This window comes from Calonectris borealis, chromosome Z (assembly GCF_964195595.1).
Source record: "Calonectris borealis chromosome Z, bCalBor7.hap1.2, whole genome shotgun sequence".
NCBI lineage: Eukaryota > Metazoa > Chordata > Aves > Procellariiformes > Procellariidae > Calonectris > Calonectris borealis.
Genome location: NC_134352.1, coordinates 80,232,079 through 80,376,257, shown reverse-complemented (window position 1 = coordinate 80,376,257; position 144,179 = coordinate 80,232,079). Strand labels below are relative to the sequence as shown.

Below are 144,179 nucleotides of genomic sequence, written 5' to 3'. Positions count from 1 at the left end.
TGCAGTTGACCTTTCTTCATTTAAATGCTAATAGAGATCTTAGGAAAGGTGTTGCCATGCAAAAGGCCAACTAATTGTAATAGACTTACGACCTTTTGTTTGTTGAGCTGGTCAAACAAAGAAAGGGTTAATTAAAACTTATACAAAATGTTTACAGCCCAGGAGAAAAGATCTGTGTGCTACATGTTAGGCTACCAGCAAAAGTCCTATTCCAGAGGTAACTACCCACTCTGTACATCCAACCATAAAACAGTTATCTTCTCTACCTGAATTCATTTTTAATGAAAAGATTTAAGGATCAGTTACAAGAACAACTCATTCAGGACACTCATTTAGCTTTGCTGGTTGTCTGTGGGCCCATAGGGACCAGAAAGCACTTGATCCAGTAAAGTTTCAGCTGATAAAGGGTAGAGATGGAAAAGATTTGCACTAATTTAAGCATCAAACAGCATCTGATGTTTTCACTGCATAAATTTCCTTTTGTATTGGGTATATGTGCCAAGGTTTTGGTAGCAAAGGGGCTGCAGGGGTGCCCTCTGTGAGAAGAGGTCAAGGGCTGCCCTGCGCCAGGTACAGCCTTTTCCAGCCACCTTAATTGTGGACCCACTGCAGGCCACAGCTGAGCCCATCAGCCAAGTTTGTGGTGCCTCTGTGGCAGTGTATTTGAGAAAGGGCATAAAATGCAACACAGACAGAGGAGGAATGGGGAGAGTGAGGAACAGAAGAGGGAACTGCAAGATCGGAGGAGGAGGAGGAGGAGGAGGAGGAGGAGGAGGAGGAGGAGGAGGAGGAGAAGGAGGTGCTCCATGGTAGAGCAGATATGTTCTGCAGCTCATGGAGGACCCAACCTGGAGCAGAAGAAAATCATAAGAAGGAAGGACCGATAGAGAAAAACTGCTACGTACTGACCAACCATCCTCCCGCACCACTTGTGTCCTCTCTGAAGGGACTGAATGTAACCTGCTGTGATGTTAAGGGGGGAGGAGAGGAGTCTGGTGGGAAAGAGCGAAGTTGAGTCTGGGAAAGGGGGCAGAAAAATGTTTTCCCTAAATGTTTTAATGTTTCTTTCTTTTTTGTTGTTGTTTTTGTTTCCCAATACCCAAATCAGTAATTAAATATTTATATTAATTGACAACAAATTATGTTAATTCCCTCAAGTCGAGTCTGTTTTGCCCGTGACAGTAATTTGTAAGTGATCTCCCTGTCTTTATCTCGACCCATGGGTTTTCTCACTCTCTTTCTCCCTATTTTTTCTGCTGTGGGGATTGAGGGAGCAGTTGCGTGGGTACTTGGCTGCCAGCCTGGGCCAACCCACAACACCTTTATAAATTATAGAGAGAAATAGGCATCTCCAGAGTGCAAGAAAACTGATCCTAAGAAAAGCTTTTTAGATCAGATGAATCAGCCTCTTCAAGAAGTTTAGGGTTTGAGGGGGTTTCTAGGCAAGGCTGGTCAACCTATCCCCAGGTTTCACCAGCCCTTCTGTGTCAGTCCATAGTTTTGTGGGTAAGCGCAGCAGGGCAAGTAATCAAAAAGTGCACTGTGTCCAATTTTTTCTGTTTTCTGTGGTCTGTCATCTATTTTAGTTAAGCAATCCAACAGTTTTTTATGCAAAAAATCCGTGTCTCACTGTGCTGTTGTATAGATTATTTACAACTTTCTTCGAGCTTCAAAACCTTTTATCGCATTGTGATGAAAACATCTTCTGCATTAAGGAAGAGGAAGATGAGGAGAGTTGGGATCACAAAATGAATTTTGTCAGGGTTATGGTCGACCTCTGTCAAAGTTTGCATATTTCTGTTGATATGTTTAAGGATATATGTATATGTAAATGTAACTGGATAAGCTATCTAGTCTTCTGATAAGAAAAGACTGATGAATCTCAGGCTCATTAGTTTAATCCTCATGAATAATTACTCTTTCTGCAGAATACAGACTTCCACTGGCATTGTCTGATATGTCTAGCCTGAATCTCAGCAAAGGAATTCTTGAAAATCATTGCCCCGTAGTCACAAATGATAATACGATACTTTGGAGTGATCTAGGAGAGAAGAACAGCAGCAATTATGTTCAAGGCAGGGTATTGTGGTGCACAGGAAACCCTACCCAGTGCTTGAAGAGAAGTCTTTAGTCTGTGGGGCACTGTGGATCTCTGATAACAGGTCTTTCTCAGGCTACAAATTCTCTTTTAAAAATATGTCTAAAAAGAACGTGTGGAGAACCATAACACTGACTTGGTATTTCAGGGACTTGAGTTGTGAACACAGAAAATTTCATGACCTGATTTTCTGGAAGCAGATGAGTCACATACACTATGAGGCTTAAACAGTTCAGGTCATTTGCAATTCACAGTGCCTGTAGTTTAAAATTAACGTGGGTTTAGGAAAGCCTTTAATATTCATAATCTGACCCAATATTGAAATGTTCTTTGGAAAGATAGAGATTTAAGGGGAAATAATGTGAAGTGATATCAGGAGAATTTGCAAAGTAGCTTTAATAGACTAATTCCAAGTGCATTAGCTGCATTTCTGATCAGAAAATATTGAAATGTATCTAGCTTACCTTGAGATTCTAGACTAGTTATTCTATTTCTATAATTACCAACAGTGATTCAGCACATATTTCAAATACCTGAGGTCTTGGACAGATTTACTCTACTATGCTTTCAAAATCATAAAGACAAAAGGAGAAAAACATCATCAGGGAGAAAAGTGAGTTGGGTTTTTTTTCAGTGTCAGTGTCAGATTGGTGTTTAAAGAAAGAGGGATACTTTTTAACCAGGTAGGATAAAATATTAAAGTTTTAATCAATGAGCATACTAAATTCTTATACCAAGCTGTGTTTCCAAATCCTTTGTCTAGAAGGTGGGACTTCCAAAAAGGGGGAACACTGTGAGTGAGCCAGCTGTGGGTAGCGACACATGCTCCTGACTCCTGAAGAGTGGACTAAGATCATCAAATTAACTTTCACCTAGATTCTGTTAAATTGATAACAACCATAATACACTTGTTTAGTTTGGAATCCAGACTTTTTTTCAACAGGACAGAACAGGAAATCTCTCTGCATATGAAAAGTCTTCTCCATCAAAAGTTCCTTGTGCTACCCAGGCATCTGCAAACATGCTCTTATATTGAAAATGGGCAGAGAATTTGGGCAAAAGATGTCACTCAAATGCCTGCTTATTACAGATATTTCCACAGAGCAAATGTTCAGGATTTAAAAGCAATAGGAAGCTAAATGGCCTTTATGATTGTTTGGTCAAGCAAAGATTACAGGTATTGAGTTATCAGACACAAATGGTGGAACGACTTCATGATTCACTGAAGCTTTCCACTTTCTTAGGGAGCTTTATTCTTGATTAGGTAATCTGTTGGTTTATGCTTTCACTTGAATGGAAACAGGCTTATGATATGAGTTTACAAGTCAGAATAAATCTTCTTTGGACTGCTATAGAAGCAGAAGATTCATTAGGAAACTAGCAGCTTCCTAATATGATGTGTTTGACTCTCACACCTTAGCATTCATTTAGCTGGTACTTGAAGTGCCTTTGTGGGCAGTTAGGGTCAGAAAAAACACTCAACAAACTTTACCTATTCCTGTCTTATATTAATTTTTCTTCATAAATACATGATCTGTGCTTCTCCACAGCAACTTTCATCTGAAGATCTCACAGTTCTTTACTTTCTGCAATTGAGAGCAACTTCTTGGGAAACAAATGTTCACTTGTTCAGTAAATAAAATGTAGTCAGCGTGATCAGATACTTGCCTTTCAAGGAAAACTGTGTCATAGAAGGTCAAACTAAATGATCATAGCAGTCTTGAACACGTACACTATGCTTCTTGCAGCCCAGTTTTTATTGTGAGAGATAAGAAGGCTTTGAGAGATACAAATATAAATAAATCGCTGTGCATTTTAAACCAATAACTGTGCTAACTTCAGTGAAGTTGTGCTGAAATATTATCTCTTCAGGAGTTAGACCAGCAGAAATACACCTTCTTAACTTGCAGTCGTGCTTAAGGGATGAGAAGCTTCTGTTAGCTGGTTTTAGTTGTATTTGTTTCTTTTTCTTTGTGTCAATTTTTAATTTGGAAATGTAAGGCTGTTCTATTTATCAGTCCTGTGAAATCAAATAAAACATATGATTCCTTCACTTGGAATGAATCCTTATGCCTTTATCTGAGAAGACAGATTTTATTCGACTGACATGAAAAACAAAGCCAGGTTTCAGAATGTCACTGGGTTACCTTTGATGCTCCATTCTCCAAAATGTCAGGCACTTCTTGTGCTTCTTTAGGGTCACAAGAGAACTTTTGAGGCAATTTAGAGACATTCAGGGCACACATTTGTGTGCTGTAGGAAAAGTCAGTAGCAGTTAGTTACCCACCAGGAACTTCCTTGACTGTGGTTCAGGAGTCATCTTCTTTATGATATTTGACCACACAGAGATTAAAGCATCCAATGACCTGATGGTCTGTAACAAGTACTTTTATAATGGCTTGCTCCTCAGGCTTTTTTTTTCTGGAAGAACCATGAGTAAATCAGGATATTTTAACTGACCAACAATTTCCTGATAATTATGTTGTCCATTCTATACACATTTTACACAGAAATAGCTTTTCTTCTGATGATAAACATCAATCATTGCTGCAAGAAAATGCATTTGAAAGAAAGTGAAAGCTACCTATGTAAAGTTTAGAAAGGCACTGACTCATACCAGCTGCCTAATAATTCCCATTATGAACCTGTGACTATGTCCATTTACACCAGATGAGTACCTGATCCATCAGTTTTGCTTGCTGAGGATTTTATTTCATAATTTTCTTCCTTGAGGTCCCAAGGATATTAATACATATGGATATTTAATAGCAATCAAATTGTTTGCACTAGCTACAGAGATTTGGTATCACTGTCCTTTTTTGCTTGTAGACTGTTATTTTGACCGCGCAAACAACCAGAGCTCAGAGAAAGTACAACAAAGATATCAGAAATGATGGTGAGGTTTTCATTTTAATTGAAAGCAAACCAGAAGGACTCCAAAGGGTGGCAGCAGACTCTGAATGAATAAAAGAGTAAAAGAACAAAAAAAGATGACAAAATATTCCCTTTTTGACAGAGAAAATTATTTTTTCCAGGGCTGATGCTTTTAATTTTGGAGACAGAGAATAAGTCAGTGGTGGGCAACCTCTCTGACGTACGAGAGCATGTGTTTGAGCTGGTTTTAGATGCTTCAGAATATGGATGAATTGTTCAGGAACACAGAATTGTCACATGTAAGGGAAGTCGAACTCTATGGCTGGAGTTCCAAGTAAATTTTATGCGATATACAACAGGACTGTAAAATAACATTCTGAAACCTAATCAGTAAAGATGGATCTCGGTAACATTAAGAAACATTCTACTTCTTTGTTGGTATCAATGATACAAGCTGGTCACCCATATATCACTTGTAAAAAGCTTACTTTTCTCACAAGTTGTGAGAAATAGCCAATATATTCCCAATGAAAGGAGAACAGTCCGTTCCTTGAGGACTTTATCCCACAGCTGAAGGAGGCTGTGGTACTTCAATAATTCTCCCCCTTTCTCTATTTTTGGCTTTGGGATCACTTACTGCTATGGTTTCCTCCCTGGATGCCTGTCTACAGTGGCAAATTTAACAGTCTCAAGAAGCATTCTTGAGCACTAGTCGTACTGTGAAATTGTTACAGCAGTCTATACTAAGATTTTGGAGCAAACCTAATAGCACTCTACCAAAGAATTTTTGACCATGGCTTAACACTTGGCACCAGCCAAGGACCACTTGCAAAAGGCAATTCAGAAGCAGACACCCCTTTTTGAAGCATAAGAGGATTTAATAGCTTGGATATGGTACTCTGTGACAGTTAGTCTTACTGTCAGATAAATTTCCAGGCATGTATGGCTTTCATGCACAGAGAAAAAATGCAAGACAATTAGATATAAGGTAAAAAGCTCTTTACAGTAACAATGATGCAGGACCAATGTGATCTAACTTTTAATGTGAGAAGGAATTTAGAATTGGAGCTTTCTTCAAATCTAAATTACGCTATGTTTAATTTACTAGATGTATGGGGGGCGTGCAGAAGACAACTGTGGCCAGACAGGTGTTTTTTATAAGAAATTAATTTTGCTAAAGCCATTTATTACAGATATACCTAAAAGAAATTTAGGAATCTTGGTACTTTGCGTTTGTATTTTGACCAGGTTACAGCACACCTAGCATTTGCAGAGGGTTGCTATCAGTTCCTTTCTGCAATTATCTTTCTCATCTGTTTCCTTAGTGACCTGCTTTGTTTGAAGAAACTTAGCAAAACTCCTAGCTGTTGGAAATGAAGAAAGCAAAAAATATCTGTGTGCTTCTGTGGTGGTTGGTAAGGGAAGAAGAAAGTCTCTCACTCCAGTCTGTCTTATCACAATGAATCCCAAGAGCTAGGGAACAGAATGGGAAACAGTGCTCATGTTTGATTTTTCCATTAGCAGTCTCCAAATACGCACTCGAGACTGTAGGCCTAGAACTGCAATTGTGTATGTAAAAATACTCAAAGAATTAGTAGCATTGATCGTAGATGGCAATAAAGCTTTCAGTTCAGTATATCAATGGGTTTTTAGCTCACAGACCAGCAATTTTCTTTAAATCATGGCAATTAATTTATAACCTACTTAAAGAAATGGCAGGATCTGCATATCAACACGTTGTTTTGGAATACACTTTACTCTTTTAAGGAAAATAATCCCTTTGTGTGCTTTGTATTGCAGTTAAGTGAAATTCCTGCATCTTTTTATAGAACCTTCCAACTGTAGATGTCAAAGTACACTACAAAAATAGCAATGTTTTTTCATCAATATATCCACAACTATGACCATAAGCAAAACTATTTAAAGCTTAACATGGAGATATTTTCATTCATGGAATCATAGAATAATTAAGGTTAGATGAGACTTCTGGAGGTCATCTTATCCAAACTCCAACTCAAAGCGGGACCACCTTCAAAGTTTGATTAGGTTGTTCAGCGTTTGGTTTTGTTTTCTTCTTTTGATTTCCTTATTTCTTCATTTCACTCTTCTATCCCATTCTTCAAATACTTTTCTTTCTTTTCTCCCAGCTTTAGTTTATATTTTACATTTTTTTCTCATCTTTTCCTCTTTATTGTTTTTTCTACTTCTTTTTCTCTTTCCTCATTTTTCAAATGGTCCTTTATCTCCTCCCTTCTTTCACCAATATTTCCTTTCTCCTGTCTTCCTTGATTTCCTCTCTAATCCTTCTGCCTCTTTTTCTTTCCTTGGAGTCCTTTTTTCTTATTTTTTGCTGCTTTTCACTCCTTTATTCTACACTACTTCTCTGACAGTCTTGACCCCTAATTGTCTCCTCTTCAAATAGTTTAAAGGATTTGTAAGGCAACAAGTATTTTTAATGACTGTGGCTCTCATAGAAGTTGGTAAAAGACAAATATTTTACCCTAAATCTGGATGTCCATTTCATAGTCCTTCTCCTTTTGTAATTGCTATCAACACATTCACCATATTCCCTTGACACTTCCACAAAAGATATGAGGGAAGTTCAGCATTGATTAGATTATATAGCTACAATCCTTATAGGACAAGAGCCATTTGAATTGTGCCTCCAAACTATCCAGTAGTAGATTTATAAAATGCCTGTATATACACAAGGAATGTGTATAATGGGACATATTTCATCTCCCTGAATAACCTCCCATCTTCCGATAATGACTGGTCCTCCAGAGCTGAAAATTATTTAAATCAACAACAATTAATAGTCATGGTTACGCGCAACCATTACGTCAACAAGTTTTTGAATCTGTTGGTACTTCCAATTTCCACATATAGCAGCAACGACTTCCTCAATGTCTTGCTTGAAAAACTAGTTTTTTTGCTTTTAACCTTTGCCTGATAATTTCTCTTGTTCTTGTATTCTGAGAGATAATATATGACCACTCTCTATTCAGTTTTTCTGCATGAATTAAGTCATGGAACTCCATGCCACAGGATCTCGTCAAATCTGAACGTCTGTATGGTTTCAAGGGGAGACTGGACAAGGTCATTGAGGATAATTACATCTGTAGAACCCATCTCCAGCTCAAAAAACCCTGAGCTGCAATTATTGCAGGCTTGGGAAGCAGTGAGAAAAATATACATACACTAACCCTAATCTTATACTCATTACTGGACATCTATTTTTGGCCAATTTCAAAGACAGGATATTGTTTTAGATGAGCCTTTGGTATGACACACTGTAGTTGATCTTATGTTCTTATCCATGATTACATCTCTCCCTTATCACTCTTTAAACATACTACTCAAATTTATAGCTAAGTTTTTGACGGGGCATTATTTTGACATCCCCTTCCGTATCAGAGAAGGCATCTTCATTAAAAGAGCCTTGTATAAGCTTGAGGGAAGGGGAGAGCGTGTTAATTATTGAATGGCAATCTATGGGATCACCTGGCCTAATTGAGATATACAGTCCTTTGTTAAGTGGGTCGGCCACGGGTCAAGAGAACAGGTGGTTGAGCACAATTTCATAACTGCCTGTTTAATATTTGGCTCTGAAATTTCCCTGAAGTTGTCGGGGAGGAGGGGCGGGATCATTATCAAAGATTGTTTGGAGAGGCACAATCTATACTGGTGGGGAAACTGCTAATTACCATCTAATCTTTCCAATTTGGGCAGCAATAAAATTTAAATAAGATTGGCAAGTAGCAGGATGGTTTTCAGAGGCCGCCCCCACCACTGTTCCTGTCCCCATAGCCTGACGTCAGATGCAAATCTTCAGCCTGGATGTTCTTCTACTGCTTCATAAATTATGACTGTTTAGTTGAGCATAATCACAAGGCACTGGATTGAATAGGATTAAGACTGAAATTGTCAGTTTTCTAAACACATTAGCAAATCTTGGAATTTCGATTAAAATGTGTAGCTATTTTTTTAATTCGCAAACAGTTCTGTCCATTCCCAAAATATTTGCGTTATCATATTATGCTTTATAAATGATGTAAAATCTATGAAAAGCCCCTAAGTTGGCCACTGAAAACTCTTGGCAGCATGAATTAAAAATAGCAGCATGTAATATGGGCAGCATAAATTTTATAATTAGCCACTCCTTCAGCATGCAGCCATTTCAAATGTATGCAATGCTTTGTTCCACACCATTCAAGCCCAACTAAGGTGTTAGGTGCTATACATGTGCAAATGAATGCAGCTAAAAGTCTGTGTAAGATTTGCTAAACATGTTATGACCCATGTCGACATGATCCTTAATAAATTTTGTTTTTAAAGACAATAAAAACAGCTCTCACCAACATGACAATGTCATGTTAGTTTGTGCAATGTGGTAAGAACAGAATACGCTATAGGATTGGCAGAAGAGTAATGTAACCATATGTATCCAAACCATGTTCAAAATCAAAACAGTAGAAAATATGCTTTTTCTTCCTAACAATAGTGGAAATCTAACCACAAATTTATTTTCATATTTCTTTGAATTAGAAATCAGTAAGGGTTTTTTTCTAATTTAATTTAGAGAAAGGTATTGAAAGACTTGACACAATGGTGACTCATGGTTCCATATTTCATTCCAATACAGTTCATGACTTCATCTTTGGCTAAGAAGTCTACACTTCTCTGTCTTCACAAAGACTGCCACTTAGGTGGTAGTAGGTATGTAATTAACTATGATAATTCAAACAGGAGACAAAAAAGCTTGCTTCCTTCCTTCCTTCTGCCCTCTTGCCCTTCCTCCCTCCTTCCTTCCCTCATTTTGTGTTTTGTGGGTTTTTTTCATGTTGAGTTTGGAAGCAGACATAGGAAGGTAACAAGCCTTGCCCAAACTCTTAAACCAACCTTATATTTTTCATTTTGGTACCTTACTTTGAATATAATTTTTCTACATTAATCTTGCACCAGTAATTTACAGTCATCTATTTATTCAAGTTTCGTTTCTGTGATTGTAGTGAGTTTTCATAGGATATCTGTATCAACAATCTTATTTTTATAGTCTTTTTATGTTTTCTTGCAAGGATCCCAAAATATCCAAGTCCTTAAATAAATGTTCCTGATGAGTGACTCCATTTTTGTTTCCACCAAGAAGCTTCTGTGTTGTTCCTAATCTGGTTTCACGGAATGATTTTGTAGAAAATTCCTCTTTCAATGGTAACAGCAGAAAAAAAGCTGATGCAGTTGGTATTCCATTAGAGAGGCGTCCCGCTATGAGTCAGCAAGTGAAAGAGCCAGGGCATTCATTAATGGAGTTGTCACATTAAAGGATGATTATCTGCCAAATTTCTGGCAAGGCCAAGGAGGTCTTTTAAAAGAAAGTCACAGGACATGTAGCCATTCATTTTCTCTGTGGTTTTAGTGTACTACGTGGCTGGGTTCATCATTTTCAGTTTTATCTTTTAAAAAATTAAATACAATTGCTGCTCTCCTGCATTGTAAGATGGGGGGGGAAAGAAAAAAAAAAGGAAAAGAATGCTAATATGTAGGGGGAAAAAAAAACCCTACAGTATCATGGAGAATAACATGAATTCCACTACTTCTGTCTTGAGTTTAACATCTGATGGAGATTAAGCCTTCATGGGAAATAATGAAGGCAAAATCAGTGGTGTGCTATAAAAGATTCCACCTTTTTTATGGAAATTATTTTACAAATCTATGAAAAGGATTTTAAAACACGATCATTTTTTTTTTCAGTTACCTTTATTTCTCAAGTTCAAAAGCAGCTTTCTTAAAATATTCTAAAAGATGATATCCAAAATCTGAACTGCTAGATGGATTGAGTGTGATTACTCAAACTTTCAAAAATGTTGGACATACGATCATGCCATTTCTGTTATGACAGTATAATGCCAACAGACTTACATACCATGGCTTTGTTTTCTAAAAATAATTTTTTATTATTATTATTATTATTATTATTATTATTATTATTATTACATTAACATTTGCTGGTCTTTACATCTATAGATATATAAAAAATAACAAAAGGCCAAGAGGAAGAAAAAAGCTGAACTAACATGGAATTGTCTTAAACATCTCTTACTAAACATAATATAATGAAAACAAATGGACATTTTGATTAAATAGATATCATTAATGCAACATGTTATGATCTAAACTCAGAGTTTAATTACCTAATTAAGAGCAAAGGAAAATCATTTAGGTCTGTAGAATCAAATAATTCATTTTAGGGGAGAAACAGAGTAAAAAAGCCGTCCCCTTAATTGCAAAATGTCATCGTCATGTAGCACCTAGGAGTAAATCTTGCTGCAAGATGTCATGCCTAGCTACATTGTACAGCAGGTGGTGAATGAATCATACCAGCCTTGTGAAGAATTGCTGAGGAAAGGAGTATCATTAATGGGTAGAGCTCCAGACTGGGAGTAAGGTCTCCTGAGTCCTATAAACAGTTCTCCGTCTGACATTTGGCAAATCACTCAGCATCAGTTTGCTTAACTGTAGAAGAATCATATGCCATTCCAGCCCTTGAAGACCTTAAGTAGGCTTGCTGGTCTGCTGCAGAAAGAAGTTGCCAGATGAGGGCAAGGAACTTCCCTAAAGTCATCTCAGACTGGATGAAATTAAAGAACACGACCCATGCATTGTCACTTGCCCAGGTACCAGCATAATGCAGTCTGGGATTACATTATATGGATGTATAACATGCCAAGGAGTCGCAGTTTGCATTCAGTTCAGGCATATTTTTGTATAAGGAGTACTCACTCTTTAAAATCTTTCTTTCAAACATGCCTAGATAGTACATCATATGAATGCAGTTCCCTTATTAACTATGGAGCCTTACACACTCTTTTTCTTTCTGTGGAAATAGATGTACTGGAGGAAGGTGAAATGACCGTACGTTAATATATGATTGGATTAATTTATCCCCTGAGAATGGCTGCTGGGTTTTTTTTGATGATGTTTGCAAGAGGCAGGCAGATAATGATGTCACTGCAGATTTCCCCCCATAAGTTCATTGATTAGGAAAGGTGCCCAAACCTTTATGGTGGTCCTAATGAGAAGGGTTGGGACATTAAATCAATGTGATTCTTTTTGCTTTTAAGGGTCCTGAAAACCAAAAATATTTATTTTATTAATTGTTTATTTGTGGGTGTAACTAAAAAGAAGCCAATTGTAAAGTTCAGTAATGCAGAGAGAACGTTACTGTTCCTAATGCCTCTGCAGCACAAGATTTCAAATTGTCCAGATTTCAAACTGTGAGAGATTTAGTTTCCAGTTGTGGATGTGACCTACTTTTCGGAATCCTGAGATGTATGTATCCCCTACCATCTCCCATTATTCTGCACACAGAGTTGGAATTCTGACGATGAACTGCAAGACATAACGAGGAAACCTGCAGTACAGGGAAATCTAACCACATCTACAAAATGTAGAGCCAAAAAAGGGGTTTTGTGGTCATTCTCTGTTTTCTAGTTGCTTCTCAGTCTATAGTTTAGATATAACTAGTAAATATATCATGTCAACAGCTATGAAGGAATTCAGACTAAACACAACACATTATGCAGAGCTGTCAAATAATAGGTAAGAGGAAAGAAAAATTTAAAACTTGATTCAGAAGATGACAGGTCTAATGAATGAAGATAAGAGACTGGAGAATAACTTTTTTTAAATAATGGCTCAACAGGAGACCACTGAAGTGAAAACAGCTGCTGGGACTATTACATAGGAAACAGCTTGAAACAGCTACAGCTGCATATATTTGTTACTAGGAAAGGATTTCAAAAGTATGGAAAAGTCCATCCAGAGAACAGTTGAGGACAGATGTAGCCAAGGCAAAGCTGGATCTGCAGAGGGAATTGGAGAGTCTGGTTGGTTTCAGAAACTGAGATTTAAATAGCAGAAGTTTGTATGAATGGTCCATTATCTGGACTGAATAATGAGCCATGGCTTTGGGGGCAGGGAATTTGCTGCCTGAGTATCTGAAACCAGGTGTTGCTGTTTTTTTCTGTGGCTAGTACCATCTGTTCTGTGCCCAACAGAACACTTCAGCCCAAATCATTTATTTTACAGCTGAGGATGCAAAGGTGAGTGATGCCCTATGGAAAGCAATTGTAACATGGCGTGGGGGGAGTACAGAGCATGACTGTGGATGAATATTCAGACAGATCTGGAGTGGGGGGACATATTATAAAAGCATCAGACTATATGGCCCACTTTTTCTCTATACGAAACCTCTGCAGGTGACTGGACCCTGCACTCCCAACCTGCTACTAAGTTCTGTTTGTTGACTAGTGAGCTGGCAAATACAAACTGGGAAAGCTTGTGCCAGGTCTTTGCAGATGTTTGTGAGCTGCTGCTGATTCATCTTCAGGATGCACCACCTGCCCCTGACAGTGGTTTGGAGCATGGCTTCACGAGGAAAGGAGAATGTACAGCACAGGAAGATTATTTTATTTTTCATCCACTCCTTAGCATTCTTATTCCCATCATTCTCTATCATATTTACTGGAAATATGGAAGAAGAGAGGTATTTTCTATGCAATGAGTGCCTTTGCTTATATCCCGTTCATATCCATCAACAATTTCCCTGAATTTCTTGCGAGTTTCTCTGTTTTTTTCATTAGGCCACAGAAGCACTCATTGCAGTTTTATGCACTGCAGTTTACAGCTGTACCCAGCAGGAATTTTGTACAGCTGGTCCAGCATATAACTTCCTAACTTCCCACTGCTGACAACCTCATTTCCTCATCCTCAATCAGTTTAGCTCCTCCAGTTTCTCTTCAAGCAATACTAGCTAAAACATTAGAACAAAGGGAGTTGTTATAAGTAAGTAACTAACCAAAATTATACCCAAACTTTGCCATTTTTGACATTTTAAAATTTTCCCAAGGCAAGAAATCCTTCATTAAAACAAACAGACAAGCAAGCCTTCTCATATCAGGTACCCTTACAAATGGGTATTCTGAAATTAAATATGTTCTTAAGATTTTTACAGCTGCCAGAATGGATATTAGAGGCAAATTTATTACATTTATTTTATGGATGGTGTGGAAGTGTCTAGCCAGATGAGGAACCAGGAGACTCTGAAGACATGAAGATAGAAGTACTGAGTTTCCAAGTTGTTTTTTTACTAGACATGGAGTTATCACGTTTTCAGGCTCCCAGATTTACAACAGGAACCTTGAAGGTGTAGGTTTTCAGGCATCCAAGCAGCAGAAATTTAAATGGACATAGATAAGACCATAGCTCTCACTGCTTCTAGCAACTCTGTTTTTCAGCGAGTCTCCAAGTCTGGAAAACCTTCCAAGATCCCAGACTTCTTCATGCATACCTGGAAGTTTAGGCTGAAAATTTTGTTGGACTATTGTCTTGTAGGGCTTGAGAACTTTCAGGGTCCTGATTCCATAGCAAGGACATAAGGAATTTCAAGAACCAAATTCTTGAGACTTTCTTACTACTGATCACATAATATAGCTAGGAATAAGCTTTTGTGGCTTCAAGACTGTCTCTAAGCCACAGAAGTTGGAAGCATCAAGCACTCAGAGTTTCAGACACACCTAGGTTAAAAATCTAGAAAAACGTGAACATATTGCCTCCAGGGAAGAAGTCATTGACCTTGAGGCTTCTGGTTCTTCAGTAGCCACCCACGTATCATGAATTGTCTAGCGTCCACAGTATCTAGCTGCTCTCTACCATTAACTCTAACTGTAATTCTTCATTTCCCAGAAGATTTAGCCCTGAAGTCATATTTAATAATATTAGTACTTTCCAATCTGGACCACTGTTGGATTCAAAGCAAATAAATACCATTTCTCTTTTAAATGAAGAAACAGAAATCCTGTAATAGTGCAGTGTATTTAAGTTTAAAAGTCTGTCTGAAGAGTCTCAGTTGTAATCTGTAGATATAGATTTTTCCTATTCCAGGCAAGTCTTAGAAATTTTTAAAGGAATGTTTTAGTAATCAGAATGAAACAGAGCATACTTAAGTGCAATTTATTTCTTTCCTTTACACACTTCTCCACACACACGTAAACAATCATTAGTTACGCTCTAATTCCTATATCTTGAATTCTGTTAAAGTAAGTATTTCCATCTCTTGTTTCATTTTCTTGTTGAGGTATTTACATCATTGTTGTTGTTGTTGTTGTTGACATTATTCTGCTTAATGTCTGCCTAAAATTTATAGAAACTTACCTCTCACTAGATTTTAAATTTGGATCACGAAAACTCTCAATGCTAAGATATTGGGTCTTGAAATAACTTACAAGTCTGCTGTGGAGCCAAAAAGTGGAGACCATTTTCAGGTGAAGAAAGATAATTAAATATTACAATAACTGATTATTTTCCATGTTCTTGGAAGGAGAGTGAGAAACAGTCAGCTGATTCTGCAACCAGAGAAATGGTATATTAGAGATGGCAATGGGAGTCTGTTGGAAGTGTTTTTCTTTTTGTAAGGATAAAAAAGAAAGAAACTGGTGACTTATGGAGGTTGTGGAACCCCCATCCTTGAAGATTTTTAAAAACAGGTTTGATAAACATCCCTTAGGATTTGTCTGGCCATATGATTTGACCTTAGACCCAAAAGAGCAACTAGGTAAGATCTGGAGGTCATTTCCAATGCTGAATTTCTATGGTTCTACGTAAAGAAGACAAGAAGAGGACACCCTGACTGTTCTGAATTTACCTTGGCTATCTATGGTCCTGTCAACTGCCAGCTTACTGAAGCCCTTGTACCAATACAACATTATGCTCTGGGATCTATCGCATTTTGAAAATTGTGTTTATTCTGTTAAGCTGTACAGAGTGAAAGAAAAGAAACAAATAAACTCAACAAACTTTCAACAGATCCTGCTTACATGCAAAGCCAAAATGATTGTGCAGTTATTAAGAAATATAGAAAACACATCATCTCCTTCTGGAAAACACTATGCCTTGAATTGTTGAATCACTCTACATTTTAATGTGCAAATTTGTTCCTTGGCTTTTTGTTGAAAGGATCAAACCATTTGGCATTTTGTCTGAGACATAAATGCATTAGGAAGATGCAGTATAATTTATTAAAATGTATAAAGGGAACAAAGAATAGGATTAATTTTATTCTTCTTTTTTAATTCCAGGGGCACCACTAGGGCATTTAATATGGGTTAAACCAGATTCAAAGAGCTTTTCATTAGACATTTAACATAAATGACTAAGAGCTTAATCAGCACATACCATTTAAATGCATTGAATGGAGGAACTGAACTGTACATTGCATTATAATTTATAGAGTTTTGTTTTTGATTACATAAGGGAAATACATTTTTTATGCCTTAAAAGCATTCTTTTGTGATGTCAAAAAAAATGTATAGTATTATTGTTCAGAAAATGGTGTTTCAATTTGGTAGCGAAACCTAAAGTCACCCAAGTGGAAAAGATAACTAACAAATTCCTCAAAGTCCTGTAGTTTGTGGGTTTTCTCTCCAAAACGTCCTTTTCTTCTGGGCCTGATAATGAACATTGCCTCTGCTTTCCACCCTATGTCGCTTGTACATTCTTTTTAACGGCTTTAAAAAAATTAACTTGTGAATACTTCTGGAATGCAGTTTAAAGAGAAATAGAGACAGCACCACTATGCTGGGCTTGCAGCATGCAAGCAGAGCAATGCTGAAAACGTGTTTTGCTTCCTTTTTTCAATCATTTAGTGATAGTATAAAAGTAATTCAGTCCCCACTTAAACAATACCTGGGGTAACTCTGTGTGTATCATCTGTTCCATCAGAGATGATTATAGGAAATTAAAGTGCTGCAGAGGCAAAAGTGGCTCCCATTTTAAGGAACTTTATCAAAATGTTAAGGAAGGATAATATTCTAAAGAGCTTACTTTTTAGTTTCTGTTTGCCTTCAGCAATACTGTCTATTACAATCGCTCCTCAAATTGCAGTTAGTTTCCTTTCTAACAAAAGGCATTGTTTTTCCCCTCTCTTCTCTTATATCTTTGCAGGAGACAATAAAGTATCTCTTCTTATCCAGAAACACTGAGAGCTCTTATCAGCAGAAAGGTAAGAAAAAGGAAATATCTCGGCAATGGAGATTTTTTTTGTAGTGTGTTTTATTTTTTTTTAGTAGGTCAGCAAAAGAAAAAAGAAGTCCCATTTTCTGAGATGCTCTCCCTTATTGTTAGAAGGAGAGCTTGAAATCAAGATAAAGCTCTTATTCTCTGAGAATGCAGTCACCCTAAAATGCATACCTCCATCTCACACTTGCTCTTTCTTTTTTCTTTCCCTCTTTTTTTTTCTTTCTTTCTCTTCTTGTTTCTTCTTCTTGATGTTCTTTTCTTGCCTAATGAAATAATTTTAATGCAAATTTTATTATTGTTGATTTTTTTCTCTCCTGACAGATCCTATCTACAGTATCAGAAAAAGAGGAGCAAAACCAAACTTTGAGAAATTAAAGATGTATTTATGCATATACATACACACACAAATATATATATAACTTTACATCTGCATATTTATATATTTAAATATATACACATAAATATATGTGTAAGTATATATATGTAGGTATATACATTTGTACACGGTTCTTTATATGTATGTATATAAGGATATAAAGGAGCTCTTAGAAGCTGGAATTCAGCTCTCATTATGGAGGCTAGTTGCGTAATGCTCTCAGTGTCATCCATTTACTTATATTTAAGACAGTAATGTATTAAATAACATGATTGACATCTGCCTCGTGTGGCTCCTTCTTTCTCTCATCTTCTCTCCAGTCAGAGCTGTACATGCCCAGAATATTACTTTATTTTACTAGTCTTTTATTTTCATCTTATGAAATATTTACCCAAACTGAGGTATACATGAGAGATGGTGAGTCAGGTCAGTTCTCATCAGTTGCTGAACTGATGGAAAATTTCTGCCTTGTTCGCCTCCCTAGCCCCCAAGTAATAACTGTGTATCAGACCAAAACTATGCTCACCTACTAACTGATGTCTAAAAATTAGTTATCAATGTCTGAACCAATTATGATAAGGACCCTGTTTAATCAGTGGAAAGAAACACTTCTAGATGAAGTTTCTTTGCACCTATTTCAGACACTCATCTTGGAGTGAGAGTAATTGCTCTTTGGAGGTACCCATTTTCCGCCGTTGTTTCTAAGGGATGACTCCCTCAGCTAGAGGTTTACAAGCCAGATGTCTAAGCTAGGGCAGACGAATCCCACCTGTTGTCTTTCTTTATAGCTAGTACTCAGCAACTGAATCATCCTCACTGAAATTATCAGGATAATGTTTAAATCTCTCCACAGAATCCCAGCTATCACTTTGCTAAGGAACAACTAAGAAGGGGGAAAATGTGAAAAAAAGCATATAGCTTTAAATATCAAAATAGAAATGCCCTCTGCTAGAACATCCTAAAAAGCCTGGAATCAAATTAAACCCCTAACACTTTCTTTCTAGAATTCAGGTTAGGTTGGGACTAAACAAAAGCTACTGCACATGTTAAGATACTAAGAGTGACCTGGAGAAATGGGTAGGAGCCAGCCAGCAGCTAATGTCTGCTGAGAGTGAAGAGCAGGAAATGCCTAAACTCTCTTTGAGGAAGGCCTGATGTATTCATCTGTCTACACCTACTTCTCTTAGCTTCATTGATGGATTCACTGATGTAGTAGAAGGAAGATAACAGAAGCAAAGTCCCCTGGTGAGACACCTCAAATAAGATATAATTATAACCCTTTGCTGGCTGCTCTGGTTCCCTTTCAGCATACAAATACTCACGTCTTCACCCTACATGCAGTCAGTAGGCAGAAGCTGACTCCAAAAATCAGGTCCTGAAAATCTGGTGGCCTTCAAAAGTGTCCAGTTTCTCCACTGACAATAACTGAGAGCTTTAGCAAGTTACCTGGGTTATCTAAATCACATCTAAACCAAAGGCGTTTTGTTTAAAAACGACATCAAATGTAATCCGATTACCTAATTTTGGTTGTATCAATACTTACATAAGCATATAAAAAAGGGCTAATTATGGAAGTAAATGTTTGTGTAATCAGGTGAGTAGTTAGAAAAGAAAAAAAAATAAAGACAAAGTATGGGCAAATCTGATTATATTGGTTTACCAGTTGGAAGGTGTTTGCTGGAGAGATTCGGTCCAGAGTTCTTTGAAGTTGTCAGGAGTAGTGCCAGTGAATACTGACAATCAGACCTCACGATGAACGTGAACATCATTTGCATCCACCAGCCAGTCCTAGAGAGCCTCACCTACCAGCCCTGATCAGGTCTTTACCATGACACCACCGCTCTGATCAAGGGCAATGTTGCCGTGGACTTCATCGGAAGAAAGACGAACCTCCTTCTCTGCTGTGTGGTTTCCATATGGCTTTTGTGATCCTTTCCCATCACGTGAAATCGTAGTCTGTCTCCACAGGATGCTACCTATACAATCACTCGTGCATGTATACACACACACCAGCATATACACACACAAACATATGTACAGATATACACACAGAGGCTGCAGGGGTGGTCTTTGTGAGGAGATCTTGGGGTTGCCTTGTGCCAGACACAGCCAGTTCCAGCTGGTTCCAGCCAGTTCCAGCTGGTTCCACAACAGCCCCACTGCAGGGCGCAGCTGAGCCTGTCAGCGCGGCTGATGGCACCTCTGGGAAAAAATATTAAAGAAAGGGCAAAAATGCCAGATGGGCAGGGGAGTGAGGGGAGAAAAAAGTGAACAAAACCCCTTACGAACACCAAGAACAGAGCAGGAGGAGGGGAAGGAGATGCACCAGGCCCTGGGGCAGAGATTCTCCTGCAGCCCATGGGACAGGACCATGGTGGAGCAGATATCTACACTGCAGCCTGTGGAGGACTCCACGCTGGAGCAGATGGATATTCCTGAAGGAGACTGTAATCCGTGGGAAGGATCCACTCTGGAGCAGGGAACAAGTGTGAGAAGGAAGGAGCAGCAGTGAGAAACTGCTCTGTACGGACCGTAACCATCCCCACCCCTCTGCACCGCTCAAGGGCGGCAGGTAGAGAGGTTTGGAGTGAAGGAGTGGAGCTGAGCCTGGAAAAAGGACTGGTGGGAAAGGAAGCATTGTTTTAATTTTTTGCCTTAGTTTCTCACTACCTAAGTCTATTTTAATTGGCAATAGATTATTTTTGCCAAGCAGAGTCTGTTTTGCCTGTGATGGTAATTGGTAAGTGATCTCCCTGCCTTTATCTTGACCCACAAGCTTTTTCATCCCATTTCCCCCCTGGTCCCACTGAGGAGGGGAGTTAGAAAGCAGCTGGGTGGGCGTTTAGCAGCTGGCCAAGGTCAGCTCACTACAAAGACATACATACTTTTGTCTATCACCTATTGAAATATATCAGACTGCTTAAGATTAGATGACCAGCTACATGTACTTAAGCATTTAGTGCCTCTTGTGTACTTACACAAATTTACCTAAGGATTCTGAGCACCCAGAGCTGGTATTCACTTCAGGGACATTTGAAGTTGTGAGATACTTCTGAAAATAATACCATTTCCACTAAATTACTTGAGAGTTTGAACGGAAATTTAATTCCAAGCAAATGTATTACAAATACCAAAATACTTCTGGTACTAAAGGCTGTTCTGCTAGTGAAACACAACAACAGATTTTTAAAGAATAAAAATAATTAGAAAAAAATGTTGTTGTTGTGTGACTAAGCCTGAGAACATTTGTTTTCAACTCATCAATAAACAAAAATTGTCAAAACCATTCAGCTTTTAGCTGATTATGATGTTACTCATCATTGATTGTTATAATTTATGGGTTTTTTTTTCCTTTTTTTTTTTTTTTTTAATAGGCACATATCAAGTGTGCATGTGTGTGCATGCATTTTTGTCTTCGCTTGGTTCATAGTTCTTTTTTACACTTGTCTTGATAAATTGTCATGGGATCTCTTTATAAATATCCTCTTTGTTTCTCCTAAGCACAACATTAGTAAGGTTTTTTTTCATTAAGTTCATTTTTATGCATTAAAAGGGGGAGGGGGAACTCACCACATTTTGTGATTTCAAAATTCTTTTTCCCTTTTCTGCATATTTTTTTCTTGCTCATCACTTAGATTTTTTTTCACTCCCATGTTGCTATTTTGTCAGTGATGACAATATGGAAATCCATACATATTGGTATTCCAATAGAGATTTACCTAGCCAAACAGAAGCAAAAAATTATGTGAATACAAATGTATTAACTGCAAAGATAAATCACAACCTGCAGGCAACTTGAATAAGCTGAGGAAAGCGAGGAAGAAATGTGGGGTGGGGAGTGCAGCTTGAAACCAGCTGGAGTCGGAAGATGGAACATCACACACAGAAATCAAGAAACATTTATAAGCATAACTTTTTAGTATCACACAAGCAGAAAATGCAGAGTGATTGAAAAGCAAGCAGGCCCACAACCGCACTGCAATGGAGAAGTTTTATCATCTTTGGAAATCATCTGTGCTCATTGTCAAGCTTTTTACAATTCTACCTTGGTTTGGGGGTCTTTTTCTTTCTTCTTCTCCTTCTTCTTCTTCTTCTTCTTATAAAAAAGTTTAAAAAATATGAACTTAGGAAAAGCCAATTTCATGTGCTGTTAATTTAATTCCCAACATAAAACCTTACTTCTTCTGATGGAAAATGAAATTACCCTTTCTACATCCGTTTTATCTGTCAATTAAATTCTTTTTTTTCCCTTTTCCTCCCCTCAAAGAAAAAAGAACATGCACATTATTGGTTATATTTTCTGTGCTTGCAACAAAATGAAAATGGGAAGAGGTGGCATTAACTACAGTAAGTACACAAAACCTGCTTGATTATCATGTAAAGATGCTGGAATGACAACCCCGGAGACTTTGAATCTCCTTTGTGAGGTTGTAGATGTCTAGGCTAATTTTCATTTTCCATTTGTCCTGGTATTGCATGGCAAAGCAGTTTTAATAATGGGACTCTTAGCAGCGTTAACTATTAACCTTTCTATTTTGTGGTATCTTAAAGAAATGGCTTTTGGAGGCAGCTTTCTCTGCCTGAATCTGTATGTGAATAAAGATAGGAGAATGAAATGCATCTTTTGGGCAGAAAGAGAGGACATTCGTTGTGATCCATTCTGTATGATTAATTTCAGGATGATATTTGTCCCTGCTTCATGTTGTCATTATTTGACAGTTATGAAAAAAATCACCGTCTTCGGTCTCGCTTGGTTATTATTTGTATTATCTTAGAGCTGATTGGAAAATAGTATTAAAAAAAAAATCAGCTTTTCAAAACTGAAAAGAAAAAAAAAATGGAGGCAGTTTTGTTTGTTTGTTCACTTTTTGAATGAAGACAAAAACACCTTTCAGGACCAAAACAAAACTGATCTTTTTAATTTTTCAACAACAGCGCTGGAAAGAGAAACAAGCAGATACCGTTTGTTGACTAATAGAAAACCCTGTAGCTCAGCCACAACAGTTTGTCTTGCATACGATGATCTGACGTGTTCTAATCCTTATTTGGGGCAAAGATACCATAGGCAAACTAACTATAAGGCACTTTTGCCTTGCACATATTTTGCAGCTATGATGGAGACTAGCAAAATACCAGTGTCTGGGTGCTGGGAGGCATCTCCTGGTAAACCTTTTCATTGCAGCTTAACATGTTACCACAATCCAACCCACCCACCATCCCCCTTTGCTTACCCCTACAGAGAGGGTGGCAGAAGCACCCACTTTTCAGCTGTGTCAGTTGGAAGTTAAGTTGCACTAAATTACATGAGTGGGTTTAACTGTGAGCTGAAGTGATGAGGTGCAGCTAGATTTTTCTTTTCTGTTATGTTTTTAGAGGAGAATAGCTTAGAGGCTGTGAGCCAGAGGGCTGAGCAAATGTAAGTCTTAAAGCCTCTACAAGATTTGCCAGAGGACATCTGCTATCTTTTCTCTTAGAGCAATTTTCAAGAAGGATATGCTGCTCCACTGCCCTTTGTCTTCACTGACCTTGAGAAGAAGGACAAGTGACAGTTAAATACTTTCTGCTTACACCTGTAAGAGATTGGGGAAGCTTAATGCTAGGTTCTGTACGTTGCTCAGGGATGCAGTGAGGGGCATCTGCTTCCTCCTACTTGCAGAGTCTTTGCATTGCTGAATGTATCTGAGGGTCTAAATAAATAATACTGAATTTTATGTCCAACGGTATAAACGTATCCAAAGAGAACTGGTTCAGTTCTGCCACAGCAGAGGCATCTGAGGCATGATTCTCCTCTCACTTACATCTGTAAAAATCAAGTACAATTCTGTTAAAGTCAAAACTAGAATTATACCAGAGGAAAGACGGAGTGATTGAGAGAAAAATCAGGCCTACAGCCTATAAAGTGCAAGTATAAACAGCATCACTTTTTTTTGAACTTGACTACATACACCTGGAAGGCATTCAAAGCATGCACTTGCAGTTATTTGTTACTCCTGGAATGATTAAAGTAAATCACATTGTTTGATATGAAAAATATGTTGTACACACACTTCTATTTTTCTCACTGCTCTGCCCTCCACGCTGCATTTTGTAGCGTAATCAAAATGCAAAATACATTTTGAAAAATTAAATGAGAGACACATGTGTGAATCATGAGGTTTATTTGCATGTTTGGCCCTTCAATTCATTAGGGATTTTAGTTTTTCCAGGAGGGAAACTGTCACATTTACATATTCTTAGACAGGCATGCAAATATTAGTCAGAAACTATAGTTTATTCAATGCATTACAAGCTCCTGGGCTGCCAAACAGTAATTTCAGTCCTTGAGTAATATACGTTTTTGGAAACCTGGCATAATAACACTGTATTATAGTATTGCCCACTAGGACCACTTATGATTTTGTCAGGTTTTCCATTATCAAGCCTTACATTCTGGGCCACGTACATTGTATGCCAGCCGTATAAATTTGTTATCTGACACGCACGGTCTCAGTCCCAGAGCAAATTTCTTTTGCAAATTTCAGAAAGCAAAATCACAGAAGCTTATTCAGAAGTTCCAGCTGGACCAAAGGACACACAGCACCAAAAGAAAGAAAACCAGCTAGTATAAGTCCTTTATGTCCATTTTTGTGTTTCTGTGATCTAACGCGTTGCAGGGTTTTGCTGCAGGTTTGCTACTGCAGGTGCAAATATGCACCTCAAAGAATTTACACAATCAAAATACACTGTCAGTAATGCTTGTCAATTGGAAAGGAAGTGTCTGTAATCTATCTGGGAAGTGGGCTGTAGTGTTTTATGTACCCTTGTTTGACATAAATTCATGAATTGGTGTAACTGAACTGAGGTTACTCCAGGGTGTACTGAAGGAAACAGTTTACATCAGCTGAGTTCCCTTTTCCCTTTCCCCCATCTCAAGTGGAGGCTATTATAACTGTTAAAAATTCCCATGGGTAAATTCAGGCCTGGTTAGAGACAAGGTCATTGCTAAGGTCAAGAATCCACTGGAGCAAAAATAGCTTACGAGGTTGATATCAGTCCCAAAGGTTTCTGTAGTCAATGTCAAAGGAACAGTGTGATTCGTATCACATGAGGCTACCTTTGGCTTTTAGCGTGGATGCCCCAGGAGATATCTACATTTACTTAGATTGGCCTTAAGTCTGGGTGAGGCTTAAACTCATGCTTCTGGCTTTTTCAGCAAGCAAAGAAAGTTAAAACCTTTACAATGAACAACTGAACTCACAGCTGATGAAGATAGATATCCTTATAGAAATTCATTAGCGGACCATATCGATTGAACCATAGGGACTCAATTAACCAATAAAATCTTCCAATTAATACTAAAGGGTAGGAAAAGTTGACCTACGTGTAAATTGTTCTTGATCTTTGGACTATGTCCTGGTTTCTGCTGGGATAGAGTTAAATTTCTTCCTAGTGCTGTGTTTTGGATTTAGTATGAGAAGAATGCTGATAACACACTGATGTTTTCAGTTGTTGCTAAGTAGTCTACTGGTCAAGGACTTTTCAGCTTCCCATGCTCTGCCAGGTGCACAAGAAGCTGGGAGGAACACAGTCAGGACAGCTAACCCAACTGGCCAATGGGGTATTCCATACCATATGATGTCATGCTCAGTATATAAATAGGAGGTGTGGTCCAGGAAGCAGCGATCGCTGCTTGGGTATCGGTTGGCAGGAGGTGAGAACTTGAATTGTGCAACACTCATTTTGTATATTCTACCATTATTATTATTATTATTTTTATTATTATTACTATTACTACTACTACTATTATTATTATTTTCCCTTCCTTTTCTGTTCTATTAAACTGTCTTTTTCTCAATCCACGAATTTAACTTTTTTTTTACAATTCTCTACCCCATTCCTCTGTGGGCGGGGGGAGTAACCGAGCAGCTGTGTGGTGTTTGGCTGCCTGCCAGGTTAAACCACAACAGACTAAAATGCTAAGGACCACAATATTTGGGCAAATAATCACAGGAGCTTTGCGCTCCATGCAAATATTCTAATTCCATTTTCACTACACCATTCAGGGAACCGAGACCAGATGATTGCTCCCGTTCACAAAATTTATGTAATACTTTGACATAAAAGCAACTCTCTAGATTTTGAGCTCCAGTTACACTATCAGGAAGGCTGCACGGAACCTCTTGGCATGGCTAAAGGGGACAAAATTGAGAGCTCGTGGACATCTGATACATGTTTGAAAAAAAAGGTGTTTTTTTCAAAGCAGGAGAATTATAAAATGTTCCTGCTTTTCATACACCATAACTTCTGTCCATTAAGACTGCATAAGGTTTCTTAGTATGCAGAGGGGCTATGCACGTGGAAATCTGCTGTTTTCTAAATCCACATTGATAGGATAGATTGTAAACTCTTTGAAGGGACTGTTTCAGTCTATCATGTTCATGATCCACGGATTTAGGACTTCTGAATGCACAGTGGCAGAGTACTTTAATGATCCATTATACTGTATCAATGATATGTAGATTATGGGTTGATTGTAGGTATTTGAACTGTGCCTTACAATCCATAGTGTGGTTCTTTGAGGATTTGTTAAAGGCACTGAGGATCAGTGCACTTTGACACGACTCTGAAGAGGAACTAAGAATTAGAGCTTGCCAAAATTTCACTATATTAAGGGCATGATCATGGTGTCATGATTCCGGCATAGTCCAAACATTGCTTACCTTAAATAAGGTCACTTGAGAAATGATCTTATCTTAGGCACAGCACAACAGATCTCAGCATAAAGTAATGGCTCAAGAATTTTCCTGGAGTCTTGGGAGGGTCTTACAGCTCACACTGATTTCTGTGCTGCAATGGCTAGACAGATATTGAAGCCTCATTTAGCTAGTGTATGTCAGTGATACACAGATTATGTACTTTTTATCAGGGATCAAGAAAGATATCTAAAAGAAAGAGTCTGGATCTAAAGATTTCTTTTCTCCTTTATTTTATATAATCAGTGTAGTAATACCGCATAATACAGTTCTCTGAAATTCATTGATTGGCTGAATTTACATAAATTACAATAACAAATTTTAGAGAGGCAGTATGATCCATTGAATATTACTGCATCGTTGCATTTTGGTTGCAGCCCCGATTCTGCTCTTCACCTGCAGGATGACTGCAGGCTACTCATCGTTTCCCCTTCCATTCCTGTCTTGTCTTCTTATATTTTTATATTATTTGTGAAGAACTCGTCACAGCTTGGTTTATCACTAACTACAGTGTCTTCCAGAAAAGCATTCCTGGATGAGACATTTAAACCCTGTTGTAATAGAAATAAAAGTAAGACAGGATATTTTATACACTTACAAGAAGATAATTGTCTATTCGGACAAGCAGAAAATATTACCCATGATCCCAAATACCATCTTTTCTCAAGGTAACTTACTAGCAGAATGTTGCCGTCAAATATATTCTCCCTCCCTTGCTCTTCTGTGGTGCATTTATTCTGATCACATGTGCGACTTGAGAAATATACAAAAAACGGCCCTTTCATTAAGATTAGAAAGCTGCAGCCCTTAAATCATGCATTTATGCAATTTTTAACTGTTTTTAACTAGCACAAAATGGCTCGTTGGAATTATGCAAGTATAGATCATTTTAATTTGAATCATTGTGGAATCATAAAGGACTCTGTTCTTTAATTTTGTGCCTTCAAGTCAGCCACTTTGATTAAAAAATAATAAAGCATGAGAGCTGGAGGGTCCTTGCAGGTTCTTCCAGCTATCATGGATCCCTGATCTTTGGTACTAATTCTTCTCATTAATATTAATAAAGGGCTGATAGGCCATCTCAAAGCATAGTACAAAAACCATGCAATTAATTGCTTGTAGTGTTTTTTATGCTTATTTTGCACAATGAGAAGTGATGCCTCAGGAGTCTAAATATCAGTTAATCAATAATATCAAATCCACTGAAAATGAGCCCTTCAAGTCCTTTTTTCGTAAATTTTCCCCAATTTTCAGCAGGATTAAAACCAATTACATGTTGTTTGTTTTTAAATTAAAAAAAAAAAAAAAAGAAAGAAAGAAAAAAGAAAAAGAGAGAGAAAGAAGGCAATACAGACAGATTTCTATATGCCCCCCGCTTCTCCTCATAGAATCATAGAATCATTTATGTTCGAAAAGACCTTTAAGATCATCAGATCCAACTGTTAACCTAGCACTGCCAAGTCCACCACTAAACAGTGTCCTTAAGTGCCACATTTACACTTTTAAATGCCTCCAGGGATGGTGACTCAACCACTTCCCTGGGCAGCCTGTTCCAGGGCTTGATAACCCTTTCAGTGAAGACATTTTTCCTAATATCCAATTTAAACCTCCCCTGGAGCAACTTGAGGTCATTTCCTCTCGTCCTATCACTTATTACTTGGGAGAAGAGACCAACACCCACCTCACTACAACCTCCTTTCAGGTAGTTGTAGAGCGCGATGAGGTCTCCCCTCAGCCTCCTCTTATCCAGACTAAACAACCCCAGTTCCCTCAGCCACTCCTCATAAGACTTGTGCTCCAGACCCTTCACCAGCTTCCTTGGCCTTCTCTGGACACGCTCCAGCACCTCAATGTCCTTCTTGTAGTGAGGGGCCCAGAACTGAACACAGGATTTGAGGTGCGGCCTCACCAGTGCCGAGTACAGGGGCACGATCACTTCCCTAGTCTTGTTGGCCATGACAAAACTGCTTCTTCATGGAAGCAGTTTTGATGCAGGGTGCAGGCTGACTTAACCTCGGCGACACCTCCAAGCTGAATAAACCATTGTCCTCGTTATTGTTTGGTTGCACTTGCAGAGCCTTGTACCTGTTATGCAAGGGCACCTGGGGAGGTGGGGTGGTCACAGAGGAGACGCGCCTTCTGCGCCGGGCCGGAATTTGTCGCCATTGCCCCCTCTCCCTTAAGTCTCTGTGTTCAGCCAGATGGAGAGAGGATAGGGAATCCTCCGTGTCACGCGTCCTGCCTGCCTGTTGGGCATGTCTCAGGGAAGGCAGGGTGCTATTCCAGTAGTCTCTCTCTCTCTCCCTCCCTCTCCCTGATACTCCTCAACCTACTCACCTCCTCCTGGAGCTCTGTCACTAAGCGGAGGAGCTCCTCTACCTGGGCCACCTCCCTCAGGTGTGCTCACTGCTGCCGGCCGGTCCTGGCGTAAGAGCAGGGCACAGCCCGCAGCCTGGCACCTGGGCAGCAGCGCATTCCCGACGGAGCTCTGCCTGGGAAGCTGCAGCAGTCGTGGTGGGTGCAGAGCTTAGAGAGGCCATGGCTTTCTGCCAGGTGGATACCATTGCTCCCTGGTTGACCCGGCAGAGCTTCAGCGCCCTTCCTGCACACACTTCCGCATGAACTGCAGCGCAAACTACTGCGCCACGCCCTTGCTGACACGCCACGCCCTTGCTAACATGCCACGCCCTTGCTAACGTGCCACACCTTATTTGCCTGCCCTGTTGGCGGCACTCTTGGTTTCTAGCACTCCCCAAGGGCTTCTTTTCTGCCTAGGGAGGCTTGGCCGCCATTGCTTCTGGTCCAGCCCAGGTCTTGTCAGCCACTGTCGCGCGAGCTGGGGGCTTCCTGGCTCCCCTGAGGTTCCCCCGTTTGGGAAACCCTGCTGTGCATCGCGCTAGAGCGCTCCGCTGCCAGTCATGCTGGCACCGGCACTGCTCGCCTTGGCAATTTTTAATAGGTAAAATGCTGGGGTTTAGATTCCTTTTGTTTTCCGCTTCTAGATAACAGCCAAGGTCCTCGCAGGAGATTAGACTTGCACACTATCAATAAAGTCTTCTCAAGAGGTTCCTGCAAATTTGGAGACATTAGCTATGTTGAGCTGGATGACATCCCTTAACTGCACAACATTACACATGGTATTTTGGCCAGCAAAACCTTCCAGAAAATTGAGAACTCCTTTCCCACCCTGAACTGACCTACACAGGTGTTTGATATGTAGAGAGTCAAGATTATGTACTCTCTTTCACTGTCCTCAGACCAGATGTGCAGCAGGGCCAAAGACTGAGTCCCTTTCACCTGACCATGTCTCAGTCCTGCTGTTACACACAAAGGCAAATTGCTGATGCTGCAGAACAAAAAGTGAAATTGTTAGGGCTTGCTTTGTTTGTTTTTAAATAAAGGTATAATATTGTATTAAGGTTTTGTAATAGGGATAGCCTAGATCATTAAAGTAACAAAATGTGGCCTTGTAAGGCTGAATGACCAAGAAGATCCCTCTCTTTCTTGTCAGTTGTATTCAAGTAGGCATTTATGAGCCAATATGCCTACTGGTATAGATGGTGTTTAAAATATAATTTTCTGGGACAAAGACTGAACCCCTAAAGGAAATTTGTTGTTGCTGTTTTGTGGTTGATTTGTTATTGCATGATGGTATAGAAAATGGATTTGGAAGTAGACAGGGCTGTGGCTATTTCAGATTGCAACATTGGGCCTACAACAAAGGGTTGTTCTGCTTCATATGGTTCACAATAATTGGTAAAATCCTGCAGCTATTCCTCTGGGCTTTTTACAGCTGGGTGAAATATTTTTAGCAAGAGAAAAAGTACATTTTTATGCACACCTCTACCTGTATTGTTCTATCAACAAGCATGAATTTATAAGGTCAAGTCTCATCCTTCAAGTAGTCCTCATATACACACGCACACATGAAAGAAAATGGTTTTAGGAAATGTCAGAATGCTTTATATCAACATTTTCAGAATGAACTAGAATGTTTCATTTCAAAATGTCATTTTCATTTTGAAATTGATCTTTTTAAAGGGTAAGAAAAGAAAAAAAGAAAAAAAAAAGACTTAAATAACTTGAAAATGAAACACAACATTTTCCAATTTGAATGAAACTTCCTGGTGTACAAACCCAAAGCCATTGATTTATTTCTTTTCTCTTTGCTATTGAACTTCAAAGTCTAATGTTCTCACAGGTCGAGTTTTTTACTCAGATTCCAAACCAGTGGTCAACTAATAGTATACTTTCCATTTTCTCTGTGCTTGCACACCAGAGGTATTGTCAGGTGTAGCTTGCATATATGAATGATGCAGACATGGCTACATGTCTGTGTACTTCCTGCCCCTGCTCTGTTTAGAGGCATGGTAGGTACCATAAATTAATATAAAATGAAATTTTGTCCAAAGAAGATCTATATCAGTGGAAAGAATGTAATTTTTCCCTTGGTAAGGAGAATCCACAGCAAGGCAGAAAACTCCAGGCATTTCAACATGTGCCATATGGAGTTTCTTCTGATTTTTTTTTTTTCTTGGGATCTAGAATGTTTGGATTCCACCTGATTCGTGAGGGGATCAGACAGCTCCATCCCAGGCATCCCTTCTAATCTGCAGGTTGACAACAGCCAAGAGTTAACTACACATTACTACCTCCTTCCGATTCACTGTATATTCTGATGAGGTCATGAATATAAAATTCTTCTTTTTGCAATTGTTAATATGTAAAGATTTTTTTTACAAGACTGACATAGATTCTAATATTACAAAGAATATAAGAGGAGATGGTATAGGGAATAAAATGTGGATCAGTCTGACATCGATTCTAATTAAAAATAAAGAAAACGTTAGCTTAAAAATTAACTGTAAGATTTTCACCTTGTGAATCTACTTACCCTTTAAAAATCCTGGGCTGAAGTGTAACATCTGAGACAAGTTCTGATTCAGACCATTGTCATTTGATGCAGCTGATTTTAAAAACCTGAGCAAGCCAGGCAAACAACTACCTCTCTCTCTCACACTCGCTCTTTTCTCCAATGTCATTAACCTATCCGGTTATTATAAAGGACTTGTCACTGCTCTAAACTCTGACTTAGATGTGCCATTCATCATATTCTAAGAATGTATCAACAAAGCATTAGAAGCTAAAAGTATTACTAATAGCAACTAGTCCAGTTTTATGCAAAGTGGATCTTGAAACCCATTTCCTATTTTTGGCAAAAGTCTAGTTTTTCAAGTCTGGGAAGGGTGTTTCAGCACACACAGTTTTAGTATCCCATGATATTTTCGTGAAAAAAAAAAGAAAACTAAATAAGCAAATAAAATAGATCAGTTCAAACTACCTGGATATACTTGTGTTACAGAGAATTTTTCTCCTTAAATGCCTTTGTAGTCTCTCTTTTTCATACGCTTAGATTAAAAATAAGGAAGGCAAGGAGAACTGGTGTGGTATGATTCATCATGCCCATGGATGACAAAGCCAATCTAAACAGTTTGTTTTCACTGAAGAGCAACTCCTGGTCCCTTGTCTCTTTTACCTTGCTCATTACAGTTGGACTCAATGATCTTAAATGTCTTTTCCAACCTAAATGATTCTATGATTCTGTTATTCTATGACTTTATTTTTGGTCCAAGCTCCTCCTTCCCCTGGCTCCCTCATTTGTTGTGTATGCCTTGCACAGATTCAAGCATTCATCTGATCCCTCTCTGGACTGATTCAGTTCATTTACGTTGTAACAAAAATATTCAGTTTATTGTCAAATGTTTCAAATGAGTGTGAGTGATAGACAAAGAAAAGGGGAGGGAGGAAATCATGTCCCTTTCAGCAGTAGTGAGTCATTTAATTAGGTTTATGTCATAACACAGAACTTCAACCTCATATTTTTTTCCCCTTGTTTAAATTCAATAGGATAATCTGGCCTTCAAGATAGTGAAATTATTTACTTTAGTTAAAATCAATGGCTGTAATACAATATACCTTAATAAAAAAAAGTTTTTTAAGGTACAGGAAGTCATACTGTACGAGCAAATAACTCATCAAACTGGATCCCTGTGAAACTCTGAAGTCAATCCCCAAGGAGCCTCCAGAGGCAGTTCGTTGCTGAATAGGGGTATATCCAGCTGATTTCCAAATAGGGAGAAGGTGCATAAGATAATGGAAAGAAACTATAATTAAAAATATTCACAGAAAAGGGTCTGATGAATCCCCCCAAGATAACATCTCCAAGGCTTTCACCAAATCATTGGACAAAAAATAATTTATTTAATCTTCCATGTTTCACAAAAATCTCATTTTACAACAAAAAAATATCATAGAAGGAGACTTCAGAAAGCTCAGATGTATTTTATCCTCTCATGAGATTAACTAAGGTCGGAACTTTCAGAACCTCATTGTGCTAATTTTTGTATAAAGAAGTCCTTTCCTCAAATGACTTGCAATTTAAACAGGTAGGGACACAGGAAAAGGGATAAGGAAAAATTTTAGAGGAATTCTTGAAACAAAGAATGATTACACAGTTCACCTGCTGTGACACAAGTGCTCAGACTTGGTAGATATTTACCTGAGATATATGAAGAGATTACACTATAAAATTGCCTACCTCACATCAGTTGAAGAACTTTCCCCACCTTTAGCAATAATGGCAGAGAGGGTGGTGTAGCCATCGTTCCCAGTCCAATGTATTAACAGAAAGTGTAGTTGTTCGTGGTTTTACCTAGTGTTCAGTGTTGTGATTTGCAACAGCAGATGTTTGAAAACACCACACATTGTTCCACCTCCAGCACAAAGATGGGACAGACCCCTATGGCTAGGCAGATCTCTTCAGATCCTGCAATGAAATCCCCAGATGCCCTTAAGGTGAAGTCCACAGAAATTGTAGTGCAGTGATGAATGAAGAAAAATCTCCCAAGTCCCAAGGCAGAGCTTTAACAGAGAAAAAGACCTTCTTTGCCATTGGCAGGTTTGCCCAACCTTATTTTGGAGATTTTCCCATCATTAATTTAAAGGTATTAAATGAACAAAGATCAGCAGAATTAGCAATAAAATGCACTGGCAGTTGCTGAAGCTGTAATTCGCAGTCTGGCACACTGGTTGAACAATTGGGATAGTATTTTGAGCAAGGAATCGCAACCTATCTGTGATTTAAACCATGCTTCTCCCTTTTTTAAATACTTATTTAAATACAAATTAATGATTAAACTCGTATTTCTTGAGGATTAAAAGCATCTCTATCTATGCATATTTGTCAGCATTAGCATAAAAACAGTTGGAAATTGTGAACAAAGTGCTGTTAAGTGACTGTATGCAACTGTACTCTAGAGTTCCACTTGCAGCTAACATCACTCACGCTATTTCTGTTGGGTATCCCATCTGTTTTACACCTATAAGTTGATAGGAAAGAACATGAAGTCTCTCGGTGGTCAGTGCTGATGGTCATACATATCTTGTATGTTCAGCTATCGAAATACCACGGGGTAGGGAGAAGGTGTAAATTACTTAGAAGCTGTCTGATTGGTGGTGCATGCTTGAAACAGCTGTAAGGGGTCCTGAACAAAGCACAGCAGTTGTAGTGAGAAAACTATTAGCATATGCATGAATAAGTGGGTGTGAAAATGCTGGCTATCAACATGCAGTATATACTGTATTCCAGCTGAGTAGGTGTAAAAAACATCCTCTTGACGCAGAAGTGTGAATTTCAGGGAGACAAGCCTGATGAAAGCCAAAGATTTGTATTTGTTTCATTTGTTTAGATAAAGGGCCGTGTACTTTTCTGGTGTTATTCTGTTATCATTAGATTAATTTTGTCCCAGTTTAAGGCAAACAAAGCAAGCTGGTGAAGAGCACAGCTTAATAGGATGACAACTAGGTAGGACTGAGAATCACAACAGGTTTTGAATCAGTTCTCTGAGGTCGCAGATGCAACTTTCTCACTGGTAACACTCAGCAGAACTTCAGCGCCTGCACCGGGCTACACAGAGGTCATGGCCCAGACTTCTGTGTGGCTTTTATTGTATGTGCCTGTTAAGACTACCACTAAAAATCAAAAGAGAAACTGAGCCATTCCTTTGCTGGAGAGCATAAAACCTGTCCACTGAAAAAGGACACTTGAAAATCCTGCTCCTGGGCACTTGAGGGCATTTCACATTTCAGCCATTCACAATTTATATTTATTTGAAAAATTGTGTTGCTCGGCAGTCTTTTCTAATAGCAATATAATGGTATTGCAGCAGGAATTTAATGGTACACTATTACACTTCAGGGCAACCACAGCACAAGTGTATCAATTCTGGGATGAGTCAATGGTGAAGGAGCAATATTGAGGTCATATTTTTCCTCTTTCTGTACATCAGTGGGACAGAGGTATAGAACTTTTGGCAGAGACGTAAAAGATTATTTTTCAGTGATCTAGTTTTATTCCAGACAAATTTCTGTATCTCTTACTTGAAGCTTTGCAGTACTACTTTGTTCTATTCTCTGACAGGATCTGCCACAGTGATATCAGAAGAGTTACCAACAAACCAATAAATGGCATGATCATCTACCTCATTTGCCTTTCTTTTTAATATAACTTTTCAACATTCCTTGAAACTTATTTTCTGTCTTAGATATAGTGAACATATTTGTGACACAACACGTTGTGGAAAGCAGTAAGACTTTTGCTGGTTCAAAAGCATACTTTTAGTCCATAATTTGAGAAAATGTCATCTCTTTTGCTATTAAACCTTGGTTTTGCAGCTGATAGACATGTCAGTTTTAAAATGAGATCAAACCAGACATATTCCATGTTTTGTTGTAGAGGTTCTTGCTTCACTAACTCATTTAGGGACAAAAGGCATCAGACTATAAGACTGGTCGTGCTGGGCCAGACCAGAGATTCACCTAGGCCAATTTCCTCTTTCCATTACTTGTTAGCCATTGATAACTAAAGCAAACCAGAATAACGGGCAGATCTGCAACACATTTTCCTAATGTACTCTTAGAGCCTTCAGTGGTCTGTGTCTTGGAAACTTCTTGACCTAGAGGCTGCATGTTTGTGTTTAGTACCTTAGGTGGATTTTCCTTTCAATTCTTTATCTAATAATTTCTTGAACCCAGGTGAGCTATTAACTAAAGAAACAGCAAATGTACTTTTCCTCCATTTTGCATCCATCTGCCAGTCTATATATAAAAACATTTTGTATATATAACTATAGATATAAATATGTATAGATGTATATTAAAGAGAACAGCGTTATATGTTATTGCCATTGCTGCGTTAAGCACTTTCCCAGAGAAATTAAAAGGGATGGCAAAATCTCAAGTCAACTTCATGCCCAAGAGGATCACAAATCCCTACAGGGTTGATGATAAATTAAATTACCTTGCACTGATCTGCATGTAGTTGTTTAACTTGGGAAAGCAGTCATCACGGATTCAGAGATACATGGAGAGGACGTTCTTTTGCAGTCTAGAGATAAAAATCCTTATCTAAGTGGCTGAAGATCCTGGGCTACTGTCAAGTAGATTTATAATTAATTATATTTTTAAAACCTATCACTGGATAACATAAATAAACAAATTTACGAACAGATAAGACAGTTTAAACCTTTTCTTTTACAGCAGAATACTAAAGTGAAAGTCTTTTTTCTTTTCTTTTCACCCTGCAGAATTTGCTGTCTAATGGCTGAGTATTAAAGATGGGTACATGTATAGATAGATATTATGAAACATAGATATATAGATAATTATGGCATTCCCCTGATTTATCCCAGTAAATAGGGGATTTTTCCTGGTACAGTCCCACAGCCTTTGTATTGACCTGGCAGTACAGAGTCTCTGAACTGAATGCATAAGTCACATCTGTGTAATGAACAATAGCTTTTTATGCTATTTGGGACTGGTGGAGGCTATAGTGCACTTTCAGACTTCAGCTGGGAACCCATAAAGAGGGAGCAGATCATGCAAAGAAAATGTGGGGAGAAAAAAAAGACCTAAGTAGACTGAAAACTGAGGAGAAGGAATCACCCACCATGAACATCATACAGTTCTCTGCGACAGGACACTGTTGACTTGTAACTCCATCTCATGCATTCCTGTTTGGGAGGACTGAAGCTTTCAACATTGTGACCCAGAGGCACATTGGAAGGGTAAGCGTAAAAGCAAAGAGAACTAGTAAGTTTTCTGAATAACAATTTTAACTGTAAAGGGCTTTTCTGTGTTAATTTTCACTATGTGTATTTGTACTGAAACTAATAAGAAAAAAAGATTAGGTTTTTATTAGACTGTTAAACATTAATTAAACTAACAAGAAAATCTTAGCTTCCAATACTAGAGATAGTGTTCCCTTTTGCACCAACATTTTGAGTGTAATACCATTAAGATATAAGAGTTCAGATCTACTGAGAGGTAGGACAGAAATTATAATCAGTTTTCTTCACTTTATATGTGAGTGACAGTATTGAAAGACATACACAGACTCACTTCTTTTGGTCGTATTTATGTGTAAAACTGCCCATAACTACTATACTTTGTTCTGTATCCAACTCCATGGATAGATAGGAGGTGAGCTGTGGGCATTTCTAACAATTGAGCCACCTCTCTGTAGTGGGCATGAGAATCCCTATTTATCATAAAAGAAGGAGCCAGAACCAGGGCCAGATTAGATCAGGTTGCTCAAATCTCCACTTGAGATTTGAAGAATTGTATATGAGTGTAGGTAGGCCAAGTTGGCTGCCACAGTAATCAAGTGAAAAAACAGAACTTTTTAGGTCTTTTTAAGTTTATACTAGAAAATATAGGTTTCTATGTCTTTACAGAAGCTGAAGTTGTTAAGAAGTGTTGGTTGAGGATCACTGTCTCGGACAGTGCATAAATTTTGCACAAAGCTCAGTTTAAGTACATAATTTCCTTTTGGGATTTGGTTTCTTGTATATTATGCACTAATAAGTTTAAATGACTAGTGTATGTATTAATTAGAAGAATAAATTAATAATGATAAAAACCAACTATAGTAACTTTAACAACAAAGCAGATCTGGATGTGAAAAAAATGTAAGATCCCTATGGGTAGGATATAAATGTCATGTTCTGCATTAGCCAGGGTTTGTGAAGGATAGTTGGGAGAGGAAGAGGAATGCAACAGTGAAGTAGAACCTTTAAAGCTTACAGCAAAACCTGCTAATGAGAAGACAATCCAGGGGATACCACATGGCCTTTGAAAAGAGTATGTCACCAATGACTAACTCTTTGATTTGCCACAAATCTCAGTTCTTAGTCCTGGAGAAATCTGTTGAGCATAAAATAAAACAAAGCAAAGCAAAGCAAAATTAAATTATATTAAATTATATTAAATCACGTTAAATTAACAGAAAAATAAAATGCACATATAAACAGTGAAATGTCTGGGAATTTCTAATTTTTGCTGTAATGATCCCCCTCTTCCTTTTTTCAAATGTCATCCCTAATTCTGTAGTGTATCATGCCATCAGAAAGACATCCATTTAATGAAATGCCTTCTGCACCTGGGACACTGCTAGTCGATATGTAGTAAACAACCAATGTGTTCCAATCTAAAGTGGGGACACTATGTTTCAGAGGGATCCATTGATCTCAAATGGCAGAGTTAGTCTTCTTTTGTGAAAAGAATCTTTCAAATAAATCTACTTGAGTGTTTGAAGGTGTGAGTACTTTGATGTTTCAAAGCCTCAATTATTTAGGTACCACAGAGCTGAGCATTGTGTATCTGCCAAAGTCTCGTTTAAAAAGCTCAGATGGCTAAGATGTCATGTTCTGTTCAAAGTCTTCTGGTGACTGAAATTAAGAGAAAAGCCCTTTCATTTTAGTGACTCCTAAGAATCTCTCAGCATCCACTCTGTTGTGCTTCAGCATGACACCATTAAATGCTTGCTTGCAATTTGAGTACATTGTCAACAGAGCAGATGGATTCTAACTAAGGAAGTGGTATTTATGCTGATAGGCTGTGGTAAAAGCAAAACAAACAAACAACACCTCCTCCACCCACCCCCCACCCCCCGCCCAGCTTCTGGTACCTCTTATTAAAGGGATAAGATTCAAGTGCCTGGCTGAAAAGTAGTTGTACTGATACCATCGTCTTTAATAATTAATTCAGTCTTTGTCTCCAGGATTGTGTAAAGGCAAGTGTTCACCTACCGTCAATCTACTACGGTTGAGGAGAGAGTAATTTCGTCAATGATGTATCATGCTGTTTTCTCTTATTACTAACCTATTATTGATTATTTCTACGTAGACTCCTGAGCTAAGTTGCATTACGATAGTTCAGCAAGTCAGCAAGATCTGGCCCACAGAGGAAAACGTGGTATCCAGACAGCAATGAAATCACACTCTAAACAAAACGGTTGAATAGAAATAGGTGGTTGAGAGAGGCAAGGAAAGACTTACAGGTGGTATTGTGGGTGTGAAAACACAGGCTGAACCCAGCTTTAGCCTCATAACTGAGGTATTTAGGCTAGAATCCTTTAGGTAAATTACTCTCCGCTCCCTCTTTAGCTGCTGGAAAGCTACAGGAACCTCCAGGGTGATTCAGATCTAAGTAGAGTAAATTACCACTTCAGGAAGTATATTTTTCTCTTTTGATTATATAAATAGACTAAGCTACTAAGTAAATGGTCTTAGCTAAGAGCCTAAAATTCAATGGAATTAATCTTTGCCTTTCTTGCTGTTCGTGAAATAAGATGTGTTCCCTGATTGAAAAGGGGAAATAATATCAAGAAAGAAGTAAAAGACAGGTTAAGAGTTAAAGGTGTAACAGGCAAAGAGATAATAGACACAAGTCCTTTATATATATCAGTATAATTTGCCATTCTTTAGGGTTGAGTCCAACTCCGAGTCTTGGACAAAAGACGAAAGCAGCTTTGAAAAGACAGATTATTCAGTCTCTGTCTGTTATAGGATTTTTGGTATCTTTCTTTGAGGTATCTTGTGAACAGCCACTAGATGGACCACCAGCTTGAGACAACACAGCACTGCCTGCAGTGCAGTGAAGTGCTGTAGGCCAGCAAGTTGTCCTCTCCTGCTGTCACATCACCACTCCATTTTCACACACAGGGCCTTTCACTTTCACTCTCAGTGAGTGTGGACATGTGGGTGGAGAACTGAGGTTTAAGGCATGAACAGGTAGAGTATTGCACCCTGGCAGCTGCATCCAAACGTATCAAAAGACAACTGGTGTTAAAGATAGCAGCTGAGAGTCTTCTACAAGTCAATTTGCCACGAGTGGTGCTAAGATGAATCTCTTTAAGGAGTCTTTTGTTCAGGCTACTCAGATGTTGGTATTCATTGCGACAAAACCACTACCTGCTGGCATTTTGTAAAGTACTTATCCCCTGTTCTACCATGTAAATACAAACTGAGAGAATAGTAACGTCTACAGATACAGAATTTAGCCCCCAAAACTGTCATTGTGCTGTTATTACATCGCATTTCCTTGCAATAAAGAAGATCTTTCAGCTTCAGACATGTTAGGGCATAGGTACACAAGAACTGGATGTGGAGGTTGTTAATGGAAGTGACTTAAGTCAATTGGGAGTTGCAAGATTCACTATGGGCACCTTAGGAGTTAGAAGCCTGACATTAGGGAATGTGAACTTCCCTGCAACTCTAAAATGAACTATTTTTATTTCATCATTTCACCACCATCTTCATCTCCCATGAAAAATGCAAACTTTTATCCATGCCTGACTACTATGTGGTTAGGTTTGTTTTGGGTAGGGGAAAAATCTTCTGCAGTTTTTGTTTGACTTTTTCTTATTTTAATGAAAATATATATACCTTGCAATATGTAATCACATTTTCTACCATTTGTCACTTGCAGGCACCCAGGCAAACTGGTTTGATTCACTTTCTTTTGTCATACTCAAAAGCTAAAAGATTAAGGAACTCGCCCAGGAAATGACAATTTTCTCTCCTTTATTTTAAGGCCAAGACCTGTTAAATTTTCTTTTCAAGCAACCCCATAATAGTATTTAATCACATGACTTTGAGAGAATTTAACACTTTGATCACTCTTCTGTCCTTATGAAAAAATTTCTCAGTTACCTGGAAAGAAGAATGTAACATAGTCATTCAGACAATTAGTTTAATTTGTTTGAGTTTCTCAGTTCAACTAGCTATAAAGGATTCACTTCTACTTTAAAACAAAAGCTGGGGAATTTAATTAGCTTGACTTCTTCCTGATGTGGAAGGAAGGGAGAGGTATCAACATGATTTTGACTTCCTTGAAATCTCAGCTAGCATACAGTGGATGCCAATTAGAAAGATAGATGGACACTGCAAGTTCCTCTAAGCCCTTATGCTGAGCAAACTTATTAATTATCACTGTTTTGTAGAGCACAGACAGGTAGGTAGTCACACCATTACGAAGGAAGTTAGATGCCCTGTCTAACTGGGTGCATCAAATGCCTCATTTCAGTGTACCTCCCTATGACAATATCAAGTTGAGAATGGTGATATATCTGTTGTCTCTAAGCAGAAAAGAAAAACCCATATATTTTTTAATGAGATAAAGCTGCAGGTCAATATAGTTTTTAATTAATTTTTAGCTGCAGTTTTAAAATATTAGGGGGGGGAGAGAGAGAGACAACTGAGCAGGAAGATAAAAGAAAGGGGAAAAATATAGGAAATAATAATAATAATAAAAATCTAAAGCCAGCTAGTAAGCTAAAGTGACTTTAATTTTTCTGGTTTATTAAAACATATTCAAGTCTTTGATGGTCTATGAAATCTGGTATCCCATCAATTACGATCTCAAAAGATTTCTGAAACATTTTTTAAGCGAGAAGTAAGTAAATTATGGGTTTGTCTTTTAAAGTGTGTTTTATTATGTCATTACTTCAAATAATGTCAGTAACTCGGTACCAGTTTGAATGGTTATGGAACATTTGTAATTCAAGGGGGTGTGATTATCAGTGTATATTCTGGTATAAAAAAGACTTTAGCCAGATTACTTTTTATCGGCTCATGAATTTAGATGCAGTTCCTTTAGCTCCATAATGCAGCTGTCTGGGGGTAGATATATGCAGTCCTCCAGATTGGCTGCCATTGAAAACTTGTAGTGTGAAACTTGATAGTTTGTGTTGGGAGGAACTCTACTGGTTCATGGGTAAAGACACATTGAAGTAAAAGAAAAAAAAAAAAAAAAACAGGAAAAAAAATAATACTGAAAGTCAGCCAGCCATTTCACAGCTGAGATCTGTGTCTGCAACTCATCCTGTGGACAAAATGTGCTGGTCAATCACCTGAAGCCATTCGGTAGATTTAATGCATGTTTTAGCTTCTTCCCTCAACAAACAAAACCTGTACTGTCTCTGACATGAAACCATTAATTTATATGCCAAATTCATTCTTTATACTTAATGTGTTTGCATTTAGATTCTAAAACCATTTGCAAAGTGGGGAGGGGGGACAGAAGCAAGGGTTGGCAAAATTCATAGTGCCAGCAATTTTCCATCCATTAAAGATTAAATGCAGCACATTCTGTATACACCTACGTGACTACCACACACAGCAAATAATTCAGCAACTTCAAATGATTTCATTGGCAAGCTGCATGCCTCTGAAAAAAGCCAGTGGAATAATGCAAAAGTTACTCATTTGAACTTGGTCAAATGGTTTTTAAAAGATGACAAAAAAGCCTTCTTATGAAGAAAGACACAAGTTACACTTCTGGTTAATGCAGATTAGCCTGTGGCTAATATAATGTGTACATTTCTTTCAGGACATAGCTGAATATAGGCACAGCGTACTGACTGATCTGTTGGAATTGGACTTTGTCAGCTGAACCCTGTGAGTAAAAGCCTCCTTTAGTAGACACAGATGAAGATTAGGAAGTAAAGAGCATAGTTTAGGAAAAAAAAATACTAGGATTTATTTCAGCAAAGTAAAAAAGTTTAGGAAATATGAGAGCACTATGAGGGGAGAGAAAGGAAAGTTTAAATGGTTGCTTGCAGCTCTTGAGCAGACCCTGCTGCTGTGGGATATTGAGAGTATTGGCTGTATTCACAGGAGATTTTGGGAATTGAGATCCTCAGTACTCTGGGACCTAGCTTGGATACAACTTCATGTCAGTGAGGACTGCAAAGCTTTGAGTTTTTTAAATGAAACGAAAGAAAGAACTAGAAAGGGAAGTTATTCCTTTCTCTACCAACATGGGTGGAAGAAGTTGTAAAAGAACTCATTAGTTCAGTTCCCACAGAAAGGCAGAACGGGTTTAATATGTTGTAGTGCAGAAATACAGAGGGGGGCGGAAATCTGTAGTTAATGCTGAGTGTAAACTGTTTAACAGGATTAGTATGGTCACCAGTTTTTGATAAGTGGAGTAATACATATTGAGAAGAGCTGACTCTTTGAGGTTAGACTTGTGAACCGACATCTTGGTTTCTGTTGGGAGGTCTCAATGTGCATCACAGAAAACCTTATAATTCATCCCCCTGCTGTTAAATGTTGTTAAACTTGCTTAAAAAACAAATTGTGTGTCATTTATTTTGTCTCAGGTGAGTATAAAATAGTGCTGATGCTAAGTGTTTAGAATATTTTAACTACAACTTGCAAGGATCTACAGAACTCATTGATGTCCAGTCCAAACACTGCAGTGATGCTGCTTAAGATAACTATAATATGAATCAAGAGAAGGAGGTTTGTTTTTTTCATGTTTTGTTTTGTTTTCTTTTGTTTTGTTTTTAAATTAGTGTGGAAAAGGTACAAAAGTTTTAAGCAAGAAGAACCTGACTTAGCAGGAACCAAAGGGGTTCCACTGGTTTGGATGAAGCCCTTAGTGCAGTAACTGCAGGGGAGCTTTGTCCCTATTCCTTGTCCTCTAAAACCCATTCAGTAACAGCAGTAAAAGAAATAATACAAACCAGGGTGTAGTTTATGTGTTGTTGGTACAGCACTTTGTGAACGTAAAGTGCTATGCAAGTGCCATTGTTAGCGTTATCAGGTGAGTTTCTCCTTGCATAAAAGAGAAAAATTGCATCAATATAATTGCTGTGTCCTGAGTCTCTGGGAGTTTTTAATTAATACACTAAGACTGAAGCTTAAGATAAAGTACTGGCATCTTTATTGACTATACCTACCTTTGCTGGTGGCCTACCCACATTTCCTGGCACGTTTATAATCCCTTAGCATATGCATCTCAGGTCTGAGGTGCCTCAACTTTTCCTTTTTTTTTTTTTTTTTTTTTTTGAGTAGTTTTCCTGTTCAGAAAGTATTTGAGTACAGGTTTAAATGTAAGCATACACTGATATCTCATTGCTACCAGTGAGATTTAGACATTTTCTTAAAATTTAGTAGTTCGCTGGAGAGGAGTGATCTACAAAAACATAGCATTCCACTTTTATAGAAATTAAGCAAAAAGTCTCAAAATAGAAGTCCTTATCCATTAATTATATTCACTTGCAAGTGACAAAAAATGTAAAATAACATAACATAAAATCAAACAATCTTTTTTTTTTTTTTTTTTGCAAAGATATCTTGATGCCATCTGTGGAGTAATGTACAACCACTGAAGCTGAGAGCTACTTTGATGAGAGAGTAGAACATGGGCAATGCACGTATGATTTTCCTAGTAAGTACTAGCTCAAATGCTGATTGTTTTTCAGGTGAGCTTGGGTTTTGGTGGTTTTTTTTTGTGTATGTGTATGGGTTTGTTTGTTTGTTTGTTTGTTTGTTTTATTGTGATGGATTGTGATGGATTGACTGAAACACAACTCAAGTGATTTGCCCAGGCTTGCCTCCCGGTGAACAAAGGTGTGTCCCTATTAAATGAGCAACTGTAGGTAGCCTTATTTATTAAACATCAAATGTGCCCCTTCATTTTGTTAAATGCTCTGTGTAGCCATAGTTAAATGACAACAAGAAGCAACTGAGTCTCAGCACTGATTGGCAGCGGGCATCAATCATTATTCTGGCAAGGATCTTCAGGAACATATCACTTTGTAGCAAATCTGGCAGGTTTGAATGGGATTATTTCGGATTGGCTTACCAATAACTGTCATGCCTAAAATCTCGACACAATAAGAATTCTTCACTGGTGCCAATCACACACTTTGTGCCAACCTCAATTCACATCCTCCCCTGGATAGTCTTGATCCACACTAATACTCCAAACAGAATGACAAGGCTTCAGGGCTGAGAAGAAACAAATAGTGCAAAATATCGAGAACAAGATTGGAGTCTGCCCTGTCATTTAGGTAAAGGACAAAGTGTTTTGTACTAGAGATCCACCATTTCACTGGGTCATGCACCCCACAGTACTGAAAATAGCTGAATACAGCAAGCAAAAGCAATCATTTCAAATGACAATTAGTGCAAAGATTCCTGCTGATTGAGAGGACAAGTACTTATACACATCAATCTATGGTAATAACAGGGTTCAGGGTCCTGTTATCATCATATTTGAGCTCTAGTGGGAGGTAGGAAAATATAAGAGATTTAGTCACAGAGGGAATAAATGTAACTTCTGAGGTCATATAGAAGGTTTCTGTTAAAACAGAATTTGAAATGTCTTTGCTGCTGCCATGCTAGAGAAGCAGTAACCAGTAGATACATTCCAGAAAAGGGCAGACCTTAAATTCAGACATTCAGTGCAACTTTCAGGGACAAGATGGATAGCCACTGAAAATGGAGGAATAGAGTTTATTCGTCATGGAAGTAGCTGGTGTATACAAGCTAAGAGAGCTGGCTTTAGGTCAGCCCTACATACCATAATAAATATAGAAAATGAGAATTGGACCTATAGAAAAAAGAAAGGGAACATGGGAAACAAATCTTATAGATATTGGGGAGACACTATTTCCAAGACACACTGCCTGAATCAAGAAACTATCAGGATCCTGGGATAATAAAGGATTCATGCTACCTGGTGTCCTGGTTTTGGCTGGGATAGAGTTAATTTTCTTCCTAGGAGCTGGTGTAGTGCTGTGTTTTGGATTTAGTATGAGAATGATGTTGATAACACACTGACATTTTAGTTGTTGCTAAGAAGTGCCCATAGTCAAGGACTTTTCGGCTTCCCATGCTCTGCCAGGTGCACAAGAAGCTGGGATGGAGCATAGCCAGGCAACTGGCCAATGGGGTATTCCATACCATATGATGCTCAGTATATAAACTAGGCGGAGTTGTCCGGGGAGGGGAGATAGCTTCTCGGGGACTGGCTAGGCATTGGTCGGCGGGTGGTGAGCAAGTGCATTGTGCATCACTCATTTTGTATATTCTATCATCATTATTATTATTTTCCTTTCCTTTTCTGTTCTATTAAACTGTCTTTATCACAATCCACGAATTTTACTTTTTTTTTTTTTTCCAATTTTCTCCCTCATCCCACTGGGGGGGGGGGGGAGGGGAGTGAGCGAGAGACTGTGTGGTGTTTGGCTGCCTGCTGGGTTAAACCACAACACCCAGTTTCTGCCAGACCTGCCTAACCACATGAGCTGATTTTCCATTAGCTTCACCCCATGAATGAGACCATAGGGGTTTTTCTCTTCTAGGTCCTACAATAACATGATATCAACCCTAAACTAGAACACTGTATGGACTGACTAGACTATGGCAGAAGAGTTTTTTAGAGTAAAGGAAAGTCAGTTGTGTACAGAAAGTACTGAAAGTGAAGTTTCCATTTGAAACTCCAATGATGGAGAGAGCTGATGGGAATCACAGACTTACAGATTTCCACCACCAACAGAAAAACCCTCCTAAGATGACCCGTGGGCCATTAAGTAGCAGTGGAAACATCACTGAGGTTATTCAGCCTACCTAACTTGGTGCTTCACTGAGGAACTGAGGAAGAAAGTGTGTTTTTTCTAGATTCCCTTTATAACAAATGGCAAAAGTGAGACCAACATCTTCAGAGAGGAATTCACTTCTTAAGGGTCTAGGGCTTTGGGGCACAGTGGAAATCTCACACTACAATGTGTTTATATATTTGCATATAAGTGGATACTTCTACTAAGAATAATAAAATGCTTTTGGAAAAAATATGTAAATTAGACCTACAGTGCATACAAATAGTGTTAGAAACTTTTTATAGATTAACAAGGAGATGCAGGAATGTGTCTTCTCAAGGACACACCAAGAAGACAGACACAAGCTAAGAAATTCTGAAGGCCTAAGTCCCTATCCTGGGGCAGTAATCATCAGATTTCCCTGAGCTCTGGATTTACAATAGGACCTATCTGCATTTTCATCTAAAAATTTCAACTTTCAGGAAAAATTGATAATTGTCATGGTCTTTTTTTTTTTTTTTCCCTCCCCTTCTCTGCCAGGGAGCTATTCTCAAAATTTGTCTTTACAGCATTTAGCTTAGCAAACCGTACAGTAAAAAGGAAATAAAGAAAAATTATTAAACTATGTAGGACTGATATAATGGTATAAGTTTTTGTTATGTGTTAAGCAGTATCTAATGCAATTGGCTTATAATGCATGTTCTGGGTTTTCTGGATGCCATGGTAAAGTAAGTAATAAATAATAAAGAGTATTTGACTAACTTTAGAATTAGGATCAATGTATTGTTTTCATATGTACACCATGATAATTTATCAATACTTTATACAAGAAGGTCTTTTTCAGTAATGTGAATGGAGATGTGTTAGCCTATTCCTGCTGATGATCTGGCCATTTTTTCAAGAGACTAGAAGTAGTCATTTTCTATTTGCTGGGGGTATTTTAAAGACAATTTGTGAAAGAAAACATGTGACATGAAAGGAGAAAATGACAATGCTGAGGATCAATATGCTCCATTAATAATAAATAGAACTTTTTTTTTAATTATTTATCTGACATCTTCGAATGTGTATGCAAGTACATCCACAAAGAGCTATGTCATTGACCACCTGGTATGCAAAATGGATTGTGGGAGTAGACTGGTCTTTTGAGTCCCGTAAACCTCAGTCTTCCTAGCACATTTATACTTTGCCTGGGAAGGTGGTGTAAAAGGATTCATATATCATTAGGGAGCAGCAAGAGCAGGCTGCTGAGCAGGGGAAGGTGAGCCAGGAGCCGAGGGTGACAGCAACAAGAGCAGGTCTAGTGATGGTACCCAGGGTCAGCCACAAGCAGTGATTCCCAGACAAGTGTGGAGTGATAAACAGGTCTGAAACAAGCCAGGAAGCCCAATCACCAGGTCAGGGTCAGCATCAGCGAAGAATGTGGCACGGGCATGTCTGCAGTGTAGCTCAGACAAGGACCAAGAGCTCAGGCAACAACAGTAGCTCCTGAGCCAGGAGACAGAGGCCCCACATGAGTCTTCTCATAGCTGCTTCTTACAGCTCTTTTCCCAGCAGTCTGATCCAAGGTTACATGACTGCATCAAGAGCTGATCTTAAGCATATGCCGCCAGACTCCTAAGAGGATATGTTGGGAAAAAATGTTGCAGAGTCTTTGGTGCACTCAAGGTCTTTATTATGAGGAATCTTCAAGCAGGAATTTAAATTCATATTACTTTCAAACCACATGTTTTCCTATATTGCAATGTCAGTTTTAGAGAGCACCCTGCAAGTTCTTCATGGAGAATCCTGGTCCAGCTCTCCTACTCTGTGGTGACATGTGTCTCCACTGCGGTGATGAAGTGAAGTGCAGCTGGGCACCAAAGCAAAAGCAAATCCCAGCTAAGAAAGCCCTCAGATGCCCTTCAGATCAGAGGATATATATGGAGTTGCTCTCTTCAGACTTATTCTTAATCAGTTTCATAAATTAAATGGAAGTAATGTAAAGAAAAATTACTTTGGTCTTGAGCCCATATGGGAGCAGTTTTTGCACCCGGATAGAAACATAGTCTCTTCACTGTATCGCTCAATCGGTTGAACATTCACAGCTACAGCACAAGTTCTTCTACTGTTGCTTTCCAGGTGAGTCGGGTGGAAGATTAGCTGGAGAGTTATCCCAATACCACTTCGCCTTTTAACCACTGTGTGCTGGTTTTGGCTGAGATGATAGATTTAATTTTCTTCATAATAGCTAGGATGGGGCTATGTTTTGGATTTGTGCTGGAATCAGTGTTGATAACACAGGGATGTTTTCGTTACCGCTGAGCAGTGCTTACACAGAGTCAAGGCCTTTTCTGCTTCTCACCTCACCCCACCAGCGAGTAGGCTGGGGGTGCACAAGAAGTTGGGAGGGGACACAGCTGGGACAGCTGACCCCAACTGACCAAAGGGATGTTCCATACCATATGACGTCATGCTCATCATATAAAGCTGGGGGAAGAAGAAGGAAGGGGGGATGTTCGGAGTGATGGCGTTTGTCTTCCCAAGTCACCGTTGTGCGTGATGGAGCCCTGCTTTCCTGAAGATGGCTGAACACCTGCCTGCCCATGGGAAATAGTGAAGGAATTCCTTGCTTTGCTTTGCTTGCGTGTGCGGCTTTTGCTTTATCTATTAACCTGTCTTTATCTAAACCCATGAGTTTTCTCACTTTTACCCTTCTGATTCTCTCCCCCATCCCACGGGGGAGTGAGCGAGCGGCTGTGTGGTGCTCAGTTGCTAGCTGGGGTTAAACCACGACAACACCTCAGTCTATTTTGAGGTCTAATCCCCATGCTACCTACTTCACTTCCGGGAAACATCCCTCCAGAGTTTTTAAAGAACAGAAATAAAAAGAAATGTTTACAGGCAGTTACACAGTTGATGCTCCTTCTTATACAGTGAGGTTACACATTTACAAAAGATTTAGTATCAAATTCCTCCTCTTCCTTAGGGTATACTGGGACCTAAAACTGCCACCATTAAGAAAAGAACGTGTAATGTTATGAAACTGTTTTCTTTTTTAGTGTTTATTGTTGGAATTATTCTAGTTTATGTGGGAGCTGGAGAGCAAGAGAAATAGAGAAACAAAGGCAGATGGTCAGAAGATGCAGGCAGGCACAGAGGCACATTTCCATGGCCTAGATACTTATCTGTGGGACATGGGGGTTCCAGTCTCTTTTGCAATAAATTTTCATTATGTGTAGGCTGCTTTCCTGTGGGAATGAGGCAACATGATCCGTTGGTTTGTAGATATATCTGGGTCTCCCATAATATCTTTCTGAACTTCTTGACTGTTTTAAACCCAGTGGGGCTGAGGAGTGATGGTCTCAAGATAATTAGGTACTCACAGATTTGAAAAATAGTAATAATAGAGAAAGCAAATGAGGTATTTGCAGTAGACAGATAGAACACAAGAATATTTTTATCTTGTGAGGTCTTCATTGTGGAAGCCAAATACAACTCTTCTCACAATCAAAGCAATTCAAAGTCTTAGTCTTCTGAAATGCCAATAAACCATCAAGGCAGATGGCTTCAACATCAGCTGAAAAAAAAGTAGCAGAACTTCCTGGCTTTGCAAATACTAACATTTAATGGCAAGAATGCACAAACTGTCTCTGTTTCACCAGTGCAAACAGATCAATGGCTACTTATATTGATATTGTTTCTAATAAGCATAAACCACTACAGGTCATTTAATAGGAGGAGAAGAAAAAAATAATATTATCAGTAAATGTGGAGATAACTGAAAATTCTAACATAACTCAGTAAAAAGTTAAACAACAAAAAACTCACAAATCTATTGGAAACCAGACTGCTTTAGCTCCAGTACTTGTGACTGTCATTGATGAATCCTCACTGTCTTCCCTTTGTGATATCGTTCTTAACTTTTGGTACATTTATCTTAATAATTTGTTTTCAATTGTTTTGTGCTTTTGTAACACAGAAAGCTACAAAACCTATGAAATAGCCAATTATGGAATAACCTTGGTGTAATTTCTTCCTAACTAAAGTCCTGATCCTGACACTTTGAAAACATAGATAAGTTATGATATTTTTCAAGATTGGAAATATAAACGCTGTTATCTGGTCAAAAGTGTACTTTGAATGCTTTTCATTTTCCTTTTCAAACTGGGAATGGCAACTATATTCTTTCAGTTTTCTGTTTAAAACAAATTTCAATTCTGGATGATATATATGGTATGAGACAATCCTTGTTTTCTTTTCTACATAATTTGTAAAACATTTTGAGGGCTTTGAATATGGAAGGTATAATGTGTATTTATGTATGTTTGTGTGTATCTAGATATAGACATCTCTGTGGGGAAAGGTCTAAGCAATAAAAAATTCTGAAATGTAAGAAGTTTTCCTATGAAACCAGTGGTTTGTCTCATTATGCAGCAGGAGTTTGACTGTAGCCAGTATGGAAAAAGTCTTTCCTGCTTCTGAGATGAGACTTTTCAGATGGGAAAAAGATAATTTCACCTCTTTAAAATAGCTGAATACACACGCATTCAGATATGTGGTCACCTCAAACTCACAGTGAGAAAGTGTCCTTCAAGGTTCTTGTATATTCTAGGGTATGGAAGAATCCCATTCCTGTTTTTACCAATAATTTCACACTTTTTTTTTTTCTTTTTAAATTAGTAAATAATGAACCGCATAATGTCTTTTATTTGAATAATCAACACTATCTTTAAAAAAAAAGTTCAACACTATCTTTAAAAAAAAAGTTATCATAAAATATTTGTTATCCAGAATTTCATTATCATCTAATGCAGCTGATGTTAGTGTTAATCTACATAACATATATATGTATATATATACAAATACATACATATATATAAACATAATACCAAACACACATACATCACACAGACATATATATATTCCATATAAGCATCCTCGTACATGCATTAAGATTACATCTCCAAAACTGAGAATCTTCTTTCTTTCTTTTCTGAAAATTTACTTTTAAATTTCAGGTTGTTCTCTACTGTGAAGGAGAATGGGAGTGTAGAAAACAGGGAATTTAATTTTAAAGATGGAGAAAGAAAAACAACTGGTTAATGTTTAGAAAAAACATAACCCAGCAAATTAATCTTTTTAGCTCTCTAGATTTGAGAGGCTGCTGGTTATACTGATAGAGGGAACACATATGGTGTCCTTAAAATATAGCTCCTGAAATATATTATTTTAAGAACTATTCTTTACTGTGTATGTAATATGCTTTTATTATTTATGGTCAGGTAGTTTTTAATTGAAAGTGGGCTGGGTGCTTTCCAAAGGGGTTGATACCATTTGCAATGATTCTTTGACTAATAATCAAAGATCACATATTAAATTATATGCTAGTTTTTTGTGTGTCTTTAAATGGGGATCTGAGGAGGAGTCAATCAGCATTCTATGGGGTAACTCCCTGAAATGTTCTCAGCAACTCATTCTGCAGAAGCACCTCTCTTTTGCAATGGAATAAATGATTTATACTGCTTGTGCGCCTCTTTTCTAGGCTGCCAAATTTTCTAGGCTAGAAGATGATGATGATGATAATTATTATTATTATTATCATCATCATCATCATCATCATATATAATAATAATTATTATTATTATCATTATTCAGCTATTATAAAACCTGAATCAAATTGTTAACACATTTGTGAACTTTAACAACAGTTTTCTTTGAACACTGGATTTTTTTTTCTCTCTTCTTTTCTGCAACACACAGCAAAGAACACTGTTTAATATACTTATTGCTCAGAAAAAACTTCCTGTCTCCGTTAAGACTACAGCCTTATTCCTTGTGCAGTGACTAATTTTTTTTTTTGTTAACACGAAGTGGGTCCTTTCTTTCAATCTTTCAATGTTTGGTTGTCACAGACTCAAAGGCTTCCACTCAAAGGTGAATTATGCACATTGCAATAAGAAAAGGCAGTAAAAGAAAATGCAAAGGAGGAGAGAGACAGACAGCAGAGCCGAGAAGTGTACCTCAAAAGGGTGTTAAGCCAGATCAGTGTGTAGTCTACAAATTTTGCTCCAGTCTGCTTTACCTTGACCTAAAGTATTTGCCCATCATAACCCATCAGAGTTAGAAGAGGGATCTCAAGGGTACTGGTGCTCCTCTAATACCGCATTTGGGAGGGACCACAATCCTCCACTCACTGTATTTAGAGACTGCACATTCGGATTGCACCTGGGACCTATCATTGGGAGGGACCAAGAAAAGTTACTTAAACTCTCTAAATATTCCTCAAAATTAAGGGAAAGAAGAAACTTTTGGAATAAGGATCCCTGTTTCACACAGCAAAAATTATCCAGCCTTTTTCTCATCCTGCTATTGCTACATTCCAGGCCGATGTGATTTGTTATGAATAATTATCAAAATTCTAGTTTTAAACATATTAATAAGAAATTTCTAAAATCTCACATCAGAATCTAATCCCATAAATTTCACTGCCCCATTCTCCATCGAATATGTATTGTCCTTTCAATTTAGAGCTGATTAAATTATCATAGTATTGGCTCATCTTCTTTCCCTTTTGTATAAAACTGGGTGCCTGAGTTCATCGTTCAACCACACATAGTGTCTTATATTCAGTGCTACATACTGCCATGACTTGTTCTGTGCAGCTGGCACAGAAATTTCAGTTTCTGGGCCAAAAGAGATTAAAACTTTTATAGCTTCACCAATTTAGTTTAAGACTAGAGACACCAAGAGATTTGAAGTACTAAAAATCCTACCTGACAGCAAGAAAGTTTAACACAGATACTCACATGCATGCACACACACACAAAATATATATAGATGGTCAGAGTTTTATGGTGATCCCCTGAGGAGCAGATTAAAAAGAATTCTTTTTGTTTGCCGCAATGAAAAGGCAATAATAGGCTGTTTGCCTTATGCCAGCGTTTCCCCTCTCCCTCCTTCTCTTCACCCTCAAACTTAATGTGTCATTCAGTAATGCCCATCAGTTCCATAAGAAGATAACAGAATTAGTCATTACTTCACTTGATGCCCCAAAGATTGAAAAATAGTTGTTACATACCAAGAGATGATTGTGCGCTGAAAGATTAATAGGCGTAAGGATTCACCAGCTGTCCACTCTATTCAGAGAGAAGAAAAAAAAATATATGTAAATCACTTTAGCTGCTGGCACAAGATGTTGTACAATATTTGCCCGGTGCTGGGGTCACGACAATAAATACTCAGCTTCATTTAGGCCTCAGTACCTTCCTACTTAAGGCTGTGCCGTGATGGACGGTATCGTTAGCGCCTGAACACCAAGAGCTGACTTGCTCAGGGGCTCACACCTTTAGCACTTCATGCAAATGAACCTCTTTCTATGCAACTGACCCTCTGTGTGGAAAAGTTTAAATAGAAATGCTTTCGAACCATAAATTAAAGCAAGCCTCCCTCCATCCCAGTCCCCTATTACTCTCTTCCTGTCTCCCTCCATGTCTGGAAATGGAAACTTTAAATCACTCCGTAAAAATCTGTTTTTCACATGCTTTGTATTATAACACCATACAACTTTCTTTGCAATAGCATCATGTGGGGGATTTGTGTTCAGAGGTTCAGAATCAGTATTACATAGATTACCAAAAAGTAATAGAAGAAAGGAGTATGGGGAGATGCATGAGCAGAGAATAATGGGGATTTTGGAGGACAGGAAAGAGACAGAGTATCAATGAGGTAAATGCACAAAATTATTATTTTATTGTTATGAATGATAGGTATTTTGGTCATACTTCCAAAATCCATATGCTCTTAGGTCCTCTTTTGGACTAATTTCTTTACATAAAAAATGAGAGACACTGTTTACAGACAGTTAAAACTTCACGGATTCACCACACATGAAGTGTTCGCTACATGAGATACAGGAGATAAGACTATAATTTTACACACTCTATTATCAGTAAAAAGAAAAATAGGTGCTGCTAGAGTGATCCAAGAGGTACCTCTTCTTCCCTTCCTACAGAGGTAAATTAATATTCAGTTTAATACAGAGCTGACTATTAATTTTAAAAGATGCCTCAGTGAGGATGCCAACAGTTAGAAAATAAGGAAGAAGAAATATTTTTCACAGACATACAAGTTACTAGAGAAACTGAGAAGAGGATACTGGTATCCCTATTTTCCAAGGTGGTAACTCACATTGTAACAGGCTTTTTGTAACAGATTGACAGCGAGGTGGTAACTGATGGCAAAGTACTAGAGAAAAGCTTGGGAGTTTAGGTTTTTGGAACTCCAGGTTTCTTTAAGTGGAAATTTTACTTTGGAAGAGAATTCACTGGATTAAGCAAGTGTTCACATCTAGAAATGCATTATGCATATTAGCAAATATGAAAGTTTGAAATTGTCAATCTTGGCAAAGGAAGGAGGGTGACAAGAAATGGTTGGTATCTTTAAGGACTCTTCAAGATGATTATCTAACCTGTTTAGAGAAAGATTAGAGGAAGGCTTGCCCAGAGGTAGAATTTGTAATACACAAAATGATTTCTCAAGAATAGACTTCTCTATAAACATGAACGCTAACATGTTAACCAAAAAAAGTAATCAAAGTTAACCAGCTGCTGCTGGTGTTATTGTTCCTGAACTGCATGGCTTCTAAGTTAGAAGAAAAAAAATAGGGATTAAACACACCTGGAAGATGGGCATTGCTGTAGCTGAATTTAAGGGATTTCATTCTTTAAGGCCCACTATAGAAAAAAGACCTCACTCTGATTGCCTAGTTGGGACAGCTGCTTGCCAGTTGACAGCATATTTTCTTACTGAAAATCTCTGCTAATGACCAAAAAAATTATTACTATTCTAGCCTTGGCTAGGCTTGGCATACTGCTATATTGAATTATAAAACCTAACCAGTCAATTCTTTTACCTCAACACAAAGGAGCTATAGTTCAAACTCAGTCCTACTGAACTCAGTGGGAATTTTGTGATTGCCTATTTTGTGATTGGATGGGGTTTTTTGAGATCATAAGATCTCTAGGTTTAAAATGACTAAAAAGCAAAAAACTCTATGTTATCACTGTCACTGTCGTAGCAAGCACCTTATGCATTAAAAAGAACAAATACAGGACTATGTGAGAGATGTAATGGTATTGAATAGAAAAGTATCCAGGAATTAACAGTAAATTACAGCTGGAAACACATTCCTTCTTGTTTTTTATTTTAAGACTTAGTTTTGGGCAGTGCAAAGGTTTGGAGTTTTCTCCTGAGAAAAGAGGACGTGTGCTGGATATACCTATATACTCATCACGTTTGTGCCTTTGGCCTGTTGCTAGCCATGATTCTGACCAGCATAGCCTAAGAATAAATATTAGCCTAATTTTTGCCAGTTGGTTGATTATAGTCTGTAAACTGGACAGCCTTACTGTTGAACTCTTATTCAACTTCGGGTCACATAGGACTTTCATAGACCTCAGATGAAGCTGTAGATCTTCAGTGACCTCAGACTTCAGGTTCTAGATTATTTTAAGTGGATCAACTTTTACACTGTGCATCCAAAATTTGCCTTTTAGGAAAATACTGGTTATATTGATACTTCCCAGTAAGGGTAGGCATTAAGAGCACCTTCAAGACCAGATTTGTCTTCCCCTTGTATTGTAGACATATCGTGAAGCTTATGTACCTCCCACCCATACAAATTCCCCCATGCCCAAGCCCACCCACAGCGTATTCATATCACCAGGTACACGGCCGAGGCTCTTAATGGATCAGTCATGGCATAACAAAGTGGGCTTTCCTACACAAAGCTACCATGTCTCTCCTCAGCCACCCTTTGACTCAGCTCACATGTCTTTCTCTGCTTCTTTGCAGATGAGTCTGAAGACCAACCTGCATTCTTAAGTTAGAGTGCCAGCTTTAGTTTAAGTATATTTGTCCCTGCTTATGTCCCTTAAGAAAGACACCTTAAGGCAAGGTCTCCCCATATCTCCTCCCCATCCACCATTTGCAGGAAGCCCAGAGGATGTTCACCAGGCAGCTGTGTGGACAGAAGATACGAGGAAGAGTGAGTACGGTGAGCTTAGGGCCCCTCTGGAGGCTTCTTTCTCAGCCTACTGTAGACACAGCAATAACTCTATGCTTTCACTTCTCTGCTCACATAACGAGGAGATGATACTTCCTTCCCTTGCAGGGGTTTCACAAAGCTTAATTCATCAGTGGTCTGTGAGGGACCACTGTGAGGGAGTTTTTGCAGGGATGAGTACCTCAGAATGGCCTAAATAATTTATCCTTGGCTTTTTCTTTTACCCAGTAGGCTTCTCTTTAAAATGCTTCCAGCCCTTTAAAGTTTGGGAGCACACTGTACTTGCAGAAAGCAAAAAAAAAAAATTACAAAGAAAAATGCATAATGTATGATAATGTTGAAAGTAGCAAGAATTAAAGTAAATGGTCTGATATAAAAAGGGTTTCAAACAGGATTAATAATTCTGCAATTTGTTATACAAAGTCAATTTTTCCACTTCTAAAGTTAAGTTGCCTAGTGGGGTTTATTGGCTCACTCATTATTAGGTATATATCACTTTTATTGTTTCACATTTTTATGTGTTTATAAAAAAAAAAAAAAAGACATCATTCATGAATAAAACATTTTTGCTCTAAGCTGCCATATATGAAAGTTGGTCTGAGAGTCTATATCCTCTTTTATTGGAAAAGGGAAATACATTGTATATTTATATATTTATGTATTTATACATTTATACATTTATATATTTATATATGTATATATTTATGGAACGGTCTATGGGAGGTTTTGTGTGTTTGTATGCATATGAACATATATGCATATGTATATATGGTAATATGGTAATATGCATATGCGTTTATTGTGTATCCCATTACCATATATATACACACCGATCTTTGAAAAAGACCTGGTGATACTAAGAATTGTTTTATCTTCTTTCTCATAAACCTTCCAAAGCCTGCCCTCTTCTGCTCAATATGACCTATTCTGGACGGCATCTTTCATAAATGTCAGTCTCCTTTCCCCCTTCCTCTATCCATCAGGTTTCTCAGCTGATCATATCCACTCTGCTAAACCCTGGTTCCTCTCCTAATCTGTGGCAGGATGGCTCCCATCCAAATGTCACCTTACACCACTAGACATGATTGAGCATCCAGGCGGCAGCCAATGTACTGCTACAGATGATGTGAGGAAATGTTAGCTTGATAGATAATAGTTTTATTTTTGGTCTTCTTAATCACTCTGCACCTGGTAGGAGTTTTATATGAACAGATAAGTAGTATCAAGAGACAGATAGAAGTTAATGGGGAACATTTTTATGTATGAACGCATTTATTTATTTATTTAGAATATTTGGGTGAGACGGGTTTTGTGGGGAGTTTTTTGGAGGGTTTTTTTATTGTTATTCTTTCAGCTTATGAAAGTTAATTTCCTGTCAGCAAATTTGGGCTGGAGTTTTAGAGTTGATAAAAACAGAAATTAAAAAGAAGCCCAACAAACATCATTTCAGTTGATTTGACAGAACTCTCTGTTATAAAAGCAGTTTTAAAAAATGGAGTTTCTAATGAGAGCTCAGCCTTTGACCTTAAGACTCTGTCCTCTTTAGTAGTGAGAGGTAAATTACGTTTGCTAACTTCATCTATGACACGGCACAAATAACTCCATAAATGCTCCATAATTGTGCTGTGATTATATGGTTATTGCTGCACATTGTCAACAAAATGATCACCCTGAGGCCCCCATAGCTCCAGTGTATGGCACATGGTAATTAGCTAAGAAAGGACTAGGATCTAAGGGGCTCTGGAGGAACTCCTTCAGCAAACACACAGGGCAATTAGTATGTTGAATGGACACCTCCAAAGACAGCAACAATGGAGACTGGAGCAGGGAACACATTTTGAAAAACCTGAGGCATAAACTGAATAGAGGACTAAAAGAATTGTAAGGGGAGAGAAAGAAAAACAGAATAATGTCACAGTCCAGCATCTCACAGCAAAAGTTTCCAGGCTAACTTGTGCACTTGTCATCAGACAAGCATCACATCAAGGCCAAGGAGGACCTTGTCCTGTTAAGAACTGTCTCCCTTTTATTCTTGAAATTAGTAGTTGTTGCAGCTGCAGAGTCAGCTCTGAAGTAGAGCTCAGCAATTTTAAGGGAACTGTGAGACAAAGACTGGTCAATATCTACTGCATATGTTTCCAGTCTATTTGGAAATATGTGGGCTGTCCAGCCACTGGACCAGCCAGAAAGAGAGAGACTATAGGCTCCTGGTGGTTAAGCCCAGGACCATAAGTGTTCTCAGATTTGGCCATACTTCCCTCCTGTATCTCCACTATAGGCTGAACTTTGGAGGCTTCTATGACGTGTATCTTAGCGATAGCCAACAATGATTTTTATGCAGCTTAGGTCATATGATTAGGAGGGCAAATATAACATGGCCTAGTCTACCATTAAATATCACTACCTGGCTTCTTTTAGCACAGTGCAGTTTGTTTGAGTCTTACCTGTAGCTAGGCTAATCGTGCAGATAGGAAGCACGGGGGCCATGGGCTTTGCTGTACTTTGTCCTAATCTCAGCCCTGCTAACCTCAGAGTGAGTTTCCAGGGTTGTGGTTTCTTTTTTTTCCCCAAAATGTTTTAATTGAGCAACGAGGATAGACAAGTTGAAAGTGGAAAAGCATTGGTGTTATTCCTTACTCCAAAGAACAGGCTGGTATTTTGTTAAAAGTAGAACAGTTTCTACACCTGGGAGAACCCTATCTGTCTTTAAACACCTTATATGTCTGGAGGTATGTTGGTCAAATTATGCCTTTCTCTTACTGATTAGCTCTATGCTTGGGCTGCTGGTTCTTTTTCTCAGACTTCAAGCTCATTATATATAATCCAGAAATTTTAGACTCTTAATAGGTTTGAGTATTTCTTATCTACCTGAAGTTAGATGTTACCTCTTCTAGGTCTTTTTGTGGATTTAATTATAAATGATTTGGTTAAAGTCATATGGAAAAGCTGGTGCAGAGCAAGGACCTGAACTCAGGACTGCGGCATCCCAAATTTCTGCCCAAACCACTGACTCATCCTTCCTCCCACGCTCTATCCCTTACCCCTTGCTGCTCTTGGCATGGCTTCTTCCTGTCCTTATGTCAAGGGAAGAGGGCACATGGAGGAGAGCCAAGCGTATCAGACCCATGCCACTCAAAAACACTCTTGCAACGGGCGGACATTTACAGCTACTCCTTTCAGGCAGATTTTTGGTTGCTTTTCCTTGCCTCATTAGCACAAAGCAGCTGGAGTTGAGGCCTTGGCTTGACCCCAAAGTATGGTCTGTGTGAGACTACCGCCAGAAGTGAACTGCTTGATTGCTCGCTGCAGTGAATGATTACCTGGTTGTTGTACGTTTTTGTTTGCCTGTTATTCAAATGAGTTGAAGTTAAGCTTTGACTGGACAAACTACTCCCAGGCTATGCAAATTTTCACCACCAAATCCATCAAACTCTCCTAAAAAAATCTTTTTCTGCAAAATGGGAATCTCCAACAGGATTGTAACTTTCACAAGTTAAAATACTGAGAGCCAAATTCATCCCTGTAGTGCATCCACTAACTTCAGCATAGAGCTACAGCAAAGATGAATTGGTTTGGGATGTATATGTTGAATATTTAATGCAAATACAGCATGCCATAAGTGCATGTCCTGCAGGTAAAATGCAATTATTCTAATTACACTGCAATTACTGTACAGCTACAGAGTAAATTACCTGATTATTTGCATTCTATAAAATGTTCTAATTCAGTTTCCAAACCCATGCAAACCTGTTTGCCTTGCAGAAGAGCTCCAGGTATTTTGGTTAACAGGCATTGCCCTGTCATGACAAGATACAGTTCTAGGGTACTGACCCATTTTTTACCCCTCGTTCACATCTCGGTGTCCTCTTCCACTTACCTGTCGGTGGCTATGTTTTACTTGTTAGATACAGAGAGACACTCTCAACGTTTGCCTCAGCAATGGGCAGGATTGGTGCTGTTGCTAACGCATCTATACTGAAAGCCAGTACGGTTGTAGCACACTGTGGTGCATATTGTAGATGCAGTAGCTCAGTGTTTGGAGATGCTAACTCCATTTCATCATATAGATGGCTGAAACAGGCACACAGGAGAATGGATTAGCACCACAGCAGAAGTGATAAGGCTACCAGTGATGGAGAAAAATCATGAGATAAAATGAGAGGCCATCCGAGAAGAATGTAGAATCATAGAAGGGTTGATTAAAAGGGACCTCTGGAGGTCATCTCTTCTAACCTTCTGCTTCAAATCAACACTAGATGAGGTCAGACATAGCTTTGTCTAGCCAAGTGCTAGAAACCTCCAAAGATGGAGATTTCATAACTTCCCTGTGCAACCTGTCTCAGTGCTGCACTACCCTCCTATGGAAAGAGCTTTTCCTAATACCCAGCCTGAACCTCCCAAAGCGCAATGTTTCCCCACTGCCCTTCACTCTATCACCTACCACTATTGAGAAGATTTTGGTTCTTTCATCTTTGAAACTATCCTTAAAGTAGTTGAGGGCAAAATTAAGGAGCAAGGTATTAAACTATGTAAGAGTACACCAGTAGGATAGGGGGTGGCAGGCAGAACAATTATAAAAAAAGATCACTTCCTTGATTCACTGTACATATGTAATGTCAAGATACAGTGCACATATCTAGATTATACATACACGTGTCTACACATAATGCTGTAGCCTGGAAGAACCTGTATAAGGTGAAGAGGCTCTAGAGTCTAATTTCTGCTCTGCCACTAGCTGATGGGTTACCCTGATCAAGTCACTTCTCTGCATAACAGGGGTAGTGAGGGAAACTTTATCTGGAAGCTGCTTTGAGACATAGTAATGAGAAGAGCTAGGTAAGAATAAGGTCATATAATAACTGTTGTTATTACATGCTATTAGGTGTTATATATAATACACAAAAAAATAACACATTTCTGAGAAATCTATCACCAGAGGTCAATAAATTCCTCCTTTTTTTTTTTTTTTTATTTCTCGGATTGGAGCAAAATTATCACTGTTTATTGAACAGATATCATGGATTCCCTTCACCCACCTCTTTCTCTCTGTCTGAGAAACTCTCTGAGGCTTTGTTTTCTACACTCTACAGCAAAGGCAATTCAATTAGGACATCAAGCCAGCCTGAAACTGAGGTCTCTAAAGTGCACTGGAGACAATCTTTTAAGATGGCCAGTCCTGCTGAAATGAATGTCTTTCTTATTAATTTTGGAACACAATGGTTCTTCCTGACCCTTGGGACCCTGCTTTTTATTGATCAAAGTATGTAGGCATTTTTTCCTTGGGCAGATACTTGAACATGAAGGCTGTTTCCTAAGGCAGGCTTACTTTTATTGGAAAGATGATGTAAACTGTAAAATTATAATCAAAATGATAATTCACATACTAAAATCCAATGAGTTATAGGTTGTTGGGTTTTCCTATTTGATATGAAATATAAATTATATGTGTTTATCCTATGGTCTATACTTGAAAATGAAACTAAATGCCCTTTTCAAAGCCAAATACTTTTTAAATATTTCAAAGGGCTACAGTCCAAGATACAGTATCTCTGGTGCGTTTCTAGAGATTTCGGAAATCATTCATGTCATACGAATAGAACCTTGATATCAAATTATAGACAGTGTAGGTGACATTAGCACTAAATGAGGTTTTCCATCACTTTTTATTATGAGAAAGTTCTGTTTTCCTGGTTTCGGTAGTATCAGTAATATGTTATTTTTCACCAATTCAAATTTTCTCCATTTGTTTTTGTTCCTTGGTGGCTACCTGTGTCTGAGTTATTATTCATTTTATTTTATTTATGTTATGTGGAATTTCAGGTAAAATGATTTAGCCATGTCTATTAACAAGGTAAAAGAGAAAAAATTAGGCTGCTCTTGTCCATATTAAAAAAATTGAAAACAACAACAAAATAATATTAATTTAGTATGTGTGTATTTGGGAAGCCTTGGCCCCTCTACAGTTTGTAGTACAGTACTACATTTAACAGTATAACTATGATTGTGTCAAGATTCCTCTTTTCATATTCCCCCAAAGGTGATTGATGCACAGGCTTTTCATTTCCCACATGGTCCATACATACTGACAGCAATTGTTAGCAATTATCTTCTGAAGTTTTTGTCTGTCCCCTGTATACTCCACCCCTTACAACTCCCCCGTGCCAACTGTCTGATACATCACGTTCCTGAAGTTTTTCATATTAGGCCTGCAAAGATTAAGCAGGACTTGCTATGCCATTGTTCTCCTTGGCCTTCTGTAACAGTTCTGGCAGGACTAAAAGTAAGCAAAATATCTGACATGAACAAATGTTTGTGAAAAGGCACATCTTCGTGTAATAAGTACATGTGATATATTGCACATTTATGAAGCAGTAAAAGAGTAGTCAGTTAATAACTCCACTGAGTAATTTTTTTTTTTTTAACATTCCTCGAAAATATTTCTAAATGCATATTGTCATGTGTAAGCTGGGGTAAATGTTTATAATAGACCAACAGAAACCTGTACATCAGGTAACATATACTTATCAATTTTTTTTTCAAAGCATAGAAATGAAGCTAGAGGAAGGAAATGTATTTTCTTATAACAATCGCATGTTGCTTTGAAATACTTGGAGATAAACCCCTGAGGCTGAAGATGAGCTGTCCTCTGGCAGACCAAATGCAGAATATGTGAAACACATACATTTTATAGTTAAGTATTTAGAAACGTTTCAGATTAATTGCAGTGGTCTGGAACTAGGTGCAAATATTGTACAAAATTAGATTTAGTCCCAACAAATAGCTACCCAAGCTTAGCCTTATAACTTATCACACCTGGTTTTGAACATGACACTTGGAAACTAGAGACCTACCTCTTTAGTTTGCCATTTTACAATTCTTTAATTCAAAGACTGATCTATTCACCAGCTCTCAGATCAAACTGTGTCTCTTCATAGATCTAAAAAAGGTTAAACAAAGCCTTAAACAGGTGCTTACTGCTTCCTTTTTTCCCATATTTTGGTTAATGTTTGTGCCTATAGTGTAGTGATGGGAGGAGTTATCATAAATCTTCCCACACCCTTCTTTCCAAGTTGATTCACAATTTATGTTCATTTGCCTCTAATGAGATGATTAGAGCTGAATCAGATCAGATTTAATCTGCAGTTAAACTGTGAAGTTATTTTTCCCCCCAAATGAGGTTGTAAAACCAACATCAAGCTTAAACTGCTATGTGTGATTTTTTTCTTCCTTTTTTTTTTTAACTTCAGTATTTCACAACTGCAAAACAAGGCATCTATTTGAGCATGGAAAATACTGACATCTGGTTTGCAGCTACTTGGAAACTACACCAGTTGAACTAGAACTGTGTAAATATACTATTCAGACAGACAGAGAGATGTTCAAATATAAGTTAAATTTCTTAGAGATCTTTTTGAAATTTTATTTACTGACATTTCACGGACTTCTCATATTTGATAATGGAATACCTTTTGCCATGCAAGATGTAAATTACCCATTATAATCCAGCCAAGATCACTAGAGGCCACAGTCTTTTCATGTCCAATAGCTGGCAAATGTGTGCTAGTATCTGTTCCCTTCTGTCAATACACAATATATCAATTTTTAGATATTCTTACCTCCTGATTTATCAAATGTGTGTTAATCACATGCTTGGGTCAAGCACTCTCATTTAAGGGCCCCACTAATGATGATCATTTCTTGCTTCTCTGTTTTCCCCCTATTAATCAAAGGGTTCATGCCAGATTAGCAAAACTGAGTCACACCAGCTCTTCCTGCCTGTAAACCCTAGGAACAGAGCAGATATTGTTGACTAATTTCACATAGCTTTACCAATGATATTAAATGGTGAAGGTCTCTGCCTTCAGGAATAGATTTTCATCCATGACTTGTAAATGAAATAGCCAGGAACAATTGAAATAGTAATAACGCGCACACACACACACACACACACACAAGTTGTTGTTAAAGTCTGTCTGAGCTGCAGGGAATCGTGAGTCCCCTATGCTTTACAGGTTACTGTAGTCAACAATCCACGAAGGGAGGGTGTATATCGGAAACAGTACCCTTTCAGAGCAAGGCACAGATTTTAGCACCATTCTGAAGCAAGGTTTGCACTCACAGTATGACAGACTAATAGCTTTAAAAGCACAATGACTATATTGTTCAGGCGACTCATAAAACCTGGCCATCAAATCACCATCCCTTGAGTCCATGTGAATTCTCCATAGTATAAAATGCCAGCCTATGAGTCTTGCTAGAACAACTGATTGCAAGGTCATAGCCTTAGAAATCAAGGTCTTCACAAACGAACATCTAATCAAATAAGCCAAAGTAACTATATCTAATGCTGTCCTTTTTGCAGCATTTCTATCATATTATATTTAGAAGCATATAGAACTTGTATAGTGTACAGTCTGCTTATCTATAGCTTACCCAGTGAAATATTATTAGTTTTCATATCTATAACTTTTATTGTTTTATCTTTGACAAACTCTGAAATAGTACACTTGTGACATTTTTAAAAATTAGCCTTCTGCATTTAAAGACTACTCATCATTTTCATCTATCATTGTTCTGGAAATGTCACATTGATTTTATCCTCTTTGCAATAAATGGTAACGTCCAAAAAAACCAAATAATAGTCTGAAACTTCAAAATCAGCTGCCACTCTTTGATAGAGCAAAAATAAATAAAAGGACAATTTTCTTGAAGGACAGGAGAGAGAAAAAAAAAAGAGCGTAAGAGTAAGAGAGAGAAAGCAAGCTTTATCTCTTTCTGGCAATACTGACAACAACCAAAATATCAGGAATCATAACTAGTTTTTTTCCTGTCCCACCAGTGTTATATGAATAGTAATTGTGATGCTTATCAAACATGTTTTAAGAATATTAGTTAGAAATCCTTCCATGTATGAACTAATACACTGAAAAAGGAAATGGGAAGCAAAGATGAAAAATGCAGACTCCATTTCCCCTTCTCCCGACCCCAGCAGTGTGTTAAGGTAACAGAGACCTTAAACTCAAACTCTGGTCTTACAGAATCTTGCAGGAATTTTGCCAGTGACCTCACCATCTCCAGCAGTTCACACACAATGAGAGCAAGGGTGTGCTGGGCGGTCTGAGAAGATGGGGCTGAACCAAGCAGTTGTCCAGAAGCGGGGCTTGCCCCAAGCCTCAGTGAAGTTGCTGCAAGATTATCTTTGGTGGCATTTGGATGGTGGATCAGCTACCTGTACCCACATCCAGACGGGCAGAGGAATGGGGAAGTGGGGGGATGGGATCCAAAAATGAACAGACAAAGAAAGAGTTGGGTGTCCAGACCTGTGCAGATGATAATAGTAGAAGTGACTGAAGGGTTTCAACATTTAAGAAGTCCAAGGCAAGTTAGGAAGGCAATTCCTGAAGAAATACTGTTTGAGGCCATATGGAAAGGGGCAGAAGAGGTTTGCTGACCTTGAGTTGTCTTCATAACCAATTATCTAGCAGAAAATAAAGGATCTTTTTGTTTGAATATTTTCAAAAAGTGACAGATTATGTCAATGAAGAACAAAATCCATTGAGTTTTTATTTTGCTGGTAGGATTTTTTACATCCTTTAAAAAAACTTCTCCATTATCATAAGCACTGCCCCTTCTCGCTCTAGAGCTAGATTTAGAGCCTGATTTAGTGTTGGCTTATGTCTTGCCATGGCCATTTACATGACTGCAAAAACCCACATAAACATGTCCTGAATCTCTGCTTCACCAGAAACAACGAAGAATGGTTTCCAATGGGCACATGCCTTCAAGCTGATTGAGTTTGGAAAGGTGCTGTCTCTATGCCACTCACATGTCCCTTCACGTCATGTCTCCTTCCCCAACACATGAAAAGGCTTCCTCTTGTTCCTGACAGAACCACAATATTATTCTCCTCAATGTCTTCTTGTCCCCTCACAGTATATCACAGTGTTCACTGTGACGATTTGCCTCTTCAGCAAAAGAATCTCATTTTTCCATATCACTTACTTCCCACCCAGTCCCCTATTTCCTCCTGGTTGTTAATCAGGCAAAGAGCAACTTAAGCATTAGTTAATTCGATAAATGCCAGCTGGCTATCAGGTCCAAAAGCTTTTTTGGGAAGGACAGAAGAGGAAGAGGAAACAGTTAAACATGCAGACAATATGATCAAATCTGCTTTCTTTTCTTAGTAAACTTGGGAACAATTTCCATTCAGACACAAATATGATTTCAATTTAGCATTTCATCCTTACTCAGCAAAGCATGTAAACACCCACTTAATTTTAAGCAAGTGCTTAAATCCTATTTCAGTGGCACTTAATCAGGCACTAAAGTTAAGTATGTGTTTAAATGCTTTGATGATTTGAAGCCTAAACAATGAGCAAAGTAACGACTTACTGAGATTACACTGTGCCAGGAAATAATGCTTATTGAAGAAGGGACACTATGGTACACCTCAAGCCATTTCATGGTGAAAGGATGGACTTCAAATTACTTGCATAGTTTTCTACAGCTTTTCACCTTCATTAAAACAAAAAAACACAAAAGAAAGGAAAAATATCCTTGAGAAAAATTCAAAGCTACAAATAAATAATGAGGCATACAATATTTTAATCTCTAATCACAATTTATGGAGATAGTGGAGACTGTGGTAGAAATGTATTCATCTGTCATGTACATGAACAATAAGGCCACGTCATCAACAATGAGCCTATAAAACAAGATCATAACAGGAAGAAAGCTTTAATGTACATATTATTAAGACTAAGATATAACACTGTAAGGCTCTTTGTTTTTTTCTTTTTTTCTTAAATTGAACATTACATATATAACAGAGATGTTTTATCTCCTTCACCACCGATGGAATGAGTTTTTAAGTGTTCTTGTGTGGAAAGAATATTTGGACAAGTATTTGGAGGTAATAGAAATGGCTACACAGTTCAGTAGTGAAACAGTTAATTTTAAAATCCAATTATATTTTATATTCATGAGAAAACACCTGTATGGGGCATGCTTGTATCTGCAGGACAGTAACACCTTGTCTGATTTAGTATCAATCCCTACGTTATAGCTTGAGGATATTGAAGAAACAAACATATTATATTGTTGAAAATGAGAATTTCAAAAGTACTGAATAAAGGATAAGAACACTTATAAAACAGAACATAAACATTCAGGTTCAGGGCATAAGGTAGTCAGTAACTGGAAGGGTTAGAATGAGTTTATGTTGTTTGACTATTCCACAAACCCTTACTACAGAATATCTTGCTTTCCTGAAATCACCAGTGATCGACACAGATGGGCTATGTCAACCATTAGACAGAGGTCTGTAAAATGGGGATAACAATATTCTCTTTCCCAAACTACTTGATGTCTTCAGACCAGGAGTACCAAAATAATACACCACTGCCCAATCTGAATAGCATGTAAATTTTGCTATACATATCTAGATGTGTGTGATGCTCCCTGCATTCCTGTGAGATTATCTGTATTATAGTATATATCCTATTATTCTTCCATTCTCTCAGGAAGAATGTGAAGCACAATCACTTTTGAACTCGGCAGAGTTGGAGTTTGAATAATCTTCTCAATGAGTGGGGCTTAAAAAGTTTCATATCAACACTTAATTTAAAAAGAAAAAGAGAAAAGAAATAAAAGAAACAAGCAAACAAGCTAGCAAAAAATAATCCTGGTATGGACAAGATTACTGAGGCATAGACTGTCTCTTTCTTTAGTTTTATATTGCACTCACAAGAACAGAGGTCCCATATTTGAGGCCAGCAGATGCTACCATAATAATTAACATTAAAAAATTAGGAGCTTTTGAAACTGTCAGGCATCCTGTCTGTGTGCTTTTTCCCTTCCTACATTGCTGATATTCATAGGGGAAGTAAACAAAGCTTAAGAACTATCAGGTTCATTCTTGAATATCTCACGGAGCTCGAACTTCATAAAGGAATTATCTTAATCATATCATCAAAGGAAAGGGCTTGAAATATGATCTCGGATGAAAAGTCTGATAGAGAGAAGTATAGCATAAATTTCTCGGCACTCAAGCCTTGGAAATTACAGCCATGACTCCATATCTCAGACTCTGGAAGGAATAATAATTACTATTTGGCAATTTATCAAGGTGAGGGTTCCACTGGAGGGAACGTCATATTCAATTTGGGAGCTGAAATTACACAACTAGTGGGATATTAAATAACAGCACAAAGCACGAAGGGTATGCAAGGAAAGTCAAGGAACAAATCTGAAGTAAAGGTGAAGAACTCATAACGAGTTAGCAAGCCAACCTCCTTGTTTTCCAGATATTATCTTAAAGTTTTTCACTAGAAAAGTCTTTGTAGCACACCGACCCAGCTCAGCAGCTTGTAGCAGAAGCATTAGCAGAAGATCCAACCTGGAAAAGTACAATCGCTCTGCTGGTGCTTCTCTTTCTCAACTGACACATGGGTTTTCTGGGTATTCCTGCTGCATTTGTCTCAGGCTTTCTATTGACTATATCATAACAGAATATTTAATTAAGTGTTTGAAGACAATTATAACTTAAGTAGCTGTAGAGTCAAAATTAGATATGTGATTAAGAGCATGTTTTCCCTATTGCAAGCAACTGGGACAGTTATTTTAGAAAATTACTGCTCCTTGGTTAACACACAGGACCTGATTCCTACCTCCCGGAAAATATGAAGTAAAGTCTGATAACTTAGATTCCCTTATATGTCCTGTTTCAGCTGTCATTTGCAAGAGAGAAGGAATATATACATGGCCTGTAACCTGCAGAATCTGTCTCCTTTAACAGACAACTTTCATGCAGACTCATTACCTTAGTTACCCCTTATATCAAGGGAAAAGGACTCAGTATTTTTAGGATTTTCTAGGGAATCAGAGAAGGCCCTGAGCAACCTAGTCAAATTGAATTTGGAGTTAGTAGGAAATTGGACTAGATGACCTCCTGAGGTCTCTTCCAACCTAAATTGTTCAGTGATTCTATTCATCCGGTCTGCTTTATATATCTCCTTTAGGATATGGTGAATCCCATTTCAGAAGTGTACATTTCCATTGATTATAGAAGGAACCTGGTGTGCCCAGCTCAGATACAGAGCACTGGTATAGGTGAGTCTCATACCATGACGCAGCAGGAGTGCAACAATTTCTTTGGATATGCTGAGCCACTGCTTGTGTGAACATAAAGAACATATAAACATGCATGTTCCTCAGTCTGCAAAACTGTATAGTGAAGACAAGCCTACATTATGTGTTGCCTTTTTTGGTGTAGGCTGATTAAGGCAGGCAGTGTCTTCTCTACTATGCCCAGTAACTTGAGGTTTCAATGGTACAGATATCTTGTGAAAGACGACACTAAGCTAATAATCAATTAAATAAATTTGAATTGTATTTTATATATGTGACATTGGATCATCTAGACAAGAATGCCTTAAAATCCAGCAGTGGGTAGCTGAACCAGAGGCAGGAACGACACAGTGAATTTATCTTTGCATTAATACATTTAGTTCACAAATTTCCTGTATATTTGTTTAGTCTCAAGGATATTCAATGCAATTCCCAGCCTGATACATGAATTACTGCAAAAATGTTTAGGTAGTGTCATGCTTTATGAACCAGACCCCTGGGCTGTTCAGTATGGGTTAAGCCAAGGACAGACTGTTTTTCATGACAAAGATATTAAGGTATCTATTATGAACCCCTGACCATCAAATTACTCACTGTTTGTCATACCATTTTTAATTTACACGGTGCAAGGGGCTTAAATGTCAGCATCTCTGTTATAACTTAGACTCCAGTGTCTTTAATTAATGTTTCATGTTCATGTTATGGTTATTTAGAATTTGCTGAAGCCCCAAGAGTCATAAATTTCTTTTACAGGTCTTTGTGGTATGAACTTTAACAAAACAGCTATAAAGAAGTAATAGGAATGAACAGTACATCACATAAAGCAGAGCAAAGAAGGAGGAAAGGTGGGAATAAACTCCAGACAGATTAAAAGATTTCATCTTTTAGATGAAACCCGCATCTTTTTTAGATTGGGGGCTGTGATTTTTTTTGTTATTTTCTTCAGAAGCAGGGAGGTAGAAGGTAAATAAGAAATAAATTGTGCATAAAAATTTTCTTTTTTTTTTTTCCTTATTCACACTGGGATTAAATTAATATTTCCTACAAACATTTGGCTAACTAAATCTGAAAGGAGACCATCTACTTGCATGTAATATTCCTGTGTTTATTAACCTGATGTGCTTGATGAATGTCTGGACTCCTTTAGTTGGTCATACAACCATTTGTATCAATTTGGTCATGCAGCTATGAAGAGCAAGGTGATGGTGAGGATGGGGAAATTCACTCTGTTGGTTTTCATCTGTGAATGTGGAGGCACATTACAGAGCTAGAATAAACTTGGGACTCCAAAATACTACTACCACTTATATTGATAAGTGGTAGTAGAGGACATCCTTAGCTTTCAAATGCAGCCTCCTTAGGTCAACAATAACCTAGGTAATGACCCTCTGCTCTTCTTAGTTGTTCAGATCACATCTTATTTTCTTCTGGATCACACTGGTAACCAGTAAAAGTTTAAGTGGGAAACTGTAGTCAGGAATAAGTTATATATTTAACGTATAGGAAACTATAAATGGACTTAAGAATATAAAAGAGCTGTTATGAACTGTGTATCTAGAGTAAATTGAAAAACACCATAGTATGACTAAGAAATGTAATACCAAAAGTGTAACACATTGGAATTGAGGTTGATATATTGTCATATCAGCGAGTAATATGCTTTCTTGTCAAGAGTAAGGTAGAAAAAAAAGGGAAATATTGGCAGAGGTACGTAAGGTCCAGTGCTTGATTATGAGAATTATTTGAGAGACATTGGAAATGCTGCATAGGTTTTCTGCCGACACAGAAAGCAGATTTGGAATTATATTTGCCAAAAAGTGCAGAGACTTGTGTCTCCAATGAAACAACAAAGTGGTTCAAGAGTGTGGTAAGTCTCATAATGACTGTGTTTGCATATGTGTGTTAATACAGAAAAAGAACAAGAATAAACTGTTATGTATTGGTCAAAATCATATATGTACTTTTAAAATGTCGAGGTTGTCTTAAGAAAAGAATAAAGATGAAGAAATGCTGTGCTACCCCAGGCTAACCTGCTTTCGTAAAACTTTGTGGGAAAGGAGCTGAAATAAAAGAACAAACTGAACAAAAGGAGAGAGTTATCCTGGTCATACACAGTCATTATCCATTAATGTGATTGTGATTTCTCAGTGTCTTTAAGAGCACCCAGAATATACAGAAGTCATTTCAAGAATGAGCAGCACCGCCCTCCTCCCACCACCTCTGTCCATCCTGGCCTCAATGCAGCTCAAAGGCTGAGAAACGATTTATAGCTTTAGCCTACTTTGCATGCTTAACTGCAAATACAGATGTGTGTGAAATATTACAGTTGTATATATAGGGCCTCTTGTGGCTATTATGCTGAAATTAAACATTTATGTCATAATTGAAAGGATGCAATCTAGTATGATAAAACACAACAGTCAAGAAAACTTCCTGAGCTCATGAGTTGTTCTACAGAAAAGTGCCAAGCAGAAATTTAAATTCAGAAAGAGATTGACTTCTCACTCCCCCCCAGATCTGGGAAACAACTGACCATCTGCGTTGCAGATTTGACCTGGATTTGATACTGAATTCTGACTAGGAGAACAAACCTATAGGCTGTTGTTATATCTAAATCCATACACATTTAGACCTCCTTTTCATATACTTTGAGACCACCACCATCAGTTACACAATCCAAAGTAATCTAGGTCTAAACTGTAAGGACTTGCTTGCCGGGGCTTGGTGCCTCTCAGCTGAAATGATTTCCTCCTTGTGCGTTTTCACTCTCCTCTCACAGTTTAATGTCTCTGCTGGTACTGGCACAAGTCCCATTGCAGCAGCTGGGAGTACCACTCTATCTGGAACCACAGCCCAGCTATGCAGGTTTCCCTTCTTGCTGGGATCTGTGTGCGACAGCAGATGCTTGGAGGAGTGGAGTTAGAGATTAGATCGGAAAAGGAGGCACACCACAGGTTCTTGCCTAATCCGGAAGCCTCCTGCCTTCCACGTGTCTAGTTTGGAAGGAATAATGTTACAGTCAGTAAAAATGTTATTAGTTGCCATTTTCCACATCGGACTGGAAGCAACTTTGTTAGCCACTTCATCCTCAGAATAGAAAAAAAGGAAAAAAAAACCGTTGGAGAGATCAGCCTCTGGTTTCAAATAGGAAACAAAGATGAAACGTTCAGAATTTTGAAGACCAACTTCTAAAACTTCCTCACAGTTGAGAGAAGGCACATTAGAGATTTCCAATATCTTGGCAACAGGGGAGATGTAACCTTTGTCTTGGATGTCTTTAGGATACAATACAGACAGCTTTAAGTCAAATATGCATTATAAACATAATGTGATGTAGCTGGTATTTGAGAAGATGAAATGTACACCTCCTTTCATAAAATCTACATAATCCATGTTTCTTCCTGAATTTTAGGGTACAATTTCAATGATGGAAAATACTTCCTCCCTCAGGTGCAAGTACCCACATCATGTTTAGTCTTAAATATAGTATTTTCATGCCCTTATAATAGGAAAGTACTACTTGAAAGTTGAGAAAGGAGGCAAAGATAATGTGTGCTGTGTCTTTATAGCAGGATAAGCAGACCAGAAATGTGTTTGGTAGTTTTGGTATTGCTTGAAATTTCTATTTTGAAGGGAAGCGGAAAGTAATATTATCATTGCTGTTTCTCTGCTACAATCATCTTTACACATGATTAACATGACAACCATGGAATCTGGTATATTGTTTATCATTTACATTTTCTTTTGCGCTCACTGCCTTTCATTCCAGAGGGCACTTGAAATCTTGGAGATTTGTTCTTTCTTTCTTTCTTTAAGCTCCTGAAAATATATTTTAAGTCCTCAAAAATTTCAGGGGGTAGCATCCAAAGTCATATAGCACAGGTAGAAAAGGAAGTTTCAGGGGATAGGCTGTGATAATCAGCTGAGGTCTATGTGCATAGCTTCAATCACTCCAGTGCAGCCACAGCAACATAGACCAATAAGGAATATGACTCGTACAAGTCAACATTGCATGGCTGCCAATTGTAAACCACACCACTGAAGTCAACGCAGTTGCTCTAGTGTAAAGTCAATTTGCAATTAATCATTTAAAATTGCACTAGAATTTTTGCAGATGTCAAAATACTGCGTTCTGCCCCTAGCTCTGATACATAAAGACTCCCATCCTCTTCCTATCACCAGTCGCTGCCTACAGATTTTGGGAAATCTTTGTAGTCCTCTGGCCCAAATGATGTGAATATCCTGCTGTGGATTGCTTTCTTTTGTCATCCATGCAAATATTTTGGTCAAGTTTGAGTCAGTGACAAACAGAATCATCCACTCCCCTTCTTCTAGTCAACTACAAAAGCAACAACTTCCCTTTTGTTGATTTTCTTGCCGACAGTTTCCACTAACTTCCCATTTCCCCCACTCAACCTGACAAGACCTTGAGTATTTCCTGTTAACAATGTTTCTTCATGCAACAAACTGAAAATATTCTCCAGACTCCATTGGACAAAGAGCCCCGTCATGAACAGTTGTGAATAAATTTCAAAGGGCTGGAGTGCTGCCTATAGAGGTATCTGAGCATTCATAAGCATGATGCTCGGTAATGGGACTCGCTGCCTGGTCAAAATTTGGGGAGTGGGGTAGGAAGGGAGAAATGAGAAAAAACTAAGTCAGGAGAGTAGCTGGGGTGGAGAAAAGCTGCCATTTAAAAACAAAAAACCCACCCTCCCCCCTGACAACTGAAATTCCAATCTTGATGTTAGGAGAAGGGGGGGAAAAAAAAGAACAAAAAAAGAAGAAGAAAGGATTTCTTTTATTCTCTTCAGAATACTTCAGTACCGAAAACATTTCCAGAGACTGCTACCATGCCTCAAGGGATTGCAAATGCCTTCTGTCATCATTCCCATCCATTGAAATGTACATTAGACACTACAGAGAGAAAACTGGGGCAAGGCAAAAATGAAACAAAACAAAACCAAAGCATAACCCATCAAAGAAAACACTCATTTTTTTCTGGAGTTCAAAGGAATGATGTGTCCCTAAAACAAACCAATTTTCTCTCCCTACATGCACCACACACGCACACTTGCACACACATACTCACACAGGCTTCTGGTCTCGTTGTAGGCATCCGCTTTCTGAATAACCATTTCTGTAAGTAAACAAGCTGCTCCAACTGCAGCATAAAATGAGCTTAATAACAACTGAGATCAAAATGAGCCAAAATAGTAGGGGAGAATAGTGGGGGATCATTCCTAAGACTGTTTGCCCCTGAAGGGAGAATTATTATTATGACCTTGTACCACCGAGCGGGCATGTGCTCCTAGCTGGATCAAATGTAGGCCTTGGCAAAGCTCTCTGCCTGGGAATGTGGTTGCAGTATCTAGTTTTTAACGCAACTGGAAATGTTGCTATGGGCACTGAGGCACAGGAGCCAAATACAAGGGAAGGGAAATAATGAAAAATGCTGATTAGGAGCTCAGAGAAAGGAATGGAACATTTGTGCTCAACAATAAAATGTAATGCTCTGTTAATCTGTTTCTTGGCTGTCTGTACTCCATAGGCTTTTTAATATACTTTTTGTATATTACTATATAGGTTATTTAATACACTTTTACTCTATGGATTATTTAATATCCTCCTTTATTCCCTGTTTAGCTACCTATATATACCCTTCTCAAAAAGCCCACAGTCTTTTCAAATGCATTTTGATTGAGTCTAGTGTGCACTCACGCTCTAGGAAATATAAAGCAAACTCCCCATGCTGCCTTTTTGAGAGAGCAGATATTAATTAACACTCTTAGATATGCTACCGACTGAAGAAAATGCTTCCTTCTATGAGAGTTTTCTTTTACATCATCCACTCTAGTATCCTTCACCCTTTTCCCACTGATAGATAATAGTTCATACCTATGATGTATTCTCAGTGATGCTCAGTACACTGCCAACTTAAAAAAGGAAACAAACACAAAGCTTTCTGATTTCTACCACTTTCTCTTTAGCCAATTGTGGCATTGAGACATTATTTCTCATTCCTAGATTTTTGACACTGAAAAAAAAATACAGTTGACATGAAAATGTTGTTGAATCTACAGTTGTTTAATTGTTCAAAGAACAGAGGAATCTCTTGAAGTTGAATATAATCTTTTTAATCAGAAGTAATATGCACTTGCACACCATGTTATTGTGCCGTTATGTTTTTTTTCTTCCACCCAGGAAAACTTTTAGCTGTGACAGAGTCAATTTTACATCTGTAATCTGTCCCTCTGTCTAGAGTACAACTATACCATAGCTTTCAACAAAGAGCTGATACTCACCCAAGCTGGGTATCTGCCCAGGAATTTTAAATAACTAAAGAGGTATTGCTTATTTAATATAAATACACAGCCACCCACCATCATACATATGTACATACGTATATAAGATGCAAAGTCAACACAACATGGTGTTGGGAAACCTAAACTCTCATTAAAGTAAATGGACAAAGTTCTTACTCTAGCCTTTGCAAAATCTTCATTCCAGTACAAGGTTAGTTTTCAGCAAACAGGGAAAAACTTGTGAGAACAGGTGGTTTCATCCCTATGTACGTCATTAAGAATGGAAGGAATTTCACTTCTTGCTCAATAGTGTTTTATATTAAACTAGGCAATCTTGGAAAATAAAGTTAGATGTATATTTTGTGAGAGTTTTAAGTAAAATTTTCCTAATGTTTCTTCTACTCTGACATGTTTTGGTCATAACCTGCTGAACTTAATGGGACTACAAATCCATTAACAAGCACATCTACAGGTTTATTAACATGTAGATCTACGTGAATTCCTCCTAGTTCTCCTGAGCTGAGGATCTGGTCCAATGGCATTTTGTACCCTGCATAAATTGTACTGGAAAATTATTCTGTTAAATTATACCAGAATCAGGCCTTTGGAGTTATAAATAAGGGAGGGCAAAACAGAAGAAGCAGGTGGAAGAAGAAGAAGCTGGGAACGGGCAGAGGGAATGAAACCTCATTCGTTCTTCTGAGCAGATGCATGCGTATGGAAACTGAAATAATAACCTGTTTAGCTAATCTGGCCTTGGAAATGTGCAGCGCTGTAGATTATGCATGAAGACAAAGCCTGATACTTTTCCAAAGGAACGAGATTGTTTTAGCTATCCAGCATGCACAGGGCCATATTGAGAACACTTAAAACCCTATTCTCCTCAAATGCTTAACCAGCCTCCCTCCACACCCACTTCGACCTGCGAGGGAAGAGAGGGGAAGGGACAGAGGGGAAGGCGAGACGCACAAATGCCATGCGATGTCAATATCAAGTGGATCCGATTTAATCTCCCTGCTCAAAGCTCTTGATTTGATTTAGGATAGCAGTTGTTAAGAGCAGAAGGAGCTGCTGGCACAAATGGCAACCCTCTCAGCCAGCCGCGCTTTCCAACTGTCCTGAATATTAAGAAAAAAAAAAAAGGAGAGGGGGAAGAGGGACTGAAAGAGAGAGAAAGAGAGACTCAAAGAACAAGCCTACTGAAGAGCAGTGGCTGCAGCTCACTCGGAGGAATTCCATTAAATGAACTCATCCGTCATCTTGCCTTTTATTGATGAGTGGCATTGCTTGGCGGCAAGTGACATGGCAGAACAAATAGCATCGGAGCCCTGGCTTCCTCTTCCATTGCACACAGAGACACACAGGCCCCAAAACAATGAGTCATTACTTATTACATCCATTATTAACTCAGCTCAGGCTCATTAGGCATGGAAATTGAGGAGGGAAAAAAAAAAAAACAAACCAAAAACCAAACCAGGAGCTAAGTAACACCGAGTACCCACACATTTAGGGAAAGGGTGTGGTGAGAGGGGGAGAGAGAAGGGCAGTTAAAATCTGCAACTCAACATTTCTGACATTGTCAAATCCTAAGGGTCATGGATAGTTGATCATATGTTTTCCTTCTTCTGACATGATTGCATTGAGGACTGTGCTTTAAAGCAACAAGGCCAAAAGAACAGGAATGTAAGAACTACATCATTAACTACTGCAAGACCTTCAGAATAAAGTTTATCAAGAGTGATATGGTTTTATAAGAGGAATCTCAGGTGGACACAATAAAAAAAAAAATATGAAAAACGGAGCTGTTAGAATTATAAATCAAGTCAAATGCAAGCATTTTTTTTTTTTAGTGAGGGGAGTGAATTGGAATTCCTGTGTGTCTTCCTGTCTGTGGCATCGGATTAATTTCATTTAATGTTGTCTGTCTAAGAGTTAGATACCTAGTCTAAACTAGTATCTTGTCCAAATTTCCTTTACAGTCAAGGAAGGGCAATAAGTTTGCTGCTGGATGATTCATCCAATCCTAAAAAAGTTCTTTAAAACAGATTAAATTAAGTGCTATGTGGAGATGTTGATATCTCTCCTTTTACTGTCAAGGAAGCCTAGATGACCAGCTTTGATGGAGTATATAACTTGTAGACAGCTAAAGTTAAGTGAAGTGAGTTTGACTGTAGCTGTCTTAAGTCATGTTTGTCTACAACAGCAACTGCTTTCTGAATCTGTCTGAAAGCAAGGGTTTTTTTTCCATTTCTTTAACTATTCAGGTCCAGAAACATTTCCTGAAATGTGTCCATTCAACTTAAGGAAAAAAAAAAAAAAGCTATAAAGGATTCAGGGAAAAAAGTAAGGCGGAACTACTACTGAGCCAGTGGAGGAGGGATAAAATACAGATAGAACTAAAACGGGATTGAGTGGGTGTGAAAAAAACCAAGACGTGTGGTGACCCACTCAAATAAAATGAGACAACAGTGAAGCAATTCCAGTAAAAGCAAGACTTAATCAGTTTAGTCACCAGTTCAGATAAAATGAAAATTGGTCTGAATGTCTGCACCAGATTCAATTCGATTCAAGTTTCAATTTCTCTGAACTTCAGTAAATTCTATCAACCTTTCTTGGCTAGATTTCACCTTTTCTTTTTCACTGCCCATTGCTTGAAGTATGAGATAAAAGAAAAGAGATTGCTGAAGTACTGAGAAAGACTGTTGATATTCCAAGGATTAGCCAAAGTCAGAGGGGGAAGTCTTGAAAATTCTCAAAGGGGTCCCATCATCCCAAGCAAATGGAGACTGGTGGCAGTCGAGGTGGTCTTCAATTCTGAGCACAGAGTTACAGGTGGATTTCTGAACGTCTGCAGTACTTCCTAAAACTATTTGCCACAAGACAGAGGTTAAGTTTCACATCATGAGTGCATCTAAAAGAAATGAAATTAAAACTTAGAGTAAGTAGCTATATCTTCAGTACAATCAACAGAAATGCCTAATTGCATGAATTTCTGAAGCCAGCTATTTCCAAACTGGCCGACTTCTTTTGTTGCACTCACAGACTTACTATATGTGTTACCTCTTGTAATTCCTGACTTACACCCACTGATAACAGGAGGTGGACAGCTTGAGAAGAACTTGCTCATTTATCTCCTCTAGAGGTTTGCTGGGAACCGGCAGTAGTAGGGAGTAGAGTAAGATTCCTTCCAAGTTCATCTTGGCAAGAACTTGTGTATTAAAGGCTCTTCTTCTGCTAATTAATTCTGAAAAGAAGCACAAAAGAAAGTTGTGTTGCTTGACAGCTGCCCTAAATACCTTAGTGTCAGAGTTGGTTAGCACATGCCACTGATTATATTCTTTCAGCTCAGATGCATAAGTTGCAGTTAGCTTGTGCAAGAGTTAGCGGAACTGGAAAAAAGGAAAATGCGTCCTCCTTAATAAGGGAATTCAGCTGATGTTACCCTGTATTTTTTCCATCCCTCTACAGAAGCAGTTTACGTGTTCACAGGGTTTTTTAAAAACTTGTTTCATTAAACAGAATGGAAAGCATCTCACCCATTTTCTTCTCTTTTCTCTTTCTTCCTATTTTAACATTTTCTGTTCTTTATGAAAAATAATCCAAATAATGGAAAGCATAAGAAATCAAAGTTTCACGGAAAGGAGATAAATCTTTATTTGGCCTGCTGAATTGTGATGGGTTTCATTCACACATACAACAAAGAAATGATTCTTATATAAAAAATATTTTAAATAAGTATTTGTAATACATATATATGTGTGCTAAAATAATAAATTTTACTTCTAATCTCAGAAAGCACCATTTCTTAGAGAGATTTTTTCAGAGGAAAGAGAAGAAGGAAAGGAGATTAATTGCACCAGATGATACTCCCAGTCAAATGTCCACATTTATTCTACCCTTTGAGGTACAGAGAGGAAAAATAAGAGTCATATTCTGTTTTATTTGAGTCTGTGGCAACCATGAGAGTAGACAAAATCATCTATAGTGTTTTGCCAATGATTCAGAATGTGTTAAAAAGCGAGGAAAAAAAATGGATACATTCACATGGTTTATTTTTCTCCAATTAATTCTAAGGCATCTGCTTTGAACATTAAAAAGTATTCTCTTTGTAAATATATAACTATTAAAAAGAAAAATGGTAGACAGTCTTGGCAAGCTACCTACCTTCCCAAAATCTATGAGAAATACATGAGTTCATTTAGAAGCTCAAGAGCTTCAGATCTCTTCAAGTGAACAAGTTTCTCTGGATGCTCAGGCAATATCTCTAACACTACGCTCATTTACCACCTCTGGAACCTACTGTGGGAAATCATTGCTCATAACTTACAGCGCCACAGCAGAATCCATGGGAGCCTTATGTGGTTGCTTAGGATGATCATCCTCTCTCGCTCAGAGTACTTTGTATCTGAGGATCTAGTCTTGCAATGAGCTTTAATTATTCATCAGCTTTCACTTCAGCTGAGCCCATTCCAGGGCCAGGCCTAGGGGTGGGAATCATTTCACCTTGTGTTAAGTGTCTGTAGAGTAAAATGGAAGGGAGTCCATATTTCAGTCTCTCTTTTCATTAATAAAGAGAAATAGGAACATTTAGGGCACAATTCAATGACCTATTTTTGACTTGCACCTTAGGTTTAGATGAATTGTGCCTTAAACGTGCTTGATTCTCCATCGATTACAGAGCCTCAAGTGACTAGCTCAGATGTCAACAGCTACATTTGGGCAGATGAATCTCACCCAGGAGGTTTACATTTTATTTAATGATTTTGCATTAAGGTACCAGAGACAAGACGCACAAGAAAACGCAGTCAAAGAAAGATCATCTTCCCCTGCTTGTGGTACAGTGATGTTTTGTGCTAATGTTTTGCAACTGTTGTTCAACATTTGCTCGTTTGCAGTGTTTGCAGTAGCGAGGAGGCTGGAGGTGTCGTATCAGCCTGTCTCAATTCTATCAGCAGCTGCCATAGCGGGAGAAATCCTAATTCGGTACAATATGCCAGTAGCTGAGGTTAGCTCAGCAGCAGCAGCTAAAAGACAGATGTAAAATCAGTAGCTGATGATTTTACATCAGAGGAGTGAATGTAAAATCAATGAGAAGTTTTAAAGTGGGGAATGGCCTAAATTTAACAAGGGAAATTAAGTCAATGTTTATTTTAGCAAATGGAAAGGTTTTCCCTCTCTCAGACTAAGACTATGATTAGCAGAGTGCTAGAAACTAAGAACATTTTAACAGAAGCTTGCTCTAAGCACAGCTTCCTGGTATCAAAAACGCACTCTGCATTTCCCTGAATGTTCACTGATTCAAACAGTCTTGAATATTATAGACAGAACAAAATATGCCGTGGCAGTTGAAAATGATGTTGCATTAGGGGAAGGCAATGAACAGAGATGGAGAAAATAAGCTATAATATTTTCCAAAGAGAAAGATTTTTTTTTTTCTAAATTTTTATGTTTCTTCATTTAAATATATTACCAAGCTTCACTTGTAAAAATTGTCTTTTTTTCCTTAAAATTTTAAGCCCTTTCTTTCCCCTTCCCTTCTATCTTTTTTCTTTCCCACTTAGTCCTTCTTCCTGGGGTGGGGGAAAGGGGCAGAATAAGGAAGAAGAAAAAAAGGAGAAAAAAAAGGAAAATAAGGGAGAAAAATGTTTAAATGAAGAAGAAACCTTACAGCACCATTCTTTCACTTTCTTATTTTTTTTTTTTCTTTTCCAGCTTTGCTTGAAAAAAATAAGAGTGAAAAATTGAAAGAAACCACTTTCTAATAGAAAGGATTTTGAACTTGAACTTCTGTTAGCTCTATTGTTGCTCAGTAAAGGTTAAGCACATGTTAAACTTTAATCGTATACTCCTAAGGAAGTCTCAATGAAACATTCATGTTCATACAGAAAGGACCTTGAAACTTTTGGATTTAAAACGTTTGCACATATATTTCTAAGTAAGCCAGTACTTAAGTGTTTCGGTGCATAGGCACCCCTTCATAACGTTTAACATTCTGTGCTGAAACCTCTGTTATATAAAACATCCCTCTCTGAACCCTGTCCCAGAGATTTATGTATGCCTGCGTATCAGTCTCCTTTCAAAGATGTGTGATCAGACATGAGCTGGTAGATTACAGTTTAGGTGTTTGCAGTGCTGTGACATTTTCTCTTATCAGCTCATCTCTTTCCACGTTCTGAAGAAGTCCGCTTTGGGAAGATGTCTTCATTTCTCATGTGTTTTAATATTGCCGTTTAACTCATAAAATATTGAACATATATGTGCAGAAACATTAATATATATATGCACCTGTATAGATGCAGATACATATGTGCATCTCAGCTGGTGATGTGGCATCTGCCTGCAGTGTTCGTATTAGAAGCTGAAGAGCTCCAGACTGTCTCTTCTAAGAGTTTTGTTTCATTTTGCATACCCTTGGTTAATATTTTTCGACACTTAATTCTAAGGGAAAATGTCTCCTATGTTACCAGTTTTCTCATCCTGTACTACCTGACAGTAAGTTTCAACTCACTTACACTGTTATGAAACTAGAAGACTAAAATAAGCTGATTGTTTTCACTCAGTTGAGAGCCATGCTAGACAAATACTGAGGTTCGGACAAAAATTTGCCACATTTTTCTAAAAGGCGCTTGGCTTTGGGTGGGATAAATCATCTTCTGGAAATATCTGCTTGAATATTTCTCTCTTGCCCATCTGTCTGTGTGCCCACTTCTGTCTTCACTTTCCCATAGGTAAGTATGTGCCTAACTTCTAGATAGTAAAAAGGAAGGAAGATTAGTCCCTCCATTTGCACAGCTGCAGTGTTTTCCGACACTTGGAACAGGGAAAGGGAGTGGTTTCCTACCAGTGGCTTTCTAGTAAAGGTGGAACCCACATTAGTATCCATTTTAAATGTAAAACATAAAAAGAAGTATTTTGAGATTTGATATTAAAACGAGAGTAAGGTGAGTTAAATATATTATGTTAAACAAAAGAGAAAAAAGAACACATGACAAATACAAGATTGTTTTCAAAACTTTATAATATAATTTCAGAACCTATAGCATGATGAAGCATCCAAATGAACCTGCATGACATAGTGGAATGTAATTATTCAAGGTCTTCCTTTTATTAGAACCTTCATATATAGCCATATAAAGCACATAGAGTGTCTGGTATGTGTTATCAATTCATTTGTTCCCTATCTAGATTTACGTTTCTTCCCCAGAATGAAAATAAGATGATCTCTCTAGCTGATGATTTTAAGATTCAGATTTTGGATGCGAGCTTTTAATTGCTATGACAGCAATGTGTTTACTGTGTCTAAAGATATGCAAACTGCTTTATGAGTAACTCGATAGTGTTTGTTTGTGATCTTATTTTGTTAGGGGCTGATCCAGAGCCCTTTGAAGTCCATGGAAATTTTTTCATTGACTTCAAAGGGGTTTTGGCTCAGACCCTTATCCTTAAACACTGAATAGATTAACAACTGATTTGTGAATAGTTTGCAATGCCAAAAGGAAGGGGAAAAAGCCAGCATTTACAAAATTATATATCTGGCAAACGCTATTTGACCATCTTCTATTAATACGTGTATTAATATTAAACCAGTACCACGATGGCATATGTACACTACTGGGCTGCCAGAACAGTGTAGGAGAAAAGTAGTGCTCTACATATGGAAATATTTAATGATATCCTTGTATTTTACACACAGCTTCACCTAAGCCTATTCCAAGAGCGAGGCCACTGGAGTATTCAAGGATGCACAACCATTTCCTAGGCAGAAGTTCTTTCCCAGATGTTCAGTTTGACCTGGGGCAACTCAATCAAAGTCTGTAAGGTTTCCAACATTTCTAGTGGGGATTTATTTTTAAAAATGTGGCATATGGATTTTTCTGGCAATAATGAAATATAGCTGTGCACACTCCATTAAATAAAATGAGACTGTAATCCTTAAAACTGTGTGAGTAACTGGAATTGGAAAGCTGGGAGCTGGAAAAAAAGAAAAAAGTTCAGGGTAAAGAAAGGGAAGAGGTTCAGGAAGGACTTTTGAAGAGGTGACCCATGCAGAATATGGAATGTATCATATGGAAAACATGGACTCAGAGGACATATAGCCATCCTGAAAGGATGGATAGATATAGCATTGTATAATTAACTCAGAAAAAAAATCAGATAAAAAGATGGGGAGTGACTTAATAAAACTATTTCAATAAGTAGATTTTTTTTTCATACTATCTGTGGAATTCTCTCTGTATCTCAACCTTTTGCTGCTTAAAAGCATAAAAATGCTGCTTTTGGTAATTAACTGTCTCGCTTTGCACTACAGCATTTTTGAGACTTTCAAAGCAGGAAGAGAGGCTTAAGAAACTCTACCTCCATAAATTCAGTTCCAGTTTCAAAGAACTTAAAATATCAATAGACAAAGCAGAGAGAAAAATGACTCAGTAAAATATTCCTGGGCTTTGTTATGGAGAGATAGGGCCTGACCCTTTAGTTTGTGCAGCCTTTCACCCCAACACAAACTGGGAATGTTAGGATTCAGTAGAAATTTTACCCCCACTATGCTCCAGGATGCCTGGTCACAAAATGAGCAATATCAAGCAGAACCACAGTTTCTGTGTGAGACCCCTGGAGCTCAGCAGAACCATCCTTTCCACGTGCATGTTCCTCTGCCTCGTTCCCTTTGTTTTTCCAGAAAATGTCCCAAAGAACCCTTTTCCCCTCCCTACTTCTTTTAAGCTTCAATATAGTTTTTCCTTCTTTTTTATCTATTAGGACAGTATTTCTTCTTTCAGTGTGTTCTCTATTTAAACTTACGTTTAGGAGACATTTCTACAGTGACCTCTGCAAGAGCATCATGACCCTCTCCCTTATGAAAAAATGACCACGTACTTGTAATGGCTGCGTGCACCTGCATCGCTGGCTCTGTGCATGCTAAAGTAACTCCTTTCCCTCAGCTTAATAGATATGAACATTACTGAGTGCAGTTGGCACTTAGTAAATAATAAATAACAATAACAATAATAATAATTTAATTCCATCTAATGGAATAATTTGCTGTCTAATCACGGTAATAAAGGGAGTCCATTACGCCACCAAAATTGTTTGCTAAACATGAGCCTTTGTACAGAGTAACTCGAGCAGCTGCTGCCGAGGTCTTGTCATATTGCAGAAGCACTCGGCTGGCCAAAACTTCCTGGTGCAGAGACATCAATCTCACTCCCCGTTGGCTGCTGAGTTCGCTCTGTAGACAGCCACTATTGCTGTCAGCTTTGCATCTATGATGGACAATGGAATTCAGTAACAATGCACTTGATGAGCATTTTGCTTTTTGCATGAACAGTGGGTTGCACTGTCAGTGACAGTTGTGGGAGAGTTGGTAGTTTTAGTAGGAAACGAACAAATCTGAAGCCATTAAGAATATGAAGGGAAATTAATGTTGCCTTCTTCATTGCCTGTAAAATTCAAATGCAGAGAACTACCGTTGTACTTCCCTCTGTTCTTTCCATAGCCTAAAGAGATACTGTATAAAGGGTAAGAGATGTATAAGAGAATATCAAAAAGGCATAGGTATTTGAGAATTTTTGTTCAGCAAAAGAGCAGAGCCAGTAAGACTCATTCCTGTAATGACCTAGACTGAAAAATTTAACTTTAGGCACAGTTTAAGCACCTGGCTCTATCATAATGACTCACAAACCCCTATCCTAACTGCTGAGGCATCTCAGTATTCACAGGTATCTCTGGTTTTTGCCACAAGACTTACAGAACACCTTAAACTCCATTACTACACATACCCAAAGCCATCGTCTTGACAGAGGCAAGCAGCCCGGCAGCTGTTTTCACATAAGTCTGCTTAGGATTCCATTTCTGGGCATCCTTTCACCTGCCTCTCCCAGGGAGCCCAACGTGCGGGGACAGTGTTGGATTTTGTGCTAAAGGCAACAGATCCTGTTCAGAAACGTAGTAGGAGAGTACGTAGCACTGATGACAGCAGCTAGTTTTCACTTTGTGTTTTACAGAGATGTCCTCCTTCATGTCAGGCATCTCCAACTTACACTTGCCACAACTCATGAGAGTGCCTTAACTGTTAGCCTTAATATAATTCTGCTTTACTGTCTTTATGGCCCCTGAATTACCTAAATTTGTTTATTCCTTTTTTTTTATGTTTAGCGAAAGACAAACGAGATAGTACAAGGTAAAGTACAGTGTAGATAGGCATCAAACCAAGTTTATGTTCTTATTCTGTTACAGTCATCGTATAACTTATATTTCTCTCCTAAGTGTGAGAGAGTTTCTCCTTATTACTGAAAGATCATACACGAGCACTTATCATCAGGTAAACTGTAAATTCAAACCCTACCTTATTTAATGATAGTTTGCTTATATTATCACATCTTGTATATACATAAAAAGACACAAGACTGAGTATCTCAGTATAAAAAGAGAGTTAATAAGGCCTAGACCGGCACAGTTAAGGTGTAGAGGGAAAAGTTAGCAACACAAGTGTAGGACCTGTTGCGCTATATTTTCTAGGCTCACTGATAAAGTTGGTTGGAAGGAATACTCAGGAGACAGCTTTACTCATCTTTAAGGGGTACCTCCTTGGCCTTGAAATGGGCTCACATGTAGCTAAACGTGAGGTCAGCCGCATGACATCACTGTCGGTGGCTGTACAAAGCGGTGTGCCTTAAGGACACCATCCCACGGGTCACTGTGGCCGGGGTGGGCTTTGGGCTTGGCTCTTTTACCCAGCTGTGGAGGCTGCTGCTCCCTTTCTCTCCCAGTAAGCCAGCACCTTTCTCAGTGTTAGTTTTACAATTCTGGCTTCTAAAACGCATTCTCAATATTAATTTCCTGAAGAATAATTTTTCAACAAATGATTTACAGAGTGAAAATGATTCTCGAAGAAAGTGGCTGGAAAGCATGAACGGAAAGACAAGTATTGTCGCGTGTTCCCAAAGGAGTTTGTAGGGAAAGTCGAAATGTGAAAGTTAACTTGCTGTGATAAATTGGACTCACAACTAGCAAGCTGTGGAGAGCTCTGCAGCCCAGCCTAAGCCACAACTTGCCCACATGCATATTTGTTTTCTATTTTGCCTGTTTAGCTTTAAGCTTACAGAAAGTCAGAACTCAATGCTTACAACGTTCAGTAACCAGATGTGGGCTGATTGACAGACTTACACAACAGAAGTAACAGGTTAAAATAAATAACTGTCATCCTTAACCATACATATCTGCAAATCTAAAGGGTGCTTTGTCTTTACATGTATAGTTGTATCTTATGGTAAAATCTATACTGTCTGCTGTTCCCAGTAGTTCACCCTTTGGGTTTAAATGTATTTGATCATGGTTCATAAGAATGCTTTTTTTTCCTTCTTTCTTTTTTTCCTGTGTAATCCAAAGGTCTTTGGGAAGCTGGGATCTTTTCTTGATTTAATTAAGAAGTATCATACATTTTCTTGCTGTGGTATTTCCCTTTCAGCTCAGTTTTGCTAAATCATAAACTTAACTGCATTAGATCTAGTGATATGCAAATGAGTCCTTTAAAAATCCACCCCCTAAGCTCCAGAGATATGTGGGGTGTAATACATGTAGAAATCAGAGCCTCTGGGGTTCATCTGTTGTTAGTCCTGTCACAAGTGACATCTCTGAACACACACTGATGTCTTCTCCCCCCCGTCTCGTCCCTTAAAGTACTTATTTGCAGATTGTAGCATTCTGAGGCTTTGAAGTGGCACCTACAACTAAACTGCCACCCACACTTTCCTCTATTTAGGTCAGAGTCACTTCAAACTAGAAAGAAAAAAGCCACACATTGCACAGACACACACAGACACACACACAGACACACACACAAACAAAACTGATGCAGAGAAAATCAAATAATGAGGTGCAGCCACCCAAGGCTGGTGTGAAAATCAACATATGGGGAATTATTGCGAGCGTCGGGCTCTGCTTCAAATGGGCTTGTTTTGCCTGGAACCCTGAGATGAGCTGAAAAAGGCAGAGTCGGTTGCTTCGCTAATCGCTGAGCTACCTGCAGAGAAACAGGCAACCATAAAAAGAAACAAAACAATAGAGAAATAGATACAGAGGGAGCCTCTGCTGAATGGCGTAGGATGGGCTAGCTGGCACCTCCAAGAGCTTTTCTAAAACTGCAGGTTAAAAATACCTTCTGCAGCAGTCATTACGGAAGCCAGACCTTGGGTTTCAGATGCTCCTCTATTGCTCGGGCACCTGCACGGAGAGCTTTCCAACGCCATCAAAGTGAGGGGCAGATGTGATTCCATTTCACTGGGTTGCCCATTGCCAAGACCAAGGGGTTTGAGTGTTGAAGTAGCAGGTAAAGCATAGATAGGAAGACTGTTCTTGCCGATTTGTAGTCCAGAGACTTCAAAGGATGCCACTTGACAGGTTGCAGTTTTAAGACTGAAGTGCTTGGAAAAGAAAAAAAAAAAAAAGATTAAAAAAAGTAAGAAAATTCTTAAAATCACTCAACAACTTAGTTATAGAATTGCATCTACATTCTCAGGGGTATGGAGCAATGTGACATCAAGAAAGGACACTGTCCAAAACAAGTGGGTGGATTCAGTTCACAGAGCTCTTATATTAGGTTGACGTCTAAGATTGGTAAGATGAGACACTCTTGGAAGATGCCCATCTCTCTCCTTGCACCTAAAGAATCTCATTTTCTTTCGATAAATTAAATCATATCATCTTGAAAAGGAAAGAAAATATTCATTTAGTTTTATTGTTTTGATTCATGTTTTTCTGGCTGTTAGGGTACATTATAATATATATTTAAATGCCAATACATACATAAATTTGATATAATGTAATGGTTAACATTGGACATTTTCTGTTAGAAAGCTTTCTCTTTAACAAAATTAAGAAATGTGACAATATAAAGCAGTGTTGGGGATTCAGATTTCATTTTTTTTCCCAGAAAAAATGTGTAACATATTTCTCTGTATGTCTGTATGTGAACAAAGTGCAAGTCAAAGCTTGGCAGAAAACTGAATTTCAAAAATGTCAGAATTTCCAGGAGGAGGGACATTCTTTATCCCTGTGGAGAAAAGAGAGGATTTGAACTTAAACATGACAAGAAGGAGAAGAAAATAAGGCAAGGGGAAATAATGGCCTTTATCTTAGAGCCACTAAAAACCTGGTTTAACTCCCATGGAAATTGATGGGTATTTGGGATCCAAATAGAAGTATAACGTTAAAATACCATTGTAAATCCAGACTACTTATCTAAAAGCAAACAGATGTATTCCAGGATGAACTGAAGGCTTGTCTACATTAACATTTCCGTTCAGATTAGGAGTGCACCTTTCCAGTGAAACTTCTCATGTTCCCGTTCCAGGTATACTTAAATCAGATGATGCACTCCCAAAGACCACCAATGCCCTCCAGATGCCCATAGGTGTAAAGTCTGTAGGACCACACTGAGGTGGTCCCCAAAAGCATATGATATGGAGGTGCTTGGACAGCCACTGGCTAAAAAGCCTTACCTCCATTGACATAGGTAAATACTTAAAGATTAGTGGGATCATATTCCTGAGAAATATGAGGTGCTAAAATGTGACTGTGTTTGCGTGTGTGTGTGCATGTAATACACTTATAAGCATGCCAGCAAAGAAAATATTGCCAGTACTAAGATACTACAAAAACCTTAGCACCATATTGTACTGTGGTGAATATTTCTTTCTTTGTTCTGCTCTAGTTTTATACCCTTCTTAAACCACATTATTGAGAGTGGTTCCCATATCCCCTAGTAGTGATTAGTCAGTCATGAGTGAGAAAGTTTCAAAAGAAATTGTGTATATATACAATAAAATAATTTTTCACTTTTACAGCTGTAATAAAAGCAGGAAAAAAAGAGAAAGGAAAACAAAAAACAGCCAAACAAAAAAATTAAATAAAAACAATGAATGCTACTAAAAGGAGAAATAAAAGACAAAAGTAACAATGGCAGGTCAGGATTCAGATAGAGCCTTCAAATCATACAGGAAATGTGAGAAGCATTCAGCACCAGTATTCAACCAGCAATATGCATAAACCAAAAAGATATTAATCCCTGGATGATGCACATCTCTCACTCGAGGCAGACTCAAGCTAACTAGAAAAGTCAAGCACTTATCATGAAAATTACGTGAAGGATTATAAGACCAACATCCTAATCATTCTTAGAGAAGAAACACAAAACTATAAAATCCTTAATGCCCGTTATTTAGTGAGGTGCAGGTTTCATTTTCTCTCTCGTCGTCTTCTTTTCTTTCAGCTTGACAAAGATAACTTTTCTAAACAATAGAGATACCTCCTGTGCTGCTCCAGTTCCATCCAAAATCTACCTGGGTAATAATATGGTTTGAAAAACCATCACAGAAGCTCACTGAAAATATTACTGAACGTACACCCCAGAGAGACAATATGGCTTATGGTTCACATAAGGGAGATGAAAATCAAGTTAAAATACAGGCTAAGTGACATGCCCGGGGTCTCACCAGTATTTTGTGGCAGACCAGGATATGAACCCAGGCTAATGTTCTGATCAGTACTTGACTACACAGATTTTGATTTAAATAGCGTTACTTACAGCAGAGGTAGCTGTAAATCCTGAACTCACAGCCAGGAAAGTGCAGCAGAGAGAGGGGAAGTGATTTGCATATAAGTAAATTTGTGGAAGATCTGGCAATTAAATGTATAATTTCTAAGACTGAAAGCAGTGTCTTAATCACAAGACCATGCTTTGTGAGCAGCAGGGAACTATTTTTTTTTTTTTTGCTTATGTTCTACTCCCAGATAAGTGCTATTCAGCAAGAAGTTGGGTGACATTATCAATCTGGAATGTGCAGAAGCTAAAGTTTGCCACACACTTAGCAGGAATTTACGCAATGGTAGATTATCACTAGAATCAGTTGAGAAATTCCATTTGGAAGACACCTATGGCAACATCCAGGGTCACTGGTATTGAAAAGGTTTGAACTCAGAACTAGCTAAACCAGCAGCAAATAGGGGCTTGCAAGAGAAAACAGCAAAATATTTATCAGCTCGTTCCCTGAAAATTCTTTGAAGGCTTTTATTTTTGTCGGGTTTTTTTTTTTTTTTCTTTTCTGTTACATCCTTAAGCACTCCTCAAATCTTGCCTCTGGCACAGCTACTACACAGGGGAGAACATCCCTGATTCCTTCAGCTTTGAAGCTGTAAAGTCACAGCACCCTTGTTCAACTGTGTGGCTTCCTTAAATGGGCTTGAAACATACTCTGTGCTGAAAACAGTCCAGGTAAGAAACAGCCAGGAACTCTAAAACAAACTAGCATTTTTGGGTCAGGAGAATATAAAACACATTAAATCTTTTTATACAGAAAAAAACAGAAGGCATAAGTCCTTTAACCCAGTAACCTAAATCACACAGCAGAAGAAGCCTTTGCTGACTTGTCTTTCTTCTGATGTGCTTTCATATTTTTTTTTAACATTTTCTGTTCACCAATGTTCCTAAAAACTTGCTTTTAAACTGTCTTACCCAGTAGTTTTTACTCACATAGTTGTTCCATTCAATTTTTGATAGGCCATTCAGACAACTGTTTATATCATCTCATTTCTTCTCTGTGGAAAAGGCTTTCACCCATTCCTCTGCATATAAACAGCACACAGAGAGGTGGTGAAACTGATTTAGACACAATGAACGTAAAATATTACAGAACATTGTCACTTTCTTCACAATGCCAGATATACAAAAATATTTGTACTCCACTCCAGTTGCTGCCTAACTCTCAGCTTCCTCCAGTCACATACATGATTCCCAAACTTGTTTCAGTCCTATTTAAACTTTTTGGCTTCTCTATCGCTTATAAACTCTTCTGGGATTTACAGAGTAGACATTCCTCATTCTAGGTCACTACAGGACTTGGTCTGATGGACACGTTCAGAGTATGCCTGACAGATCAGGCACTTCAGAAGACTTAACTAAAGGGAAGTACGCTGACGAGAATCCTTTTCGAATCCATAGTTTGCCTACTGGTTCAGGAAACAGGAGATTTGAGATTGATTTCCACCTTTTTCCAGCTTAAAACCTGCTTCTTTGTTACAGGTTTTTTGATGCTGGAGGTGGGTATGGGTGTAGTCTAAATTATCTATATTAAAACTGTCCATTTTGCATTCCATTGCTAAGAGAAATTGTATGAACGTTATTCTGAAGTTTATTACTTGAGCATTTAAGCGAAGGTGCAGAGCTCTAAATTGCAATGTTTTTACCTCTATTTTAAACTCATAATTCTAAAAGGAGACAGGACTAGAATGAAGACCATCTGTGTATCATATGAGTGCCTCATCACTAGGACACTCGTCTTTTTCTCTACTTTGTTGTTCCTTGCCTGAAGCCCACACTCCTCCCCAGATGCCATGACAGTGGTGCCCCAGCACGGCTGCGATGGCCCAGGGCTTAAATGATAGGTGCTACAATAATGAGCACTACGGTGCCTGAGATCCTTTGTGTTTCACTTACCAAAAAGGGATAATACTCATCTCTGATAAAGTGTGTTTCATTAGGAGATCTCGGAACTTTTCTGTGGAAGTCAATAATATTGTTTTACAGGAAAGTCATTAAGTGAATTATTCAGCTGTAAAGGGGCTAAACTGAAAATAAAACCAAACCCTCAGCCATTAGATACTCCTAGCAGCTGGATGGACAATCTGCCCAGCTCAGCCCCATATATATTTGGAAAACAGATAGTGTCTGTTCTGAATATTTTTTCATCAAGTGACGTTTTGTTACTAAGGTATGAGTTTTACCATTTCAAAGCTTGAAACCTCCTCTCTGCTTCTTTGCTTCTTGCTTTGTTCCTTTCACAGAGTACATAAAGAAGGTACCCAGGTGATTCATGGCATTACTAATATGTTGTCCAAGTGGATATGATACCAAAATATTCATTTAGAGAGCTGAATATGAGACATTTGAGTAGGCTTCTAAATAAAATGCATAAATAACCTCTCCAGAATACTCCATAGGTTTCATAAAAAGAACCCAAAATATTCTCTAAGCCCAGTTTCTTGGTCCTACCATGACAGTAAAGAAAAAGTTTGTGTAGTGAAGTACAAAGCATATCTGAAACCAGTACATCATTAGGTCAAAATACAGAGTGACCTTGAAAAAAATCCATAATTAAGTATTCTTTACTTCTCCCAATTTCTTTTCTGCTGCCTGCCTCCTTTCCTTCCCTCCAGCCTCTCCACAAACTCAGTCTTTTTTGCTGGGTATATTGGAAAATAAATTAGTTGGATTTGTGCTATCAGGGAGTCTGTCATTAGGGGGATATTTGTCTTTTTCTGCTTCCCTTGTGGTTTCTATCAAAGGTTCAAGCATGTGGGTTATATCTCTCTTTATCTCTATTGTGTTTTAACTTAGAAGGGAAAGAAAACAGGAAAGATATTTTATCTCCTCGTGTACCATATAAGGATCAGTTGCATTGAGGTAGCACCCATATCTCTCTCCTGTTTCACTTGTCCACAAATTGTTTGAGCCAACTGACCAAACTGAAACGAAAAGAGAGAATGTGATTTAGATAAGATTTCTTCTGGGTTACTAAATTATTGAAAGTCTGGGCAACAGTGCTGGTTTGTGCAGTCTCTATTCTTCTTTGAACTTATTTTAGGTATGATTTTCTGTAATTTTTAGAAAAGTAAAAAAAAAAGAGGAGGAAAGAGTCATTTTAGCAATGAACCATTTGATGTTGTTTCTTCAATTTGAAGCATAATTTTATTTCCTTATTACTAATATGAATATAGATTTACTTTGAAACCTTAAATGAGTTCAGTTAAACTTGAATGGTCAACCAAACATGTATGTTTCTTACCATGCACATATATATTCATGCTGAAAAATGCAGGGAACAATTTCACAATATAAAGTTTTTGCCTCAGATTTCAAAGACCTTCTAAGGCCACTCAGTCTGTGACTCCTCTGAATGGAGTAAGCTAGCATTTCTTATTATCCCTTCCCAAATCCAGAGTGCAATGGAAAGAACAAAAACAACAACAACAAATCATCCAGAAACAAATACATCCGTTCAAGTGACTCAAGTCCTCTAAATTTGATCAGAGTGCAAAACATATTTTAGGGAGTAAGCCCAGTGTGGTGTGAGAGTCTTTTTCTTTTTTTTTTTTTTTCCTTCCCAAATGACTGGCTCTGTGTTTTGCTATGTTGTACTGAAGTACAGACTTAGCTGTGTGCCCATAGAGAGCTTCCTGTGCTCTGATTTGACCAAATACTTAAGCACTTTGTAAAATAAACATTATGGTGATTGAGAAATAAATGTGATATGTTTGAAGCCAGTTACATTTAATAGTGCTTTTCACATTGCCAAATGTCAAATGTGTCTGACACTTTTATATATGCAACATACTTCCCATAAACGTGTATTTTGCGTGCTATACTATCCAAATTATCCACTTTGTCTTTTTTTTCTAATTTTGCATTTAAATGGACAAAGAAGCAATTACTTGCTTGGACAAAAAAGAAAAGAAAAAGAAGAGAGCCTACATTCTAATGTTTAACACTGATGCTAATTCTGAATACTCTATTCTTGGATGATTTGCTTTCTGGCTATAGAAAGCAACCAGTAAGAAAGGACAAGATTCTGAATGAGACAGAGATGAAAACATAGCCAAAGATGACTTAAGTGGTGATAAAAATACAGTGGCTGGGACAAATGTCTGAATTATTCATTTCTGCTTATACCATAAACATGGGCATAGGGCAAGCTGTAATATATGTCTTGGAGGTCACATAGATAACAAAATCAGTTGTTTATTTCAATAAAAATCATAGGAAGGAGTTTTGATTAAATAATAAGGATGTGTTAACCATGATTTCTTTGAATACTTTTAAAGCAAATGTAGAGGAGGGTGGAGGAAATCTGTTTTTCACTGAGAAACACAGCATTTTCTCTGTAAGAGGATTTTGCATCGTGATACAGTTATTTAATTCCTTTATTTTGATATAAAAATACTACCACTTTCAAAACCTGAGACATGGCAAAGTGTTAGGCAGCTCCTGTGACTCTATGGTAACCAGCACCATTTCCCAGTTTTCCCTTTGCATTACGTTTGCTGACTCTCATATGCCACTTATATTATAAATGCTTTGGGACATGAACTGGCTTTTTATTGTCTGTATAGAAGTCAAGCAAGGTTTGAGTGACTTTTAATTTGATCCAGTAGACATGGCTATACCTTCTTATTATCAGCACATTGGTGGAAGTGGTCTGTCCCAAAGAATGATCTGGATCCTACAGGACTGGTTCAGAACAAGCCCAACAAGCAGGAAGGAGCTAAATGCTGTTTGGTCTCCCAATCCACAGCAAAAGGATGAACATGTCCTGGAGGATTCCCTCCGTGTCCACTGTGGCTTGTTAGAGCATTTCCCCATTTCATTAATCTGTGCACATCTCTGATAGTCTGTTTATGTAAATTTGCATGATATGAAAATGTTTTCTAATGGCAGCTGTATTTAAACTGATCGGCTGCCTAACACTTTGACATGTCTCAGGTTTGAGATATCCTGTCAATATAGAGGAATTATGTTAGTGTGTCACTGATGCATGGGAAATTGCTCTAGTGTGATACCGCCGAGATCTTTAATTCCTACAAGATAAGAGATAACGGTGTTCATAAAGTACATCAGTTTTCCAATGGAATTTGTGTGCTTAAGCACCTTAGGCGTTTTTTGTTGTTTTTTTTTCTTTTTGGGGGGGGGGGGGGGGAGGAGAGAGGCGCGGAAAGGTGTTCTGAGAATGCAGCCTATGTTCGAATTTACTTATAATATGCCCACAAGAAGAAAGAACTGGAAATTTATTCACTGTTTTTTCATCATGTTTTCAGACCAGGCCTACACAGAAATGTAGTTGTGCTAATTTAGACCTAAGTTAATTTAGCCCAGCATGTTTCATCTGACAATAGCCAAAAGCAGAAGTGTGGAGTAAGAATAGGGTGTGTATAGAAATAATCCCTACAATATTCTCCCAGGCCAAATTCTTGTCCATGTTTGTTGGTTCACAAAAAGCAGTGCATGGCCTCCAGCTCTGCTGGACTACCCAGGTCTAGGGACCAACTACATGAAACGCACTGAACATCTTCCCAAGACACCCAGCAGCCCAGAAGACCAACCGTATCCTGGGCTGCATCAAAAAAAGCGTGGCCAGCGGGTCGAGGGAGGTGATTCTGCCCCTCGGCTCTGCTCTGGTGAGACCCCACCGCAGTACTGCCTCCAGCTCTGGAGTCCTCAGCACCAGAAGGACATGGACCTATTGAAGCGGGTCCAGAGGAGGCCACCAAAATGGTCAGGGGGATGGAACACCTCTCCTATGAGGAAAGGCTGAGAGAGTTGGGGTTATTCAGCCTGGAGAAGAGAAGGCTCTGGGGAGACCTTATTGCAGCCTTTCAGTACTTAAAGGGGGCTTATAAGAAAGATGGTAGCAAACTTTTTAGCAGGGCCTGTTGCTACAGGACAAGGAGTAAGGGTTTTAAACTAACAGAGGGTAGGTTTAGACTAGATATAAGGGAGAAATTTTTTACAATGAGGGTGGTGAAACACTGGGACAGGTTGCCCAGAGAGGTGGTAGATGCCCCATCCCTGGAAACATCCAAGGTCAGGTTGGACAGGGCTCTGAGCAACCTGATCTAGCTGAAGATGTCCCTGCCCATGGCAGGGGGGTTGGACTAGATGACCTTTAAAGGTCCCTTCCAATCCAAACTATTCTATGATTTTATGACACTGGACAGACAGCAAGAAATATGAGACCTTCCTCAAACATGCAGAAGATATTTTTTTCCTCAGATGCTGATGAGATCTAGTAAAAATTTTCTTGCAGTCTGAATCAGGAGTCATTTGGGAAACAGCAAAGCCAGAAAACCTGAAGTTCACCAAGTCCTGACTGCCACAAAGTTATTTTTTGCAGCCCATTCTCATGGTTGTTTTCGCCACCTGGCTCTGGAATATCCCTGTAGTGTGTTGGCCACTTCTGTAGGTAATCTATTCCATTGTCTATTTGTTTGCCTTGTAAGAGAACATTTACAAATGTGTGAAGATGTGGATAGAACAAAAAAGGTTCTGGTCATACATATTTAAAAGTGCAGTTGTATGAGGCTTCAACTTAGAAGATAACACTGTATATGTATTTATCTTTTTAAAGCATTGTTATAGTTCCTGGAGCTCTCCTTGACATCTTATCTATCACGGTGCTTCCACTGAATATTCTAACACTGTGCCGCTTTTAATCTTCAGATGTAAACAAAAGCTTATTTTTTCATACCACCATCACAACCTGACAAAAGAAGAGGCTGAATATTGATTTACCTGCTGAAAGAAACTGTCCAAAGATAATTCAAAATACCCCCCGATCTACTAAATATCCATTATGTATCGTGTTCTTTTTTTCTTTTCTTATTTGGATTCTCACAGACAGTATTTGTAGGGAGCGTAGTCCAGGACCTGAAAGCTGCAACTTTACTTCATGATTGTAACTTTTTGATTTGCACTAGGCACCATAACGGGAAGAATGATAAATCAGTGGCATGGTGCACTCTCACCTTGAATACTATGTTCCATTTTGGTCAACCCGACATGGCAGGAATAGAAAAGTCTTGAGAAAAGCAATGAAAATGACTAAGGTTTCCAGATGAGGAGAGATTAAAAACCCTGGAACTATTTAGGTCTCGGTTCCCCTAGTCCTTACTCCCATCTGTAATTCATCTGGCATCACGAGAGATTAACCAGAGCTGGCTGAGGCTTGGACTACTGACATTGTTTATCTGCAGAAGCATTTCCAGGTCCCTTATCAGTACGTATCTACATTCTACTCTTCCTTTGATACAGTGAAGTCAGTGGCACAAGCACGTTTTTAAGGGCAGCAGGACTGTGTCCTTAATCTGGGGACCGTGAGGAGAGAGTAAGAGAAAATGTTTTCTTTTAGATTACAAATTACTTGTGAAAGATATTTTTATCATGATATATGTGTACAATGCCTTGCAGAGTGTGTTTCAATGCTTCCAAAATATAAATATGAAATATGAAGAAAGACGGAGCTGGCAGTGATATATAAATAATAAGTGACATGGAAAAAGCCCATTAGGAGTGCTCTTAATTTAGTTCTGTCTTAATTATACTATTAGGGTAAATGTCACCAGATGATGCATTTATAGACAGTCTTCCAAATTCTTTTTCCTGGAATGCACAGAAAGGATTTATCCAGAAACATATTTTACAGTATTATTAACACTATATGTTGGAAGCTCTATAGGTATCAGGAGAGTTTACTATCTTCTTTTATTCAACTTTTATGGCAAAGTTAGTTCTGGGAACTGGATAACTGGTGGTTAGGTACAAGAAGTGTCAGCATACTTTTTGACTGTCTCTGTTCCAGGATTGTTGTACCCATATTGATCAAGTAAGTTATAACATTCCATGTCATTGATTGGCAAGTCCAAGATCTTAGGTAGCTCTCTACAGAGGGACACAATGAAATGATTAATGGTCAAAATAACTAAAGAACGAGTAATAAATTATTAAAAAAATCAAATTACTTGATATTCAGCTCTGACCCACCGTACCTAGGAAGTCAGCGTCAAAAGCTATAATTACCCTTTTCATAAAATGGATGGTTTATGCTTCCACCAGAAATATGCAGATAAGAGAAGAACATAAAAATTCATAACTGCTCAGATTTTTCAGAAATACTTATCATTTTTTAGGGAAAGAAAATGTTACCATCTGGCCTCTGTGGGTAGAGATCAAACACAGAGCTGAAGTGCTGCACTTTGTTACCATTCATCACAGAGCAGAGGTAACATCACTAAGGGCCTCACTCTTAGCCTTTTATAAACAACATGCCAGGTATGTTAGGGTTTTTTGAAAAACAAAACAAAGCAAACCAACACAAAACAAAACTAAAAAAACCCAGAAACTTTCCTCAATGGAATAAGTTTAAGTTAAAGTATATTTTTTTCCTTGTGTCTGCACAGGGTTATGAGCACTCATGCAATCTGAAGCTGGGGTGAAAAATGTTAATGTCATCAGATGTTGTTATTTGATCCTGAAGCTGATCTTTTACATACCCAAATCGAAAATGAGGTGTTTTGAAAGCAGGCAATGGGTGCTGAGTACTTCAAAAGTCTGTCACTTGAGAAAAATCCCTCTTTGTTACAGGTTTTTCTGGTGTTTCACATCTGTGGTATGTAATATCATGGGAGTGTCCTTTGTCATTCTGCATTAATGGTGCCTGTCAGGCACAGAGCACTAATACCTTACAGTCAGACTTGTGACCTGGCACATCTATCTTACAGATGGCACCTTTGCTTATACCTGAGTTTGCCTGTATACATTCTAAACAGGGTTTTTAATCTGTAATGAAAAGCTTTTTACAGGAGTTTGGCATGCAGCTCCTGTTGCTAATCCAATCCTTCAGACTCAAAAATCATCTTTCTTGCATGGTAAGAGAGGGGGAAAAAAAAGAAGAAGAACTCACCTGGGAATCTAGGCAGCCACCCACTACATCATTTTTCTTCCTTCAGCAATCCAAAAATCCAGATTTTAATATCTGCTAATGGGCTAAGAACATGCAAACCTTCATCTTTGTCATGTTCTGAGCAGTCACTGTTTGATAAAGCACTGGAAAAAGCCCTTAGGTGCTATTGAGGTCAATGGGATAAAAATATGTATTTAAATGTATTTCCACTCTGTGTGACTGGGATCAAGACTTGCTCATACGTCCTACAGGTCTCTGCTGCAGGCTTGCTGGGCAAAGGAAAAGATCTCTTCCCAGAACTTTCTGCAGACAAGCAAAAAAAAAGAAAGAACTGGCATCACTGAATCCCTGGTCCCTAGCAATACAGCCTAATGCACGTGAAGAACTCTCAATAGCACATTATCAACCAATAGGAGAAAAATATATGTGTGTGTATATATGTATTTTAAGGTCAAGATATTTTGACATAAGGACAATCCTTTCTCAGAATCTCTTCTGGAGTCCCATTCACAAAGAGAAGAACAAAAGCCTACTCTAATGCTTAAGAACTTTTTTAGGAAGCTCAAAGAGACACTATAAAAGGTCGTTTTACCAGGAATTTCTCATTATCAAAGCCTCAGAGTAATAAAATAGAAATTTTGAAAATGAACCATACAAACTATACAAATGGAGGAAGAAAGGCAAGCAAGCTCATGTAAAAAACACACAGAACGAATAAAAACGCAATTTCCTATTTTCAGAAATCAATAAGATAAGACATTTTGAAAGAAGAATCTTTTTTTCTTAATAATTTTACCAGAAATATTTATCAATTTTTCAACAATGAGAAATTGAGTAGTCACTTGGCCATCTTAAATTTCACTTCCTCAATTTCTTCTGCCAAACTGGTTTTTTCAGCGTGCTTTTTCAGGACTTGCTATGTCTTCCTCCCAATCTGAACTTCTTAGGTCTGTAATCGTCATTGGAGCTTACTCAGTTTCTTTATTCTTCTTCTGTTAGGAACTCAATGTCTTCCTTTAAACCAAAGCAATTTGGTGCAATTATTCCACAACCTTTGTGCTATGTCCATTTTATGATTCTTAGTAGATTAGTAGATAGATTAGTAGATTAGTAGATGATCATAAACATTTAGAGCACAATTTCACCTAAAGATATTAGCTATTACGCACAGGAATCTCTTTCGTTTTCAAATTTAATAACAATTTCCGATTTCCTTTTAAACTGTATTTAAAGCAAAGTGTTTATGCTGATCTTAGAACCAGGCTTATCACATAAATGAGAAGTTTGAGTAAATTGTTCAGCAACTTTGTAAAACTCTTTGTCTAGAAATAGCCAAGGTGGTTCTTTTGTTTGGTTGGTTTGGGTTTTTTAGCTAGAAGTACCTGCCTCTCTATGAAGGAAAAGAAAGAAAAGAAAAAAAACCTTAACTTTTCTTATTTCCAACTGAATCTTTTATGAAATGTACTCTTTGCTACTAATGTTAATCCACATGATACAGTCTTAACCAGACTAACGGCAGAGACACTACCACCTTTTTTCCCTGCCATTATAAAATCATAATCTGTTTTAGTCAGTTAAAGATCCAAATCCTCCTGCAGTAGATCTTAAGCAATCAGTTTTAAATGTGTCACGTCAGATTGGCCTTTTGCTACATTAACTTTAAACTAGAATGAATTACTCTACTTATACCTGTCCCGGCCTAATCTAATTTTACCAGTCTCCCTATGTATTATTACCTTTGGACAGCAGCTGGTCTCTTCAGTGACTGTCCATTAGCACCTCTGAACATGAGATAACTGCACCTTCCTGATGAAGGGCAATGAAGAAATATGTGTCACAAAGGACAATTTGGTGTGCCTAAATTCTGTGAAATGCAGGTGAAATTTGCCTTGTAACATGATTTAAAGCAAACAACTAACTTTGCTGGCTTGGTAACACCTACTGTTGTTAAATACATATTTATGGCCAACATGAAACTCTAACTCTGTGTGCAGTAAACCCAACTCTCATTCTCATCACATACAATGTCTTCTAGTAAATCAAAGTCTCAGGAAATCCCTTTTCAAAGACAGGTATTGTACTTTGTTTCATGATCATATTAATAATTAGAGAAGGAGACTAGTCAGAGACCTAGTCCATCCTTACTGGCCTTCTCCAGTTTCTTGGTCATGGTCAGTAAAAAATAACAGAAACATGGGCATTTTCATACTTTCTTTTGTGAAATGATGTTCAGTTGTGTAATATCCCATTACTATGAATGTGGTTTTTTCCTTTTTCTTTTTTTTGTTCTTTTTTCTGTTAGATATAGGCTTCAAAAGTTCTAACTTGGTGCTGTTATAAAATCAGAAAATCAGAGAAAAGTTTGAAAAGGAACGCTGCAGTTCATCTGGAACAACTTCCTCCTCAAAGCAGGGGCAACCTGCAAGTCAGCTCAGTTTGTGCAGAGTTTATTCCAGTCAAGTTTTGAAACTTCCATGTTATCTCCTGTGTATATTTATGTTTTCCCCCAACTCTGATTTGTTCTGCATTCTATGAAAGGTTTAGGAGCCCCACTTTTGGGCATCAGCAATTCATATTAATCTAAGATGAAACATGAAGACTACCTCATTCCTTCTCTTTTTTTCTAATTCATTAAAGATAAAATTCAAACAATAGCTGGTATCTTAACTAGAATGCCACTCAGAAACCATTTGTTTTGTGGAAGACTTCAGGATTAAATCTCATCTTCAAGTCTAGCTCTTAATTTTTCAATATTGTTTTCGTGACTTCTTGTGACAGAATAACATGCACAGTGTAACAAGTTTGCCACAGCCATAAAGTTTATTGACTTAGACTTTTATCTCAAAACATTGATATTTATGTGAGTAGATCGATGGATCACAGATGTTCACAGATGACCTAGCCAGTGGCATTATTCAATATGAAACAAAAATACTTTTCATCAGCCTGCAGCTTCTGCAAATTTGCATGTCTTCAATCCTTTCGTTTTTGTCAAAGTGCCTAAAATTATGTGCACAACAGAAGCTACACTAAGAGATGAAATAGTATAGCAAAATTAAGTTTAAAATCTTTGAGGTCTAGCAAAGATGCACTGGAATAGATTGCCTAGGAAGGCTGTGGAGCCTTCATCCTTACCAGGACTGAGACTGTTTAATGTAGACTGGTAGTAAACTAGATAACATGAACACTCAATCTGATTGCAGAACTGACCCATGGAGAAAATGTCCTCCTCCACAGTTCTAATTTCTGTGAGGAAATGAAAAGTTAGTATTCCCCATGTTTTATCAATGGAAAATATTGTCTGGTGGTTTTCAGTAAATATGAACATTGGAGTCATGATGTTAACAACACCATTAGAATCACTGAATTATTCTTTTATCGGTTCTGAACTTAGGCTTGGAGATAATAAATGGTGAAAGATATTCATACAAGCTATTTTTATCCCCTAAAGACTTTGGTGACTTATTATAATCAGAGATAGAAAGTTATCTGTAGAGGTGATTCATGCAGACTATCTGAAATTCTTGCTGGAAATTACCCTCAAAGTTTCCAAAAGATTCTTTGTTCCCCGTAACAAGAACATCTGATGTAGGTGTGTGATGTCCAGGAGGTTCTTTAGTGACTATGAAAGGTCAAATATGAACACCTCAGACTTCACCAAATCGTTTCATTATTGAAGACCAGGCTGAAATCTTTTTCACAGCTCTATTTTTAACCTTAGATAAAACATAAATGTTCAGACATACAGAATAAGTAAGAAATTTATTAAAAAAAAAAAAAAAGTGTGTCTTAGAGAGGCGTATCTTGATTTTTTAAAACAAGTTTGAATGGCAGTAAGATTCTTGAGAAAATCATGTCATCATTTAACTGTGATTAAAAATCCAGGGAATTTATAAGATAAATATAATAATAAATGCTTTACCTTATGCACACAATTTTTTTTTCTTCTAGTGCACTCCTGAGTTCAAAAGATTGACCTTTTCTTCGAAAAAATCATTCATCAGTGTCATCAGAGAGAAAAAAAAAAAACCACCACCTTTTAACTATGTTTTCTTGTTTTAACGTTAATATCCATAATTACAGAGGATAAAGGACTTCTGTAACACGACATTAAAAATGGATGGCAAAACAGTACCTTCACTCTGTTAGTGACACTTTAGTTGCACAAGTATCCAAGGACTCGCTATACTTCAGAGTGTTGGTGAAGAATTTTATTTTCAGGCTTTGAAGAATTTAAATTCATAGGAATTTAAAAGAGTACAAATTCTAAATTTCCTACGCTCAATCAAGAAGGAGTCGTTTCCAATTGTCCTTTTCAGAGAAACAGACATTTTAGTACCGCAATTAGCTAGTTTACTTAACTGAGAAGCAAATATTCCTGTGATCACTCAGGCTAACAGTGAAAGCAAGCAAGAACAAATCTGTACTCTAATGACTGCAGATGGCAATACCATTCTACTTCTCATCTCTTCTGCATTGTAAATTCTTTTACTAATACCCTTACACGTCCATTTTAGACTTGGGGATTTTTTTTTTTTTTCATGTTACTCCACATTTCCCACTGGTGTTAGTAATTAAAAGTCTCCAGAGAAGACTAAAGTTAATCTGAGCTCTTGTTCTGCCTCTGAGTTTCATAATTATAACTTGCTACATTCGTGGCTTTTTATGTAAGTCCCAATGCTTTATGCACTGCCATAGCAGTGCTGCTACTCTTCCTTTTAGGGAAGGAAGGGCAGAAGGGTATCTCATTTATACCCTGGGAGACAGCTATAAGTCAAGTCAGGCTTGAAAGCAGCAACCTGGAGCACAGAAGCTACAGATGCTTTTGTGGGACAGGTTTCTTGGCTTTCCAGCATGGGGTCAATTACAATAGCAATTACATCACAGCTTTAGCCAAAATCCTCCTTTTGGCATTGAAACAAATCACTTGCTGGTGTCCACTACAGGCAGCTAGATTTCAGCTCCAAAAAAAATCCCATAATTTGTGTAAGGATAGGATGCAAGCTCAAAACGGCATGAAAAATATTACACCTGAACTCTATGACAGGTCAATGCACTGTCTGCTCTGATCTGCTCAACAGGTCTCCTCATCATTTTTAGTGCATGCCCTAGTGTGGTTGAAATGCTTTATTCCCACTTTTCAGGAACAAACCTAATTCTCCAAAGGAAAAGAAGAGATTGTTAGAGGAAACGTGTCATGAGTAAAATACAACCAGCCAGATGGTGCATGGCTCTGGGTCAAGGGAAGGACAAATCTGGAGCTCTCCCAGGGCAATAGTTGGAAGAGACTGAGCTTCATGAGGTGTAATCCTTCTACCAGCTCTCTGGCCTATAGGGCAAACATGTATTTTGTGGCATCACAAAGGGCTCAGCCCAAGTACTCTCTACACTTTGTAACAGTTTAAGGACTAAAAGCAATTAGGAGGATCAATTAACTCAATGAAAGCCTAATGAAATATCTACTGAGGGGCAAGAAAATCACAATGGTTTTAATATTTGCTTCGTCTCTTTCCACATGAGGATCGTCCAGGAATGCAATCTTTACACAAGGTTGATCAAGAACAAATTCAGACTAGATCTGGACAGAAATACTAGACCTCACACTTTAAAGGAATCTTAGCAGCTTGAATAGCTACTGCATGTCAGCTTCTGCTCATCGGAGTCTGCCAGGGACTTCTGGCTGTGTCCTTGCCCCTTCTCATGTGCTAACACAGGTGTTTATGTGCACAAAGATGGCTCTGGGAGGAGAAAAACTAAGGGTTTTTTGTTTCTTTTTTCAATCTTATTAGTTTAATGTGGAAAAATATCCTTGCAGCCAAGATGACTGTGCCTGCCTAAGTAGCTTGCTGGGATGCCTCCCTTTCTCTGCCCCAGATATGCAGCCCTATACTTTTCTCTGCTCCAGCACTGGTTTGTGGGGTACAATTCAACTCACCAACTCAGCAGAAAATGAAGGAATCAAAATAATAATTGAAAAAAATTCAGATAATTTTCTACTTGCTTAGGTAACTGAATTGGCTCATAAGAGCTGGGAGAGGTAAGGCACATGCCAGACAGCTCAAAAGAAGGGACAGGATCATACCAGTAGGAGTTAGAAAACACAAATAATTGTTCTCCCTTCAGTACTGTAATTGGTCTCTGTGCCTTTTCACTGGCATTATTCTTGGGATTCACCTTCTCTACTTTTGATTTAATGATATGGAAAGATTGGGGGATGGGGACGGGCACGGGAAATGGAGAGAAAAGAAACAAACTCATCAGTTTGAGGATAGACTTTGATTAACTGCTAGAATGAAGCCAGAGTTGTCCCACAGACCATGGAACTACACTCAGTGCAGAAGACTAGGTTTTGAGTTAAGGCTACCCCAGACCTACTGGAGAGCAAGGCCTTCATTACGAGCCAAGGCATGGCCTGTGTTCACCTCTGGAGCACAGAGGGACCTGTACTTAGAGGTCTACCATGCAAAGTTCCTCCAAAGAGTAATTCAAAGTTGATACCTAACGTAGTATTTTCACCTCTTGAGTTCTGGGAAGAGATCCTCTGTCCATTAGATATCCAAGCCCCTTAAGTGATGTGCAATTTCCACTTAAGCAGAAGCACACCACGTCGCTTCCTGCCTTTGCTTATAAAATCTTTGAGTTTTATGTCACCTGGGCGGAGCTGCCCAAAGACTGAGCAGGTCTGTGTCCTCTCCTTGTCATGATCCAGCTATACTTATATAATGCCTTTCAAACAAGCACCTTCTTTACAGCAGGCAGAAATGGATCATCAAGCAAGATTAAAAGCCTGGTCAGAGAAAAGTGACTTTCTTTCATCTCAGCCAAGGTTTCAGCTGCTCTTAAACCCCTAATTGCTGGGCCTTCACACTCCACTTCCTAGACTGAGGCATGATGTGGGCTCTTTATTTATCTCCCCCTAGCAGTCTTCCACAGAAAATACAGCAGTTCTTTTTTTATGAAGTAGGAACATTTGGCAGCACTGCAGGTGCATTTTGTCCAGTATCTCTGTTACAGCAGCCAGAAGCTAAATGGGTGATTAAGGATGCACAAATCCCAAGAGATTCAGAAGTGTATTTCAGACAGGCACCCAGGAGTGCTCTTGTTTATATACTATCCAAATACACTAGTCAAACCTCTCATATATTCATCTCCTCTACTCCAGTGTCCTATTTGAAGACAATAGCCCAAATTCCTTTATAAGAAAGTTTCTCTGACTTCCTTCTGCTTGCCTCAAAGTCCTTCGGCTCCAGGATTGTTAACTCAGAACGGGTTTGTTTAGGTACGTACACATTTCTTAGGACTCAGCATTTAAATTAAGACATCCCAGGCTCATTGTACTGCAACACGAGACAAGTTAGACTACATCTGGTTTTATATTTAGATCCAGTGATTTGAATGGTATCACACAGCAATATATAAGCAAGGCAAGTAGGAAGTGGAAAAGCTATCAAATACAGAAGCTTCTCTTTGAAAAATTATTTCTGTGCCCAAAGAACTGTCGTGGTTTAACCCCAGCCAGCAACTGAGCCCCACACAACTGCTCGCTCACTCCCCACTGGTGGAAAGAGGGAGAGAATCAGAAGAGTAAAAGTGAGAAAACTCGTGGGTTGAGATAAAGACAGGTTAATAGGTAAAGCAAAAGCTGCGCACACAAGCAAAGCAAAGCAAGGAATTCAACACTTCCCATCGGCAGGCAGGTGTTCAGCCATCTCCAGGAAAGCAGGGCTCCATCACGCACAACGGTGACTTGGGAAGACAAGCGCCATCACTCCGAACGTTCTCTGCTTCCTTCTTCTTCCCCCAGCTTTATATGCTGAGCATGACATCATATGGTATGGAATATCCCTTTGGTCAGTTGGGGTCAGCTGTCCCAGCTGTGTCCCCTCCCAATACCTTGTGCACCCCCAGCCTGCTCGCTGGTGGGGTGAGGTGAGAAGCAGAAAAGGCCTTGACTCTGTGTAAGCACTGCTCAGCAATAATGAAAACATCCCTGTGTTATCAACACTGATTCCAGCACAAATCCAAAACATATCCCCGTGCTAGCTACTGTGAAGAAAATTAACTCTATCCCAGCCAAAACTAGCACAAAGCTTATGTGTTTTTCCAGATAGAGCAGTCAGTCTAAAACTGATGTCTCTTCCCTTCTTCCCATCTTGGCTCTCTTATACCCAGGGATCAGCATTGTTTGTACATGAATAGACAAGACAGTTTGCCTGTCAGAAACGTGACTGGGCTAAGCTAAAAAAGGGAAAATGTATTATCTTTCCTCCTTTTTAACACACCAGAAAAAAAGTTAATTGTTTTTAGCCAGTGCTCTAGGAATACAAGCGCATTATAGCAGTACAGAAACACAAGTACAGCCACACAATCAGTGTGCAGTCATATTTGCACCACAAAGTGTCTAAATAAACAAGCCCTGCTAAGTGTCATGCAAACATGGCTAATTTGCTTCTGGAACTGAACTGGTACATTCAAATGACGGGGCAGCATGATTTAGCTCATTTTGACAGTTTGAGGTTGTCTGTACCTCAGGACTGTGTGAGATGGAGATATTCTGAGTTGCTTGCTTTATCTCCTTTTCTTCCTCGAAATCAACCCTGTAAATAGGGTGTATTGGACTCTGGTTGGGGGCTTCATTTAACCTTTTCTGGCTTTGCACCACAGCAGCTTGTAAAACTGCTACTTCTACTTCTTTCAATTAAAGCAGAACTAATATAAAACAGCGTTTCCTTCTGGTTTTAAGTCTCAGGTTAAATTAAAAAATAAAGATCCAGCAGACAAAAACAAGAGAAGATTTAAAAATTTACATAAGCAATATTTTCAGAGACTAAAAAAAAAAAGTTCGTTATGAACCTTGGGCAAAGATTTGAGTGGTTTCTTATTTGATCAGAACCTGTTTGTTTATCCCTAACTTTAACCATATGGGAACAGTTTTATAGAGCAGGCTCATAAAATGAAAATGACAGAGCGCACAGCTCAATCTGAGTCTGCTTGGGCTGTAAATATCTTGTTATCACCAGCTATGATGCTCTAAACCTTAACTCCTGGATTAACATAGTCAGTGCTGTGCTTTTGCAGACTGTAAATGTAGTTCAGCCTGAAGATCCAGAAATGGAGAATGCCAAAACCACACATTGATACAGAAAATGTCAGTATTGTTAAACAAAGGGTAATATAAAGATGGTCAGCATCTTTAAGGAAGGAGAGAAAAAGGTGGAAAGATAGAGACAGAAAGAAAACAAAGAGAGAGAGAAGAGAAGAGAAGAGAAGAGAAGAGAAGAGAAGAGAAGAGAAGAGAAGAGAAGAGAAGAGAAGAGAAGAGAAGAGAAGAAGAGAAGAGAAAAGAGAAGAGGAGAAGAATGAAAGAAAGAAAGAAGGAAAGAAAGAAAGAGAAAGAAAGAAAGAAAGAGAAAAAATTTCCTATGAAATACACAGAGTTTACAATAAAGTCAAGTCAGACACGGGGTAAGTGAGGAAACTCAGTCCCAGACAGACAATGTAACTTGCCCAGGCAGCAGAACAGATCCGTACTAGAGTAAAGCAAATCTGGTTTCTGAAATAAATTTGTAATTTGATTTTTCTGCTTTCTCTTACTGACCATTTCCACAGCACACAGTTGCAGATCTGTTGTGGCATGGCAGCTCTTACTTACTCTTTTATTGTGTTAGCTTTAAGAAAGAATAAAATGAAAAAAAAAAGGAAAAGATAAGAAAAAAGTTAAAACCTCTCTCAGTTCTGCTGCCTGGAGGGATGCAAACACTCCTCTCCCAGTTCCAGAGGATGCTTATTGGCTTAGTTCAGTGGTGCCATATCAGCTTCAGCCAGTCATCTGACAAAAACTCCCCAAGGTTTATGAGCCTCAAAACACTTAGCATCTGATCCAGATAGCTTCCAGTGGCTCTGCACCACTGGGGTGCTAAGAAGAGTTAAAATTTGGCCCGAACTGATGTTATACCTGCTTCCATCAGTGCCTAGTTACACATCAGATTGATTGTAAAGCTTTATTGTTTTATAAGTCTCTGCTTGGTCTCTTACCAAGTCACATTAACAATCTGTTAATGGTTTTCATTATTCCCAAAGCATCCACAATAGGTATCTACGACCTGGAAACAGTCCTTAGAGGAGAGAAGAATAATGGCGATAATTGTGTTGATCTGTTCCTCAAGTGACATTTCTGATGTACTGATACGGAGGTTTCTGAACGTGGCTTCTGCTCCCTGAACAGTCACTGGCCCATAAACAAAGGGATGTTAAGAAAATGTGAAAGCACCCGGCGAAAATACCGGGCAGAGAGATTCAATTCACTCCTGTCAGTGCTTAACTTCAAAGAAGAAAGGGAAAAAGTTAAGGAAAATGCAAGCCTATCTGGAACTGCTTCCTAAAAGTAAACCCTCATCCATCTTTAATGGAAATAGTGGAAGTAAACAGGCTGGCTTCAGTCATTTAAATGTAAATTCGGCAAGTCACTGCAGAACCTATAAGGAAAAATCCTGTCTTAACAACCTGATGAGACATTGTAAGTCCAATCTATAGTTTCTTGGTAAGGAAGGTGGTGCTAAATAACGATTAGGACATTAACCAGCAACTGTGAAACACAACTCTTGTTCCCGGCTTCACCACTGACCTGCAATCTGACATTGATCAAATAACCTCACTTCTCAGTTCATCTGTTTTCTACTCATCTTTTATTTCATTGAAAAATAAGTTTTGGTACCATTGATTGTTGCTTCCAGTGTATTCAGGCAGCAGGAATAAGCATTTGGGGACAGTATCAGCTGATGCTTTCGAGCACATCTGTGCTTGAAAATAAAATAAAACTATACTTCTGTGATTAGAAAGCTTTAAAGAATCCATTCTCCTATCAGTTGTTCTTATGGAAAAGGATGAATTTTTCCTCAGCCTCCAGGATGTTGTGTAAGCAGATATAATTACTGTAAGCTGGACTTTATCACTGGTGGAGGGGAGTATGCAAAAAAAAAAAAAAAAATTGACATTACTGAATTAAATCCTTCTTTATGGACCAAAAAACCAATGTTAAACTATTTGTTTAATAATGGGACTAATGGGACTTGCTACAAATACACAAGGAATGTCATAGAAAATCTAACCTTGTGGTAAGGTGAACTAGTAGACAACAAGCAATTAGGATAATTCAGAAAAACTTCAGTTTAGAAGTGTGGGATTCTTTCCGAGCCAAAAAGTTCTCACTTATGTCTGTACACCATCCAGTTACTGTGCCGGGCTGTATATATGCCGCTCCTTCCCCCTCCCTGAAAGCTGCCAGTGGTGTCTGCTGAAAACAAAAGGAGGGTCACGGTAGACTTTAAAGGGTCAGGTCAGACTTCTTCTTAGGTTTCAAAAAGTTTCGCTCTGAGATGGTTTTAACATACTTTGACTCATGCAGGGTATTTTTGACACAGACGATAGAAATTAGGACAGTTCAGCTTTCAGTGAGCAACCATCTTTTACAGACTGGTCAAGTCAGGTCCAAATTACTACAAGGGCCCAAAGCCAAAAAAGCACTAGAAATTGTTTCTTTGCGTTGAAAATATGGCATGTACAAACCTAAATTTCATTTATTGAAATTTATGCCCATCTAAATGCCCGTCTGTAATTCTGACACTTGTGGTCCTCATGTAAACCTGTCTGTTATTGTTCCCATACTGACAGAAAGAAGTTGTTTAGACCTCATGTCTAACTACCATTAGCATCCAAAAATTATACGGCCATCTTTTGTGAAAATCTCTGTTCTGTAGTTTTCCTGAATCTCATGCTAAAGGACCATTTTTTTCTGTGTAAGTCATCAGACACCCCACTGCCTAATTGGAGATCATGGATCCCATGATAAGAGTAAAGGACTGAAAAATAATTGGCTGTTGCAATGCTTAGCTTTGAAGTCCCTAAATCCAATTTTGCATTAACACTTAAGAACTGCACTGGACTGGTTTACTCACAGCAGGAATTTTTCTTTTTAAAGACTTATTTATTCATTTTTTAATGATTTTAAGCAGGTTTCAAGAGGCTTAGCTTTTGTTAGTAAATACTCACATGTCAGTCATTTGAACTAGTCTGAACAGACCAGACCTAGAGCTGATGTATCCCTAGATGTAGAGTATATGTGGCTGTATATTTATGGCCGTGATTACTCATCTTCTTTTGCATCTAGTAACTTACATTAAAGTACAAGAGCATAACATACCATTAAATAACAATGACACGAGCGTAAAAGGCAGTACAAAGCCGTGATAAACAGAGAATCAAGCATGTATTTGTTACAATTATTCTCACTTTTATACATGATAATAATTTGTTCAATAGATTTGTAACTGTTAATACATAAAAGATTTTTTTAAAAGAAACTTTCTCAAAAGATTAACATGTTTAAATCTTGAAACTCTAGTGAAAGTATCAATTTACAGTGAGGTTCAGTATTGTTCTGGGTGTCCCAGGTTACATCTTCCTAAATCCTTGATTTTTAGGGGGCTATATGACAATAAGTAGGAAATAAAACACCTGCTGAACAAGCAAGTGGATTTCTTCTTTTAATGATGAGGTGATAGCTCTGAATCTTCGTCTTTTTCTTTTCATAAAGCATTTAAATGATGCTGTATATATTTATTGCACTGCTGTTAAGAAAAAAAAAAAACAGAAAATGAAGAAGTCTTGCTACATAAGAGTAGGAAACAAAATATAATCTTTTACTTTGAATTTGTTTGGCAGTAGCTTATAAAATCTCTGGGTTATGTGAAGCTTTTAATCCATCACCCAGAGCCGAAGCTTCTCATTGAAAACACATTTTATTGAATTGCATTTAAATTATTTAGCCATTTTTATAGGCATAAGGTGATCAAATACATAATGTATTTTGATGCTCCCCAAAATGTCCCTGATGTGTGCTGGCTTTTGCTAATTAAATTCAGGCCACTTCTAGAGGGGAGGAAAAAAAAAAGAAAAAAAAAAGAAAAAGAGCCTGATGTGCTTTTTTAATGCTTCATTTTTTTGTTTCTCTTTCTCTCTTTCTTTCTTTCCCTCTCTCTCTCTTTCTTTCTTTCTTTCATCACAGGAAAAATAAAGGTCAGCTGTTAATTAGTGGTTTTCTGAAAGTATCCATTAATATTACATAAATTACTGCCTCAAAATCCAATTAGAATCCTGGGCCATATTGAAACTAAATAGATCATTTAATTTTCAGGGCACAATATGAAATGAGGTCTAGGGAAGAAATCAATACTTGTTCAGTAAGGAAATATCAAGAGGGGTGTGGGGGTGTGTGTGTGCGTATACTCACATAACATAGTAATCTCAGCTTTATGAGAACCTGGATATATCAGATAAACATGTATTTAAATGTGCAGCAAAGCTGACTTTAAAACAATAGGAAAATATCTGTCTCTTCACCTGCCTGTGTTTTTTACTCCGTGAGGTTTTACATTCCTTTTTCTCTCTTCCCCCTCCCTCCTGCCTTGTTTTTATTGTCTTTCAGCTGTGTTAACATCTTATTCCAATTTGAGAAAGGTGAATATTAGAAACTTTTGATTAAAGGAGGATGTGACCATAAAATCAGAGTTTTGAAGTGGAAAGCTATGGACAGGTAAAAAAATTTATGAGCATTTTGTTTAATTTTTTTGTTGATTGTTTATTCTAAGTGGAAGTTATATAATTTGACCACGAACAACTAAATGGAACAGTTGGATAGACCTGGTTTCTATTCAGCTAAGGAGTGTGATTCACTGTTCATTGAATAGTGCCAATATTTAAGTTTCTTGAGTATTTGTGAAGAGACGGAATTGAGTTGGGTGGCTTAATGGCTCTTAAGCTTTGTAGGACATTTGGAGAGCTAGTGTGAGGACTTTCTGTTAGCAAGAAGTACCCTTCTCTGTACCATAATGAACAATAATTGATCAATATGACATGGAAATGTGTTTTTGTTATTATTAGCTTCTCCTGTGGAAGGATAAAAGGAGTGCAAGTACTTCTACAAAGACCATTAGGTAAATGGACTAGAAGTATCAACTGTTAGATTGAATGGGTAACTCCAGAGCTTGAAGAAGTCGAGTTTCTAAGCAACTGAATTTGGTAGATGGCATCACACCCACTTACACAGCAAAAAGGACCTGGAAAACAAATGGTTCAGAACCAAGTTGCATTAGCAGGTCAAGCAGCTAGTGACAGATGAGTAGGGAGACGGAAAAGGGGGTAGTAAGCAACAAGGGAGAAAGGAATTGAAGAATTCTGCAAATAGAAATTTCTGCTATTCCTAGAGACTAAGGGTGGAATATGTGAAGGATATCTCTGCAGACTCATCTGGTCAAATGGAAAATTAGTTTAGAATGCACTTTTGGATGGCTGCTGGGCCCCAACACTAAACAGTCCTAATCTAAAAGTGTTAATCATAATAATTATGGAATATAAACACTGTAGATAGAAGGGTAGAAGACTTGTAAGGCTAAAATATTAAAATCCATAGGTGTGAACCATTTAGAAAGGACTAGTTTAGCAAAAGAAAATAAACACTGGCAATCTCTGTCAAAAATGGTACTATGTGTTCCTTAGTAAGTTATGATTCAGAAGAAAAATGATCAGGTGAAGAAAGAAAATAATGTAAGGAAATTTTAGAAATAAACTTCTGGTTTGGTAAGTTGTGTATGATACAGTGATTGGGATGCTGCACTTGTAAAAGGTTTGGTGACTTGCCCTGGGGAGTAGGTGTGGGTGAGAAGGAGAATCTGTGAAGCTCTGTTAAGTCCTGGCATTTTAAAAGTTGGCAAGTTGTCAGAGAGGTCAGCTAGATTACTCAGGAATCAATGTACTAATGCAAAAGAGGAGTGTAAATAACAAAGAACCCAGAAATTCTTATCCATTTAGCACAAAATCAAAATAGAGGGAACACAGGGAATATTATTAACCTGATTGCTGTCTTCTGCTACCTCAGTCTGCATTGGGATGGGAAGAGAGGGAACATTTCAGTGGACTGAATTCAGGTTGGAATATTGGAAACTCTGGTTAGAAATCAGGAGAAAAGTGTCATAGTGAAGATGATCAAACATAGGAACAGAAAAGCTGTGGATTTTCCATCTTTGGAGTTATTCAGAACTCAACTGGACAAGGCCCTCAGCAACTTGATTTAGATGGACCTGCTTTAGGGGTGTGGGGAGGTTGGACCGGAAACATCCAGAGGTCCTTTCCAATTTAATTATTCTAAGATTTTTGATTCTCTAATCAGGACAGCAAAAGACACAGCAGTGGTAGGATCTTGCATAAGAAACACAAGAAACTGGAATTTTTCTGTCTTAGCTTTGCTTGATGAAAACTGATTGCAAGATTGCAAAATTGGAATTTTAAACCAACGTTTATAACTAAACTTAGGAAGAACACGGTTGACAAAAAGGGAGAAGAGGTGTACTTTTTTCTGAATCATCAACATTTTGGAAGAAAATTGTTTTGAATCACTGAGTGTGATGTTAGAGGCATGTAGGTTGGAAGGGGCCTCTAAAGTAAATCTAGTTCAACTTCATGGTCTAGCAGATCAAACAAAAGAAGTGGTAGCTGATATCTCTCACTGACCAAAAACATTTGTAACAGTAATAGAAATTGTATCAATTACTTAAGAGATAGGAATGGTAGAATTGTCAATAATAATCATAGAATCATAGAATCATAGAATCATAGAATCATAGAGGTTGGAAAAGACCTCTAAGATCATCATGTCCAACCGTCAACCCAACACACCATGTCCACTAAATAATACAACAAAGGCAAACCTTTTCAGTGCATATTTCCCTTCTGTGTTTGGGAAAAGCTGAAAAATGTAGTCACATCATATGATGATATGCTTTCAGCTCCAAGAGTTGGCTAAGCAGCATGTTAAACCACTGCTACTAAGTTTGATGTATTTGCATTAACATAACTGATAGTTTATACCAAAGAACTTTAAAAGAACTGTCTGACACCATCTCTGAGCTCTCTATGTCAATTTTCACAACATTTTGGAACACTGGATATAATTCGGAAAACTGGATACAAAAGTGCTGATGTTTTCACCATGGTAAACAGGAAACCTGAATAACTCTATATATTTAGGAAAGATTCACTCTTACTTACTTTATGTAAAGTGGATTCCATCTAACTAACGTAACATCTTCATTTGAGAGGAGCATATGTTAAATTAATAAATACAGCAGTGCTGGTACAGTGATCTTAGATGTCAGTGAGGCTTTTGATTTGAGGCTATACAACATTTGATTAAATAATTTAAACAGTTAGAATCAATACAATAAATAGGTTTAAAAGAATGCACAGATGTATTTTACTGTAAATAGTTTTGTTTGCAGTCAGATCCTATGCCATTGATAATGTTTATCATGAGTGACAGAGCTGAAGCCTCGAGACTTCAATTCGAGAAAAGTTGAGTAGCTTCAAGTAGCGCTGAGAAGCTCAGGGGTGATCTTATCCATGTGTATGAATACCTGATGGAAGGGCATAAAGAAGACAGAGTCTAACTCCGGTCAGTGGTACCCAGTGACAGGACAGGAACCACTGGGCACAAAGTGAAAAAAACCAAGAAATTTCCTTTAAACATAAGAAAAATACGGATTTTATGTTAATCAAGCACTGGAACAGATTCCCCAGGTTTCCAGAGAATGTGTGGAGTCTCCATTGCTGGAAATATTAAAAACCCAGCTGGACAATGTCCTGAGAAACCTGTTCTATTTGACCAGGCTTCGAGCAGGGCGGTTGGCCTAGGTGACCTCCAGACATGCTTTCAAACCTCAGCTATTTTGTGATTCTGCAAAGTCTTAATCAAGTCTGATGATAAGACAAAGATAAGTCAGTGCTACAGAACTTGATCAACTAGGCAAAAATAAATATAATTGCTTTAATATTCAGTCAAAAATTGGCATCAAAGGATAAGCAAAGTAGGTCATAATTCCCTGTCTCAGAAAGAAATAACTCTGAAAAAATTTGAGGGTACTGGTGGCTAAACAATGAAAATAAATCTCGGTACCATCGTAGGGACCAGTGGTAAAGAGAACCAATATAAGAACTAGCCCAGATAAACAGGAAGATCTTGAGAAGGAGGACAAGGGTTAGATGATCTTCACATTTAGCAAACCATAAGGATAAGACCTTGAAGAAGAATGAGTGAGCCACATCACATTAATGGCTTCCCCTTACAGATGGGGTCTTTGTTCTGGATTATGTTGTGCCTCATTCCTTTGTTCTGCAGCCTTGCAGGATGGCATATGGCCCTACGTGTTTTATACCAGACATAGTCTATTTAATCTTTTCAGTAACAATTAAGTTTCTATCTTAGCTGGTTCACAGATTATTATATCAGAACTATTAAACCGGTGGGTTGTTTTTCTTCCACCTCAGTTTAGCTATTTTTTTGTTGTTGTTTAAAACAAACACTTGTCTCTGTGGTGCAGCACATACCAATATAGAACAGAATTACAATGTACTTCCAGCCAAAATCAGTTTATTGTCTATTTCAGTGGTTTTCTTATGGTAGCAATTATTCTCTGTAAGCCTGCAAGCAAGCAGCAGAAATCTGAAATCATCAAAGAGTTTTTATCTGCAGCAATTTCAAAAATGGCAGGTAGCTGATAGTTTAAACTTTAGTTCTCCGCAGTAGAGCAGTGTGAGAACTGGAGAATGCCATCTGCCTTCAACAGCTAGTTTTAAATGTTCAGGAATCAGGCTTGTGTTGCCATTGTTCGTATGTGCTAGTTAAATCAAGCTGCCATGGCACAGCAACAAATTAGTTACCCGTAGCAAAAAATGATGAGTGAACCCCATTGTTTTGAGGGTCACAACTGGGTTGAACAGGTACATTCTCAGCTCTACCAAGTAGGCCTTTTCTATCGTACTCACAACAACTCTCTATTAAACCAGAGGAAGACTCATTGGAAGAGTATTTAATAGTGCCCTTATTTAACATAATATAATATTTCTAATATATCCTCATGAGAATAACAGATTTTGTATATGTATAGTAGGAGAATTGCAGTGGGTTTAATGCAATAAAAAAAACCCCAAACAAACAAAAAGCCCAAACCCATCTTCTCCTAAATTCCCAGAACTGGGATTGATTACTCTGGTAATCCATAACACCATGGTGATTTTAGAGGGGTAACATAAAACATTCTAGTTTACCACTATTATATTTCTATCAGTGATGGCCAAGTCCCTTTCATGAACGTGAGAAGAAAATCAAGTCCCAGATTTAAAAAAAATGAACTGGAATTCTAAAAGGAGAATCTTTAGGGTACTTCCACCCCTGAAAAGAAAGGAAATCAGTGTTGTTTTTCTGCTATATATTTTTTTGAAGCATCAGAAATGGCCCATGATATAGAAGACAGGCACCTGCGCTGTGCAGTGTCAATCAGATCCCTTTATTACAGGACTTGCTCATGTGCTCAACTTCGTACTGCACCCCAGTCCCTGTCTCTGACTTGGACAGATCAACAGAAACATTGGGATGTTTTTGGCTTTTCTCCTTGCTATGGTCAATGATGACCTACTGAGAACATCTGGTCATACTACTTGATATTTCATAGCATTTAGATATTTGTAACATCTTGATTTCTCCCAGTATTTGCTCACAGCACAGTATGAATTGAATTTAATGCTGTGATCTAAGTTAAGTCACCAGGATAAAACTAGAATATATAAAGGCAAACTAACAACCTGTGTAGCCTGTGAAAACTACAGGAGAATAGAATTTTGTTTTGGTTTAGTTTGTTTGGTTGGTTTTTTTAGTTTAAACGGTTCCTTTTAAAAGACAATGGAATTTTTTTGGATCTTTTTTTCTGAATCTGAATGTTTTCTTGTTCTTTCATTCTTGAAACAATTTTCAAAGAAATTCTATAGAATTTTTTTTCTTTTGAATTTCTATTTTGAGAAGAATCTTCTGAATAAATTTTACCTGAACTCAAATAACATATTTTATATTTAAAAATAGATACTCCAGTTTGAATTATTGATCCAAATAATAAAAAAATATTTTTTTCTTTATAAAACCTATTACTGTTTAATTATTTATACCTAAAAATATCTTCCCGTGGAAATTTCTGGTTTTGAATGAACCAAATTTTTTTTTAGTTAAGGAACTGTTCTGCACAAAAATTATCAACTGTGTCCAAAAATTGTGCAGCTCATTTAGAATGATAAGATAACACAAAGAATCCCAAAGTGATTTAACAAAATTAGGTGAAAGGACTAATGGTTATTTTTTGATAAAAAGGAAATAATGCAGAATGGAAGGAGCAAACTGAATTGTTCCTGTACTCTGCTAGGGTCTAAAGATGGGAGAAGAGAAGAATCCTGCCTATTTGGGTGAATGGCTCAACAGAAAGAAGTGCTCAGAAAGACCTCAGCTGTAGAAGCCATACAAGAACAGGAAAGAAAATTTCACCTGGAGTAATGTATTCCATTTTGGTTACCCGGCGAGACAAACACATGATATTGTGGAAAGAAAATGTCTTTAAACTAAAGGAATATAAAAAAAGCTTTCCTCTCCAAAATAACTGTGTATTTTTAAAGGAATGTTGTATAGAAATGAGTAAAGTGCTCTTATTTTGATTTCTTTTAATGGAAACATATGGAAATATTCAGCAAAATTCAAAGGCAGCTCATTTAAAAAAATATGGAACTCATTTCCACCAGATACAATTTGGTGCAAACATTTTTGTAGGGGTCATATAAATATCTGCAGTTATATTAAAGAGTATTATATAGGAGTTATCTTGATTTTGAGCAAAATCCAAACTCTACCTGTTTGAAATTAGTGAAACTTGCCCCCACAGGGACAAAGTTTTAGTATTTCCAAGAAAATGTAAAATTGACTTTTTCAAACCTGATTTTACTTCAAAAGCAAAAGCAACACAACAACTAAGGTCATGTTCACTACGAATTTTATATATAAATGGAGGGAGAGAGAGAAAGCCCTAGCAGCAAAATATCCACAAAATTGTTACTAGTAATATTTTCACAAACATTCTTTCAAACTTTCAGTTCTTTGTTTTGCAACAGGAAAAAAGAGAGATTGAACTTTCTCATATGGTTTCCATTATTTTCAGTTTCAGAGGTGTTAGAAATATAGCTGCAAACATTACATCCTGTCAAGTTCTTTTTCAGGAGCAGATGACAGCAGAAAGTCAGGAAGAAGTAACCAGCAAACAAAACACACACACCAAAAACTTTCTTAAACTTTCTTAAATAGCATAAAATCTTGAATTCACTTTGGTATTTGGAAAATGTTTTTAACCCAAGTGCTGTTTCCTGTTCTTATCTCCATAACCTGAAAAAAATGTGATTCTATGCCCCCCTCCAAAAACATCTGAAACCCATCTCACTTTATGATTCACCCAAAACTTTCCTCATTACAATTCTGTTTCCTTTCTTTATACAATACCTTTTATCATACGCTGAAGGGTGATGGCTTAAAAGTCACGCCTAAGGGTTGAATTACTTAGACTCCCTTGAGCCACAGGTTCAAATTCTGGCAGGGTTGACTCAATTCTGCCTCCTTTCAAGGGAAAGAAATTGAATTCCGTGCAGGTCATTCTGTGAGAGTCTTTCAGGGAAGAGCAAAATTGCAACTAATATCCAGCCTGCTTTCTGGAAACATTAAAGCTTTCTGTCAGAAGGAAGTTTTCCCCAGCATCTTTCACTAGTGTTTCCTCCTCTGTCACTTCAGTGCTGCACCTTCACCACTGTTGTTCACTTAGCAATCACACTCTACCAGGAGTTGCATAGATCTGGTGTGGTTATACAGGACCAGGTAACACACTGCCTTTAATTCCAGCCCTGATTTCTTTATCTGTTTTGTTAAAGTTTTACTAACACTCACTATTTCCTAAATTTTAATGTGATTTTTCTTTCAAAACTCCAAAAGAGGAGACAAAAGTCAATCACTGAAAATCTTACCTTTAATTATAAGAAAACCGAGAGGTTTTTTTCTTTCACACCTGCAAAAAAAGATCTTGAAACTGTGAAGCACGCACACCTCAAGGGGTCAGCAGCAGAATGATAAATAAGGACAGCCTCAAACCTATCATTTTAAAATTGTGTGGTTTTCAGCAGTCTTTCATGGTTTGTAAACGCTTTGGGCTGGCAGCTCTGTGGAGTGATGACAAGGATGCAATCAGCAGCAGAAGGTAGCCCAGGTTGTAAAAGGTGTTGGCATCCCGTAGGAAGAATGGCATCACAGAGCCAGGCAGCTTCGGAAGCAAAGTCAGTGCTTAAACTTGACTGACATTTCCCATATCTGGACTCTTTTTCCAACTGGTAACAATATTGCCAGTTCTCAAAAGTTCAGGCAGGAATTTTCCATGCTGGCAGCCTGTGTCAGGCAGATATTGCATGGAAAATACTACAATAAATGGTCATGTCATTTCTGAAAACAAGCTTAGGGGAAAAACCCAAGGCTTTACTCATTTGTAAAGAATATTCTCATAAAAGTCTCTTCTGAGAAGCATCCTGACCTTTGCTTGTTAAAAAGATTTGAAATTTTACAAATTATCTTCTCATCATTTGTGTGAAAATTTGCCTAAGTTTGCTTGATCCATTGAAACATTATTTTCAGAAGTTTGGCAAAAACATGCTAGAGCTTGCTAACCCACTAATTGATAACTGACCTGCAAAAAATATACTTTATCTTATTACAGAATTACTATTTTCAGGATTACTGTTGCCTCATCCCCTGAAACCTCTAAATATTCTATCTTGGGGTAACGGAGCTGAAGAGAATTTCCCTGGAGTCACAACCTCCAGCGACCAGTGACCAGAACTGACCTCTTTGGTAGGGTGCTGGGAAAAGAGGATATAGACTAAAGCAAATTCAAAGGGGTGAAGTTCAGGGATTGGGTTAAAAAAGTAAGTATAAGGGATAACTGAAAATACACACTGTATGTCTATGACGTATAATATTTGTGTCAGATAGACAATTTTTACCTCTCTATAGAAAGGGTGGCAGCCACCTATGCTGTTTTCATACATTCTGCAACCTAATTGAGGGATACACTTCCCAAGAGTGGAAATAATTGTTTTTGGAGGAAATTGCCTTTTCTGGTGCCTGAGGTTGACTCCCCACCACCATCTTCCTGAAGGGCCCATGCCTTTCTCCTGTTATATCAGGTTTAATAAACATAAGCATAGAGAAATACTTTCATGCTCACCAGGAAAGATAACTCCCCCACCAAGGGAATACTGTTTCCTTAGCACCTTCTGAAGCCAACTTCTGGCTTCCTCTTCTTCTAGTTGATGCCTCAGACTTGACTCATGTACAAAGAGTCCAGGTGAGTGGGAAGGAAGATGGTATCTCATATAGCCTTCCTCTGCCTTAAGGGTCTACTGTGTGGCCCACTAGGTTGTGCATACTTCTGGTTCATAGGACTTGGTCTTTTGTTCAATAAAACAGTGCCAGAGGTATAGAGGGCAAATGTTGGGCTATGACAGTAGATTACTTCCCTAGAAAAGACATATTATTTCATATTTTTGGTTCGTAAATCTGCAATTATCAATAGATTCTGTTTGTGCATGCCTACATGTGTTTGTGTCAGTTGTAACAATATTTTAGGTAAACACAATCACTTCAACCCATAGGCCAACATTTAAAAAAGTTGTTTCTGCTCTACTGTGAGAACTGTGCCCATATATGACTGTTTTTGGTACTCGTTCAAATGTTTTAAACCCAACAGATGTCCTTTTTTTGTGAGCATAGGAAATGGAGAAAATAAATAGACTGTTTAATATGATCTGATTCTATTTTAAAATACAATTAAATTGGGGGAAAAAATCCAGAATAAACATTTAAAGGGTTTGGTAATAGTGTTCAGTACCTTTTTTCCTCTAGATCACTCAGTGTTTTTTCCCCAGCCTAAGCCAAGGGAAAGTTGCAAACAACCGATGGCGGTTTCATGGTTCCCAATTCAGAAGTGAGTGGTTGTGGTCCAGTCATGAGGTGTGCACATTCCTGCACTGTGCTAGCTATCCAAAAGTACAGAGACCAAAAACTAAAGACCAAAGAGCATTTCAATTCTGAGACATGATGTCTTAAAGTCAAAATTCAGGCATATTTTCAGGACATTAGGAAAAGATCTTGCACTCTGTTTCTGCTTGTGGGTAGAAAACCTCAGCTTGTATAGCTGCTACAGTAACATCTTTTATCAGTTTATAATTTACCTTACCTCTTGGGGGGCCATGAGAAGCAAGATATAACTTAAACTGTAAGTCACCCTCCTTGACTCCCAGAAAATGTGAGGATTGCACAGTTGGTTTCAAGCTAATGTTCAAAACTGATCATTGATTTTTCAATTAGTTGTCTCATTAATGATATCCAGCTTAAAATTAACCTACTATTTTGCTCTAAAATTTTGAAATATGGAGAATGTAGAAATTATACTGAAGCACAAAGGAGAGCACTCTTAGGAATGGAAGAGAAAGAAGTGTGTGCCAGGTATCGGGCTACATCAGAAGACTGAAATCTTCCTAAGCATAGAGCTTCAAGTGAGTAATTGACTTTCTGATCATTGTTTTCTCTTTCTGCTTGATTCTCAATTACAATTGCAAGCCAAAAATGACAAAGATGTTACAATTAGCCTTTCTTTAGTTTCATGTGTACTAACTCACAGTACAGGAATTGTGGGATGGAAGATGAGGAAACGATTTGAAGACCTTGCAGATTTAAGCTACCTATGCTGATAAATCCTTTTCCCAAAGACCTCCTAGAACTGTTTATGTCAACCTAAATGTCACTTTACCTTATGTTTATTTAATATTAAGCATTTTATTTGTGCTTCCTGATAGTATGGACCCAAATGGGCATCACTGAAAGGGAAAGGTATCGGTGTTCCAGTGTTAAGAAGTTCATAAAGCCCTGTTTACATTGTTTTGTTGATATTTTCCACATGCCATCCAAGTAGCCGAGAAAGGAATGTGACAAAATCTTTTTTTATTTTTACAGTTAACCACTATAATGTCCCTCCAGCGCTATAAGTAAAAAGACAGAGGATAATACTTTTTTCCCACTATCCTAATGAGAGCTGAGAATGCCTGCATTTCCTCTGCTAGTTCTTTTAGCCAGCAGCTATTGCAATATGCCTATAAGGAGAAACTCAAACAGACAGAACAGAAACTCAAAGAGGGAAAGATACATAGAAAATATCTCATCATCATCCAATTTCACGGAAACAATTTAAAGATAACTAGCTTGTAAGTGATTGGGGTTGTATTGCTTTTAACTACAGCCACCTGTTTCCAAAAGAGGAAGAATGAGTTCTTGGCTAAAGCTTGGCTAAAACAGTATCTAGCTAAAGTTGGATATCTTGGCTCTTTTCCTAGAACAGCTACAGGCTTCCTGCAGGACCTCATAGCATTTCTTACACTTCCTGGGAATTATTTTCTTCATCTCTGTCCGCTTACATGCCTGTCATTAGTTAATGAGAAGCTCTCTAATATAGGGCAAGTAGAAAAGTAATTTTTTGATAGGACAGCAAAGTGATGGCAAATGTGGTACACCAATCAGGGCATCAGAATCCATGGAGACAGTGGTGGTATTTTTTAATGATAAAAACTCTACTCTTACCTTCTGGAATGGAGATGATCCTGGATCATTGAGGTAGTTTTGTAACAGTAAACTGAGGCATATAGACACTAGTACACATTTGTACTTTTTAAAGTATGTTTTATATTCATTTATACTCCTGAAATGCCACACATCTAATAGAGAGAAACCATCAAGCCATGACTTAGTTCCTATCTCTGGCATTTTTGGGGGCCCTAGAGCCCTTGGGGTCACTTCATTTCTCTGAGATTTTCTTTTCCTCCCCTGCTTTTTCTCCCTGACAAAGTTCTCTGGGCTGTGGTTTCTCTTCTACATTGGCCTTTCATATTTTCTTTAGTCTTGAACTCCCCTCTAGTTTGATAGATCTGTCAATATGAAGATGTTGTACTGCATAACAGCTGCAGAGATGTTAGGTTCCTCTATCCTTGACAAGATTTTAAAAATCCTTGCGGGTTCCGAAGGGGAGGGATGATGGAAGGAATCATGATTTTATACACTTATTTATTCATTCTTTCATTCACTCACAGATATTACTGACTAGTTTCAGTGTATACCCTGGAGTTCCAACACATGTTCTTAACAGATGTTTTATTATCTGATCTTTTGTTATATTCATCCAAACTGCCACAACAGTCACCCCCCTTTTATCTCCTTCTACCCCAAATTAAATAAAAAGAAAATAAACTCTTCATAATCATACATAGTGTTGGGTTACTCTGACTCAGAAATCACTCCTTCCAGGTGCAATTATAACCAACTCTTATCTTTACAAAATCTACTGTACGAGCTTAGTGACTTGAGATGTAATGTGTTCTGATTTCTGAAGGCTCAGACTTGGATTTTCAGGAAAACAGGAATTACACTTTCAGGACAGTTATCTCGTCTTGCTTTCTGGCCCTAAAAAGGAGTAAGACAGGTTGTTTTTAAAGTATGTTTAAATATTTTGGAGTAAACTCTTTCTCAGTCTGCTTCATGGATCTTACCCTGATAGGCTCCATAGTTTCTCTCATATAACCCATACATCATCCTTCAGGAGAGGAACCCTGTGATTCAGCATGGTGTGGGTTACACAAGAAGTTTGTCCCCTTGATCTTTTTGTTTCTGATTCAACCCTCTTTCTACCACCACTTTTGTGTTGACATTGTTGGTTATCTGAGCATGCATGGCACTGGAAGGTGACAGTATGAAAACAGTTATTTGTAGGCGGTTCAAGCTCTCCTTGAATTTTATTGGTCTTATAACAGCATCTGCTTTTACATTGAAGTACCTTCATTTATTCACCTAACTTTGAAAACATTTGCTTAAGTGATTTTTCTGTATTGACTTAGCAAGTTAATAGCAGAGGAGGAAGGCAGTCCTTTGCTTTATCCATCAAAGTACCATTCCCACTTCCTGTCTCAGGCTGTCATTGGAAAAAGCAAAGTTATTAATACTAGCTACATTTAGATTTCTCTAACATAATTTTCATACTCGTGTGCATTGGATATTACTTATTTTATTGCTTATAGAAATCTAGAAACAATCCTAAACCTAGGTACTAACAACCACAAGATATTCATATCAATATCATCCTTGTCTTGCTAAAGTTTGGAAACATCTCTGAGATTTCTTTGAGCTGTTCATACCTTTTTTTACAATATTTATAAATTTATTATATAAAATAATATTTGGCATTTTAAATAATATTTACTTTTTTAAAAATTTACAACAGCATACAAAACTTACTTTGAGCCAAGAGACAAAAATCACTTCTATCTAAATTGTCAAATATGAGATAGAATCACGAGGGTACCAAAAAAACAAAGAAAAGAAAATTGAGAATGTCATGAAACTTTAAAATTATATGTGTTTGGAAAAGGGTTAATAAAAAAAAAAAAGATAAATTATACATTAAAATGTTCGATAAAAATACATTAAGTTCTGTTAGAACATTTGTCAGTGGAGAATTCTTTTTTTTAGCTAGGACATTTTTGGCCACATGTTCTTGCTTTCTATAGAAATTGTACAATTTTTTTGTACTTAAAAAATTAAAATACTAAAAGAACTATTTCTTTTTTTTCCTAAATGTCTATGGGAGATATATATAAGCATTGCCAATATTCATTTCCCTAAGAACTTGATTTCTCTAGACAAATTTTATTTGCCATTTGGCCTACATTTTACTTGAGCATGTTCACAGTCTCTTATAACAAAGGACATTTATTTCTCATGAAAGACATGAACTACAACAAATAATCTCCGTAACAGATATTTCACTAGATTTGAGAGCTTGTATTTGCAATGTCCATGCTCCCAAAGGCACATAAGATACATTATGCTTTCCAAAAGAGACACAAGATGACAATCCCTTTGACAAACCAAACAAGAATCAAAGTTTCAAGCTGTGGTCATTAATTTGGGGCACTTCCATTTCTGAACATTAAGGCACTGAACTAGAGGCACTTAAGGCAGGAGAAATTAAGAAAAAGCTGTACAGCTTTTGCACAATTCTGGGTCAAAATCCTGCCAAGTCTTGAAATATAAAATTTGGGTTAAACCAGGAAGTTTAAATTGATGCTATATGATGGTAAAAGATGATTATGTGTATGTATTCAAAACTTCTGTGCACTTACGATTTCTGTTAAATTAAAAGTATGTAGAATCCCAGAAATAAAGTCCTTCCCAAGAGTATACAGAGAATGTAATCATTTTGTACCAGGTACTGCTAAGATAAATGTTGATTTTATGTTGATAGCTTTAAGCAAGCAGTCATTTCTCAGCTTTTATACAAACATCCTTCATTAGATAAGGTTCATTTGAGAAACTTTATTTTTTTTTTTATTTTTAGAGCTCCCTTGACAAGTCCATAACCTAATGCAAATGTGATTGCTATCATCTTAGCTAACACATCAGGTTGGACCCAAGATTCTCCATTAAAAGAGAAAATTGCTGACTTTCAAAACACTAACATCTCTTATTCTGCAAAGATAGACTTATATGGATTACACAAATGTCTTGTATTGTTGATGAATAAACAACAAACATTCTAGTTGGAGCACTAGCAACATTTTGTTGATTTCCAAAGTCACCAGATAGTGAATTGCATTCAGATGCCAGCCTTTTAATTTGGGACTTGTTGTGTCTTTTGAAAAAGTAAGGGTTTAGGCATGATTTATTTGAATTTTTTTTTTTTAAGCAAATTATGAGTGTGATGGACTACTTTGTAGGGAAGAATGCAGTTGTGTTGGTGATATGAGTGGTGGCAGGTATTAATTTCCCATGTTGTGATGAGAAGTGTGTTCCTCTTCTGATATTGCCAGTAAGGGGAGAAAGAAGGGAGATCATTTCTTACCACTCATGAGTGTGTCTTGTTTTGTGAGAGTCAAAACATTCTGATGTCATTCACTCTTATATGTCATTGCTCATAACCATTAATTCAAAAGAGGATTCCCCAGAAGTGCTTAGTGGTGTATATTTTTTCCACTGACAGAAGACGAAACTCTGAATGTGAATAGGCAGCTAGAAACCACTAAAGAACGTCTGATTCAAGATAAGGTTTCCACCATGGAATTCCAGTTTTTCTTGTTATAATGCTGTAGGAAAGAGAAATTTTATTAATCATCATTTTACATTTAGTTTTATATTTCTTCCTACCCTTAACAGTCACTACATTGTGATATACGGTGATCCTCTCACAACTGCTGAGAGATTATTCTGTGTCATGTTACATTATAATAGTATTTTCTAGAGGCATTATTTCCTACTTGGACTGAGGTGGTAAAGCACAGATGACAAAAACTTCTGTCATTATACATTCAAGAAGATCTCCAATACAAGCCTGAAAATTTGTACTACTGCAGAAATTATTATATGGTTCTTGTATTTTGGAGAATGCTTATTATATAAGACCTCTAAGATAGCTCCTCTCCTCAGCCTATACTTTCAAGAACAATTCCAGTCAGCTGAATAATTGAAATTTTTCCATGTCTTAGTATATTTGCTGGTAGGACTGAACCTCATCCCCCTACCCCAAACTGGACAACGGTGACAATAAAAATAACCTGATATAGAGATAAAGACACAGCAAATTTCACCACATACTACAAGGCTGATATGAGCTGGCTTCTAATCTCATTGGTGATGGTTGAAGAGAGGAATAAGTTTATTCAGGACAAAGGAATTTCCTGATTTATCCTCCACATAATAGAAACTGACACTGTAAGTTTTGACCCTCTCTGGAACCTCAGTTTCTGTTATCATGTAGAAGACTCCAGTACACAATGTTCTCAAAGGAAAACAGCAAATAAAAACCTTTAAAAATATGAAAATAAATAAATGCTGATCCTATCAACTGTTCCTTCCTACAAAGAAAACACTGATATAGCATGACATGATAAAAAACTCTTTAGAGCCTTTAAGTTGAATGGATTCTGGCTGTCTTGAATCAAGGCTGGCAGGGAATATGCTCTCCAGACTGTGGCAGATGGCATCTGTTTTGTTTGCTTGCTCGGGTTTGCTGTATGTTTCTGAGTGTTACACTATGTTCTGCTCTGTTCTGTTAAAAGGCTGAGTAGCAGAGGTTAGAAGGGTTGCTTTTTCACTTTCTGGTGGCTCCTACTATCTGGGGCTGGTGAAATTCTCTGAATGGAGAAAATATCAGGCCTTCTCTGGCAGCAATGGATTATGACCTATTGCAATGCTGTTTTGAAGAGCTGGTTGGAAAAAGCAGGGAGTGAAGCACACAGCTATCAGGGATCTTGAAGCATGAATAGAGATAAAGAAGGGTCCAGGAAGAGAAGAAAGCAGGCAAACATGTTTCCGAGGAAGGGGAAAGAAATATGAACATGGTACATATGATGTTTGTGTGCAGTGTGTTACAATCTAAGGAGTAATAAAAGTAGCCAGGTGGAGAGCAAGATTGAAGAAAAGGACCTGAAAAGCACATGCACTTTCAAGCTGGATTCCTCAGGACAAAGCTTTTTTATTTGCTTTTTTTAAAAAAATATGTATTTTAATTAAAAAAGATGTATTGCTGTAGTTAGACGACATTTAAACCCTAGGATTTATTGTCACCTGAATGGAAAAATTTCCATTCAAAGAGGAACAAGATGAATTCGGGGAGGATGGGAATCAATGTGTTATACTTTGATCTCAATGTGAACGATGTCTACTGAGAATATTTTTTTTTTCTTCCTCTAAATAAAAATTAATTACAGACTGGGGAACAGAGAGTCCTCTTCACTAGGGAGTTTTGCAACAGTTTTTGGAATATGTATTTATTCAGTGCCAGGTGTCCTCTGGAGACTAAAAAGGCTCCTTTAGTAAAGGATGTTGGACCACACAGTTTGTACTCACCATGATTTGTTTCTAAAAAGAATGCCTCACCACAGGTACTGATGATTTAGATGAGAAGGAAGGAGTTCAAAGAATGAGGAAATAACAGAGGGGGAAAAAAGCATGGTTTTTCAAGACAGACCGTCTTCTGCATCACCTTTGACATTTTTGACCCACTTACACTTTTACAGTTAATTTAAGGGTTTAGATCTTCCGTAGTGGTTGATCACAGCAGGAAGCATGCCCTGGAGGCCAAGCAGACTGGATAAAAGTTCTCCAGTGTGAAGACGACAAAGATGGCAGGGTGGCTGACTGTGAGATCCAGTACTAACGTCCCTCACGTGTTTCTTAGAAATGGGGTGCCTTTCCCACATGTGCAAAGGAACAGTCCTTTGCACAGCTCCCTGAGTCAACAGTGTACTAACAGAGGGATGCCTGACCAAGAACGACAAAAGGATGTCTGGTTCTTCTGCCAGTGTTTGAAGAGTAATCTGCTCGTGTAGGAAGCAGCATCCTTAAAATCTAGCAGAAATGTTTGAAGGGAGAACAAACTTTCCAAACATTGATGAGAGATGTAACAAAGAAAAGAGGTACAGAGAAGATCTTTTATCAGGCTATGTTTTCTATGTTCTCTAAATGGATGAAGACACTTTCCACTGAGATCTCCATTTTCATAGCTGCAATCTCTAGTGCATGCCCTTAAATTCAGTTTGGATCGAGATAGTATCTGGGATGCAATTGCCATTGTCACAGCAAATGCACATGAAGGTGATGGAGTTGGTCTGTAGCCTTTGCCCCTCACCCTCAGGAACAAGAAAGGTGGCCGGTCTTCCTGCTCTGTGGTAAAGAAACAATTTAGCCATTTGTCTGCCAACTCTGTAAGACTTTATAGCCAATCAGTCACATTGCCTTACTTTACTTTCTGCCATCCACACTTGTTTTAGGATGTACTTACACTTTTTCTCTGATGGCAAACCCATGATAAAAGGATCATCCATGTCAGCCAATTGTTCTTTTCCAGCCACAGGTCATCATCTCCTCTGTTATGATGATTCCTTTGAGAGAGGAACTGAGGAGAACATCTAAAATTTCTGAAAAAAGTACTTTGGGGAAAAAGCCTTTTTATAGCAGTTTGATTTTCTCCTGAAGTACTGAGAATTCAGCTGACTATTATCTAGAGATGACAGACTAGTAGAAATGGAGATGGCATTTTCTAAGTAGTATCTGAAATAGTGTGATAATTTTTTCCATCTTACTTCAATATCCTTGGTACTGTACAGTCATCTTCTAAAAGTGAAACCTTCCCATGTAATTTCTGTGTCCTTATCTTCTTTGATAAGGAGATGATTGGTCTTATATTTAATTCATTGACCCAGAAGTTTGTAGAAGACCTATACTGGCTGATTGTCTCTCCTGAGAACTGTTGATATTTCTTGAGACAGTTGATATGATCACTGTTTTCCACAATTTTACATCAATAAGATAGTGATACTCCTTTCTTATCTCACAGAGAATTGTGACTATAAAATCAACAGCCTTTGCATGATCTTCATGCATAATATTCTGAGTGACATGGAGTTGAGGTTTCTTGCTGAGCTCTCAGAGACCATGCCTGATCTGATAGGAAAAAAATTTGGTTATTACAGCGGGAGTGTTAGATCCAGCCAGTGACCAAGAGATGAGAGGTTTCATACCCTGAGAAACATATGTTTTTCTAATGTCTAATTTGCTTACTAACAAATGCTTAAAAAACATTATTTCCAGGTTCTTTAGAACAGTTTCCTCATTTGAATATAGAAACAGCTTATCCTTTTACTTATTAATTAATTGTAATTTTTATTCTGTTGTCCCTGTTAAATTTTTCTTCTTTTGTTCTTCAGGCAAAAGCCTTGTTTTCCTCCCTCACTCCTGACTTTTAATTACTGCTGGCTTGATTGACAGAAAAACAGGACAGAAAGATTTTTTTTTTTAAGTAAATGAAGCTGCTGCTTCTTCATCCTTAGTGACACAATGTAGCCAGCTATTAACAGGCTTTGTGTGCGTATAAGCACAAGTGAAAGGGAGCGAAAGAGAGACAGGGAACCAGAGAGGGAGAGCTTCAACATTTGATGATAAAACATAGAGCTTGAGAGAATAATCGCAAGAAAAGAAGAAAAGAAAAAAAAATAGGAATTATATGAAAAGGGAAAGTTAATTGGTATGGAAAACTAAATTCAATATTCGCTTGTGGACTGCCTTAATGGTTTAATAACTGCCAATTTTGTACACAGGCTCTGTGCAGTTGTAATAAGAATTTCATCCCCAGCTCTTACAGGGAAAAGATAAGCAAGCAAATATACTGTGGCCACTGAATGCCCTAGTACTGTGTTTTATTATGTTTACTTTATAATCCCATCATCCCCATGCCACCAGCATGCTTGAGGGGTAGTGGAGGCAGCAGTCGGCACTCCCTGTTGGCTCCCTGTCTTTCACCGCTACCCTAAGGTACTTAAGAATGACAGTATAAAGAATTTCTGTGCAGATGAGCCTGTAGATTTGGGGAATTGGCTGCTTATAGACAGGGATTCTTTTGGTAGACTTAATTCCTTTAGCAAGGGTGAAGAACCATCTGTGGGGATTCTTGTCATGTATAAGGAAGTTAGTCATGCTCTCTGCGGAGTTGAGTTTCTTGAATTTTAATGAAACCCATGTCAATCTGTCTCTTCTATACCCCTGCGTTGAAATCAGTGGTCAGCTAGTCAACAATCACAACAGTAAATCACAGCAGATAAGCCATGCAGGACAGCAATGAAGAATTTACAGTCTTGTGTTTTCCTTTTTCTTCTCTTTCTTCTTTCTTTCTTCTCTGTTTTCTTCTGTGTTTTCTTTGTTCCTTCTCTGTTTTCTTTCTTACTTCCTTTCTTTTTCTTTCTCTTTCTTTCTTTGTCTCTTTCTTTCTTTCCTTTCCTTCCTTCCTTCCCCTCTCTCTCCACCTCCCCTTTTCTCCTCTTTCTCTCTTTCTTTTCCTTCCTTCCTTCCATCCTTCCTTCCTTTCCTTCTTTCTTCCTTTCTTTCTTTTTCTTTCTTTCTTTCTTTTTCTTTTTCTTTTTCTTTCTTTCTTTCTTTCTTCTCTCTTCCCTGCTCTTTCTTCCTTGCCTTTTTGCTTTCTGCCTGCCTTCTTTCTTCCCAGAAAAATAGTTTAAAAATGTACAAAGTGAGCCATTGCCATTTTTTGTCTTAGAGTGAGAGGTGTTTCAGAGGAGAGGAAAGATGTAAACACTTGGCATTTTGGAGACATTTTGTCTTTCTTGACCCACTATGCTTTTTATTGGACATTTAAATGACTTTCCATGCCCTTGATTTCCCCCAGTAACTGAAATACAGAGACTGAGGTATACTTTCTTATTTTTTAAAATTTATATATATAAAAGTATGTTATATACATGGAAATTAATAAATCTATTAAAAAGCACGTTAAGAAAGAGATCACTGTAAACCACAGTGTAATAGAGTAATCTGTTAGTCTCCCAAGTTCTAAGGGTTATGTACATGAAGCAGTTAAAAGAAGAACATATTTTCTTTAATATGCTGCTTTATTAAAATTTGTTCTTCTGCTCTAATGAGAGAGAGAGTTTTCAGACTCCAACAGTAAATACAATACAGTGAAGGGTTCCTTTGTTTTTTCTTTTTTTTTTCCTTCTTTTTTTTTCCCTTCTCTTTTCATATTATCTTGAATGAATAAATGTCTCTTTTGGGGTTGCCTTGAAAGCCTCTGATAATATTCTGGAAGGGGTTTTTGGAACTGATCAGAAAACATAGATGGCACTTGGCTTCCCATTTGAGGCTAAATGGAGGGAGTAGATTGAAACACAGGCACAAAGGAGCCTTCCTGGGTGGAAGAAACCAGTCCTTCCTGCTGTTGGCACCATGGCACATAACCTCTTTCCTATTAAGTTCCATTTTTGAAGTCAATAAAACACATTTTCAGAACCAAAAACCTTAAAAGATTGAGTTGTCTGCTCTAATTCTGAGCTTAAATTTATTCATTTTTTTGTTATAGTCACTTGGTTTCATGCAAACTTTGGACTTCAGCCTAAATGATCTTTTTTTTTTCTTTCAGATGGCTGTTCTACCATGCTTATTGAGAGTATATCTAGCCTCAGACCTCATTTCATTAAGCTAAAAAGCTCATGCCATCAGTGGATGAGTCTGTGTAGCTACAGACTGACTGTCCACTCCAGGTTAGTCTCAGCGAGTTTAGCTGTAGTATAGCCTTAGCATAGTACTTTGCTACAGTAAAGGCAGGACTAAAATAACTTGTCAGTCATCCTACTTCATCCCTTTCAATCAGGAACAACTATATAATAGACATCTAGGTGAGAAAGGCCCACAGAAACGTTTTGTTTGATACCACTATACACAACAGGCTACAGAATATATAATACATATGTAAGATTCATGTTAGAAGAGTGAAAGATGCTGCAAGATGAGAGGACAAGAAATCATGTACATGGCCGTTGTCCTGTGTCCCTCCCCTAATGGATCGTTTGCTAAATAAAGTTCCCAGATTGCCGTGTAAAGTCTCTCAATAGAACTTAATCAGCTTGGACACAACATTGTACTAATGGGATTATGTGTTCTTGAACCAACCTGGTTTGAATCTGGACTGTTCAGATCTCGAGGAGTATGTGATTGTTCAAATTTGTTCATTTTGAAATAATTTTTAATCTGCCTTTCAGATGGCAGATATCAAACTACTGTTCCTTTCGGGAAAGTTAATTTTGCTCCTTTGCTTGACCTGATGTTGAGCTTATACTCTGAAATATCGAGAAAAATATGGCTGAATGTTTAAAGTTCAGGTTGTTTTTCTATAACTTGAAAGAACCATTCAGTTTGTAGGAAGCTGTTGATATTTTGTAAATTAACAGAAGTCTCCTAAAAGATCTTAAGATGTTATCATTCTTCCATACAATTTTTAAAAATCTAAAAGTCTGTCCTGCAGAAAAATCTAAAATTCTTTCCAAAATGGTACTAAATATCAAAATATTAGAACTTTCCATGCAACGAAGACATTCATTTTCTTAATTAAGAAATGTTAGGTTTTGTTTCCTCTTGTTTATGTCAATTGTAACATTTGCTTACATTAAATGCTTTATCCAAAACATTGTGAATGTTTTGCCTTCAAATTTTCTTTGTCTGTTTGAATTTTACAGATACTTAAACAAAACTCTAAATGTTGCAAGTATATAAAATTGTATACTTCAACATTTTTAGAAGTGATAATTCTAAATTATGAGGTAAAGGAGAGAACCACTTAAAATATATTTTCAAGCTCAGTCTTGATATCAGTTCTTTTTACTGTTCTTATGAAACACAATAGCAAAACTTTCCTTTCCTGATAGTTATCTGTCTCTGATTTCTTTCAAAAGTCCATGAAGAAGAAAGAATACTTAGATTAGGATGCCTATTTAATTGTTATGAGCCTTTTTTTGGGGGGGGGGTTTAACTTATGTTTCACTATGAGAAATCAGACACTAGATACTTTTTTGTCTTGATATTCTGAGGTCTATGGTATAGCAGAGTCTGAGTCTGGCACAGATATGAAGAGGACTTTGAATGGGATTGTCTTATCTTTCTTTACCTACCTAAGACCCCAGGAACTGAGTTCTGATCTAAGCTATTTCTTTAGAACATAGCAAAAGTGAATGAAGTAAAGTAGGCAACTCAATGGAGCAAATCGTTCGGAAGGCAAACAATTTCTCCCATATCTAGCTAATGTCTAAGAGTATCTAAGACGGACCAAGCGAAATGCCATACTTTTACGTGACTAAAGGTGCATGAGGTGAATTCAATGGTACTGAACATGTAGTTTTGTTACCGATGGGAGTAGCTGTCAGGCTGAAATAGCTTCATCACCAAAGTCTTTTCCTAGGAAATTTCTGCCTTTTTCTCACACAGGTTAAAGCTCAGACTATTTCAGACAGGTAGGGTGTTCATTTGAACTTTAATAACTGATAGGGTGCTCAGACACCGATGATAATGGTTGTCACATTAGTTTGTAGAAAAGGCAGGCTGAAGTCCCAAATAACAAGATACTATCAAATGTAAACTTTCTGGGAAGCATTGAGGCAATGGCCAAAGACCCAATATATTTGCCACGGGTATGTTCACATGCTGTAATGCATTTGCTGCTGAAACACATTACCCAAGGATGAATTACAGACGCTCTTGTTCTGACCCACATTCCCTTTTTTTTTTTTTTTTTTTGCAGTATCAGCTCTGTCAAGCATTTTTCTTCATTCTTGTTTGGTCAGTTATAAACTGCAGCCTTTTTGCCTTAGTATTCAGATTGCTCCTGATTTTATAGCCATGAACCTGTCTGCTTTATGTAGCTTTTGTTGGTTGTATCCTGCCTTCACGTGTTTATTTCTTATGCTTAGTACAGCATTTTCTGATCTGTAGTTAACCACTGTCAAAACTGATCAAGGATTTCTCCCTTTAGTTAGGTAATTAATAGGGAAACTTCTTTCTTATTTTATTTTGGAATTGTTTGTAAAAATTAATGAAGCATGTATTGCTAAATTGAAGTTGTTGAACTTTTACAACTGAAATATATGTTGCCTTAATGAGAAAGACTTAAGCATGGAGGAAAAAATAATGCAAAGATAGTCCTTACTAAAGAAATCACAAAAATAGCATGTATTTGTATTGTTTATTTTTTAATTGCACAGCTTGCAAATCTTAAGGAAAAGTACACTTATGTTACTGATCAATTAAGACTAGTGCACTCAGTCCTGTATTTAAAGTACATTAAACTTTCAGCCTGAACATCTCCAGTTTCTACAATCTAACTTGCATGCAGGATAGAGCATTTGAAATTAAGTCAGTACACTGGGTTAGGAAAAGCAATGAACAAACATAATCTGAACCTTTCATTTGTGATAAGAGCTATTGTTAAATGTCTTTGCCTAGATTATGGTACTTCAACAGAAAGGTTAGGTCAAATTTACATGTGTGAACAAAAAAGAACACAGACTGAAAATGAGGAATTTCCATCTGAAGCTGTAGGAAAGGGAAATCTTTAACTCATATGCATCATAAGCCTTTGTGGCCCAGTTTTTTGTTCCTATTGTCATTATGATCTCTTTTTGACAATAGTTGTCCTACTGAATTCATCACTTTGTTCAGAAGTATAAGGCTTAACTCTCAGTGTTTTCTCTCTCTTCTTTCCTCTTTTCTTTGTTCCTTGCAAATAGATTAGTAATCTAGTTTGACTATAGCCTCATTCTAATGAATGAAATAGACTGGAAAGAAAAGATGAATTCAAATCACCATTTAAACATGGTGAGGCTGAAGGACTGCGCACTTAACTTTTAGACTCTTAAATCCAGAAGTGGTACTCTGAGTTAGATACTGAAGTTCCCAGTCCAATGTGTAAGAAGATGTAAATATTTCAGATGAAGTTTTCAGTGCTGTGGATTTGAGCAGGACGCAGCCAGGTTTAAGAAATTTCTGAAATTTCGCTTCTCTCTTGGACTAAAGGTCCTACCTCTGGACTGAGCTAGGTGACTCTGCAAGGCCTCAAATCCAAACCTCAAATCAGATCCAGACTTACTTCACTTTTGTCTAAGTGCATGGAGGTGGGGATATTTGACTTTCTGTAATAATTGATGAGAACCTGTATGCTAAAAGAGGTGCACCTCAGCTTTCTAGGCTCCTTTACCCAAAGGAGTTTTAAATTAGTGATGACTCTTTGTTTACTCTACCATATCCTTCAGATGGAAAATTCTTATTCCTCCTTGCATGCTTTGTTTCCTTAAACCACCTTTAACCTGTGAATGCTCTTTGATATAATAATGATGATGATAACAACAACTTACTTATGGAATATTTCTTTCTCTGGTGGACAGTGCTTTGACAGCATTCACTTTATGCTGCTGAAATGAAGGAAAGGTTAGATTCAACTAACCTGGGACAGGCTGGATCAATGGGCTGAGGCCAATTGTGTGAGGTTCAACAAGGCCAAGTGCCGGGTCCTGCATTTTGGCCACAACAACCCCAGGCAACACTACAGGCTTGGGGAAGAGTGGCTGGAAAGCTGCCCGGAGGAAAAGGACCTGGGGGTGCTGGTTGACAGCTGGCTGAACATGAGCCGGCAGTGTGCCCAGGTGGCCAACAAGGCCAATGGCATCCTGGCCTGTATCAGAAATAGTGTGGCCAGCAGGAGCAGGGAGGTGATCGTGTCTCTGTACTCGGCACTGGTGAGGCCGCACCTCGAATACTGTGTTCAGTTTTGGGCCCCTCACTATAAGAAGGACATTGAGGTGCTGGAGCGTGTCCAAAGAAACGAAGCTGGTGAAGGGCCTGGAGCACAAGTCTTATGAGGAGCGGCTGAGGGAACTGGGACTGTGTAGTCTGGAGAAGAGGAGGCTGAGGGGAGACCTCATTGCGCTCTACAACTACCTGAAAGGAGGTTGTAACGAGGGTCGGTCCCTTCTCCCAAGTAACAAGCGATAGAACGAGAGGAAATGGCCTCAAGTTGCACCAGCGGAGGTTTAGATTGGACATTAGGAAAAATTTCTTTAGTGAAAGGGTTATCAAGCATTGGAACAGGCTGCCCAGGGAAGTGGTGGAGTCACCATCCCTGGAAGTATTTAAAAGACGTGTAGATGAGGCGCTTAGGATCATGGTTTAGTGGACATGGTGGTGTTGGGTTGATGGTTGGACTCGATGATCTTAGAGGTCTTTTCCAACCTTAATGATTCTATGATTCTATGATTCGATGATAACTGTCTTTGACTTGCATCAGATAATATTTCCTGAACAATTCCACTGGACTCTTGAACTCCATAGCTCCACCCATAAACAGTAAGTAGTCTTCTAGCATGGCTGAATTAGTTCAAAGAAGGTAGCAGAAGATGCGTAGAGTGAAAGGTAAGTTTTTATTGCATAGCATCGGCTGAGAAAATTGTGCTTTTAGGTGAACTTTTTCTTCTTCTAAAATTTGAGTTAGCTTAGGTTACATGCTAGAGCAAGAAAGGAAGACCAGATGGAATTGCCACTTCATGGGACAGAACAAATACTCATCTGACTAAGAGCAATCCCAAATATATACTTCTGATTTCAAAATGAATAGTCACATAAAAGACAGTATTCAGAATAGGTGTGTGTAGGAAATATTACTTTACGCATAAAGTTAACAAAATAAATTCACAGAATAAAACTAGAGGTACAATTTGGCTAAACAGGTCTAAGAGGGAAGGTGGTCTGGGAAGGAACACCGAACCATGAATTTTCCAACAGATCATACTATGTGTGCAGATATGTGCATGTATGTGTTCTTTGTGCTCCCATGAAGAACGAGCTATTTATTTTTAGGTATCTAAATATAAATTTTATTATCACATCGAACAGCTCAATATGAGAAAATACTTATACAATTTTGATTAAAGTGCTAAAAGAGAAACATAGGATGGAGAGAAGTTTGCAAATTACAGCAAGGTGTGACATTGGGCAATCTGGGACTGTCAAACTCCAGCTCAAATTTTCCAATAACATATGAAATGTATTTTGCAATATTCATTCATTTTGTTTTGGGGTCATTGACATTGTGCTGCCCTTGCACAGGTGTGATGGGGAGTTGATGGGCTGTACATCAGTTTCATTAGGACTGAAGAACTGACTTGATACTTTTGCCAAACAAGCAAAAAAAACCCAACTGTAAAGCTCCAAAGAGCAGTGTTTATAAGTTTTCAAATAGAAGCTGAGAAACACCAATAAAGTTTGGATTCAGCTCAAGTGCACCATCAACCTCAGGCAGCTTCCTGGTAGTTTTATTTATTTATTTTTTTATGATCTATTTGTCTAGTCCCACTGAAATATATAGAGAATCTCTAGCGAAAATTACTGGGGCAGAATGTAGATCCAATTGCACATTGTACAATAGGAGCAAATGATTCCTGTTCTCATTATTTGGATCGATAACTTGCTAAACCAGTATTAACAAGAGCAACAACTTTACCAGGTTAAGGAGGTTTTGTACTGAGTAATGACTGCCTGGAGAAGGAAAGAGCAGAGGGAGTAAATCCTAGCAGCCTTTTACTATTGAGGTAGCACATGCAAGTGAATCAATAGTGGCTGGTAAGGTGGTGCTGTAAAGATGCTTTATTGGTTTGACTAAGTAGGTTGGCAGGGAAGCTGCTGCAAGTATCAGTACAAACAATCAAATCTGGTCCAAACACAGAGCTGAAACCCAAGAGCCTTCACTTTCTTGGAAGCACTAAAAATAGTGTTTTGGTCATAAGAGCCTACGTCATCCAACCTGGCCTTGTGTCAAGGTTGTGAACTGTCTAGCCAGTTCAAACATTTTCTTTTAGTCACAAAAGATACCTTACCTCAGCCATTTGCAAAGGAGTTTCTCACAGGAGGCTGGCAACTAGCTACATGCACACTCGAGTCCATTGCAAAAGACGTGCGTATGTGTCCTGGTTTCGGCTGGGATGGAGTTGATTTTCTTCCTATTAACTGGTGTAGTGCTGTGTTTTGGATGTAGTGTGGGAATAGTGTTGGTGACACACTGATGTTTTAGTTGTTGCTAAGTAATGTTTATGCTAGTCAAGGACTTTTCATTTTCCCATGCCCTGCCAGGTACACGGCGGGCTGGGAGGGAGTGTTGCCGGGATGGCTGGCCCAGCTGGCCAATGGGCTATTCCATACCATATGACGTCATGCTCAGCATATAAGGCTGGGTAAAGAAGAAGGGGGGGAGGGATGTTCGGAGTGATGGGGTTTGTCTTCCCAAGTAACCGTTACGCATGATGGAGCCCTGTTTTCCTGGAGATGGCTGAACACCTGCCTGCCGATGGGAAGTAGTGAATGAATTCCTTGTTTTGCTTTGCTTGTGTGCGTGGCTTTTGCTTTACCTATTAAACTGTCTTTATCTCAACCCAGGAGTTTTCTCACTTTTACCCTTCTGATTCTCTCCCCCATCCCATTGTGGGGGGTGTGAGCGAGCGGCTGCGTGGTGCTCAGTGGCTGGCTGAGGCTAAACCACGACAGTATGGTAACACTGAGAGTTTTGATTTGCAACAGCCTAGACCTCTTCCTACCCACCTCTGCCCACCTACCTGCGGCAGCTAAAAGGAGTCTCAGTGCTAAGCTCCCTTTGTAGCCAGAGAGACTCCTCCAAGGGGTACCTCAGTCTTGCTTAGATCTGCCTGGCTCTCTAGAGCAGCCTGTCTCTCTCCATTTACTGCATAGGGAGCCTATGGAGACCAGGCTCCCAAATTAAATCCTTTGCTTAGGTACCTAAATTTAGAAAGGCTGAATTTAAGCCCACAAGTGCACAGCCAGTGAGTTAGTAGTTTTTCTGCAGAGAAGCCATAACTTACTAAAAGATGCTATATTGATTCTTTGGGGTTTTTTTGAACATACATCAATTACAGTTTCACCCAACAGAAATTTGTTGACATATATGAGTTTCAACTTTGTTTACAACAAATTACAATCTGCTAACATCCTTTCAGCACCATTAGCTTTGCCCATGCCTAGGGCACAAGAAGTCTTAAAAGCGCTTTAATTAATACTTTCTTTAAGGTATTTTATTAGTAGTAACATTCATAATGATAACAATAAATAATAATACTATGTACATATAAGAAAAGTGTTAAATAAAGAGTTTTAAGTCTGTTCGGGCCCTTGGCATGGACAAAGTTAATGATGTTAATTATTATTATTATTTATTATATTATTATTAATTATTATTATTATTAGTAGTAGTATTTGTATTTGTATTTGTGTTTGTATTTGTATTTGTATTGCAATAGTGCTTAAAAGCGAGCTGCAGTGACAGATCAGGATTTCATTTAACTATGTATTGTGCAAACAGGATCTTCTTCAAATAATTTACAAGCCAAGTATAAAACAGAGCTAGTGAATACACACAAATATACATGCGGGTTTTTTCTGTTTATTTCTGTATGTGTGTATGAGAGAGTGTAAATGCATTTTCTGTGTGTGAGACTACAACAGAACAAGGTGATGATCGTTGCACACTAAACACACAAACAGAATAAACAGGCCCAGAATCTTACATTTGTTTGAGTCTAAAACTTGCAGCAAACAAGGATATTGAGAAAATTCCCTGAAATTCACATGAACTGAACCAAATGAGATTTACATAATTCTCTTCCAAACTGCATGATGTTTATTTCTACCCAAAATCAAAACCAGGAAAGATCTGACCTTCTTTAGAGCCAAATGTGGGATAAAATCTCATTGCAAAAGCTTTCTCAGGAAAATAGAATCAGAGACTACCCATCACTAACTCTTCTGTTTAGCAATATTGTTGCTATTAAGACATATGTTAAATATTTCAGGGCTTTCAGTCCTTAGTGTTTCATTTTTTCTCTCTTGACAGTCGAATGACCTTCTCTAGTGACAAGATGTTGGGTTGATAGCTAGACACATAACTAACTACAATTCACAGTTTTGATTGTGTAAAGTTAGAGATCTGGACAGATTTTAAATCAATTACTATTTTGAGAAGCGAAGAATGCACAAGAATGATTTTAGCTATGTCTGCCTTCTACCAGGATTTCTGAAAGAAAGCGGAAAGGGAGGGAAGGCAAAAAGGCTCTGCATTTTCTTCTGACAGTCTCTTATGACAAATATACATCCCCAAACTAAAAATGGCCATTGTTGAGCCTGCATACATCGCTGTAAATGAGACATGTAAGTTATAAGCAAAACTAACCTTGACTTCTTCTAGCATCGGGAAACAAAGACACTTCCAGAGACTTCAGGCAGTCAGGAGGTACTTCTTTTCACTGGCTACAGGAAGTGTCTGGGCGCCTATTGCAAAATGCTTCATTACACATCAAAGCTAGAAGCCCTTCTGTCTCCGTGATCATTGTATTGATGCAGGCTATTTGGGTTTGAAGATTATCTAACAACAGAGTCTCAGTTATATACATAAAATATAGCACTGACTATGGATTAGAGAGGGGCTGCCAAGTGCAGCATTCAAACACCTGGCGATATTGATTTTACACTTTTCCTGTGCTTCTACATCATGTTCCTTTAGTTTCTGGCAATCTCTATAACTTTTATACTGACATAAATTGTGACAAAAAAGGAATCAAATAATCCCCTTCCCCCTCCAGAAATAGTTAGGAAAGCTCTATAGCACCATTAATACTTTTGTTAATGTAGGTGAACTCAAGGAGGGCAAAAGTACGGGGAAAGTTAAATCTAACCTCTTAGTGTGTTGTTATTGCTTCTGTGTTGGCTTTTGCTCTCCTAGTAACAAACATAAGAATATAAACATTTATTCGTCTGGAAAATCCCCTTTATTATATGACTGTTATCACTATCTCTTTTTTAAAATGCATCCAACAAGAGGTCATCTGAACATCTCATATTAACCTCTTGGTTCAATTAGAAACCAGAGGTACTAAGATCATCCTCAAGAAAGGACATGGAATATATCCTTTTACTAATGGTGCCCCTCCACTTAATGAACATCTGATGCTTTGTATAGTGAAATAGCAATAAGAAGTGGATGCAGTCCTCTGAAATCCTACATGTTTTACACTGTGGTAGATGGAAGGACAAGTGCTCTTAAGGACACCTTTATTTTCAAAATTCATAAAGTCATAGAGTTGCTTTCATGTTACTTGCAGAAGGAGTATGGAGGGTTTGGTTTGGTTTTTTTTGCTTTTGAGTCCTGCAAAGGGACATGTATCCTTGTAGTTCCCTTGCTGGTGAATCGGTGAAAGTCTTCTAGTGAAGCTAATAGTGCTGCTTTAGATTCAAAACTCTAGTCTGAAGCCAAAGGTATAGCAGAATATCCAGATTTCTGGAAAAAACTGTTAGATTCTGAATGTTGCTGCTTGAATAACTAGCTTAGAAAGAACAAAGCCAATATTTTGTCATGTCTCTATCATCAATGGAGGGTTTTGGAGCACTGCCCAGAGGGGAGTTGTGATAATACTGTCATGCATTTTACATGTATTTCTGTGTATTCACAGTACTACGGTAATAAATGCATTTGCTGTCCATTTTTTCCTTAAATTTGATTTTCAACAGTTCCATTACATACTTTGTACAATAGTTGTAGAGACTAGAGTCTGGTAACAAAGGTGGTGTTAAAGAAACTTAGAAGGGAGGAATAATTAAAAAAAAAAAAACAACACACAAACAAAATAGTCAGGAGTGACAAAGAGAAAGATTTTCATGGAATTGGAACAGGACATAGTGGTTTGTCTGTCAAAGAAATTGTTTAATCAGAAAATTAACAGTATCGCCAAGAGCTAGAAGTGCCCAGTTAAGCTTTTTAGTGGTCTTTCAATATGCCTACATTGTTTGGATCATAGGCTTCTTCAGAGCAAATTAGCACTGTTTATTTAAACAAATCATCTGGCTGCTCCCATGGGGACCTTTACCTCTTTGACTTCAGCACCCAAGAACCACACAGATCATCATATATTATCTCCAGGGGATGAGAAGATTTTAACAGCAATAATGTTTTGTTTCAATTCTTGAACACGCACTGATGAGTTTCACAGTTGCAAACCATATGACATGAGAGACAGTAGTGGCAGATTTGAATTTTGAAGGTCTTAAGTTCCCAAGAAGGTGGTTTTTAAGCAACTGTTAATGAGTTGGGTAAAGTGGGCTTTCCAGCATAGGCATTCTTGAGATTAATTCTGGGAGGTGTTCCAGTGAATAAGTAAAAGAAAAGGTTGCTGTTGCAAAATACTTTCTTAGGATTCTGCTACCTCTACTGAAACCAAATCAAAGTAAGAAAAAGTAGGCATTTAGGAAAAGATATGATATATCCTTCTTTCAGTTATGGTTATGGATGGGATAGATACATAAGCATTAATCTATTATCATTACAGAAAGATCTTTTGGGGAAAATCTTTTATTTTCTCCAAAATATTTGGAGAGTAAAGACTGAAAAGTGAATGGGAAAGGAGCCCCGAAGATCTTTAGACAGGGAAGAAATAAAGTCAGACATATAAAGTCAGACAACTCAATTCAAGCCAAAGAGTTTAAAGATGCTAGCTAAGTAGTTTAAAAACCATCTGTGAGAGAACAGTTGGTTTTGTCTAAAAAATGCTAGGGAAACATCCAGAAAAGAGACATCTTGGAGAAAGTCTTTGCAAAATCCACAAAACTCCCACTGATAGCCATCTTGCTGGTTTAAGTTTCATAAAGGTCAACGAATGTGTAAAAGAAAGAGTGTGAGACAAATCCAAATGTCTTGGAATTCATCATATTTCTGAGAATATATCTATCTGGTTAGAGAAAGTGTGATTTTAAACATGGATAGACATAAATTTGATTAAAAATAGGGAAGAGACATTTATTGACGCTGCTTTGTCTCTGACAATGCCATAGACATTGCCACGGAGCCTCAAATGACTAGCAAGACAGTGGCCACAG

The 144,179-nt window shown here is 38.0% G+C and overlaps 1 long non-coding RNA gene across 1 annotated transcript; it reads left to right on the top strand.

Annotated features, from left to right (window-relative positions):
* Window positions 1–36,054: 36,054 nt before the first annotated feature.
* Window positions 36,055–121,694, top strand: LOC142075358 (uncharacterized). The gene is made up of 5 exons (XR_012670857.1): window positions 36,055–36,279; window positions 41,885–41,952; window positions 43,634–43,732; window positions 112,353–112,460; window positions 118,168–121,694. It is a non-coding gene; the product is annotated as an uncharacterized LOC142075358 (long non-coding RNA).
* Window positions 121,695–144,179: the final 22,485 nt, after the last annotated feature.